This window comes from Oreochromis niloticus, linkage group LG11 (assembly GCF_001858045.2).
Source record: "Oreochromis niloticus isolate F11D_XX linkage group LG11, O_niloticus_UMD_NMBU, whole genome shotgun sequence".
NCBI lineage: Eukaryota > Metazoa > Chordata > Actinopteri > Cichliformes > Cichlidae > Oreochromis > Oreochromis niloticus.
The window spans coordinates 26,525,662-26,669,840 of record NC_031976.2 but is presented as its reverse complement, the minus strand read 5'-3'; the positions used below and the strand labels follow the sequence as shown (position 1 = coordinate 26,669,840).

General features: G+C 38.3%; 1 protein-coding gene and 1 long non-coding RNA gene across 3 annotated transcripts; one reads left to right on the top strand and one right to left on the bottom strand.

Annotated features, from left to right (window-relative positions):
• The first annotated feature begins 29,353 nt into the window (after positions 1–29,353).
• On the top strand, positions 29,354–32,204 carry LOC112848223 (uncharacterized). The gene is made up of 2 exons (XR_003222233.1): positions 29,354–29,733; positions 30,916–32,204. It is a non-coding gene; the product is annotated as an uncharacterized LOC112848223 (long non-coding RNA).
• Positions 32,205–35,469: 3,265 nt separating this feature from the next.
• Positions 35,470–129,224, bottom strand: grik3 (glutamate ionotropic receptor kainate type subunit 3). Of its 2 annotated transcripts, none has more exons than XM_019364975.2 (16): positions 128,152–129,224; positions 73,046–73,219; positions 72,601–72,858; positions 72,329–72,510; positions 69,385–69,438; positions 66,645–66,815; positions 65,892–66,035; positions 62,348–62,455; positions 60,214–60,327; positions 57,417–57,620; positions 51,962–52,185; positions 47,215–47,333; positions 42,272–42,489; positions 39,937–40,162; positions 39,437–39,687; positions 35,470–38,859 (listed from the first exon to the last, which is right to left on the bottom strand). In XM_019364975.2, the coding sequence occupies exons 1-16, from the start codon at positions 128,264–128,266 to the stop codon at positions 38,380–38,382; spliced, it is 3,042 nt and encodes a 1,013-aa protein (XP_019220520.1). In that variant the 5' UTR covers positions 128,267–129,224; the 3' UTR covers positions 35,470–38,379. The 2 variants fall into 2 exon arrangements, with proteins under 2 accessions (XP_019220520.1, XP_025767380.1); XM_025911595.1 differs by having other exon boundaries at positions 35,470–38,745; positions 128,152–129,220.
• Positions 129,225–144,179: the final 14,955 nt, after the last annotated feature.

The window sequence follows — 144,179 nt, the reverse complement described above, 5'->3', positions numbered from 1 at the left end:
TCCTCGACAGAATAGGTTGTCAGTCTTATAAATGATTTTACTGCAAATAATAGTTTGTTTGGAGCTGGCTTGCATCTGTCACCTTTCTCTTTAGTGAAAATAATAAGTCACTAAGTCCTATCCAGTGGTCATATTACTAACAAATTCATTATGGTTCACTCTGGATTATGTATTGTGTTGATACACATGAGCAACTCATAGAGCCTCTTAAACAATGTAAATTACAATGTAATGCATGAGAATTCTTCAGAGTGGACATGTCCATTAAGGAGTTAAAGACTTTTGTCCAAAGTTAATCAAAAGCATGCTAATTATTACCCTACAATCAGATCCTTTGGAAGAAAACATTATTACAACTCCATGTGGCAGCACGTACTCTTATTTCAGTCACTTCATTACCCCTGATGTCGATTTCTCATATTTGCTGAGACATGCGCAATTCTCCAGGGCTTGTTGTCTCGTGAAAAGCTGCATCAGCAGTAGGATCTTCTGAGAAAAAATCAGCTGGGAGAGAGAAAAGCTACAGAAAGTGCTTCCAATTTCTATTTTGATTTATTGCACTTTGTAATTACAATAACCAAAGGGCTCTGATGTGCACATATTCAAGTACAAGCTGATTTATTTTCTTGCTGCACATCAAAAGTTGTTATACCCTCATGTAGTTTGCTTTCTGTGGTGTGTGTGCAGTATTTGTGTGCATTCATGCAAATGTTTCATTGTGCAAAGTGAACAACTTTGAGAAATGAGTCCTGATATCTGCATTGTGGCAATACAACACACAGGGGTAATGATATAAGGAAAATGGATATAAGGAATGCCTCTGGTTGGAAAACTTGAAAAGTTGCTGGTTGAAAATTCAGTGGGAAGAAAACAGAAGTAGAAAAAGATATTTCCTTTCATTCAGGACCAACAATTAAATTAAATCAGGAACAGAATGGGCAGATTCGCCACTCCCTTTTGGAAATGAAAAGCAACTTTAAGCCTACTTTAAGACATTTTCTTTTCTTTTTTTTCCTCTTCTTTAAAAATGCACTCATGGCTACTGTTTTCGACATACCTATTCAGCTGCTCATTAATGCAAATATGGAATTAGCAAATCACATAGCAGCAAAGCATTTACATTACATTTGGGCTTACATCATTAGGGCAAGCCGCTAAAGTTCAAACTGAGCAAAATCAGAATGAGGAAGAAAGGTAATGCAAGTTAGTTTGAACATAGCCTGGTTGTAGTGCCAAACACATTGGTCTGAGTATTTCACAAACTACTAATCTATGGGTATTTTCCAAAACAACCATCACCAGGGCCGTGTACAGAGACTGATCAGAAAAAGAGAAAATATCCAGTGAGTGGCGATTTTCTGGGTGAAAATGTTGTTGATGCCAGAGTTTGGAGAATGGCCAGACTGCTGCAAGCTGATGGGTAAGCAAGAGTAACTTCAATAACCAGTCATTACAACCAAGGTAGGCAGAAGAACATATCTGAATGCACAATTCATCAAAACTTGAAACAAGCAGGGTATAGCAGCAGAAGATCACACTGGCTACAATTTTGCACGTATCACTAAAACTGAACAGTAGAAGACGGGAAAACTTTTCCTCATCTGATGATTCTCAATTTCTCAATATATGGATGGTAGGATCACAATTTGGCATAAACAACATGAAATCATGAATCCATTTTGCCTTTTATCAGTGGTGTAACGGTGTAGGGACTATTTCCTTTCCTATTGTTTAAATGCCAAAGCCTACCTGAATATTGTTTCTGTTTATTCCTTTATGAACACATCCACTGATGGCTGCTTCCAACAAGATTAATGTGCCATATCACAAAGCACACGTCATCTCAAACTGGTTTCCTGAAAATGTCCAAATGGCATCCACGGTCACCAGATCTCAATCAACAGAGCGCCTTTGGCGTGTGGTAAAATTAAAGAGTGACATCATACATGTACAGGTGACAGACCTGCAGTTACTGTATAACGCTGTCGTGTCAAGATTCCAGCATATTTTTGAACCTGCTCCCAAAGTATTTCTGAAGGGAGAAGGATATACCTAATAAAGTGACCTTATAAACAAAATAATTAGATGCAACTGTGTGAATGTCTCAACCAACTAAATTTAGATCTACAGAGAGCTGAGAAGTTAAATGAAACATCTAAGACACAATTAGCTAATGTCTGATTGCTAAATCTCCAAATATTAGTCTTATCACCTTTTTTTTTCTTTTTTTCTGTGGGGGGGGGGGGCTGTTAATTTATGGCCTCAAGTTAATGCATTCTACTGAGAGAACAAATTAACAGAATAAATGTAACATAACCTTATTAATACTATATAGGATCATACTATTTACAGAAACAATCAAACCTAATTATCCTTGATCAAGCGTTACCACCAAATAAGAAATTATTTTATGAGTTTTACCCAACTTCTACAAAGAAACAATAGATTTGATTGGCTGATTGACCAGAGTATTTAAATTCTAGAGCTATACTTTGCAGAGTAAATAGAGCATCAGTTCCTGTTTCTATTTGGTTTCATCAGGCAGCCCTGACACATTCTTCAAAGCATATCACACTGAATTTAGGCAATACGCCTAGCCACTTCTGCCACTCGAAGAATGAATGTTTCCTCAAAGCTGTATATCAGTGACTATGACTGATTTAAATATTTAACCACATTTTTATGATGCATCCTGACAAGATAATTTCAGGTAAAAACTGAGCTTCAGATTTATGTGCTTAATTTAAAATTGTAGCTGGTCTTTGGCAATGTATGGCCAGCTACTGTCCAGTGTATTATGTGTGTTATTTCACACAAGCTGACTGAACAGTAGGCACACGGGGTCAGTGTGGTGGAGTTGCTAACATAGACTAATGTGCTACTCCAGGTCAAACAAACTCTGCTTCACATACAGTATAGGTGCAGCAGGAACACAACGAAAAAGTAACTTTATTTATTTAACGGGATGTTCGTATCTGTTACTGAACAGTCAGTAGCCAAAAAATACATTTTTGGTATGGAAAACTTTTTTAGATTGTATTTTTTTGGTATTGGCCCTTCATACCTGCTGTAAAATGCTAGCCTGCTGCATGGAGGGAAGCGGCATATGCAGAAAACAAAAATGTAATTTGGAACCATCAGCTGTCAGGAGGCAATTTTTATTTAATTTTTGTCACCATTCATCAAATTCCCTGCCTTCACCTGATTCCAATCCATGTGTAGAGCAGTGTCCATCTTCTGTGGAAAGGTGATATGCACCTTTTGAATTCAGTGCTCTTAAGACAAAGAGTATCACAGTACAGTATCAACTGTTCCAACCCAGAAACAACTACATATTTCTACAAACATGAAATCTCTCCAAGTACCTGGAAGAAAACCTGCAAACATGAAGCAATGGCAGAAGAGCTCCTGACCCTGAGTGAAGTTCAAGCTGAGACCGTGGATTCTGTTACAAGAAAACCCAGAATGAATTGATTCTGCAGGTAATAAAAGCAGAGTTGAACATGCAGAGCAAATGTTTCAGAAATTGATTAGTTCTTACTATGATCGTGCTAAAAGAAAGGTCTTCTTTTTTCCCCGTTATCTATGCAAAAGTTTTAACTTCGATTGGCATTTATGTGTCAGTGCAGTAAGTGGTATTAATTGCACTCTAGGTTATTACAGAGCCCAGGGATTGTGAGCTGCACATTCACAAATCCATGTACCAGTATTCTTCTACAATCTTAATGACTCAGTTAAAATGTGTTCAGTGTACTTATATACTGCACTTCAGTTTTGCATGCGATCTGCTGCTGGGGAAGCAAAAGGGAATCAGCATCTCCATAAAGCTTGACAGGGGATAGGAGCATGAAATACTCTAAAATCTGCTGGTAGACGGCTGCATTGACTTTGGACTTGATAAAAGACAGTGGGCCAACAACCACCAGTAGATGATATGGCACCCCTAATCATCACAGACCAGAATTCAAACACTTTGGATTTCGTTCCTCTTCACTTTTCTCCCAGACTCTAGGACCTTTATTTCCAATGGAAATGCTTTATTAACTTTGGATTTTGGGCCATTGAGCAACAGTCCAGTTCTTTTTCAGGTAAGATGCTCCTGACTTTGGCTCTGGAGTGCCTTTATATTAGATGTGTGTGTGGAGGCTCTTGACCCCAGCCTCAGTCCACTCCTTAAGAAGCTCTTCCAAGTTCTTCAATTTTTCTTGACAATCCTGTCAAAGCTGTGATCATCCCTGTGGGTTGTGCACCTTTTCCTGCCACACTTTTCACTTCCACTGAACTTAATATGCTGTGAACAGCCAGCAATGGACATCTTTGGCTTAGGGGATGATGATCTGGATCATGATATGGATAACTGTTAAGTCAGCAACCTTGTCAATATATATGATACAAAGTGTTTTAATTGTTTCAGTGTCAATTTACTCAGTTTTGAAATGAAATATTCAAATATTTTGAGATATATTATGATTGTAATAATTTGAGATACTGGATGTCTGATCATGATCTACATGCAATAACCATCAAAAGAAAAAAAAATCCAGTTCAAATAATTTGGCGACCTTTTTTCATCAAATGAAAACATTTTAAAAAAGCTAAATTAAACATTTTTCATGCAGTAAACTTTAAATCCATAGTTTTGCTTTCTCTTTGAAAAGCCAGTAATCCTTACGTCTGGCTTACTAGGCTGCCTTGTATCTCAGCCAGCAGCAGGTATTCTTTGGTTTCCAACCAGTTGGCATCTCTCACAGGTCTCATTACTGTTTTCTTTCAGCATTCCAGCAAAAATCTGACAGGGTATATTTTGCAGTCCTTAAATCAACAGGTCAGGAATGTTTTAACATTCCTGACCTGTTATTACAAGGAGTTGTGTGAAGAGAATGAGATGGTATCATTTTCTATTTCTGTTCTAATTACAGAATTCTGTTGACAAAGATTATGTGCAAGAAAATAAATGGAAAGATGGGATGCAGAAAAGTGGATGTGAAATAATTTAATTTACTTCCAAAAGGTCAATTCTTTAACACCACAACAGTAAAACCTGTTTTCCCAGCTACCTGTAGTAGTATTGAGGTTCACAAGATTTTTCAGGTCTTTGTTGTTTGAAAACCGAGTGTGCGTGTAATGTAACTCTGTGACTATCAGCATTGCTAATCAGGAAGGATCTAAACCCAGTGATGTATTTGCAGGAGCTGGCAGCTCTTCCTGTCACTTATACAGACTTTTAGCTGTGTGTTTGCACAGTTTCAGTGGGAAACACTTCCAAGGTAATTTATAGTGAATGTAAAATGTTGATTACCTTGAAATTCACTGAACTCAAGAACCTCTCGCAGAGTAACATCAGGTGTAGTCCATCACACAGCAATGAACACGTTTCACTGAGTTCTCAGTTTGACAATTACAATTTCAAACCCGAATAGAGTATTCGGGTTTTTTTATACGTGTAACTTGATCCGTAAGCAGACAGTATATATTTATATATGTGCGTGCATCAGTTGTATTTGTCTTTGGATCAAATACCTTACAGTTTTACAAATAACTAAATGAAAGGTTTGCTGATAGTTAAACTGTCAAAATACTGCACATTCATCAGAAGACCATAGTCATGTCTCATAATATGTACAATGAATAGAAGTAGAAAAATTATAAAAATAAAATAATGAGAATCTTCGTCACTCATATCAACTTCATCATAATGATCGTGTATGTGATGGCTGCAGTTACAGCTAGGACTGGGCGATATGACCCAAAATTCATATCTTGATATTCTTTAGCTGGATGGCGATATACGATATATATCTCGATATTTTTTAAAGCCATAAAGTAAGAACAAAAAGAGAGTTCTTAGTCAAAGCTGTGTCCCAAATCTCACATAGGCACTGCAAGAAAAAATTACTCCGAAATAAATTATCAGCATTTAGTAAATAATAATGCTCCATAAATAAAATAAAACAATGTTGTTTTTGTGCATAGCAAAAAGCTCACAATTGTGCAGTCAAAATGTAAACTAAAAGACGCTGAGCATAATAACAAAGACAGACAGATTTCGCAGCTGCTCTGTTCCCAACTTCTACTGCGTGACTGACAGCCTGGAGCTTGAAATCCTCTTTGTAACCATGTCTCTGAACAGGTGTCATTTGTGATCCTTATACACACACAGTACGGTAATATTATGTTGAAGCAGAGTACGTATTACTCCGCGAGGCTCCTCGGTAGCTGTAATGCTCCGACAATCCATCAAGCAGTGCAGCTTCGTAGCTTACCAAAGTCTCACTAAAACATTTTTTGAAAGGTTTCTGAGCGCTGTGTACCACATAAAATCGGTTGGCGGTCAGTAAGCGCAACCAGAATTCATACATAAGGTGCACTGTCGATTTTTGAGAAAATGAAAGGATTTTAGGCGTCAACGCGTTAGCCCGGTTAGCTTGTTAACGCTGTCCAGCCCCACGCACGGGGTGATCCGCGGTAACTCGTTAATGGAGATTTGCCCCGTTAATGCAGTTATGGCGTTAACGTCACGCTGCCAGCAGTAAAATAGTATTCTCCAAATGTTTTCTTTTTACCGACCAGCTCCTCTTTGATAGCTGCCGTGTCCGTCTTGTTGTTGCCTGCAGGTGAAGCGATGGGGGAGGGGGAGACAAAAGTGGACGAAAGAGAGGCAAACTTGCGGCTCCACAAGTATACCCATATGGAAAAGAAATAGAAAAAACTTATAAAAGACTTGCATAAGATGTGGCCTACTTCATATAGTGAATCATATAAGGCTTATATGATTTACTCATGAAAGTGGCCACTTTCTCATTACTTTCATATATCGTTTTAGTAAGTATCCAAAACATACAAGTTTCATTTGTATAATTTTTCAAGGGAATCTTATATCTGTTTTCACTCTTGTATCCTTTTCATACAAGTTTCACACAAGACAGATACAAACTTTATAAGATTTATATATAACGTAACATAGACTATATCGATATAAACGATATTGTCACATCTCATATCTCGTATAAAAATATATCGATATATTTAAAAACTCGGTATATCGCCCTGTCCTAGTTACAGCCACACGGTGGTAATATCCACTAAATATCAGTGTAGAGGCTTACACATAACGCTACACTCACATTTTTCTTTCTTAAAATATAGGATTTAAATACAGGATAATAAATAACTAGTTTTGGTTTTAAATTAATTTACATACTCGCATAACACAGTATTCTAAAATAAGTGTGCACATTTTAGTTTAAACTGTTATGTATAATTTAATGTCTTTTTTTTCTTAGTTACCTCAGTTGCAGCTGCTCCAGTCCCTTAAGTGGAAAAGGGGCGGAGCAAGCCTAGATGGAGAACTGCAAATTGGCTCATACCATAACTCTGGATCATGCGGGGGGATTGGAATTTGTAATGTTAGTTTCAGTTAGGTTTTTTGTGTTCTACCCCTTTTTTGTGTTATTGTGCTATTTATGTTTTCTCTTTGTCTTGTTTAGGTAGGTCAGTTTGTCTGAGTTACCGTATTGGTAGTTTTGAACTTTTGAGTAGAGTTCTGTTATTTTGACCTCTTTTATGGGCCAAGATTTAGAATTTTCTGTACAATTCAATCAATTGTTTTGGGGTTAAATAAAAAACCTTTTTTTAAACTTTAACCTATGCCTGAGTTTCCTTCGCTGCTCGGTCCATCACAGTGTATAACACTGGTTGTGTGATTTAATGATACTCCGTGACCAACACAAAGACAAAGAAGAGAGGAAATAAAAGACAATGCATGTAGCAATCAAAATTTCCAGCAAGGACCACAAAGATGACCCAGCCACTGCGCCCTTCTTTCTAAATCATAGACAAGTTTGAGGTGGCTGGTTGTTCTCTTCTATAGGCATTTTAAACTCATGTCTGTCTTAGCGTACCCACTCCACCATCGGTCAATAACACATCTTCAGAGCTGGGCTCCTGCAGAACAGTCTGGATAAAGCCAAGCTTGTTTTAGGCATTAGCTTACGCTTGACGAATAAAGCACTAACGAGATAGCGATCAGAGAGGGCCCAACTCCAAAGGCAGGCTGCTTGCCTGGCAGCGCTTGATAATCTCTTCGTTGGTTTCACTCAGCTCCCTTTAATCTGACTTCACATAATCCTTTTTTTACCCTCCTGATCAAGTAAACGCTTAATTATGGCTAATGAATTCCATCCAGAGCTTGGGTAAACATGTCTATCAAACAAGATCATGCTGATTTTTAACTAAAGAGAGAAGAGAAGGGGGGGAAAAAACAAATATGGGAGAGCAATCACTAACAGTGAACATTTTTTGTGCCAAAATGGCTGCAGTTCCCACTTAGGATTTGGAAGAGGGACGGTTCTATATCTGTAATAGCAGCAATTTGCTGCTAAAAGGAGAGAGACAAATTTTGGTGTAATAGTGCTATTATTTTGAAAAACTAAATACTCATATGAATTAATTTACTTTAGAATATTACCATTTCCAGAAAAAGAATTCTGTTTTACCCACATTTTTTCCATCCTTTGCATCAGAAGCTGATACCAGTTGCATCCTCTCATGGCTATTACATGGTAAAGCGTATTTAATGTTTAATCCCCAGACAAATAAAAAAAATAAAAAAATAAAAAAACATGAATAGTTAAGGGATCTGGTAGCTCCACTATGGATTTGGGTGCATTTAACTTGCCTTGGTAAGTGGGCAAATTGGGCAGCTTGGTCAGGAGACAGTTCATCGATTCATTTCCTAAAACCTTTAAACACAGACATGAATAGAAAGCTTTGGATCTCATTTTGCTTGTACAAATGTCCCCTCTATTCTTTCTCTCTCTCTAAAGTCTCAGTGAAATTTAGATGTAAAGAGGGCTGATAAAATAAATGAAACATCTGAAAGCTTGATCCCTTCAGTGAGGGATCTAGTGGCTCTGTTATGCTGTGCCATAGGACATTTTGCATGATCTGGGTCCAGTTTTCCCGTTAAAGGGAAGGTTTACTACTAATGAATGAAGATTTATACGCATTTGCATTTATCCTATCATGAAGCATTATTGTGATGGAACCGGTTTCTTCCGGGATATCAGGACACCTATCCCACAGGCACAAATGGACACTGATGTATTTTTTTTTTCCACCAGGAGAGTTTAAGAGAATTGTAGAATCAGTGTCAAGACATATTAAAGCTGTTCAGGTAATGCGGAGATAGCCCAACCCCTAGGACCTATTCCCCCTATCTTGTTATGTTCATGAGAGTATCAGGTCTGAACCATAACCCAGGTGCAGAACACAGAAGACCAGGGAAAATAGTTTTAGGTTTGTTTGAAAACACAAAACCAAAAAAAAAGAAAAAAAAGGTCATTTTTTTGTGTAAGGGAAAGTCTGACCAGCGAGAGAGGGAGAAAGAGAGACGCTCCGGGGGCACCTTTCTTGGTTAAATGGCAGAGGTTGATTGAAAAGTAGAGGGCAGAGGTGTGATTTCTTAGTCTAAGGCATTGATTCCTAAACTTTTGCTGGCATGGCCCATTTTACTAGGCAAGAAAAGTTCGTACTCTACATCTCACAGTCTTCAGCAGTCATTAATGATGAAGAAGGATCCAAACACAATTTTAGCTAAAGGTCATCACAGCAGTATTGCCAAACTCTTGTTTATTTTTCTGAAAAAAAAAAAAAACCACACAACTGCCCTGACTTCGGGCAGTGGGGCCGACAACCAGAGTTTGAAAGCCACTGATTTGACAGGAGAGGGCAACAGAGAAAGGAAGAGCCAGGGCTAGAGTGAGTCTCTTTGACTGAGAGTTTACAAATCGCAATCAGAGGGATTTTGAGCTCAGGACTGAGCCGTGTGAGTGGTGCTGTTGAATGGAGCCATGGATGCAAAAAATACCAAGTTGATACAGAGGTGGTGAAAATTCTGATGAGTGGTTTGGTGAAGTGGTTTCAGTGGGGACTGTGGTGAAACAGTGAGTACAGAAACTAGACCAACAGCAGAATAATCAAGGTGTAGTTAATAGTAAAAATGACTAAAAAGCTGGATTGAGACTAACAAACTGAGTCAGTGATTCTGCGGCATTTTGAAGCTGAAGCCCAGATTATAATGGGGAAGCAGTTGTAGACAGTCACTCGGAAACCTTAACCCGAGCACACCTGAAAATGCTCCTATAATTAAGGAATTGGTGCACATAAAAGGGGGGTACAGAGAGAAAGGGAGAGAAAGTGGTGAGATGAATTAAAGAAGCTCTGGGTGCAAGGTTTATCTGACTTAAGTCTGAGAGATTAATATTTATTTAACTTTGACTAGTTTTTAATAGCTGTGTAACTAGACAATCCACTTTTGGTGCAAGGCAGATGATCCAGCATGCCTTAGGGAAAATGGAATTGAACACGTTGCTTTCTTGACAAAGCGTTTGCATTTCCTGATTTTAAATTATTTGGTAGGTATGATAATTCTAACTGTTGTGCAGCTGATTTCACTGAGCTTTTTTTTTTCTTGGCCTCTGTGTGAATGCTTCCCTGTAAATTTCAGCAATTGTTAACTATGCATCTGCAAAAGTCAGGAAAACCAAACAATGGGTTAAAATACTGGCATGACCATGCTGCGTCTCAAAAAAATCTGGCAGTCAACAAATCGGAGCTACCTGCTGATTTTTGTGTCATTAGTGGAAGGCGTGCATGTTGACACAAAGTTGTTCCATGGAGTTGTATGCTGATAATTACTGACATCAACTGATATCTGCACATCTAAGTGAAAACAAAAGCAGCAGAAGTTTGTTTGCTAATGTTAAAGGATAGTTGACAACACAGGAATATAAATTTAAAAAGTGAGTGTTTTTGTGTGTGTGTGTTTATGTGACAGTAAATGGCTGATTGCCCACCAAGCTGCCTGTCCATGTTATTTACTCTGAGCAGACGACCACACTGAAGCGATTTACTATGGCGCTACACAGGTTATGATTATGACACACTCCGTCAGTTTAAGAAGCTCATTGCTAATCCTGGCTCTGAATGTTGTTTACTGGAGGATTTGAACGATCTGCGAGACATGACTGTTTACTTTGGGTGGCCATTGTCATTCCCTATCCATGCTTGACAGTTGGGCCTGGGCAATTTGTGCTTGGCATCCTTGAATAGGTTTCCCCTAATGAGGCTGATAGAATGACCATTCATCCACAGGGGGCTCTTGATGTGCCACAGTTCAAATGTTAATCACCCAAGCTACTTTGGCAAATTGACAGAGCTCCATTCACTGCTTACTCTGTGAATGTGTTCTCTCTAAAAGCAGGGCTTGTGTGTCTTCTCTCATTCCTTGATGTGGGACTAGATGAAGGGAGTCCCCAATGACCCTGTTTTACAGTCCTCGGCTTACCCTTCTCTCATTTTTCTATGCTAACCGACAGAGCCGTGGCACCCTTATCCGTTGTAGTGTTGCACTGCAGGATGGCAAACTGACAAGGTCCCATCCGGACTCCCTCCATCATCATGTCAACGTTCACTGGGAGTTCAGTCTCTAGAACAAGAGGGTCTTGTTTAAACCTACAACTCGGCTAACCTCCCTGGCTCTGGTGTTTACGATCCCTTCATTGAATGTGGATAACCAAACAAGCTTATTCACGCTTCAATGAAAAGCAAAACTTAGTAGAGAATAATTTGAATAATAACAAAACAAACCCCTAATTTAGGGATAACTTTGATAATCACATTGTGAAGAAATATTCGTTTTATTCTACTAGTCCATAGTGTATGAATTCATATTTTGATGATCTAACAAATACAACAAAGATTGGTCCAACAATTGAAAAGTAGTAAAATGTTACAAAATCACACACTTTTTACCTATTATTATACCCTCGCTAGATTCTTTAATCTTTATAATTAAATGAAAAAATGTATGTACTGTAAGGAATTGATGACTTTAAGTAGTAAGCGTCTATTTTAAACGACTAACAGTTAACAAATAGTTTATTTGTCTTTATTGTAAATAACACTTTAGTTTGATATTCACTTAAACCCAAAAAGACAGAAGGATATCAGTCTTTCTCCCCACTGAATCTTCTCAAAAGCATGAGCATACTTCAGTAATCCATAAAGGCTATGTTTCTTTATAGATTGCCCTGTTTACCTTCAGCAAACAAAACTGGCCTTGGTCATATGTTAGCCCGAGATCAAAGCTTCCCAGGTCATGGTTATGGATTTTACCCCAGTGAGAGCAGAACAATCTATATTTATATTGCACTACAACAGCATGACGTTCAAATGATCCAACGCTGGCCAACTCATAGGTTCATTGAAGTCTGGGTACTCCATCACTATGTACAACCTGCTCACAGAGAGCCACACAATTACACTTTAGTAGTTTATGACTACAACTCATTGCTGGTGTGGTTAAACCCTGAGTGGTCTTAATGGCCTGCAGCAGTGCACCTCCCTTGAAACAGGTGATGTATTGCAGCAAATGTTACTTTTCCATCTGGGGATCTGGTAGTAAATGAGCCCTTTTCTTGTCTGAGGCATTTTCATGACACCAAATTGAGGCAAGTATCAGGAGGGCACTTGTTTTTGAGTTTGATACAATATCTTCTCTATAAACACATATAACAGGATTAATATTCTTTACAGAATAATACACACCAGTGAATGATTTCTTCACCTGTCACGTTAGGGTGTTGTAACAAAGCTCTTGCACAGCAGCTCAGGATGGCAGCAAAGGGATCGCGGCATCTGTCACTGACAGTGATGAAACAACCATTTAACGCAAGGCGACAACCAACACGTGTACAATCATCACTTTCTCAAGGTGTGGAAGTGGCGCTGTCGTATTCTTAATCATAATATCCATCCATGCTCTGAGGCCAGATTAAACAGCCCATTACCCTGATTCTCATTAAAGTGCAGGCAGACACCTTGGTAGGCTGAACATATTTTGCAGTGACGTAAGATTCTCTTGCATTGCTCTGAATGTGTAATATCTTTCCACTTTCACTGCACTTGAGTTTTCTTTTCTTCTCTTTTAACCAGCAAACAAAATTGTGTATTGTGTGCATTTTTACCTACAAAATCTTTCTATATGTTATATTAAATGTAATATATTTGGCACATTGTTGTTAATTTGAAAACCAGCTGTCTAGGCTGTACTATAGACCTGGACTAAAATAGACAAGTAAAATAAGGTAGTTCAAAAACATTGGTTGGGACAATTCAGCAGGATACAACACACATTTATATACATAGTCACCCACGACCTATTAAGGGTCACATGTTTAACTGCTTTTGCAAATATCAGGCAATCACATGGCAGCAATTGGGCGTGCAGAAATGGTCAAGACAACCAGCTGAAGTTCAAACTGAGGAGAATGAACAGAGACTTGTTGATGTCAGAGATCAAAGAAGAATGGCCACACTGCTTCAGGCTATAACTCAATTAACCACTTGTTACAATCTTGGTATGCAGAAGAGCACCTCTCTGAATGCACATGTCAAAGCTTGTAGAAGATGGTGCACAGCAGCAGAAGGTCACTCTGGGCGCTGCTCCTGTCAGGTAAGAACAGGAAACTTTGTCCTACAATTCAAACAGACTCACCAAAATTGGACAAAGAAGACTGGAAAAACAATGCCTGATCTGTTGAGTATTGATTTCTAATTTCTGTGAAATTTGGATGGTAGGATCAAATTTGGGGCAAAGAAATATTCAGTCCAATCCAATGAATCTAATGCTTTGTATCAGCAGTTCATGCAGTTGGTGTTGGTGTAATGGTGTGAGCGAACTTTTCTTGGGACACTTTGGATCCCTTAGTACCAACTAAGGATCATTTAAACAAAATCACAGCCAAGGGAAAATGCTTGACAAAATCAGCAGGAAAACAAGACTTTGGTGAGCTTGACACTCACCTGGGTCTTCTGGGTGAACTCAGGCACTGTGAAGAGACACAAGAGGAATTTCACCTACCAATTAAGGTGAGGAAACGAACCCTATGTGGGCTCTCGCTTTTGGTGTGAAGCTGCCGGTTGGTACCCACCGGGGTCAGTGGTAGTGGGAAATATGGGCAGTACACAAGTGTCTTAAGGCAAACTCAGGGAAAAGAGAAATGTATCGTGGAGCAGAAAAGCAATAGCTTGCTTGACCTTGATTTTCAGTATGAATACAGATCATCACAGCAGGGCTTCACCGTGGAATTTTAAGCTGGCGGTGTTAGAAACGTTGCCCCTGATCATTATTATTGTTATTAATCTTATTATTTGATTTAGTAGTTATGAATCAGTAGCTGTGTATTGCCAGTATTTTCTTTCTACTAAATATTGTTTTGTTTGTTTTATATTTAAAAGACATATTTAAATGAAAACTTTACCAAACACTGATGTGACTAGCTGAGATATTATGCGTCACAAGACTGAAGGCAACACTCTAAATGTAAACATGGTTAAACCTGGGGAAATAACTGAGATTTATTGCCTGACAGCATGCGTCTTCTTAACCTAGCTACAGATATAGTAGTGTCAAATGCCAGTATAGATAACACACTTTAATCACTATTGTTTACACTGCATTGCACCTCGCCGGGAATGTTATACTGCTGACATAACACAGAGGGTTATCAACCAAATTATAGGAGTTCATTCAGTACTTTACGTGGGCAGAATGCCTATGGATAACCAGGCTGCACATTTTCAAGTTGTACAATGTTGTTACAATACTGATACATGAGCTCGAGAAAAGAAATGGTAGGAGTTTACATATAGTAAACAATAGCTATAGTAAAAAATGTTTTCCCATTAAAGCTTGATAAAATAATGCTTGACCACATGATTTGGCATTTCTCTTAAAATATCACTTTGAAACAATGTGAGTCAACATGACTGTTTTACTTTACTCACTGTCCAACAACATTAATATTTATGCTGTCTCCACAATATCCTACTGTACAGTGTTCAGGATAATACATCCATATTCCATAATGTGCAGCTTTCTAAGAAGTTCTATTAAAGGAAATTTGAGTAAAAAAATAAATAGATACAAAAATGTTCACAGCATTTTTATCTAATGTAGTTTGACTTTTTCATTTTCATTCAGGTTGATTTGACACAATAGTGTTAATCAGGCTGGCCATGAATAAAACATAGCTGAATCGCTGTTACAGTTTTCAGCAATTTAACTTCATAAAATATGACTTTAAGTACCTTCTGTCCTATGATCTAGATTTAAGACAATTAAAGTTCAGTGGAGTTATTTTTTTGTCCATTTATAAAGGAAAATATGACCTTGTGGTCTGGCGTACAGTTTTCATTACTGATCTTGAGCTCCTAATTCATCAGGTGCATCCAAAATGAGCTTCATTGAAGCTTTTAAAAATAGCTGTATCATGTGCTTACATTACACAGGATATTTTAGCTATTTAGAAATGTTTCCTCAGTTTCAGTTCAAAATACTTTCGAAAGACTTTTTAAAGTCAAACATCAGCATTGTCTGTTTGTACACATTTTAAGCCAAAACTAATCAGCTTCAAACTATGCTACGTCTCCATAATGTCTGGGGCCTCAGCATAAAATTTCCCCATATTTTCAAATTATGTACTCTAAATGTACTGTACTTCTTTTTTTTTCATGCAATAAACATGCATGCTCGAAAAGCGAAGAGTGAAATCAAGCAGCTTTCCCAAAGTTTTCACCTTCCCCCTCAGGCGTTAAAACTTTTAAGGCAAATTTGCCAGTGGGAGGAGAGGGAGACTATGCTCTTCATGCTTTAGCTCACCTGGGAGACTGACAAGACCTTGCTTTATGGGTCTGCAATTCCCTTCATGTACAACATTTGAGTTAATAGAAGTCTTCATCCCTGACCAACCTCATCAGGAGCTTACTGCCAGGGAAATTATGGGGCTAAAAATGGCCGTACGGCAGCAGCAGGGTAACTGGGGAGAGGGGGAGTGCCGCTGAGGCAGGACAAGAGAATATCATTACAAGGTTATGTGAGATATGGATATCACAAAATAATAATCAGAGCTCAGTTCACACAGAAAGAGAAGGTAGACTGCCTGGATTAGCACTGTGAATTGGAGGGTTACTGAAAAAAACCACAATGGCATACTAACCTTGTTTTTTCCAGAAATTATATTTCTATCTTACTAATAAACAACAACAAATGTGTCTTAAGAGAAATGTGTTACATGTTCAAATGAGCTTGGTTAATGACTAATCATCCATTCATTCAGATCTCATCCCAGAGACAGGTTTACAAAAAGGTCCCACAACTTGTTACTTACTCATAATTAACATTACCATTGCTTTGGTTACTGAAATGTTAATAAAACGATAAATAAACAAACACTGAGTTTTGTATTATCAGAATAGAAAAGGCCTGATAAGTGAAAACTTACCAGGGTACATAAATCTTACTCTTGTTACGCTAAGAAAATAATAATAATAATAAATATAATTTGACAGGGAATAGAAGTTACTTATATGCCAAACTTCTAGTGGTCAGGGAAAGGAAAAATTCTCTACAGACAACTTATCCTAGTGGATGGATAGCTGTGATCTAAAAACCAAATATATGCTCCACTCCCTTTCTGTGTGTGGTGTCTGGGAAGTGACTGGCTAAATGAGCTTTTGGATTGATGCATTATGGGAAGGACAAGGGTACTGCCAAAACCGTGCCGTCAGTGCCACTTACGAGGGGAGAAGCTCCAGATAAACATATGGTGTATTCAATCTTGCTAAGCCTTGGGGGGCCCCGGCAATGAGCGATACAGCGAGGAGCTCCATTAAGGACTGGTTGCTTGTATTTGCACTTTATTATTCCAAATAGATGCTCTCCTCTTCTATTCCATTGTTTCATGAGTACTCAATTTCCTTGTTGATGTCCCTTTGACAAAGCATTGTTATGGCACTGCAATTTTGATTTGTCATTATATTTGCTTCCTTTTTTGAGCGGCAAGCCTGCACATCTGTCAATCGAGGTTTCTTAGTTTGGTCACGCTGGCTTCGATTTGTGCAAAGCAAATACAAATGTTTCGCTAATATTGGTAATCATAAGCCCTGAAATTGGTCGTTCAATATGTAGCATACAACTATAACTAAAAGCAAGTATGGGGGAGGCATTCATCCTTTTTTCAAGAGTTGTATAATCATTAAACTGCTATCTTATCTTTTGTCTGTTATTTTTATCACACAGTTTTGACATAGACTGTTGCCAAGAGCTTTAATATAAGACACAGCTATCACATGCTTTGTCAGTTATTGTTCTAACCCTTGATATTGGTTTAAAGAGAAAATAAATCTCTTAACAGACCCAAGAAAATACATCTGTCATAACCATTGGGAAAACTGGGGTCATACATTATATTTTCTGGTGGCTTACTCAGTCTAGTAAATGGCTGAATAAAGTGTTTAATTCTCCCTATGCTGAAGCGATTCCTCCACAGAGCCAGCTGCAGTGTGTCAGTGGATTATGTATGACACCTGCCATGTTTTCTTGAAAATAAAAAGTGATAACCTTCAACTATCCCAACAGCTGTTGTTCTCCAGCAGACATACCGTCAAAGTAATGTGTTAGGGCAGAGTGGAAAGGTGTTTTCTCGAAACCTTGTCAGGTGATCCTTTGATTGACAATGAAAACATGGCCTGTGTGTGTCACAGCTCTCGCTGGAAGGGAAGGAAGTGGGTGAATAAGAGCGAGACAAAACAAAACGTCCTCTGCACCTGATTTGTAAAATAATTGTAGTGACATCCAAAATACTCAGCACACGCGTGTGGTGAAGACGGCTGGCTGTAAGCGGTGTCATGTTTAGCTACTCGAGGAATCAGCTTGGCAGCCCTGACATGTTGCCATTCCTCAAGATGTATAACATGCACTCCAGCCAAATGAAATGTTCCTTCGAAATTGAGGTCATTTCTTTTCAGATATTTGTTGTCCTGACAATCCAAGAGGGGAGGAGAGATATTACACATACACTGTGATGATGGTGAAAAAATATATATATATATATATGCAGCATTGTTGTTTGAGTGTGAAGAAAATGATTTTCTGTGTAAGAAAATCCATTAACATCCATTTCTTAACATTAATGGAATCCACATTATACTCGATGTCTTTGGACTGGTCACTCCTAAAAGCACAAACCCAAAACCGCTAACAGATGCAGGCGTTCTTGTTCTAATCCTGCAGCTCAGAGAGTTTCTGTAGAATTATATCTTTGCACATGAATGAAAGCGCCGTGATTTGGAGGATTTGTAATGCAACATAATTTGGCATCAGCCTTAATATTTTACTTGCTTAATCAAACTGCAAGAAAGGGTAATGCACACCACTAATTGGATTGTGTCATTTAATTCAATAATGAACAAAGGGAGAAAAAAAATAAACAAATGAGATATTCTACATTTTTATGCAATTAATTCGAATCGTATTGTTAACTGTCAGTGCATGGAGAGTTAGTAATCTTAAAAGCTTACACTTAAAATGCCAGTAAGTACACAGAGCAGCATTAATAAGCATTAAAAAGAATTCTGTTTAAATATATTCAGAGGTAGTACAGTTGTTCCAGGTTTTTCCTGCATCTATCTTTAAGCTATATTCATCTTATCATTATTCTCATTCACCTTTATCTAGAACAAGCCAGAGTCGTAATTTAATCTCAATGTGGATTTATCAATTTTCACTCTTGGGGAGATAAGATGATCAATCAGAAACTGTCTCAAAGGGTCTGGACCTTAAACGTGATATTTCTTCAGTTAGTTATGTGGTGCACAGCACCTGTATCAAAAAATAAAGGTTCTTATCTGTAGGCCTGTGATGTTGGTTTAAACACAATCAAAAATATTACAGTAAGGCAGAACACGTACAAGATTAATCAACATGGACTTTATATTGTAAACGATGTCTGTTAACACTTGAAATCACAGTTGCACATCCTAATCCATCTTGGCTGGACAACATATATACCTGTCAGGCTTCTCCTGTCTACAGCTGACAGCAAGGGAACAGGATCTGAGTAGCCAGAGGCATCTTCCCCAGGGAGTCCCTGGACATATGGTTGTTGCAATGCAGAAACTTGTTATTCTGCAATAAAGGGGTCCCACTGGACCAGTTAAGTAGTAATGACAGTAAGGAATGAATGGACATGACTCATAGTTCTACAGGTGCTACATAACAGACTCACCCATGTTTTTTGATACCCTCTCCTATCAAAGAATGTTATTCCTTTGGAAAAAGCAAGGTAATTCCAGCAATGAAGCATTGGTTGGCATAGTTGTTATGGTGCTGTAAGGTTGTAAGAAGAGCACTTACCTTACCAAGGCTAATAAGACTCTGATCACATTTAGTACATCCTCATCTGTCAGGTCAACAGGCGTGTAAAAACCAGTGCTCTCATTAGAGCACGGAACATTGATTAAGATTACAATTAAAATGCACAACAGCACAGTGAGGCCCAAGCAGCATGTGTAAGAATGTCAGCAATGCTTAATGCAAGCAATTACTCCACAAAACTTGAGGTTTTGGTTTGTGAATTCTCAACAAGTAATATTTACAAGAAGTTTAGCTCTCTACTCACTAGCATTTTTAGACCTGAAATCCATGCAGGATATAATAAAGACCTACATTCTTATGCATCCGTTTTGTTCAGTGAATCAAGTAAGCCATGACCTGCAAGTGTTAAAACTTTGAAACAAATCAGCCCTGTATTATTTGAAAAGAGACTGATTGTAGAGGCGATGCTTCAGACAGAACCAGACCAGACATGCAGGGCCAGCTGAATACTGCAGAGGGGTGAACAACGCAGACTGTCTTGGGTCTGCTGATTATGATCAGCCAGCATCAAGCAGCTCCCAGCAGATATCAGCACATTATCTAAGGTTTAGTACAGCCTCTTAATCACAACAAGTACAAAAGTCCATTAGTCTCTGTCATTTTCTCCCCAACTCAGGAAGCATGATCGCAATCTTGTATTTGAATGTTATGGTGCATCTCTTTCTATTTTTCCGCTAGATTTTTTTTTTTTTTCACCCCAGCCTATAAGATCTTTCAGACACTGCCTCGCCTTTACCCTTTTCTACATTTGCTGCATAGACTGCATTTCTGTTTACGTAACAGAAGCAATTTATCTGTAGCATTCTATCAGTTGCTCTCTTACAAAAACACATTGAGATTGTGAACTCTTATAAATACTCGGGTGTCCATGCGAGCGATGAACTGGACAGGTCAGACAAGTCTAATCAATAGATGGTTCCTTCAGTGATGAGCTGCTTCACCCAAGATGACTGAAGAAGAGATAACGTAGGCCCTTTGTTCCTGTTACAGTTAGACGGTACGACCAACAATGCTTTTTAGATTAAACGCTAACATATGCGTAATCACTCCTGCAGTATTGAAGAAACAGTGTACCTTATGTAAATAATATAAGCCATTACAATGCCTACCTTCAACATGATTTATTTTTATTATCATCTCAGTATTGCTTTCTTTATACTTATTACTTTTACTTATTATCGTTCTCCCTTTAGATGGGACTGTTTATGCTGCTCTGCTGCTGTATCTTTGCTTCTATAACATCTTAAATGTCCCCACTGTGGGAATACTAAAGAATTATCTCATCACATCTCATTTAGTACGTCTTTTTTATTATTTGCCAGTGCATTTCTCATTTAGATCAATGACCAAAACTTCAGTATACAAAGTTACAGTATCCCACACAAACAAAACAAAACATGCAAATATTTGTCTTTAAAAAAACTCATGTGGACACAACCGATATTTTTTGTTTATGCCTCTATACAGGCTATTTTTGCTTATATAAAAATCAATAGAGCTTGAGTTATCAAATCCAACGTGTGTTAGAAGAGAGTGCCAAAGGGGAGAGCAAGCTGCAGCAAAATCGATCCTGAGATATTGCCTTATTTAACAGGTGCCATAAATAGCAGCATTATGATGTTAACTATTGCTGAAGTTACAGAGAGGACAAGGAGAGGTCAGACTCCATGTTACGCTCACTTTTTGCCTCCTTAAATACATCCAGTGTCTCTTATGTGGGCCTTTATGGTATCCTTTCCCACCTGACTTACCTCTTATGTGATGTGCATAATTTGGTAGTCATTGCTAATTCCTGTTTTGCCAAATGTAACTTTGTAACAAATGATAGCTCAATCTCCAGTGCCCCAACTTGCTTTACAGACAAGCTAACATAAATGTGTATAAAGCTAAAAATGTGTAATTTTGAAGAGCCCTAGGTCCACATATCAGCATGGGTAGCAGCTTGCTATCTTGTTATTTTATTTTTATGTTCAAGTGGTAAATAGCACACATTAACAAGAGCAGTGCAAATATGTATTTTACAATGTTTTTTCAATAGCAGCATTTTAAATTTATATAACTGTTGTAAAGAAGCTCCAGTGAGTTAGTGTGTTTTTAGTTTGAGCCTTTATATCTGTGACTGTGTGGCCAGGCTCCAGCAGCATCTGCTGAACTTCTATCCTCACCCCTTAGTGTGCCCTACTGCAGCTGAGCCTCACATATAACCTGTCCCTAATCCATTCACCACCTCCCTACTTCTTCCTGCATGCAAGCCATCTTGGCAGGACTACAGAGAAAAGCAGGCTTATCAGAAATTTTACTCATGGTACTCAATGTCACACAGAAACCTACTCACCAAGCCTTGCTCACGCTTATGTTATAAGTATCATGAGTAAAATTTGCACATAAAACAGAAGTTTAATGGCAGTGTTTTGCATTTTCAAGTCCTGCAAACTACAGCATCTTTGTACTAGCTCTATGGTTAATTAAATCCTTAGAATTTATTTAATAAGTGCTACTTACATGATTGCTACAACGCATCTTTCTTTAACAACTCTCTCGGCTAAGGTAGGTTGTTTTTGTGAATGCTTCAGGAAACAGTATAACAGGAATTGCAAAGTTGTGCATATTTGACCTTGAAATCCACACATACAGGTAGGGCTGCTCGATTATGGCAAAAATGATCATCACAATTATTTTCACTGAAATTGAGATCTCGATTATTTGACGATATTTATTTAACAATAACAATGTATTGAATAATGGCTTTAAAGATTGTCAAAAAATAATATAAAATAGTGTGCAAATACCGATTACAGTGGAAATGTTTGCAATATAAAAAATAAATGAAAAATGTAAACATCTATGTTTAGTGAACTTCAAAATACTGCACAATATTTGATCCACGTCTGACTCCGCGAACTCATAATGCTTCCACACCACTGAAGTCGTTTTACCTCTCTTTTCAACCAATGGCATTCTTTCTTCAGCAGCCATTATCCTCTCCTCTCCAAATAACTTCTGCTTAGCTTTCGGAGCTTCCCTCGGGTCCTCTTAATTGTTGTGACGCGTGTTCGAAACGCAGAGAGGTGCGCTCGATTTGCCACACGGAGCAGCGCGAGAGTAAAGCACGAGGGAGGCGCTAATAATCGGCTCAGTCATTTTTAATGATCGTTGAAAGCCCAGATCGTAATCTAGATTAAAATTCGATTAATTGAGCAGCCCGACATACAGGTAATCCAAGTGAATACAGTTGTAAATATTTTTACAGTGCAAGGCTGCAAATTTGTACTGTTATTTGTTACCCACATGTATCAGCAAATGATTGAAGGAAAATGAATAAGATACTATATTTAGCAGAATAGTAATGTTTGAATGACTGACCAAACTATAAAGTTTCATCAAACATGAGGTGTCAACAAAAAGGTCCAGGAATGGGCCGGTAAAAATGAAAATGAACTTTTTTAGATGAGCTCCATCTCCCATTCAAGGTCGTCTTCTCAGGCATGTCCAGTGAACTTCCAGCGTAACTGCTGTTTTTAGATCAATTACTAGGAATCTGCTCTCTGCAAGTCCACTGTACGCTGTGCGATTTCACCATTATCCTCAGCAGTTTTCAGTTGAAAAGTTCACAGTTTTTAAGCCCGAAGCAATGTGTCTGGTGAAGAGTGAGGCCAGAAGCACGCCTCAGTTTTATTCTTTTCAATGACTGTTAACACAAAGTTCTACTGTAACATACTAAGGTCTCTGAGGCAGAACAATCAGTGAAAAAGGACTTGAACTGTAGTTTGAGCCATGATTTTTTATCACCAAGGTTATGATAGTTAACTAAAACTAAAAACTGTGTGTGTAAAAAATAGGTACATTTTTAGTTAATTACTTTAAAAATTAAAAAGTAAATTTTTGGAGAAAAAACACTGACATGTTTCAAGGTGGGAAACTGAAAATCAGTCATTCACCCAAATGTTACCTCCAATATCAAAAACATGGATGCCACTATGGTCTTTTCAACCCAGACAAAATGAACAAGAAACCAACAAGTGCTTCCCTTGGTGAATAATAGCAAACGATAGGGTAGGCTACATGTAGGTCTGCGCCTATCCCTCAGTAATGAACCTTTATATCTGGCACTGCTAATCCTTGTTTTAAACATCAGGATGTAATAAATGTCCCAGCTTTTTGATAGTGATAAATCTTTAAATTTAACATAATATCATTTAAAGAAGTGTTCCCTTGGCAGTTTTCCATTCAGATCTATAGCTGAAAACTATGAGGACAAAATTCTAATTGGCCCAAACACGTGACTTGTTTTTAAAGGCTCATTTTTCCAGTATAACCACGGAGCAGGTGACAGCCCCTGAGGGATTTGCTTCCATTTGCTCATTCACTTTCATTGTTGTCACTTTATAAAATTCACTGCAGTTGCACCAATTAATGATTCATAGTAAAGTACTGCTGTATGTTCCATAGAATACCTCTCATTATTTTTGGAGCTGTTTGTTCAGTTACAGCAGAGTCACTGGTGGCGTGAGCGCAACAGATGAGGTCTCTCTTTCCGAGCAGCTGTTGCGGGTTATTGATGACCTCATTAGAATGCTGCCTGCGGCATGACGGCTGACTTTGAAAGACTTCCCATATGCAATGGCACAAACCGCCAACGAAGTCTGTGCCACTCGCTTCATGCCAAATAGCATTTCCTAACGGTCTTTTGCTTGCAGAAGTCAACGGTATGGAATTGGAATGTGGTGTGGGGGTCCCAAATCTTCTTTCAGATCTGGAGGCTTTTTATTGCTGAAATGCGACTTGAGTTCTAGGAGGAATACCGCTAAGCTGAGAGACATATTAATTCTCCTTCATTTAAGAAACCAACAATACTTAGCCCTACTTTTCATGAAATTAATATATAATTTAGAATTATATATTGCACATATCTCCAAAATACAGTCATAAAACAAATGCTTAGTTAACATAGTGTCATGAAAGAGGTAGTGTACTACCCGTTTATGTTTGGCTACAGGTGCTGACTCTTTATCTTTTATTTTTGAGACACAAGTTTGCATTAAAAAAGCCTCATTGAGCAATAATTGTCTGTAATTAAATATGACTTTACATTTGGCCTCACTCGTAAACACAGGCAACGAGGAGCCACAAAAATAAAGCACAATAGAGGGCATAAATTGTTATTTTCAGTGGCTACGTATTAACATTTTTGTAGCTTTATGTTGATATTAGAGTCGGTCTTGCAAAATGAAAGTCATCTGTCATAAAAACGGAAAGCTTGACATACGTGTTGTTCATTCACTTTGTAGCAGCAGCGTGTAGCTTTGTTTACATCTGCATATTTAGTGTGTGACATAAGGTGGTGTTAGTTAACTGCCTGACACTGCCTGAGTCTTTTACCGAAAATAGATCCACCAGACTTTGAATAGCCATGCATCAGAACAGAATTTTAAGTACTAATAAGAATAAATTAATAACAGTGAAGAAATTACTTTGGTTCTGATTTAAATGCCCACTCTGTTATTCAAGAAAGCACGTGTTGCATTTGATAGACCACTATACTGTAAACCAGTGCAGAAAGGACTTTATTACAATGCAGATGTGACCTTCTGTAAAATTATCATTAAATATTAGGATTTTGTAGTCTGAAAACATATGTCGACTAGGCATGCAGGAACTTGTCCAAGAAGCAGCTTCAACATGTTGGATTAAACCAGTGGTTCTCAGACTTTTTCTAGCATGTCCCACGTCAGAATCTCAGAACTGTCCAGGCAAAATCAGCAATAATAATAATATTCATTTAGCTTAATTTCACAGTTTGAGAACCACTGGGTTAGACAAAGCACCCAGCCTTCACTTCACTAGCAGTTTGGCTAAAGATGCCAAGAATGTGTGCCAAGTCCCCCCAACTGTCACTTTCCTGTTTAATATTAATGAGCTGTTTACAAACTGATATCTATGCCACTGACTGAATATCAAGTAATGTAGAACTATTGGACAAAAGTCTTATTACCTAAAGTAAGTTATTTTCTTTTTTTCTATATTGTCCTACTGGAAAACAGTAAAGTGTGGAGGTGCCATAGCAGCTCTTAGTCTGCACTTTGATTAAATTGACCTTCACAGACCATAAATGTCCCCCCAGCTAGTCAGACACCTTCTAGCTCTTTCCCAATGGACTGGCCATATAATGTATTTTATGGAAGAGAAAAAGTGAGAGAATAGAGACTGACTGACTTTCACCAGTAAGATTTTTTTTAATAAATAGGCAAAGAGAGCTTTTGCAAAAATACACACTAGAATTTAGCTTAATAATTACTTTATCTTAGCAGTTTTACAGCAAATGATTTCATACTAAAAGAAAATGAAATTATTGACATGCTACTAGCAAACTTTAAACTTATTAAAAATAAAAAGTTATTTTAATACTGACAAGAATATGTCAGGCACTGACTGTCACTCATGTCCATGTCAAACCATTATATTGATTTTGATATTGAGTTTGTACAGTCTTGACTGGTATACTGTAAGAAATTTTGTGGCAGCTTAAATAAAATATATATATTGCTGGTTTCTCAATGGGGATGCAGGGGTTGAGTTTGTTAGAGAATAGCAAATCGTCTGCTGGTGAACTATACCCCCGTTTGGAACCGATGGGGTCTGGTCTAGATCCAGCTTCAAACAGTTTTGCTATAGGCTGCAGGCAACTCAGGAATGTAACACTGACAGTATCTCTTCAGTGTGGAGCAAAAAGGTTTGAAGTTACTGGCTAATGATGAAAAAAACAAACAGTATTAACTTTTTATTAAGTAAACCGAGCTAGGTTATATTACACATGTCTAAAAGTGCTACATTTTCAGTATTAGAGTTGGTCTCAAAAACTTAGTTTAATGGATCTAAAAGTGAGTTATTCCTCAAAAACAGTTGAGTTGTCTACACGGGGAGTTGAATGTCATATTCTGGAAACATCTCCACCTTGTATTGATTTTACAAGATGACTAGTCTCTGTCAAACATGAGTTTCGCAGTATTTTCTAAAACAATGTTTCACTGGACATAAATTTAGGTAAATCACTGCTGTTATTTGTGTTATTTGTGAGCCACAATTTAATTCTAAAATGTTCTAAGGTCACAGTTAATGTTGTGGAGGAAGACATGTTGCAGTATGACCTGCAATTTCACTTGTAGGCACAACATTGTGTGTTTGTTTTTCTCTTTGCATTCAAGTACATCACTAATGAGTTAATGGTACAATCATGCAACACATGGAAATAGCCACAGGGACCATTTGAAAACATCAAGTGTGACAATATTGTATAATTTGAAGCCCGGAGTGGCCATATTTGGACAAGGGAGTAGACTTGATAAGTTTTTAGTTAGCACTAGCATTATTTAACAATGCCCTTAATTTAGTTTGATATTAATTAGGATAATAACTTTGTCTAATAAAAACAGACTGTTTTTGCATAACAGGCAAGTTATTGAAAAAATATTTTTATGCTCACAAATCGTGGAGTCTCTTGGGAAAGATCTGTTTCAACAGCTTCAAGGTTTATTCAAGGTAATACAGTTTTTGGTACTTAAGCAAAAGTGCTTATTTTGTGCACTTCATTCTGTTTTGTGCAATTCTGTGATAGATTAAGTAATTTTTAAGACTTAAAAACAGTTTAAAGAGCATCCTATATTTGTTAAAAGTGTAGATGATTGTAGGCACGAGTTGAATTTAAGTCTCATAGTGTTGAATTAACTGTACTGACTGCAGATGAGCTCAATGGGACTCTGTGTAGAAAACAAAGCGACTCAAAGTATAGTGACTTGCAATTCAGTCTTGATCACAGATTGACTTGCCTTTAGCAGACTATGTATTAACCAAAAGAGGAAGTAATCAGTCATTGCTAAAACCCTTTTATATGTGCCACCTGCAGGCAAGAAAAGCAATAGCTTCTGTAAATGTAGCTCTGCAGGCAGTGCACTTTACAGTTCTGCACAGGGATGAGGTTTGCCTTTAGGAGGTTTTCATCATTTACAGTGATGCAAAGCTGTCTCTGTTCCATCAAGAACAAACTGAATTTTTCTGTGTGTGGAGAAGAGGCTTTCAAAGGAGCCCAGTCTTTGATGACTGGAAAACATCCAGTATTTTCTAAAGTTACATTAGTGAAACATTCATACAGCTAACATTTCATCTCAAAGTCCTTTTCTGTTTGGGGATTTATTGTATGAGCTAATAGGTTGTAGTAGTGTGTGGCTGAAAAACAACATTTTCCGGACACACAATTTTGGTTTTTAAAAAGAAAAGTCATCCCAGATATATTCTCCTTAACAAGACCTGGTTGCTTTTGTTGACAGGTGAGCAAAACTGAAAACAACAAGTGTTATGAAGGCTGGTGGAGTCTTATGTTCCTGACACCATCCTAGGGTGGAAAAAAACCACTACATGTTTTATTTTTTCTTAAAGCAATATCAATATTTTTGCCATATCACTTTTAGTGCAATTATTTTGAAAGTGTATACCTTCTGCTAATTTGTGAAATGTTTTCGTGTGACAGAATAATGCAATTAATTTGATAATCATAATACAGATCTATATTTTTGTAATGAATTAATTTCTTATTACCCTGCGACACTTACTTGGTATGTGAATATTTTATGCTGCATATTATTTGCACAATCTAAACCACAATTCTCTTCATACAGATGTTTTATTGGCATAAAATGCACGTCCATCGCTGTTTTTACTACTATATTGTTCACAGCACACACCTGCCCATCAGCATGTTGAAGCAGAAACGTGGATTATTTTTGGTAGAGCTCCACTGCTCAATCATAGTCTACCCCTATGGTTACTTTTTTACCATAACCTGTCAAGGTTAAGGTTCAGTGAACTGTGTTTTAATGAAATTCCCTTTGCACAACATTTTTGTCTATTCTTTCTGTGCTTGTGGCCCATCTGTCAGCACACCAGTTTCTGACACCTCTCATGAACAAGTTTGTTTTTTCTTGGCACTGCCGGCTGTGTGTGTTATATCAGCTACCCACTGTAATTGTTGGTAAGATCTAGGATGTTGGTACAGTCAGTTATCCCTTATTCAGAAGCAACAGCATTTCATTATAGCATCAACTTTGTGTACATAAGCATCACAATATGTTTAGGCTTAAATGACTTCTCAAGGGACGTGACTGATTCATGTAAAATGAAAAGGTGGAGTGGCCACTATGTGCACAACACAGTACCTTCTTGACAAACACTACTCTAAATTAAATGTTCAAGAGTGTTATACACTGGAGAAAATTGCCTTTCATCCACATGTATATTTATATTCATGAAAAGCCTCTATTCCAGTCATTATCAGGGTCAAAGACAGAGAATAGAAAGAGCAATTCGCTAAGGCATTTCACGGGCAATGTCTCCATCACGCTATTTCACCTAAACTCAAATGGATAATTCAGCACGATGGTGTCAAGATAAAGCTCTCGTAGTGACGGTGGCAGTGATTTAGGTCTGGAATAAACAACGGTCTTGTCTCATTGTGACACTCTGCCATATGGTGTCTCCGAGTCCAAATACAACAAATGCAATGCAGAGATCGTTATGGAATGCAGAATATGCATGAGTATTCCCACTGTGGAATCACTTCATTAGAGCATTACGGTGTTCTGTAATTACACTCTCATCAATTGTTCATCATTTTTAATGCTATGGGGACGGTCACGGCTATCGACCTATTAGTCTCCTAATTCTGCTCTGGCGCACTGTCCAAAACTAAACATGGAAATGTATCAACGTCAGTACAGTTTCAACGTGTGACCTGTAACATTCACGTGTTCGTGTGATTGTAAGGATTCTGATTTTTATCATGTGACGTGACAGCAAATTTGTTTTGCTCCTGGTATCGATGATATGAAGATACACTTCACCTTCATTAGGAGCTGGATGATACCTTATTGTGGCTTTCCTTTCTGGTTGCAGTAGTGACATAATCAGAATTAAATGATCTGCTGAAAGATGCTGATTAGATGAATAATGACTATAACAAACTATCACGGACCAAGCAGCCAGGAACACACAGGCACAAATGTAATCTTCAAAAAATGGGTTTTATTATACCCCAAAAAGGACAAAATGATTACAAAAATTCAAAATGACAAAAATAAACTTTTTTTTAAGAACCAAGTGGGCCCATAAAAGAGGTTAATTTAAGTGACTTTTGAGTAGAGTTTTGTTAACAAAACATAACTCAACAAACACACCCGCCCAAATGAGAAACAGCTCCAGTTATATAGCAAATGAATAAACCATTATATACACCAAAGGTGAAAACTAGAGAGATAACAGCTAACCATCATTCAAGAAGAACCCCATTTCCCCCTACATGATCACAATAGATGGTCCAGTCCATTTTATTGGCTTCTGCATTTAAACCAGCTCCACCCTCAGCCTCCTCTTTCACCCAATCCAGGAAGGACTGGAGCAGAGGCCAGGTAACTCAAAAAGAACAGAAATATAATTAATATAACATATACCCATATAAAATAACAAACAATGCAAAACAGAATCTATGCCACCATTTGGACTATAGCTTAGTGCTGTCATGCATTAAAGGTAAACTCAAAATATTAAATTTGTTAACTTATGATCACAGAAGCTTTAGAGCATAATGTAAACATAAGACAAAAAGATCAAATGAATATAACCCAAGTATTTCAGTTGTGTGGTTGCATGCAGCCATCACACAAACACACAGCAACATTGTAATAATGTCTGCTCCATGTTTTGCTAACTGGTTTTAGTGGGATTAAGGTTTAGTAGTCATTTGAGTAGCCAGTGAAGAGTGAATCTTAGTCCATTGAAATAAAGTTGACTTAATAGTTGATTGCTATAGAATTTAGTGCTGTCAGCGTTACTCTCGTTAAAATGACATTAACGCCATAACTGCATTAATGTGGCAAATCTCCGTTAACGAGTTACCGCGGATCGCCCTGTGCATGGGGCTGCATGGCGTCAACGCGTTAGCGCGGTTAGCTCATTAACGCGTTGATGCCGTCCAGCGTCATTTTAACGACATTAACGCTGACAGCACTAAAGGAATTATATAAAGGATGGGTGTAGCCAACAGATCAGAAAGGTCCCGCTAATGCAAAACTGCCTTTTAAGTGTAGTACCACTCATTAGGTAGATATTAGGACTTGGAGCTATGTTTCCCTAATGTGGTTTCAGGTGTTACTCACCCAAATATGGTCACATCAGGGTGGCAGTGGACATGATGTCAGACTTGAGCTTTCAAAACAGTAATCCACAAACCACAGGGTGGCGATGCACAGCTCTGTTATACAGTCTGTGGATTTTGTGCCACTTTTGTTCGTATGAGTCGTGTGTGTGCGTTTTGTTATGTGAAGACAATTTGAATTCAAGTCAAGAAAGGCAGACTGTACAACTGACAAGAATAACAGAATGTACTTGAAGAAGTAAATTATTAAAGTAATTACAGAATGTAAATGCATTGAACAGATACTAATGGGAAAATGCTGACCATATATAGCATCAAATATAGAGCGTGCTTTCATAAAAATCTTAGGGAACATAGTTTCAGTTTTACTTTTCATGCCCTGTTTTTTGTCTTGTATTAAAAAGTAATATGTTTTCATGTTTTTTCATTCCTTTAGAACAATTTTTATTCAGCCTCATTCTTTACAGCTATATAACCTTTATTCCCTGGAGGGAATTCAGTTTTCAGGGATGATGACATTGCCTATAATAAGGTTCAGCGCACATTGGCCTTCCTATCAAGCCAATCCTCTGGTGCTGGTTCAGCTTCAGCTGAGATGGGTCTCTCACCCATGGGTCCACAGAGATGGGCATGGCACGGGTCGGTGCCGAAATGGGTTGAATGACTGCACATCGCCCTGGAGTGTCAAGCATAACGTCATCCAGTGACAGCCCTTTCAAGGTCATTACTGCCCTACTGGTCTGTAGCTCCGCTCCACTTTGGAGCACGCTCATATGCAGTGTGAACTGAAACATTTCTAGTATTGAGGTTTTCCACATTTTTCCTAAGAGTGGACTCGGAATACTGGCCAGCCCTCAGTCCTCATGAACATCAATGAGCCTTGGCTGCTCATGAATATGGCACAGATTCACCAGTTGTCATTCTTTGGACCATTTTTAGTACATTGGCTTCTAACCACTCCATACCGAGAACACTCCAAAAGACCTGCTGTTTTTGAGATGCTTGGACCCAGTCATTTTGTCATTACAATTTGGCCCTTTTAAAAGTTGCTCAGATCCTTACACTTGCAGTTTTCCCTGCTTCCAATACACTGACTTCAAGAACCGTTCTCCAACTGCCTAATATATCACATCCCTTGGCAGGTACCGTTGTATAAAGACATTCGCATTGACTGTCTTTGGTTTTACTGTTGTGGCAGACATTTGAGAATGATCTCTGTACAGTACATGGCATTGAAAAGGTTCTGCAAAGTACTAATGTCATTTATTAGCTTAGCTAGTCACAACATGGACACCAGTATGAAAAATTACTTTAGATCGGAGATGTCAGCACTCACACTGCCAGCCAGAACTGGCTTGCAAAAATCCTACTATTTTGTAGAGTGGAAAACTGTTGATGAGGATGATATCATTTTCACTGGATTGTGCACCAGGAACCATTGTCTCTTAAGTCATTATACTGTATATAAATGACACAAGAGTAGTTGTCCAGGATGTCATTTTCATCCTAGCACGTCCTACAACAAACAGATTACTGAACACATATTTTACATAAGATATCTCAGGTTAAAGCACATTTGACTTGTACATGATGCTTTCATTAAAGAATATCCTTCTACTTTTAAAACACTAAAGGGAAATAATATTTTTGAAGGTTTGTTTAATAGAGTGTTGCAATGGTTTTGTCAGCAAGGCCTACTTGAGATCAAATTGGACTCTATGAATTTGGCTCATGAACTAAAATGAGTTCGACAAACCCTCCTCTAGATAAATAATTTATGGCTCAACATTGGGCTGCAGGCCATTAACGTTAATTTGAACACAGAATATCCATCAGAACGAAAAAAAAAAAGAAAAAAATGTAATTTTTCTTAAAAGCCTCTCCAACATAATTAAACAACACTGCATATAACAGCTTTTAAATTGATTTGTTTTTTATTAAATCCATTTAGTGATTGTGTAGTTTATTCAGAAAGTGTAATTTCTTAACATCTGTTGAACTACTTCCAGAGATAATCCAGAGTACTGCACTACCAGTCCAGTCCAGATTCCAAGCTGATCTCAAAAAGTATTTATCAGTCTCCCAAATTCTGTTTTATGCTTTCTAGGTTTTTCATATATGACTTGGGTTCTTTTCTCTAGTGTAGTTTTACTCATTATTTGCTCTTTCTTCACTTCTGTTTCTCGAATCTTTGAGGCAAACCAACTGTGTTAGAATTATTTCTTTATTTTATTTTATTTTTTCATAGTCTTGTAATCTTTTTCTCCTCATTTTGCCCCACTACTCATGAGCCCTCCACTTCTGATGTCCTTTCACATCTCTCTTCATCAGTCTAGCTCCCTTTCTCTCTAAGTTTCCCTCTCTCTTTTACATACCCTTGATGCATTCCTGCTGGCCCCAGTCTGTCCAAAGGGATTAATTGATAGTGAGAGATAATAAATCTTCCCATTAGGCGCAAGGCCCCTGCCCATCGCTCATTATGCACCTGCTGCTCCTCAACGGCATGGCCTGGGGTTTCCCCTGCTTTTTTAACACACACATCTGCCATCCCAACGCCAGCAAGGTTAATCTCTTTCTCTCTATTGTAGCTGATTGGCTCTCTCTCAAGACACATACTTGTTCATGCATGAATGCCATTTAAAGCACACATGTCTATTTATTCTTTCTCTTCTTGTTTTTTTCTGAGAGTTGAGACGCTTGGCTATGCGCACGCTGTTGTGAGCAAATGTAACAATCTTGAGAATTTGAAAAAAGAGCAGCATACAAAATCTTTGACTAAATAGGAAATATAACAATCTGGAAGATGGATACTTAGAGAGTATGTCAAGTCTTCACGTTTCAAAATGTCTCGGTTTCAGCACATAGACCTGTTTTGTTAAGAGTGTATCATGTATGTTGTCATTTTTCTATCTTTTGTTATGATATGATCAATTTTGTTTTGCTGTTGCAAATTATACACTTTTTGGCCACTTTATTAGGTATGTCTGTTCAGTTGCTTGTTACAACATATATCTAATCAGCCAGTCGCATGACAGCAGCTCAATCTATTTTTATACATGAAGACATGATCAACCTGGCCGGCTGACGTTTGGAGAATGGGAAAGAGAGGTTATTTTAGGTTTCTTTGAAAGTGCCGTGGTTGTTGGTGCTAGGCTGTTTGGTCTCACTATTTTAGACACTGCTGATCTACAGGGATTTCCCTGCACAGCCATATCTAGAATTTACAGAGAATCTGGAAATGAAAAAAAAAAATAGAGACAGGCATTTCTCTGGGTGAAATCCTTCATTAAGGTCAGTGGAGAATGGCTAGAGGCTTTGAGCTAATAGGAAGGCAACAATTACAACCAAGGGTTAGTGTTAGGGTTGAAAACTGTTTAAATGCCACAGCCTACAGTACTGAGAAAAAGTCTTGAGCCACCCCTCATTATGCTTTGGTAAGAAAATTGGAAATATTTCAGCTAAGAAATTTTTAATATAATAAAATATAGTATATAAGGCAGAGTGTGTACAGTTTTAATGAGCTTGAAAGATAATATTTGGTATGATCACTTTTATTCTTCAACAAAGACTGAACTCTTCTAGGCAAGCTTTTCTGCAATTTCTTTTCGTCTTCAGGAAGAGTTCTCAAAGGGAATGCCAAAGAGTTTGGATGCTGGCTACTTTTGCTCTGTTCTCTGTCAAGATGATCCCACACTGCTTTGTAATGTTGAGGCCTGGAGTCTGGGGAGTCTAATCTATGACCTATGATATATCTTTACTGCATAGGTAGTGTGTTTGGGAAATTAAGTTGTTGCCAATCTGATTCTTTCCAAATGACAATGTATGGTGTCTCAAAATCTGCATTCATACTTCATTCATTCATTCATTCATTCATTCATACACCATATTTTTAAAAGGATCCCCAACACCACTAGCAATCCAAACTCACAACAGGGCTTCCACCATGTTTGACAGATGGCTGTAGACGCTTATACGTGTACGCCTTTCCTCGAACAGAAGATTTAAAATTTGGATTCAATACTCCGTGAGACCTACTGCCACTGATTTTCAGTTCAGTGCTTGTTTAACTTGCGTACCTCAGCCTTTTCTACCTGTTCCCTTGCTTAGGAATGGATTCTTGACAGCCACCCGTACTCCGAGACCATTTCTGATGAGGCTGGCAAATGATTAGCTGAAAACCAGATGCATCCCTCAGGTCCTGTATCAGGTCTCTGACGGATTTTTTTCATATTTCTTAGGGACATGCCTTTAAGATACTATTTATCAAGTAAGCATGTGATGCTATCATGTCAGCATGGACCAAAATCCATAAAGAATGTTTCCAGCATCTTGTTGAATCTATGCCATGAAGAATTAAGGCAGGTCTGAAGGGAAAAGCGGACCAACCTGTTAGTAAGAAGGTATACCTATTAAAGTGGCCAGTGAATATATTTTTGAATATTAATCTTATTTTCTATAGAAGGCATTTGGCTAAGATAACTTGCTTTATGCCATCCTATTATGCAGCCTTTCAGTTTGATTTCAAATCCTCGAATTTTTCCTGAAAGCATCAGATGTTGAGTCAAAGTCCCTAAACGGTGAGCACTGACTTCTCTTTCCACACATGGTTGTTTGTATTTGTAATTAGACAATATATTTTCATCATCATACTCACTTGCTATTATAAATTTTTGTTATGTCTTTGATGTTTCCTTATGCATTCTGCATAATGCATAGTCACTGACTGGTTCTTCATAATGATAATCAAAATCTGATTCAAGGAAATTGAATCTAATCCAGTAATTTTGGGCACATCTGCAAGCTTTCTAACATGAAGCAACCAGAATCACAGAAATGCAAATAGTACCTTGAATGTGAGACTCACTGTAAAACGTTTAACTGTAACTCTGAATGTGTTGATACTGACAGCTCAAAGATATTCAGTGATAACATGCTAAAGCCACATTTTTAGCATGATGGGACATCACTAATCAGTCAGTAGATCAACAGATATAAATAGTTTGTATTTTTATTTAAAACCTCATATAACCCATACAGCAAACTGTACAATTGAATTATTCACAGTGTGTTAAAAAGAAAATAATTCAGTAGCTTTCATATAGTATTTTGTCGATTTTCCCCATGTTTTACTCGGCTGTGGGTTATTCTAATGTTCTTTTAACACATACAGTTACTAGGAAAACAAAATCTTTTTTTTCTTTTTTTTTTACAAAACCTTACAAAAACTATATTCATAGAAATTCTGCATGTCCACAAAGAAAACCCTGGTTGGCACCAACATATTTATCATATTGTTTGAGAGGTTTTCTGCCAAATGATAGAAGCTTTGCAACTGAAAAGAAAGGTATACATAAGAAGGCATACCATCATGACTGCTAGAAAATCAAAATTCATATCACACACTGCTAATGGAACACACTTTTCTCCCACATTTCTTACAAGTTTGTGTAAAATGACATTATTCACATTAATTTATTTCTTAAAAAACATATATATTCAGTAATCAAACTGACTGAATCAGCCAAATCCAAAACCCTGTTGTAATTCCAACTAATCTGATGACATTTTGATTTATTTTCACGTATTACAGACGTGAAAAGCAATCTTAAGTCTTTCAATAACCTGCATGAAAAGCTACAGTTCACATGAGGGTAACAGTAACATAGCAGAACCATGTATCAACCACAGCCGTACTTTAGACCAGGTTGTCATCAGGATTTCATGAAGAGTGAAGGTCCGGGTTTAGGGTTACATAATATAATCCTACTCTAAAACAACGTCTCCCAAATTCTTAGGAAAGCTCAGCATTTCCATTTCATTTTCACCTCATAGAAATATACTCGCCATCATATAAGAAGATTTACATACTGTATATTTTTTTCCATCCGGATGATATTAATCCAATATACCATATCATATAATGCATTTCTTTTAAATAAATTAAAAGAAGGTGTGGGGCTATGGATTTGGGGTGAAGTGAGGGAGTAGTTAAAATTGACCTCTCTAATGAAATAAATAGCATCTAGAACATATTTACCTGTTAACAGAATTCATTTATAACAGTATAAATTTAGCAAAATACATTTTCTCCTGCTGATTTTATCTACATATTCTACTTTGCAGGAGGGAATTGATAAAACAATAATACAGTCAATCTCTACCAAATCAATGCTTAGTATTACAGACTGGAGTTTCTTTGAATCATAGATAGTTACAAATTATTATTTTTTTGTTGTTGTTGTTGTTGTTGATGTTGTTTCTGCGTATCAACAATTTAAACCTCACAGAGGTTTGCTGTTCATTCAGCTTTCAGGTGACAGCAGCTCACAGACTCCTCGAATCTTTCTTGGGCACGACACTCGCTTTAGATACAGTATAGTATACAGTACATGAGCACACAAAACTGTGATCTGTCACCACATTGTCTTTCAGCATGTTCACACACGACACGTATGAATTCACTCAGTCCACATCAGGTAATTGAAAAGAAGAATACGGACGTTCTGGTCGCAGATGACCTTCAGAATCTTGCTTTGCCCATTTAAACCCAAACTTACGCCCAGTATATATAACGCAAACCAATCATTTGTCCAAAAAGCCTGCAGATCACACAGATGAATGAAGTGTTCAAAATGCCAGAAGCAGTTGGGACATTCAGTGGTCCTGTGGCCACATTTAGACAAAGACCAAACGCATATTTTAGTGAATATGTCATGCTTAAATGCTTGAAGAAATCCACAAAAAAAAACCCCAAACAAAACAAACTCTCAGTTTCTCATTTGTAATTTAAACAGAAATGCCTGAACTAATGCCCTTCAGCCCAATCAAGAGTTAGAGATTTTAGAAAAACTGCAGACTGCCACAACTAGTTAAAACTGCTTCAGATGAACCTTCAATATTTTCAGTATTATTATTAAAATTGTTTGATATTTTTGACTTTTGAACAGGAAACCGATCAATAAGTTTTCCTGTGTTATTTGTGCAATGATTGTTTTACATTATATTTTGATAAACGTTTTTGATCTAAGTTGATCTGCACAACCATAAAATATATAATGTATTTATGATACCTATTACCCTTCATGGCTTGGACAAATATTACAACAAGTTCTCTATTCAAAATTTAAAACATTCCAATTTGCTTTTCATTGGATGCAAGATTTGTGCTCCTAAGTGAACCGTTCTGCCTCATATGCTAATGTAAATGCTTCTACTGAATCATCATATCTTTGGCAATCATCATTTTAAGTTAATAAAATTTAGTCATGTACAAAATTATTAGACACAAAAGGTATTATTAGGACCATTATAGCAAGGTGGAATCTCAACAATCCACTTTGCATCTGACTATGATTGCTTGTGTCTAACAGTATAATTAATTACAAATTACAACTAACTTAATCGCTCAACTTTTAACTAGCTTTCCACCAATAACAATACTGCACATACTAAATTAGTGTTCCTATACCTTTTGACTGAATGACAACCATTAAAGCCTAGACAACAAGTTTGAGGTAACATTATTTTTTGCTGTCTGAGGCCATTTAGGAGTGTGTAAATCAACTTGGGTAAAGGTAGAAACTCAATTTTCGCATGTGGCAAAACTGAACTTCAATAAGAGCTCCTTCCATTCTTGTATTGTATATCTCTCATTTATTGCCATTGTCCACAGAGCCATTCTTCTCACTGTGTTCTGCTAAGTTTTTTCAGTCTGATTCAGGATTCCTTGAACATTGTGTTTTTTTTCTTGTGTTTCTATGTTGCGCACGTAAACATCAGACTTGAAACTGATTGGGTATATACTGTTTCCTTTCTCAGGAATGGGCTTTTTTTCTTTTCTTAGAACCTCACTGAATCCTGCTTTTACCTCTTTCAGGTTGGATTACAATGGTGAATGTTGTCATACCTGTGTGGCTGATGCTGCCATTTTAAGTTGCCCATGTTTTGTTAGTGTTCCCATGTCACTGTGGTTAATGCTGTATCTGGTGATCCCATCTATACCATTGTCTCTAGTCACTGGCAGTGCCCCTGAAACATTGCTCAGCAGGCTCTTGCCCTGTGGGGAACACATTGTCACGGGAACACAGGAGTCATCCCAGTGCTGCAGCTCATGTTGTCCTTTCCTGGGAGTCGTCGGTCGTTGTAGGCGTGCATGTTGATCACTGCATCCGTCTTCACCATGACTGGAGGCTGAGGCTTGTGTTTCACCCGTCTCTCGCAGGTGAACGACAGTCTGATCTCGTCCACCATGGCACTGCACAAAGACCTCTGGGCAAAAAGGGAGGATGCGGAGAGGGCAGCGAGAAGGAGAAGAGGGGAAAGGGACGGGGGGTAAATGCCTTAGCTTTAAATTGTTCTGACAGCAGAGAGTGGCGGCAGTCTAAGGAGCACAAAATGGATAAAAACATTTTTGTTGGGTTAATTCTGGTATGTTCGCATTCTGTGCATGTGCATGGCTGTCAGCAATATCAAACTGCAACACTACCCCGCGTAGAGTTCACACAATTCATTGTTTCTGTGTCAAAAAAGTTTGGTGTGAGAACATGCGACTATTTTCTTAACATGACTCAAATGAATGATTTACAACAGCAGAGGGGCTCATGATATTCTGACATCGCCAGTGACTAATAATGGATTGCGTCTCTATGCTCCAATTTGCAATTATGCTTGTTAAAATAAGTAAATGTTGTGGTGTTACGGCCAAGTCCTCCTGGGGATTAGCCAAAGGCATGCAAATCCTTTTATAACACGTTTGAACAAAAAAGCCACGAATAGAGCACAGCTTTGGTTTAGCGGCTATATGGAACGCAGCAAAATGACAAAATGGCACATGCACCAACTTCTTAGTAAAAAGCAAGGTGAATCAAATACTAGTACAGTGTAATTAAATTAATTTCTAAATAATTTTCCATGCATACTTAAAATATATTCTTCTGTTAATTTATGAGGACATATACCTGCTCACGTTCCGCAGTCTTCCGTAGTTTGTAGATGAATTCAGCAATTGCCACAAAAACAGATAGCACTAGGCCAGATGCCAGCACAATGAATATACCACCCAGGTTCTGGATACCCATGGGGCCTGTTTCGCGATGCCGTTCATCCAGGCAGCTGCTCCCACTCCACCACTTCTCCTTTAGCATGTGTAGGCGCCCATCCTCCAAGATGCTTAGGATTGCTATGGAGATTTTGTCTCTGTACGGAGAGCCTGGAAGCAACATAAGGCCTATTTTACTTTGGAAGAAACACCAGCTGGACTCTGTGATAATAAGGTTCATAAACATGCTGTGACACACTCTCACTAGTAGCTTAAAAAAAAAAGTTTTATGTTGCTGCCACATCTGAATAGTAATACCTCAACCACCTCCTTCAAAAAGTAACACATAACTTTTGAAGACTTTTCAATTTTTATAACTTCTAGTCTCAGATATACTCGGTAGCCATTTAAAAGTCTTACCGAGGGGAGTGCCGATGCCGTAGCCTTTGCTGTCGATAAGTCCTCCCACCTGTGTCAGGTTACAGTTCCTTCTAGTGATGTAATCAATAGTGGTGGACTCCGTAATGAGGGCGTAGTCTGACTTCAGCACCCTCTGAATACCATCTTCAATAGACTTCACCAGTGATGTTCTTGGCCGGCTGCTCATAAAGGCCCACATCTTCTCAAAAGTAGAAACTCTAGATTTCTGTAAAGGTTGAAAAGATGCAGTTTTTAAAAAGTGACTCATTTTAACAGTTCCCTAGCTGCAGGCGAGAGAAAGTAGCTGAAAAAAGTACAATGCTTCTGCCACTAAAAAAAAAAAATTCAATTTTAAATAAATAAATTTCAGGTGTTAGATGCCCCAAGGTGTTAAATCTGGAAATACTGCTAACCATGAAATCTCTCTAGTCCCTCTGGAAGAAAAACTTAGGGGGATTTTTTCTCCTTCATTTTTAAAAAAAATTGAATAGAAAATGTCAGAGATGACACTTGTTCATTTACAACACTTAACAATACAGTTTCTTAGCTAGTGACCAAATAGATTTAAATGATTACCCATATCTTCTTTGTCACAAGATTAAAGGACAGTAAATTAAAGCGCTGTACATATCTGTCCTCGTAAGTGCTACTGAAGCAGCAATAATAGACAGCCCTGCCATTAGTGTTACATCGGGCTATGTGGTATTTCATGCAATTTTCTAGGAGGTCACATTTATGCCATGTCTAATCCTAGATAATTACTATTTAAAGAGTATAAGCCATTTCAAATTGTGAAAGATGCCACTATAAGAAGCCCTCTATTATTGTTAACTGCAGTATAAGCACAATGTTGGCTGCTTAAAACTGAGATATGATAGTCTGATATTAAAACTTTAAAGTACCGATTAAGATGTATGGCAAATGCTGCCAAGTTGGCATCTTACCATATGGTAGCTTAGTACGGCTTATTTGTGTTACAGCAGTGTGTAAATCATGAATGACTCATAATAAAGAACGTCTCCCCATCTTTTCCCAGTGAACAATGGGAGCTACATCAGGCATTTTTTCAGCCTATCATTAGTAGGTGGTAATAGTCATAGACAGGCTCCTCAGTGCACTTGTTTTCATGCAATGGGCAGCTCATAAGATAAGTTCTGACCTATAGTGGCTGACTATGTTTCTATAGAAATGAAACATGTGCTACTACACGATTATAATTTCACGATCTGAAAGCTGTTTTATTCTGGATAAAGGTATAACTAGACTTAAATTATGTTATAAATGTGTTGAAAGAATCAGTCAAATCTTAAATTATCCACAATCTCAACACAATCTTAATCCCCAAATGCTAGTAACAGAAATACATCTGGTGTCACAACCTTTTGGTAGCTTTTTTGACCTCAGTCCTCTGTATGTGCAGCACACAGCATGTGTGACTCCATCAAGAGCAAAGCTACAAACAGTTGAATATATTTTTCTAAATAAGTTTAGGACCAAATGCAGCCATTTGCAGAGGCTTTATCTACTCCCTGGTCTCATCAGTATTTATCATGCTTCTCTGCCTCATTGAGTTAAGATCATTAAGCCTTTCTGTAAGAGCAAGTGGGAGCAGAGGGCACGTGAGTCTTGGATAATTATACACCTGTGTCTCCTATTTATGATGCAATAATCACAACCGTGATTTATCAGAGTATTGAAACTGATCAAAAATAACAGTTTTACATTGGAAAAAGTTACAGAAATACAGATTATTTCTGCATAAATGGTAAACTGGGGATTATGGTGATACTCCTTTACATAAGCAAAATGCACTTCAATACATCATCAGCACATCAATATTGTTTTCAATGTAAACATTATCATCAGAAAATATGCATAAATCAAACTCTACAGTGAAGACTAAAGTATTCATAAACTAAAATACAGGATTTGCAGGGCAAAAAAAAAAAAACTAGGGCAGGCAGATGCCCTGAAAAAGATTTTTTTTTTTTTTCTTTATTCCAATTGAATATCATAATCTTATGGACTTCGTGTCTTCAATAGAAATGTGCAGTGTTTTCATTTTCTTACTCCGAGAAACTGTAACTCTGTTACATGTGTTATTCAGCACCACAGCAGCAGAAGCATCTGAAGCAAAGCTCAAAATAATGAAATAAAGTCAAGACCCTTCAGGCAATCGCTGAAACTTCGGAATAAAAAAACATCATCTGGAACACATCAAACGGTGTAGAGAAGTGGAGAAACTAAAAAGAAAAAAAGCCTTTGCTGTGGGAATTAAAATGTAACTGAATTTATATGTGTAATATAATTCTGATAATAATACTACCATTTGTACCTTGAAGAAAGACATCGTTGCACCATCTTTGACCACGCCGTACTCGATTTTGGTCTGCTTGGCAATGTCGTCAGCTGAGTCCACAGGTGAATCCATTCTTTCCACAGTGAGAAAAGCTGCTAAATTAGCTGTATAGGATGATATGATGATGAGCGTGAAGAACCACCAGATCCCACCAATTATCCTGGTCGACAGGGCTTTGGGCATCAATTCTGAGCCTGTAGGCAACGTAGAGTGAGAGACTATTAAACAATTAGCTAGATACAATTGTACATGCCAACAGTGTAACTGAATAAAACAAATGCAGTGACATGACCATGCATTTCTGTTAATTGGTCTGCAAATGTTTTTGGCAGTGCCACTAGTGTTGATCAAAGTACTGTCAATGAGGAAATAGAAACTGATGCGAGCTTGGCAGGTTAGCCACACTCTAACCTTAGAATTCAAAAATGGCAGATCAGACCAGTAAAACTGTATGGTGCTTAGAGTTTTACATTATTTTTATTTATTTATTTTTTCAAGCAAGATGAAAATGAAATAATTGATGCGTTTGATTGTATTCAGTCATCAATATTTTCTTAGAAGTCAGCTTTGGTAAAGCCACTGCAAAAGAACTTAATCTGTGAAAACATAGGATATGAAATCTTATGAAAAGTTTATTTATTTATACCCTCACGGCATTTCATAACTTATCATTTCTATACATTGAGGTATTGTGTCAAATCATCGACAGCAGTATAAAAATGAGAAGAAAATAAAGGTAGGCTATAATACCTAGCCAGACTGACAGTGCACCTCTGCATCAACCTCGACTTTGAGTGGTCCTCTGCTGAGTAATACTATGTTTACAATGGCTCACTGACTGGTGTTAAAGTTACTTTATATCTCATCTCTGACAACCTTTAAAATACCCTTGTGCTTTGTGCACTATGTTACTTTACTGAGAAGATTTACGAGGGCAATTCTGAAGAGTAACAAGCCCACAGAAGAGGGGCAGAGTGGTCAGCTCTTTAACCTCTTCTACCAAATTTGATTGGATTTGTCCTTTGTGGTCTGACAAAGACTCTACGTGGTTACAAACAAGGGAAGACAGTAGCATCCTTTAATTCACTATGACTTCAGAGATGGAAGATCCAGATGCATTCTCTTGTTGCACTAAAAATGAAGTGAAGCAACGTGTAACTCAATTGAATTCCACACTATAAAGCGCTGCTGTCAGCAGGGAGCAGTATATGGTGCTGCATCAGAAAACTCTAATAAATACAAAAAGCAGATCAGTCATGTAGTGCCAGGGAAATAAAATGGTGTCAATATACCATACAGTTCTTTGAAGAAGGTCTCTTGTAAACCAAGGGAATAACAAAGTACTTTCTGGGAGAATAATACAGATCCTATGAGTAGCCAGCGCTTCACATCTTGGTGTCCAGGAGCTACACTGCCTTTGCTGACATTTCAGACATGTTTCCTTTTTTAGTGATTAATTAACAAAGTAACAGATGAAACAATGTGTGTATTGATTAATATTTTACTATCGTGCAGCAAAACATTTTTACTGTCTGGCTACAGTAGCTTTCTCTTGCATCCAGTATATATCTAATGCTAAGCTAATTAGCATTATGACATTTTTTTTTTCCTAAACTATCTCAGAAGAAATATCAGTTTGGTTATTTTCATAACCAATTAAGGAATTTCTATAAATGAGTTACCCACAGTGTATATTATGTTTAATGAGCTAGTTAACTAGTTATTAACAATAACTAGTTAATGTTAGCTAACCTAGCTAAAATAACAATAACCAATAGCCTATTAAACTTTAACTGAAATAAAAATTAACTGTCCCTTGACGTAGACATTTTTCAGTAAACAGCGGTGAAACCTCTCGAATTATATTGCATACTCTCAAAAGAAAATATCATATTTTACAAGTTCAGTGTTAACTCATAAAGGCTTTTTAGGCAAGAGAGACTAAAAATTAAGGTTTTCCTTAATGACTTAGTAACTCATAGACTGCTTCCAAAACACTAGCAATTTGTTTTGTTTTGATTAAATGAACATACATGTGCACTAACTACAGGTGAAGATGATATATTTTCACTAATAAGGACACGACTATAATATATATTTTAATGCAGTAGGCCACTGAAAAAATACATCAAACTAACCCACTAGGCTATGTCTCAAACAGGAGTAGTCAGCAAAATAATTACATTGCTGCATTTCTATAATAATTTAGCTTTAAAAAAATATTTATATTTAAAAATTGTAGTGTTGCATTTTTAAGTGGTACGATTATTTTTCTTATGCAGTACTACTTTCGGTTGCTCTTTTGTTCACAAGGGGTCGCCACAGCAGGTAGCTCCACGTTTTTGATTTTTTTTTTCCCGGATGTCATTCCTGATGCAACCCTACAGGGATTTGCATCTCCTGAATGAAACTAGAAATCTTTCACTTGTTATTGAATGTGTAAAGGTCTGCATTATGTAGGCATTTTGATTCTATATTAATAGTAATTAATGTTACAATTAATGCTACAAGTTAAATATCATGTTGAATCAAGTCTTTCTATTTTGAAAAAGTTGTTTAAGTTGTAAAAGGATTTTTTCTTTGTTTTGTAGGCTAATGCATGATAAATATGGCATGTCTAAAGCTACTATACTAACATCTCAGCATACATTCATCAAAACACAATAATTAAGAAGTGTCTTTGACAGTATGATGCTATTTTCTTCTCAATAAACGAACAGATTGCTTTGCATCTAATGATGCCTTTTGAGTTGTCATCCTTGGGGGGGAGGTGAGAGTTTCTCTTTGGATTTAGAAGTGCATCGTGCTAAGTATGACGCCCCTGGTTTTCTGGAGTGTTTCTTCCCGCAAGCAATGTCTCCTCAACACTAGCACTCGGCTTTCCCATGAGAATAGTTACCTGCACTTAGCATTCTCTTCTACGGAGTCAGACAAAAACTCCTTTTCCAAGCTTGAGGCTTTTACTTTTACTTAATTGCTTTAAAATAATGTTTGCTCCATTGCAAGCAAATTTTGATGCCATTCTAAAAAAAAAAAAATACAATGACATTACTCCAGTTTCTCAACCAGAGTGAGAGAATCCAACCTCAATGTAATAATGTGTAAATAACAAAATAAAGAATGCTATATTTAAAATGTTAAAATGAAAAATCACGGTAAGAATTCATTCATACCTATATATATTATGCAGGGGAGATGTGCTTTAATTAATAAAGAAATGATGTCATCTCAAATATAAGAAGCTCCATTGCAGTGCTTATTTTGCAGAAACCAGTTTGCAAGAAATGATCACACATGTTGTGAGCAAAAACCTACCGAGACCCCAGGAACACATCTGAAGTACACAAAGTGTTTGCTTTTGCACCTCCTCATATTTTATGTTCTTTGTGTTGTCTAGGACACCTCCCTCCCACAGACAAGCTGGTAGATTTTTTTGGATTTTCTCAAACACGTCCATTTGCATTTTAAACATGTCAAGGAAATGGCTTCCGTCTCAGCTGCTGTCACTGTGTTTGGCAGACAAGCAAGGGAAGTCTGTTTATGTGACACAGACAAAATATAACTCGCTGCAGATCCCACCGTGCAGCATGTGTGCAAGGTACCATAGCACAAATGTGTGTCACCGAATCCCACAATCAGTCTGTGTTGTCGCTTTTTTTCGCATCGATGCATTAAATGTTGAAATATAGGTTCCGCTGTACCTCTTTAAAAATTCACGGAGAAACAGTTATTGGAACACTAACCTTATATTAACTTGATATCCTGGTGTGAAGAAATTTATTCAATGAACTATGAAGAGCTGATTAGCAGCAGACGCAGCTCTAGTCAGCTCCAGCAGGCTAAATAAGAAGAACTGGAGCTGAGGCATTTACAGACAACACTCTATGAATTATAATGAAAAATTCTCCCCAGTTTAGTTTAATAATATAGGCTACTAACTAGCTCATTTTGTTTTGATTTTCTTTCTCCTCTCCCTTCCAGCCCACTGGTGCTATACTCATAGCCCTCTGTCTGCACCAGCAAATTGGCAGAGCTGCTATGCAGTTTCACAAGAGTGCCGCCGAATTTCTGTGCTTAATGAATTGCTGAATGTGTTTGCTATCCTTACGGGCAAAGATCCACTGCCGAGTCTCACTAAGCCTCCTTGATTTGTCTTGTTACACTGAGGTTAAACATTTTTGTTACGTCGGTCTTTTTCTCCACAGTTGACTTCATTATGTTATTTCTGGGCTTTTATTTGCCTACCTATCCCTTTCAGGGACACCTAGCAATTGCCTAACAGCTAACACTTATTTATATCCCTCTTTTTTTTTTTACTTAATAATATTGCATCCACAACACGCTTTTTTGATCTGACACTAAAATATATGATGACTGAGTTCAAAATTATAAGGCATCAACAGTGACATAAGTTGGTGGGCTACTTGTTGGACAGTTATAATTGAAGCATATGGATTCTCTACACCCGGCCACTCTCAGCGCAAGCCAAGCAGTGCTGAACACGTCACAGCAGCCAGTTCGAGCATAGCTGACAGCTGGCATTTGTCAAACATGTTCCTCAACTTACCCTTTGCGTCCTCAACATTCAGAAAGCTCTTGAGCAGGGCCAGTGACTGTGTAACGTGGAAATAAATGCAACGATGTTTTCCACCCTTACCCGCCAATCTCTGACAAGTGCCTGGCACCTACTCTTCCCTTTTTAAACAGCAGGTAGGTGACAACAGCTTCCCTTTGTCATGTAAGACTGAGCTCGGCAGTTGTTCTTGACAGGTAAATGTCTTATGAAACAGTCACGGAATGGAAATCATGGAGCTTGTCAGTTAAAGAGGCAGAAAGTGGGAGCTGGTGGTGAAGAGAAAAGGAGGGTGGGGGTGACAGGATTGTTTCTGACAGGAAAGAGGATGTGTGCGCCGCCTTACCTTGTTGCATTAAGGAACCAACTCCAAACCAGAAGCTGTTGAGCAGGGTAAAGTTGTTCTCCACCACATCTGATCCAGGATTACAAGGATGGGCGTCATACCATTCGTATGGACTGAATCTGGGATTAAGAGAAGTTGGAAAGGAGTCAAAAACCTTTACCAGTCACAAGATCAAAGAACAATAGTTTTAAATCTTTTTCATCATTCTTGAACAATGTTGAATAGCACTGCTATTTCAGAGTTTCATCTTTGGTTTAGAGTAAAAGAGCTAATGATGCATTAGGCAGCAACTCCGCAAGCACTACTTAAAGCACGATTAATTGATTATTAGCAGCAAATTAAGCTGTAAATACTACCTTGCACTGATTATTAGCCTCTAAGGTTGATCTGGTGAACATATAAGCAAACATCTGTCAAGCTGAGGAGCAACACCAATAATCAATTAATTCATTAATCTAGAATTTTGTCTCCGTCATCTGCCTTAATTCTGGGTAGTAACTGTACAGCTAGTTCTAGGCCTCTTTTTCACTAAGAATAGCTCTCTGATAGTCTTTTAGTAATACAAAGGAATAACGCAAGCAATACATTTGTGGGCTTTAACACAAAAACAATGAGTTACAAAAACAAAGCTGAGTCACTCTGGGGGACTCTGGAGTCGGTCGGTTATTTTGGCCATGAACATGGCCATAACGTCTGGGTGAAATATGTATAATATAGTTTATATGCAGTAGCTGGAATGGTTTTATAGGTGCAAAAACTTTGTCAAACTATTATCAAATGTCACATCAAAAATTTAAATACACTGGTCCTAGTTTTTTAAGCCTTACCTCTGGAAATCCCCTTGACTTTTTCCAACATGCTTTGTAGTTAAAGGTGCCGACTGAAGCATTAAAATACAATTTTTCAGAGGGTGTAAAATGTCATGTTTGAGAATGTGAGGAATAAGGACCCCTGTTAAAGTCACATGAAAGCATAAAGCATGCAACTTTCCATATCTGTGACACCCCCCACCCTCCACCCCATGCAACTTTGCTACACAGGAGGACAGAGGCTGGGAAAAAGTATTAATATTAACTATATTTTATTCTGGTGTGCGCGTGACAAGAATTGTGTCATCATTACCCCGACGTATCTTATTTACTAATGTGGCAGAATATGGCAGAAGACATAATGAGTAACTAAAACAGTCCACTGACTCTACTATACTGAATCTTTGGTTGCATATTTTCTGTTCTGAAGGGATATGGCAGGAATAATCTAGAAAGATTGAATTAACTAGAATGTATATTATAAAAAGACTAATAGACTTCAATCTAATTACACAGCGCAGAAATATTTTCTAATATGTCAGCAATCTATTTTAATCTGAGGGCGAACCGATGGTTAATCATGAAATAGACAGAGGCTTTTCCAGGCGTCATTCATTAATTCCAGTCTTATTTAAGCATCCAGATATATGAACTGATGAACATTAAAAGACTGTATTTGCCCACTGTGATCTCGCCTAAGTGTTGTTTCACATAGACTAAAATGACAACAGCCACATATACTCACCAGTGTTTCTATATTTAAGTGTTTCCATTAGCATTCGCGACTCATCTGCCCTTAATAACATTTGCAGACATCAAAGAGGCCTTGGGCAGCTGTTGTACAAATGTGGTGCTCTCTAACATTTTAATGAATTCCTTCAGTCTCATTTTGTTTTACTTTAATGTTAAATTGAAAGCCTTGGCCATGTAATATGTGATAGAGGCTTGGAAAATAGGAGAGATTTTCACAGCCAAAATACACATGAACAGGACTTAAACAGGACACAAATGAGGAAAACCAGAATGCCTTTTTTCATTATTTCAGAGCAACTCCTACATAGGCAATGTGAGCGCACTGATTCAATCCTCCTGATTTCTCTGCTAATGTCTAAAAAGGTTGTGCTGTCAACCAGAGCCATAAGCATGTTTCAGACTTCATGCTTACAATGCAGCAGCCTACATGCTGTAAAGTGATGCTGCGGAACAAGGTACTGTGCATTTAACAGATCTCTCCCGGGTAGGGACTGCAAACAACAGTTTTTTGGATTCATTCAATACATTATGTGTTGCTGATATATGTTATTAGATTTGCTGGTTGTGATTTTAGTAAAAAGGGAAACTCTAATACAACTTTTTTTTTTTTTTGGCATTCTCCTGTGGCCATACTTCCACTTGATGTGGACTTTTTGATCACGTTTTTTCACTGTAGTTGGTAGGTAGCCAAGCAAAAGCATACTGATGACACAGTGGCTGAAGTATTAGAGGTTCTGGTCTCACTTTGTTATATGTGTGCCTTCTTCAGCTAAATGCACATGTCCCAAATAACCATTAATTTTCCACCATTACAAATGCAGAAAGCGACTATAGGTTCTGCTTTTCACAGTGTTTGTTAATGTGGCTAGAAGGGAAATAGACCTAATTTCTACACGACCAAGAATATAGTTAGACCAACTGCATACCCATAGAAATAATGACCTGGACACAGCTTGGCAATTAAACGTAACAAAGCAAAAGCCTCATTTTGCATTCACAAACATTAGCTTGCTAAATATATACTACTCCGGCACAGTTTTGAACTTTTTTGTCGATTTTGTCTGTTAAAATGTTAGTGCTGCCAGTTATTAAATGACATCTATTTTCAGACTATAATAACAGCACTCCCTGTTGTCTGTGAATGATTTCAGTCTGGATCATTGGAGGACCAAATCAGCATCTGTGATTTATTCGATGTGGCAAGCAAAGCTTACCCAAAGACATGTCTTGCAATTAGCTCTAAATAAAGTTGATCTCATAAGAAGCACAGAAATACCAAGACTAACTAGATAAGAAAAAAAGGCAAAACACGCTGATATGCAAACTGATTTAATGTAGCACATTTAATCTAAATACACCTTTATGGTTCTAAAATTATAACCTAGAAGAGGATTGTAACATTTTTTTAACAACAGTCTATATTTTTTTATTTAATTCCCACAAAAGGACCAAGTTCTTAGTGAAAATCAGACTGTTTAAAATCAACACATATATAGTGTTGATTCCAATCTTTTCCTACAAAAGCTGGATTTTGTGGTTTAGAGATTTGTTTTTAGGCAACAGAAGTAAATTGTATATTTGGGGGGGATATTTCTTACTGAATGTGGGACTGGCTCATGGAAATGAAGGAACAGGTCACCCAGTGCAAAAATGTGTTTTCTTTAAAAACAACAGGGCTCCTCAGCACAGAGGAATAAACTATAAAAGGCTTTGGAAACACAGGTAATCATTCTTAGTAGGATCTGTGTTTTGTCAGGTAATGGTCTTTAGTGGATTTTTGAATGGATATCACTAGTCAGATCCTTTGGATATCTCTGCATAATAAATGTAAAGGGATCAAGAAGCCACAATATCTTTACATATTGAATATGTTGTGTAAAACCACACACTTGCTTAGTTGTGCGTGTGAAGTGTGTTAAACAGAGAGTTAGAGTGTAAATGCTGAACCATATCAACATGTTACAGAGATTTTCAGATTTATTGGTGAGGAAATGTTTTTTTCTTCACATGTATTATCTTCAGGTTTTAAATGTCTGAGGCAAAAATATTCTTATCCTCTATTTTTTTTTTTTTCTTTTTTTTTTATTCTTATCCTCTCAAATCATCTCTAATTTTAATATATAGGCGATTTTTTCCAGGACAGTGTTACAGTATAGTTTAATGCTATTTATCTGTGGATAAATAAGTGATCCTTCACATCATAAGTATTGTATTTCATATGCTTATAATATGTGTATTATATTTATTTGCCTAATATTGATGATAATACACTGACACAATGTCCAGCGTTTTGAAATGGCCTATTTTTTGCTTGGAGTAGCCCCCTCTCTGTTTTCTGCCGTCTGCTTTATGCTCAATTATGACGCACTTTTAGGGATGCGACTCCGCTATCTAGGCCAGCCTTCAAAAACTTGATGCAACAATTTAAGATGATTTTGCACTTATGTGAAGCCACTCCAGAATTTGTTTGGTCTCACAACAGCAAATGAGGATAGAGGAGTGCAGCTGTTTGCTCTCAAGCCCCTGAACTCCTTTCAGTGCTCGCTTTTCTATAACTTCCTCAAGCACCACTTTGCATGAGAAGCAGCAGGAAATACAGACAATGACACTAAAAAGATATTCATCATATTCATGACCAAAAAAAAAAAAAAATTTACAAGTGAGGTACTTCTCACCCAATCAAACAGATAATCTCCCTCCATTAAAACTGTGACTGACTTGTACCAGCCTGGAAGTTCATTATTTATAATATATGTAAATGCTGGTGATCAACTATAAATAGCCTACTCTGATGCAATTTTACATCAGGTGTATATATTATTTTCTTTTTGCATGCCTGAATATGACAATTATATATATTTTTTCTTATTTTAGCTCGAGGCGAAATGAGTACTTTTTGAAGGGTTGGTTCAAGATGCTTTGCCAATTCCAAAGACAGCACACAGGAAACAAGAAATTGCCCTCTGAATAGGACTTTGCAACTCAACTGGAGGTTTTTGTATTCCTCCCCAACTGCTGCGCTGAAGAGAGCCCATGCAGACAAAACTGCCTTGATCACTACCCAGCAACTAACACAGTATGATGAACTGACTTGTGTACTCGAACCCCAGTCTGTAATGATAGAGTAAATTACTATGTCTACTGGAAGACCTCACAGAGAAATAGCATATAACTTTTGCACTTACCGGGCAATGACAAAAAGGACACAGCTCACACCCAGGTAGGCCAGGAGGATGTAGACCCATATGTCGGGAGTCATGGGGTTCAGGAAGGAGAAGAAGCCATTGTTGGTAGTATTGGGTTTGCGATACAAGATGCTGATGCCCATACTCATGAAAGGCTTGGAGAAGTCGATGAATTTTTCACGTACATAAGTGATGGTGAGAGGAGCGACTGCCAAGTCTGCTCTCTGTATTAGGGGAAAAAAACCACATAATTTATATAGATATATATTGACTATATCAAGTTAACAAAGAAATACCACTCACTGTCTGACAGTAATGTTACACCATAACTAAGATCCAGTTGTGACACTAGCAATTATGTATTGGGAGGTACAATAGGTGAAGTGTGGAGGCATAAGGTTGGAAGGTTGCGTTGCATCATCCAAGATGATGAAGTGAATGTAACACATTTCTCTTATACCCCTCCTGCCTTTATAGATTGGAAAAAAGTAGACACATTTTCCCAATAGATGAAATGGTGTCCCATTTATGAGGCTTTATATAGTGTCACAAGAATGACATATGACACCATACAGCATTATGCAGTGAACAAGGCTGAACATGTCGGGATGAGGTGCAGTCACCTATTATATGTGTATGACTACATATTCTGGATGTTACCATTTGTATTGACAGCCCCCACTGCTCCCCTGCACCATGGCTGGACAGGAGGTTAATGAAACCAGCTGCTTAGTTCACGCTCGAATACCTCTTTCCTCCAAGAAACGACACAGCTCACAAGGGGAGGCTTTCTTTACTTTCTACATACTGAGCAGTGGGAGAGAACCAGGGTTTGCTCATACATCAGTTCACCGTACAGCTTTTTAAAAAAATAAAATTAGTTCTCGTGTTTGCTTTGGAACTTTATGCAAAACTTTAAGACCTAGCCCTATATGAATTAAACCTGCTAAACCTACGCAAACCTAATGAAATGAAAAGAAAATTACCCAAACGATTCACCCATTCGATTTCCCCGTTCTTGGAACTCCTGTATTATATAGCATACTCTGTGGTATGTTTGCTGATAGTTGATACCTTAAAGCATACTTATTTAATTCCAAGTTGTCCTCTAAGGACCCTGGGGCTGTTCTTAACATGAATTAAGTTTTCTCTGTGTCCTAGGCAGCTCTTCTATCAGATTCCAATGATAACTACCACGTCGCAGTAAATAAAGGTTAGAATGACAACATTTTCCCTTTGCATGTGGCACTGCGGATTACATACTCCTGCAGTCCACGCCATGGTAGTTAAATGCACAGTGGCGTTTTCTGAAGAGACAGAAAAATGGGAAAACCAGCGCATCATGCTGTGTATCGGCTGTTTCTCTTAAACTATTCAAATTTGTAGATCACACACTGCTCCCTCTCTTCTCCACTGCCTTGAACCAACCTGCCACTCAACCGTAAAGTCAGCCAGCATGCGATTCCACAGATCCCTATGGAGGGCTAATATACATGCCGCCTGTCCTTGTTCTGCTTTGTGCTTACCAACACAAACTGGGCACAAGCAAGATAACCTGATAGTGCCCTGCTATGTGCCACATGGCTTGGTGTTATCTTGGTTTGCAGATGGTGGGCGTCGTGGTGTTCTCTACCTAACAGCCTCCAGGATTCATAAAGTTACAACCATCATGATCTACATGTTTACAGCCCACTGAATGTACACAGAACACAGAGTACATAACAGTCTTAGTCTGTAGCTATTTATTATTTTGCAAATGAATAAATATAGCACACTAAAAGGTCATTAACTAGTAATAACTGAACAACCAATATTTTATTTCTTGATCAAACACTTGGATGTAGTTTTTAGTACCAAATATCTGCATTTTATAGCGGGTTATAAGGATTGCATAGGATGGACATATGTTGCTGCCATGTTGACCTTTTTTTCTTCTTAATTACGGATGTACTGATAATTGGTTGCAGCAAACGTCCTTGTTGGCTGCCACCAGCCTATCTGCAAATAAAATGATGTTTTCTGATGGCAGTGGCTGATGTTTATCTCTTGTGTCACATCAATTTCACGCTCACTGTATTTTTAAAGATAGTGCGTAAAGCTGAATGGGTTTAAAAAAAAAAGTTGATTTATGTTCATCATGAAGTTTTCTTTGTTTCCCGTGCACAGAAAGAGTGAGAAAAATAAATAAATCCATGTCTGCTTCTGGTCAAACTGTTTTGTTTTTTTTCAAACACGACTATCAATATGGGCTCTGAATTTCACAGCTAGTGCATCTCTGCCTTTTATGAAATATTTAGAGCTGATAGAAGTGCATACTGTGTGTTGCTTCAGTAGAGTGGGTTCTAATTGCAGAAACCCCCTCCTCTGAACTATGCAATGGTTACTGAAGATAACAGGCGGCAATTTCTGATATAGGAATGCTGAGGGAAGATAACACATACGGTATGCCTAGCCACTTTTACATGCATTTAAAAAACCGCTGGTGGAAAATAAATGCACAGTGAAATACATACAAAGCACATGAGCATAGATGTACCTCTTATACTGTACAATGTAGTCTCGAAATATACAAAGGGTTAATTATGAGGCATGGATGGTGTAATCAAGAAACTGTCACTTTGCATCAGCTGAAGGTTCAGAGTGTCGTGGCGTGTAACTGTGATTTACTCAAGGGTGCCTTGGCAGGCGGGACAGACATGTTTTTGCTGTTGTGGCAGCTGAACTTTTGTCCTTGCAGCTATGGGTCTGTCACTGTCACCACCATATCACGCTGCTGTCTCACATAAAAAAAATAAATAAATACAAAACTAAAGATAAAAATAAATAGCAATCAAAATGACACTTGTCCATCTAGCATATGCTGATCATAAGGGTTTTGAGGCCTTGGAAAATGTGTTATTTAACTGAAAATAGGGTAACTACTTCTTGCGGAATAAATCTAATCAACTGTGTAGCAATGTAGACAAAGAGGAAGTGGGCTGACTATAATCTTCCAGTGTATCTGTCGAAGCAAAGATTAATTGCCATGACAGAAACAAATGATGTGTTAAGGACGCTATTAACATTTGCATCACAGCATGATTAAAGTGATCATCTATTGTGACTAAATCAAGTTTAACAAGGCCTGTTGCATCATTTAGCACCTTCCAAACAATGCCCTTTGGCACTGGAGTGAGCTTTGTGACTACACAGAGGAAAATAAAGCGCTGCATGTTACACAATGCTAAATCGTTGCACTTGGCAACACTGCAGTTTCTCATTCAAGTCTCCAATTCTGTGGCGAGTAAATCATAAATGACTTTCATTTTCATACTAAAAAATATACACGGGTTTTATTCTATTTCTGTCACATGTAGCTAACAGTGTGAAAATCTCTGTGAGCTACAGGGATGAATGAATTTAACACTAAAACTTGCATTTTGTTCACTTAAACAGACAATTGTGCAATTATGTAATGCAGTGATGATTTGAGGGTACAGTGGGCAAGCTGATAGCAATAAAAGTACAAGTCTCGTGCTTCGGGACTATTTTTATCACTCAAAACCAACTATTTTCCCTGCTTTCTATCTCACTAAGCCGCAGTAAACTGTTATACAGCTTATCTATCTGTGTCACAAGGGGGAAAGCAATGGGGGCTAACATAAAGTAATTATAAATACACAGAGAAAAGATAAAAAAATGTCAGCTACCTTCTGTATCTCATTGTTAAGAGAGAAACAGAAGAGGTGAAAACATTCTTTGTTATTATCTGTTTTATAAAAATATACTCCTTCCAATGCATGTATAGAAAAATAGAAACTTTCTGCACAGCATGTCTCAGTTTGACCCAAAGCAAAGAAAAATTACAGCTGCAGTATAGTTTGTGGTTTGCTCTCAAGAAATCTGTATCCTTACAGTTTTCCCATATCATCTCAGGGTCAGATCTCTTGAGCTTGCCTTAAAGTTTATGTTTCAGGTCTGCTGAATTACGATCAGCTTATCCATACCAGCGGAGTAAGGAAAGCACTAGACCACAAAATAGAACTGACTAAAAATCCACAAAAAAATCGTCTTGCATCCTTGGCCATGTGATAAGAAGCAGTAAAAGCAATAACCAGCAGTATAGATTCCAATCTCCTCTTCTGCTGCTATTTACAAAGGCAATAGATATAAAAAGGTTAAAATAGGCCGTATGTGTGCATCATAAAAGCATTTAAATCTATTCCTTTTTCCAATCTCTGTTACTTAAGAATTTCTCACTTTCTGTAGCTATGGACTAAATGGTGTTACATTGCTGTTTATGTGTGTTCAACAGCTTATGTTCATATTTAAGCTGAGTGCAAAGGTCGTAATCACCAGATGCTGCAGTTTTGCACTGTTTTTTTTTTTTCACTTGGCTGGAAGCAGATGAACAGACTCTGTGGCCACCTGTGAGTCCTCTCTTTGAAACCAAAGAATGCACCAATAACGTATGTGTTGTTTAATGATGGAGTCATGCGTCTGCTTTTCGTGCCAGCTGTCTCTGCCTTTGGTAATCTATTTGTTCCTCTAAAGGTTATTGTTATCAACACGGATCTAGCAAAAAGCTTGGACGGAGAAATAAAGTGCTGCAGTGGGAGCCCACCTTTTCCAACCCTTTCAGCACCAAGCCATTGACTCTTGCCATACGATTCCCTGCACTAAATGCCACTTAAGCTATTACAAGTTTTCAGCTGAGTACAGCGCTGACCTGATGGGGCTGAGGACAAAGAGAGAGCACTGACAGGGACACTTATAAAATGCCAGCAGAGAATTGCCACCATCACTTCGATGCGAGGCAGTTTCATGGCCAGTGAGGCTTTGAGTTTGACATAGACAGCTACGATTGGCCGCTATCCCTCAGAAAGATGATTGCCATTGTGTTCCCCTGAATATATGCAGCGTTACACGCTCATCCTAGATCTGTGGTTTATCCAGCTGAACGAAGTGGCCTGTCTTACTAAATGACATCAACACACTTGTAACTTTTAGGCAACCTTGACATAATTGTGCCATAAATGTAACTGACAGCTTTGTAGGCTCCTTGTGACTTGTACTCAATCATAACTATATCACTGTCCACATGGAGGACATAACCTGTAATTCAGTTCAATGGCATGCTTTTGTAAGTGCGCATGATGATGCAAAAGACTTTGACTGTTTGCAGCCATATAAATCAAAGTTTAAATCATTACACTTTGATAATGAAATGATTTCTTGTTAAAAGCTCCCTACAAAGACAAAAACAGTCTGGCTCATAACCACTATAAAATCACAAATTTGATTGTTTTTTCTTCTATTAAACAAATACCTCATTTTGTCTTAAGCTTTGGAGGTTCTGGTAGGCGTATCTTTTTTTAATTGTTTTGTTTTGTCTTTTAAAGATTACAGCTATATATCTATTATGCACATATAATGCCTCTGGTCAAAAAAGACGTCAACAAGGAGTAAAACTTACATGTTCTATAAGTTCCCTAATCATGCCGTTCCACTGGCCCTTGTCATCCTGGGAGCCATATTTCCCATCAGGCACCAGACGGATCTCATACGTGAAGCCCAGGATGTTGGCCAGCTCTTTTAGCAAGTCGATGCAGAATCCTTCGAAACGGTCGTTCCCAACCAGCGCCTTGTCAGATTTCTTAAGCATGACATATGGCTCCTCCTGCTCAGACCAAAAAGATCAAATGAAAAGCAATGGTGAGGTCAGCTTTTTCAATTTGTTTCAGCACATGAACCTAATTGAAGCAAAGTGATCTGAGCTGACGAGTCGCTGTTGCATTTAACAGGCAGTGACAGCAGATTCAAGTACACAATGTGGATATAGGCAGTGTTAAAATATGAAAGAAGGCTGAGGTTTTTCCTACATTGAAGTATTAAAGAAAGGGGACTTGAGCTAAAACAAGATGGTAATGTAAAGTAAAAAAATTATATTGCAGGTATTTATATCAGCATCTAGTGATTGTTATACTGATGGCAATGCACACGGAAGGAATATTTATATTACCAATGAGCTTAGTTAGTGTTCAAATAGCTAAACCTACTGTCTCCCACTCACTGACCTATATAGCTGGTGGACCGTTTATTTTATGGTCAGGTAGCTGACACTCTTTACTGGCCTGTAATATCCTGCCCGGATGCTCATAATTTAGGCTGTATAAAAGCTTGATTAGGAACAGAACGCAGCGGTGTAATGGAACATAGCCACTGTGTTGCCTTCATCAGTTGTCACCAACCTCCAAGGGAGAGCAACTGAGCTGATGCCTGCAGTGACAATGACTAACGCAGAACCGCTCATAAATGATTTCCTTTATTTAGTGCCTGTTACCATTTCTCTGCCAGATAGACGAGCATATCTCACTGTGCATTTCAAAACATGTTGGTGTGTTTATGCAAAAGCTGTAATACAATTTACTGCCTCCAATAGCAAGATGTATAATTTACAAACTGAGCTCAGACGCAGGGTAATTGATTCTCTATCGAAGGTGACCCCTTTCTTTATATTTTTTCCCCTCAGCTGTAGCTGGTAGAGCACTAAAGAAAATGATGTAGTCAAGGAGGAGGAGGAAAAAAAGTCACAGCACTCTTTTAGTCCCACAGAAAGTTATTAGGAGAAAAACAGAGGTGTTAAAAGCATAGAGTGGGAAAAATAAAAATACAAAAATGTGTAAAAAATGTACACTTATAATTCTGTCCAGTTGTCTGTAAAAGAATGTGTAAAGCAACCCCAGTATCAAGCAGGCAATAATTTATTTTATGCATCCTAGTTAAACTTGCATGCCTGTAAAAGTGTTGAGTAAATGCTCAAGATCTTTGTTTGTCTACAAAATATGAAGCTACTTGGACATTACAATCGGGATGGGCTTTTAAATAAATAATAAGTTATGAATACTTGATGACAATGCATTCCGAGAGCAAGTGCTTAGCAGCAAACTTTGCTCAAGTTGTCCAATTAACTTGATCAAAAAGTTTGCATGTTAAGGGAGAAAGTCATTACCATCTGTTTCTAGCCTTCCAATTCTTGCTATTCCCCAAGGTTTTAACTCAAAGCAAAGTGTTTATACCAGTTCTATGCTCACAATCGCAGCATGGGCGTGCATAACAGAAAGGGAAGGAAGGTGGGCCTGCGCAGAGACATTACAGGCAATGGAGTGCAAACAATTAATGTAAGGGGAAAAACACATTAAGTGCCTTAATCTCTTCTACGAAGTTATCACTATAAAGCTGTCAGACGTCTTGTTCATGCTTCACTGGAATCAGTTTGATGCAATGCCATTACACTAAGACGTGAGATTGATATTAAAGCTGGTGCGCTCTTCAGCAATTTGAAAATAGTCAGTTTTATGATCTTAAACAAATGATATCCAAAGAAAAAGCAAATTAAGGAAAATGTTAGAAATACTCTTTAAGAAGAAAATGAAGTGCAGTTGTAACACTGAGAAAAAAATCCACAATCTACAACACTCCGACAAAAAGGAGTCTGTAACTACTAGCGCTAGTATATTTTAGTATAGCACTAAAATCCTTGTTCCATGTCTCCTCTATAAGACAGTATTAACATAGATGCCACCTGATAGGCATTAATTATATCCCACCTTGACCTCACTTCTCATAATTACAGCTTTGTAGTCCAATATAGGCTTAATAACAGTGTTTATCATTGTAGCTTGTGTAGCTGTCCCAAAGGGTTGTACAGGCGAACATCTGTGCCAGCACCTTCCTGATAGCTATACAAAGACCCCAACAGCCAGTGACAGTGTTAAGTACATACCACTGGGAATCTACAATACTGTACAAATGAAGGTAATGTGGATCTGGCGGAGGGCTCGCCAAGTTCTTTCTATCTGAACATGTAATTAATGCATTCTCAGGGATAGTTTATTGTAGCACTGACTCTTTTGTTTCCTATTTTTTTCTTTGCCCCAGGGCTTCTCAAAACTGACAGGTCTGTGTTGTGTAGTTGCTTTTGCTATAAAAAAATATCTAATATCATATCTATGATTTGTGTCAGTATTTGTGTTATTTTTAGAATTGTCAATACAATATATTACTGTATCTGGCAGCCACTTCTCTTCCTTATGGTGCAGTATATTCAGTATAAAGCATGCCTGAATAATTCTAGTCTGCAGTGAACCAAAAAGAAGTAAATATAACAGTAATGGCAAGGCTTGGATTGCAACGTGTTATCTATAAGACGGACAACTGGGAAGGTATGAAGGGTAGGGCATATTTTACGCCAGGCTACACAGGTGACCTACCAGGATGGTGGTGATGACAAGGGAGCGGTTAGCCAGAGAATCCGTGATGTTCATCCCTTTTCGCTTCGGCACTTCTGTGATGTTAAGACCTCCAGACGCACTCCACTTCCCCACCTGTGCAAAAGGAAAAGTGTGTAGCTAAGTGTTCTTTTTCTGTTGATCAGCAATGACCTTAGCAGACTCCGCCGGCAACCATCTCCCACATTAGTGCCAGGCTGTACACATCTCTGGCAGCATTAGATGATTGGCTGAGTCACCTTTTATCAGCAGGCCAGTGTATTTTGGGGAGTAGGGGGTTAGTTAAACGTATGTCTTCAAAGAAATTAAGCATTATGGGTAAATCAAAGAAACTGGAACAAAGAACTGCAATGCGATAAGTCAGATCAATCAAATCACATCAAAACATTTTTATATAAATGTAGAATCTATGTAATATGAGCATGTGTACAGGAACAACTATGTATTAAACCAACAGAAATATTACATATTTCAAATATTACAACAAGCTCACAGTAAATTTAAATGAAGACGGAGAATGTGGATGCTAGTAGGACTGCATTGTGAAAGTAATTTTGCTGTACAGCCTCAGATAAGCCGAGAGATTTGAACAAATAAAAGGAGTTATACATGCATGAAGCCCTGAAGCAAAAAAACTCTGCATATTGTAGAGACACACTCTGGAACATATCATTAGCACAAATAGTCCTGTGGCTGTCGGTAACAATCTCTGTTTGCAAATCGAGCTCTCCACCAAACCCTCCTCCCATTCTTCCCTCTTTCTCTATTACTAGAGACAGAGCTTTTAATATTCGCTGGGATTTGTGCTTGAGGTGGATCCATTTAAAAACTTGCTCCCCACCCCCACCCCAGAAAAAAAGCATGAAAAATGTCTGTTAATGTCCTCCCTGCCTAATCCAGATAAAGGCATATGCTCTAATTTGAAAAGCACATTAGTTACAGCTTGTCACACAACCAAACAGGACTCCAGGAGAGAGATTTAAAAATATCTGAATGCTTTCCGCTTTGCAAAATTCTTTCTAATTGTACCCAATTACAATTAGCTCAATTCATTAAACATGATTAGCAAAAGACTGGATTCAAAAGTTATTTACTCATGCATCCACACGGAGAGCATTACATTTATTTCACCCTCCTGAGCATGCCAGTGTTGAGTGAAAGTGGCAGTCTGAGAACCTGTTCATAATTCCAGCGTGAGCTCAAACTTAGGCTAATATTCAATTACAATGGATTAGTTGAGAAAAAAGTCCACATCTTAATAGGCTCAAACAGTCAAAGCCGATTCCACGGATATACAAGGGGAAAAAAAAAAATTCCAGCAATCTGCAGCACGCTGCCGGATCAACCCTAGCATGCATTAGAGTGGGATTTGTCAGATGCACAATGAGAATGCACTAATATGGCATCAAATACTTTTGGGAGATGACTGCGCTTCAACTTAATTGACCGCATGCAGGACAAGATGCCAATAAAAGAGGGAAGAAGAATCATTTCAAAGCTGCAGTATTACAAGCTTCATTCTGGAACAGAGGAGTTACAAGCTGAAAAGCCCCTGCTATTATATATTCTTGAGCCTTTAGGGAGTACTTGAAGAAGTCATAATGGGACTTATCCCTATTTGATGTATTCATAATGTATGAAAGCCTTTTAGTAGAGAATAGCTGTTGTAATCCAGAGGCCTTCCAGTATAATAAAATAAGTTCTACAGTAGGAACCTTTTAGTCCCCCACACCCCCTTTTTGTGTGAAACATGTTTATACAGCTCATTACCACCAAACAGCATTTTGGGCATCACCTCAAATTATCATTAAGAGAGGCAGCAATTAACACCCTAATGTGTACCCTAATCCAATTTGCTTTATGATCCACTAACTTATGCTTATGTTGAAACAGCCAATTTGCTTCCTTGTTAGGAGGTAAATGATATTGTCAAATGTGCATGTATTCAACATTAAAAAATCTGAAATATGTATATATATATTTTAATGAGCAATTTTATAAATTCTTTTGATGGAATAGTCATAGCAGAAATTCTACATTTTATACACCCCTTGCTGTGAAACATTGCTGTATGTTTCACCTCATCTAACAAGGATTTACATTAAACAATAGTTACCTTTTCAAGTCCATCCTCCTTTAGACTGATGATGTCCAGGTCAAAGTCTGTACGTAGACCAGTTGTTTTGTTGAAGGACAGTCGACCCGTCAAACCATCCCAGTGGGACTGAAAGACAAAATATCTACATATTTTACCCGGCATGAGCTCAAACTACACATGTTTCCAAAATTTAGTGCTATTGCATACCTACTTTTCTGACACCTATATACAGTACACACCTACCCATATACCTGTATATAATATTTTCCTTCACCTTTGTACTGCTCCTACATGTTTCAAAAACTAGAAGCTGAAAGGTACTTCAACAACCGCAAGAAACAACAAACCGGAGAAAAATGTTTAAGTCCTATCAACAAAACACACTACAACATACTTTGACGTTCACGGAAAGCAAATTCACACCCACGCAGACATGAACCAAAAGTACAAACACAAATCACACAGGCTGCATTTTCTTTTTTAATTACATTTTACATTTCAATGCCTCCAACGCATTTTCCCTTCAGACTATGGAGTTAATTAACAACCGTCTCCCTTTGCTTGATTCCCCATGAGGGGAAAAACATACAACTGCCCCCTATTATGATTCCCTGATACCTGCCACCTCCACAGACGTGTGCACAGGCAAATACATGCAGGCCTGTACTAAATACACGAACATACCCCAGACCATTGCAGCAATCATAAAAAACCCAGGAAGTAACTCTACTCATTTTATTTTTGTCTCTTTTAGTTTTATGGTTGAGATTGCACCCCGGTGTGTACACCACAGCATTGTAAGGGTTTTTTAAAGGGTCTTTGTACATGGTAATGAATCTTTCCATAAACACTTTTCTGATGTTTAAAATCTAAACTATGACAACACTACAGGCTATAGCTGTCCAACCACCATGTAGCTTGCCAGAACATGAGAATATTGAGGCTTCAAGGAAAAATTTGTGGCACTCTGCTTTTCCAAACACTGTCATACCTCATTCCCACTGGCCTATTGCCATATAGGTGGGTGGCATGTTCAAACAGCTCTAATTCAGAGAGTGACATAAATGCGTCAGCCATATCACATCGAAAGGGCGAAGTCGACCTTCAGAATATGTCACACTCCTGTCTTGAAGTAAGCGTAAATTAGGCCTGAGTTTAAGCTTTCATAACCTAAGACTACAGTATGTTTGCATAAGAACAATCATGTCATAATATTGAATTTACTTTAATCTTATCAAGATGGCTAACATTGGCGTTTTTTAAACTAAATACTGCAGACACACACAGACACCAGACGTTTGTAAGATATAGGGTGTGCAGACTTTGCAGGCAAAGAGAATTGTGTCTATTACTGCATCTCAAACAGCAGTGGGATTTTATAGCTCCTGTTCCAGTTGGCAACGTGTAGCCAAAAACTAATAGAATATATAATATCACATTTCAGTGCATACTATATGTAGTAATTCCTAGTGTTGTTAAATGGTTAAAAACAGCAACATTATGAGTAAAAGGTACTAATACAGTACTGTTAATCAATGATGCAGAACCACGTCTAAATGTTCAGTGAAATAACTTTAATTAAAACTGCTTAATATATAGTTTGAGTATGTTTCACTCATCAGTTTACCCATCTTCACCTGTCTTCCTTTGTTCTATGAATCTGTGATCCAATTTCTAATTACAGAGTCCTCTAAAACGAAATGAACTGAACTCAGATATTTGTGAAAAAAAATTCAAATACTGTCTTAGTGTGCTTTATAATTTCAGATCTCTTCAAGTGTACTGCTGGGAAGCCTAAGACACATAAGCACATGCACTGCTATCCCTGACACTAAGAAAAAGGCAACTCCAGGCAACTCAAAAATCATATCACCTTATATTTCCAGGTGAAACAAAAAAAAAGTGTTTCCTGTTCAGCAAAGTGAGATGATGATTTTGGCTATAACACTGTATTTGAATGCTTATTGGGAGTCTATTACCATTTATAGAAAGACCAGACCAGAATTTGTTCTTTCAAGTATGCCATCTGTTGGTAAAGCAAAGTCTTGGAGGAGCTACAAGTCGTGGCCATTTAAAACCTCCCACACACCCCCACTTTCTTTCTGAAAGCAATGCATTAGGGCAAACAAAGGTTATACTTATTTTCCTTTGGAGCCCCAATTCCACTTGTGCTTATCACTGAACAAGGCTGCAAGCCAGATGATCTTTTCTCTGCACTTAATTTTCCTGGTAATCTAGACTAGAAAGGGAGTGGCAACTGATACTCTGTATTTGGGGTTGTCCTGCCCAACAAATGGACCACACAAGGATCTATAGACACGTCTACTCTTCCCTCTCTTTGCAGCTTGGTTGCAGATACAGATCAGTGGACATAAATTAATGAGAGAGACTGTTTACTCATTGCTCCCTTGCTGCTTTTATTAAAGGCAAAGTGGAGTAAGTGGAACAGCATGACACAGGGAGCATGTTTTTTTGTTTTTTGGGGGGGAACACGTGAAGGTGATCATCCACAATGACAGCTTATTCTGATTTTGTCCTACCTATTTTCAGTGTTGGGTTTAACATATTCCAGAGAAACACAATGTACATCCTCATTTTCTGTCGCTATGTAGGACTGTAACCTGAGGATTATATCATATCAACTGGCAGTTATGTTCATTTCAAGTCAGTATTCAGAGTAATATGAATGTAATATAACGAGTAGTGTATTGAATTACTATCTATGAGGAGTAATTAAGTAGCATACTGCATTTTTTAAGAAAAGTAATTACGTAACAGAATACTTTTCTTGTATAAAAGAGTGAATGGGTATCAGGTCAGGTATTGTAATGTACATACAAATTTTCCTCTCTGTTATCATAGTGGTGTTTGAGATTCCCACAGGAAAAGTGACCAAAGCTGACCACAGGACTAGTCACAAACTGGTCACAAATGTTGACCGTATATAAAACACCATCAACACATCCATTTTGCCAAATAACCAAAAAGGCTTCCCACAGTTGTAGAATCTTCTTTAGAAAGTAAAGCCTGTGTACAGTCATTCAAACTTGCTTTAACTGGAGTTATTTTCTTAAGTGAGAAAACTGTAACTCCTGACATTTTCAACATTTCCCGACCACACCCATGAAAAACACAGATACAAATGATTTTTTTGTTTGTACAAATGAAGATACAAATAGTAGCATCTCTGCACACCCTTAATCTCTCACTTTGCACAGACTCGTCTTTGAATTCTGAGGCACTGTCAGGGCCTCATGTTAGATGAAATAAGAGACGATTACACAAGTTGTGTTTTCAAAAGGTTACAGTACATGCTTTCTGGAAAATAGGTTATGAATACAGGGAATTTATAAAGCTGACAACAATGCTGCTTTGATGTGTCTATCAAGTCTTGGTTCACTTTGTATGTGGATAAGATTGATTTTGCTGGGTAAATATCCAAGTCCCACACGACTACATGGCTCTCACTCTGCTCCCGTAGTCCTGTTCACCACTCAGTCACTATGTTTCTATATAAACAACACTTAGATCAAATATCAACAGGCCAAAGGTGCCCCATCACCTCTTTGATGAAACTCATGAAGCGGCCTCCAAATCTCCAGGGTTTGTGGCGGTGGCACTGCAGTGAGTTTACGGTCATCTGAGGAGCGTGCTGGTATGAGACGGAAACAATGTGGACTGCATCATAGGTCAGAGCTGCATCTGTCTGGAATAAGGGGTGAACATTGTTTCAGCTAAAGACTCTACAAAGACATAAACAGTTGAGTCACTGTTAGTCTTGCTACTAATTATCATTATTTTCACATCAATTATACACTAACTAATAATTCAACCTTCAACCTTGTTTTGCTTGCCTTATTTATACTACTGATGAGAACAGTAAAAAATAAACATGGTCTCCGGATGATGTTTCCTTTATGTGTGTGTGTGGCTGGTGCACTAATGCTGTAAGCATCCTGCTCCACTCTACCCCAAAAGAGCTTTATTGAGATTACATCGCTATCGTTTTCCTAAAAATATACTATGTATCAAGGTACAACGTACCAATAACTAAACTGAACAAGAGTGATGAATACATCTCAAAGGATAATTGGTTCAAAAGGGCCTTATTATATACACATAATTTTGGATAGCTATGTGTAAGACGAACTTTTTTGTCTTTCTTTCCAGTCATTGCTGAAGCCTAACAGTAAAGCATAAGACCAAAATAAAGAGATTACTGCAGAGATAATTCCTGAGGTAAAGAGTAATTTCGTACCAAGCCACACAAGATTAAAGATTTTTAAGACTGACTTCAAAAGTATATACCACATACCGTCATGATGCCCTCCAGCAGGCCTGAATCGGGTTTAGGTGGTATCTGCCTTTCCATTGACCATTTCTCTGCAATGGAAGCAACTTGAGGGTTATCCACATTGAGGATGCGGAAACCAGTCATGTTGACGCCACAGAAGCGATAGGGCTCAAGGTCGATGGCCATCAGGTCCTTTTGAGAGACAGAAGTAATGAAGAGTGGATTCTTAATTAGTACCACTGAGCATCTTTAAGTATTTATTCAATCCCACACATAAAGATAATGTCACAGCAGCCGATTAAAGCGATAACTTTATTAAGGTGAAATAAAGTGGGATTTAAGTATGGCGTGGAAAGTGGTGTCTGTATCATAAGGCAAACCTAAAAAGACCTAAATAGCTTTTGTTGTTGGATAATCCTTTTAAATTTGGCCTGTTAACTGTTTTTGTTTGTTTGTTTTATTGCTTTAGTTCCTACAAAATGATGAACCAAGTGCACAAGCTGAAAGCTCAGGATGTATTTTGCTTTTTTATGTGAATAGATCTCTATAGCTACATTCTTTTTTAATTTGGCTAGACTCTAATTATTGCTTGTGGCTCAGAAAAAATTAAAGAACAAGGAAAGGAAAAAAATGAATATTAATAATTCACCACTTGCATTCCCTTGGTAACTTATAAGCAAAAAAGCAATTCAATTTGAGCCACTGCAATTTCTGGGGCAGCCATTGTAGCTGAAGTGTGAAGTCACATGTTGACACATGTCGTGTCAGAATGGGCCAGGGGGCTTGGAAAAGACATTTGGATGAACATAGATATTTCATTAGCACCCTGTGGGGTTAGTGCTGGGAGAACAAGAGCGTGCAAGACACTTACTAAAGAACGGTCGTTGCTCTGAATCACTGAAATATTTCTCATCTTTTCCCCCTTCCCACTAGAATGCAGTACAGAGCTTTTTGATGAAAAGAAAAGAAAATCACTATTGTTCCAAAAGACATTAAGAAATGATCAATAAAGTACAGCAGATCAGGTTTAAGGTTTTTTAGCTTTGAATCTATAGTACGTCTTTATTTTTAACAACAACAACAAATGCTGAGATTTTATTGTTGTAATCATTTTGATTTTGCTACAAGCACACAATGCAATGATTTACACATCACTGCATTTTTGGAAAAAGGGGTTGCTTTAGCCCCTTTGCAATGCCAGAAAAGCAATCTGTTTCAATTGCAAGTCTAAATTTTGCACTGCTGCTTTCCACGCACACATATGCTATGCAAACTTTGTTTAACCCTACAATAGCATTACAATTATCTCTTTACCAGAAAACCCCAATGTATATCTATATACACACAGAAGTGTTGTACAGGTACCAAACATAACAAAGTTCTTGTCTTTAGGTTTTCAGAGATAGCTCTATGGCAATGCGGGAGCTATGACAGACTCATTTCAAAGGACAAGGAAGTTATTACCCGATACCACTCTGCTGTTTCCTTTTCACGCTCTAATAAGTCGGCATTTCCCTCACCTCAGAAGATAAAACACAGACATCAGTGAATTCCATCGAGAGGAAATTGTATTGCCATGTACACCATGCAAGTATTCATCATTTTGGATCAAATCAAGCCGCAAGGTATAATCTTCTTAATGGGGTGTCTGTCAATATGACAGTATATTGCAGCTTTAGATAGATATCGCACTCTGATTCTATAAAGATATAGTGCCTTTATGTGAAAAATATTGTTGATGCAAAAAATCATATCAAATAAAAGTTTTTCAGTTAATCCTCAAGTAAATATCTTGCTAGAGAAAAAGCCAGGAAACTGCTACACTTACACACACAGACTAGTGCACCGGCGATGAAAAGACATTTTGCATTCCCTATTAAACCAACCAGTTTGCTATACAAACATGGCACATAGCAGAACAATGTCATTGACACGCTGTTGAGCATGAAAGATGACACACATCACGCCTGGACCTCTATGTCATATTGCATTATCACAACAGACTGGTCAAGTCCGGAGAGACGGAGTGCACAAGGGAGGCAGAAACAAAGACAATAACATGGAATGAAAGGAACAACACCGAACACGCTGGTATTCATTCTCATTCAGTCACCAGACAGTCAGGGTTGCAGTAGGGAGCAGCAATGGTACCCTGCTGGGTCTGCTAGTATTAGTCAGATGAGATCATTTCATCAGAGTGGGAGCTAAAAATACTCATGATGGGAGGGAAACGGTTACATACTCAAAATCTGTTAAACATATCTAAATGATCAACCTAAATTCTTTTAGTCAGTCATTCATTGTTTCTTCGTGCAGCGATTTCTTTTGTTTTTTGAGTTCTTGAATATAAATGATATATAGACTATTAGCTGGATGCTTGACTGCATAAACTGCAAGTACATACGAGGATATATATATGTGTGTATTTATTATATACAATGATTGTACCAACTTGAAAGTCACATTCAGCTTTAAATCTCAATCTGCTGAGTTTGGGATTTTTTTTGTTTGTCTTTTTTCTTTTCCTTTTTTTCCTCCCCATGCTGCTACCTCAAAGACTTCTGTTGACTTTACTATAAAGCGAAGTGTTTACTACAGCAAACAGAAGACTCCATTATGCCTTCGGCTTGTCAAACAAAATTGATGTTATGGACTGGATCCAAACTCCATTGGCAATTAGCCACTATTCATCAAAAACTCAAGCGGTGGGGAGATGAGAACAAACGAGACTCTATTTGCATTAACAAGCATGGTACATTACCAGAGTGGTGAAGATATAGTGGTAATACTCTGTCATCATCCCCATGGTCTGGGCCTGAAAGGATATGAAGACAGAAGATGGGAAAGAAAGGTGTGAATGAGTAGAGACGTGACAGAGAAAACTGTAATTGTGTCGTGTCAGGGCATTTTAGAATCAACGGCATTGTCAGAATAAACAATGCTAAAGGAATGCACGAAAAGACAGAGGTTTCAACAAGCATATTGACCAACATGCTGTTAATTTTGCGGGTGAGATTCTGCTGCTGTTTGCTGGGATTTCTGCACCATATGTGGTCCACAGAATTACAGAATGGCTTCATGCTTTTCTATGCATTTAAATGGTTTGGAATGCCTTGAGGCATGTGAAGTTATCCCAGCAGACAAGAGAGCTTTCAATCAAAAGAGCTTGGTAATCTTTTCCTCATATCTGAACACTCCATCATTGCCACTTGTTTCACTCCATCTACATTCAAAGGCACTACATTCCCATGGTGGCTGTGTTTTCCATTTAATTGTACCATCTGTTGTTAAAAAAAAAAGAGCCAAGGTTATGTAAATAAGACGTTATGCTCATGTGGTAGCAAATTCATTTCTGCATCTATAGACAGCCAAACACATGACATTGAAACTTTATTTTATTTTTTATAGTGTAAGAAGGAGTTTTCATTAATAACTGTAATTTTCCCAGTGCTGCATAACTCTGTCAGTCTTCTATTTTACTCTTTATTTTGGTAATCTTCTATTATATACGCCTGCCCAGTCTGACGAGTGTGACGACGGGACAACCTGTAAATCTGAGAATGCTGCAAGAAAGACAGGACTGAGTGTTTTGTAATGACAAAAGGAATGATTCCAATAAAGCATGTCAGAGGTGAAGTTTAAAGCTTAGTAAAATTCAGTCACATCATCCAGATTGCAATGATGAATGGCCTGATGCAAGTCTCATTACAAATGAATTCAATGCTTTTGATTTCTACTCATTATCTTAGTCTGGAGCAACCTTTTTGTAAATGTATAAATGGACCAGTCTGCCTGTCTTAAAATAGCAGCTGATAAATACTGTGAATGCAGCCAACTAATCAAAGCACAGATGGTATCCATTCAAAATTTTGCATTTGAAGTTTTGAGTGACAATCACACCGCATTCTATTTAAAAATTGTTCACATAAATAAGATTTACCAAACTGACAGTACGTACAGCCGACTTTATCGAAGGTGAAATGATTAGCCAGTCAGTCAACATATGAAAGGGGGGAAAAATGATTAGTTGATCATTTTAGTAATTTCTCAAATAAAAATGTCTTAAATTATAGCTCATCAGTGTTGTTTTGTTCTCTTTGATTTCTTTGGTGTGACAAGCAATTTGAATATATCACTGATGTCTCGAGACACTTACGATGAGCAATTTTTCACTATTTTCTGATATTTTAAAGGCCCAACTATTAATTAAAGAAAGAATATCAGACGTGTAATTGATACTGAACATAATGCTTGGATGAATACCTGGGATTGACAGTTAATGTGATGCACTTGTGTCTAATGCACTTTTCATAAAGTCAATTCTCACAAACAATTTATTGTAGAATGTATCACAGCAAAGCAAAATAACGTTTTATATGTAAGGTCACAGTACTGTACAGTACCGAGCAGCACACGCTTTGAAAGATGCACATTTAAAGCCCTTTTTTAATTGATCAATGGCACAAAAACGGCAGTCAGCAATGAATGTAGTTTGCCCTTATTTCTATGTAAAAGCTCTGGTCGGCTCAGTCATGGAAGACAACTGTCTGGAGCTTTTTTGCCTTAAAGCGTTCTCACCACTTCTCTCAAGAGGACACTGGTTTCTTAGCGCAAGATGTGCAGACTGGCCAAGAGCGAATATATGTCACCTTAGATCTCAATAACTGGGGTGGACTGAGTTATTCAAATAACTTTTGAGGAGATGATGCATTTGGCAAAATGTTAACAGAAGCTGACAGCAAACTGAATGAGGGGTGGGGGTGGGGGGATCCACCAGCCTGTTCCTGACATCCAAAGAGCATCAGACCACCTACATATTCTCTGCTCCATGCATCATAGTGACAGCTCTTTGTTGACTGACAGTCATTAGAATCAAAACACACTATATACAGTTTTGATTATAAAACTTCTCAGATCTCATTTTTTGTCTGAGTAGTTAAAAGTTTAGCAAACAGAATAAGAATGTGGATGTGGATTTTGTTCTTTTTTCCTTGTGGAATTCACAATGTCGTATTAGTTTGTAAATATTTAATGGGCAAAACCAAAAAACGGATACACTGACAGTCTCCGCTCATGATTACAAGAAAATCATTCCAAACCTCCTCCAAATGAAACGAATATCCAAGCACCAATTACAAGTTTTCTCGATTTCACCTATTTTCTACCAATTTTATGCTGGTGCAGGCAGAGTCAGTTCTGCCTTGGTGCCTATTGAGAACCAGCTCACCTTCAACAGATTTTAGAAGTGAACATTATGTACCTTCATATATCTAAAGTTGGGGTAATTTTTGTAGGAAGGAAATTATTGCAGACAGAATTTGTGGGCTGCATTCGCTGATGAAATTCTTGTAGTCTCTCTCATATCAGCAGTTCCAAATTTGGGACGAGCACTTTAGTATCGCTGTGTCCATTTTGTGCTTCCCTTTTGGAACCAGCACCAGTGTTCTGGGCACCAGAATCACACTGATGTAAAAAAGAAATAATGTATTTGTGGAAATCCCCATACTCCCTAGCAGCTTGCTGCTGTCTTATTTTTAGTGGTGCATTTTCTGTTACTGTTCTTCAATCCCGGTCCCATGTGTAATCCTCTGTAACTTCAATCAAAACCAGTCTGAGGAGAATTAATATATTGAACAGGACCACATCCTTTTATTTCTCTACCCATTCTGAGATCTGACAGTAGGACCATTTATAAATAAACTAACCTGTTTGAGAATCTGTGCTGCCATGTGGTGGCTGCAGTCAAATATGATCCGGAACTCCCGACTTCTCTTCATTTCTTTGAGAAGAGGCCTTGTATCCTGCGTGTCGAGAGGAAGCTGGCGGATCTTTAGTCGGATGTTATACCTAGACGGGGCCATTATCAGCTCCTGTAGTCTTATAAGACCTTATCAGACAAGAAACAGTACAGAAATGATCATATAACATATACCCCAAGTAACTGAAGTAACATGTTATAATATACGAGTCTGTTTACCTGTGCTATCATCATATACAACTGTAGCTGTTTTCCATTTGAGAAACTGCACCAGATCCAGGATAGCATAGCTTAAAGATGAGTAATCTGGGTATAAATTGGCATAAAAGGTGTCTCTGTTGTCCATAGGGTGATGTTTCCACCGCACTTGGATATGCGGCACTTCCAGTGCATTGCAGATGGACTGCACGGCATTCGATGATGAACTATGTGAGGGCCCAAATATTGCAACTACGCCTAAAGACAGCTGGTCACAAGCTGAAGAGGAGAAAGGGACAAGAGCTTGAGAAGAACCTCACTTACGTCCTGTCACAGCAGAATTTGGGAATTCTCAAATCAAAAACACAGATTTATATGAAGTTAATGACAGTGTGACAAACCAGATTCCTGCCTTCATCCACACTGTGGTCACAATCCTTGAATAAATGTGAGACAAGTTACTCACCTTTTCTCGATGCCTCAAAGCTGTCATAGATATTAATCCTCTGTATGTCATAAGTTAATGTTGTGTTTGGTAACAAAGTCCTGTTTCTGTTAATGTTATTGACTGCAAATTTAAAGGCAAGTTCCTCCGCACTGACGAGCGAAACAGGTCCGTCTGTTTGTTCGAAAATTCCACCTGAAAAACAAAAAGGAGAGACGGGTAAGGACCACAACAATCTAATCAAAAAACAACAGCAGGAAGACAGACACAACTTAAGGTAGGACTAAATGGAGAAAATATTAGGACGTGTACTGATGGGGGAAGTGCACATTACGTGAGATATTAAATTTTGTTCAGCAAACATGGAGCAACTCTTTCCATTTGTAGGGAATGCTCAAAAAACCCAATATCTGCTTTGAAGTCCAAAGCCATAATGGATTTAAGGTGTGTGTGCGTGTGTTTGGCTGTTTCATCAGGGCAGCAGAATATCTCAGGCTCTTGTCTCTCCATTAAGATATCCTTTTATTTCGCCCGAATACCACATTGTTGGTGCAGATAACTGGACTTGGGTACTCTTCTTTTACATAAAATTCAAAGGAAAGCATTTTCCCCATTTTCAGATGGCCAGGCCCACTGCTCTAAAGTTGCAAACATGTCTGTATGAACATCAAAGTCCAGTATTGCTTCAGACGGTGGTGTATCAGACAGGTAGTCCTGCACTACATCCTCTACTGTATATTACGTATTTTTTGTTTGTTTTGCAATACTTTTTTTTATTGATATGATCGATAGAATCAGGATGGATTCTTGGTGTCAAAACATTTTTTTTTTAAAGTAATCATTCAATTAAAAATTAATACCAGTCCCTTGAAAAATGGTTGTAAATGTAGAAAGACCTCCTGCCTTTATTAACATGCATTATCAACCAATGGAGTCGTTTACAACCAAAAATGAGTTGTATTCTGCATTCTGTTAAGTGGCAGAAGTAAAGATAAATGTTTCTTTAATGTTCACCTTTGAAAGTAAAGAAGTAGAAAAGTGGGAGTTGTTCAGAACTTAATTAAGTTTTGCATTCATCACCTGCACAGATCACATTTTGCTACTTAAAATTATACACCCACTGTAAATTTACACTCATGCATTGTAAACTGTGCAATGTTTTTCCCAGCAAAAAAGTGGATCTGGAGATATGGGCAATTAAGGTATTCTAAGATCTTTGATGCTGGCAGAGGGGGAACGATATCCTAGCTTTGAAGGAGAGCAGGCTATGGCAGCCTAGATATACATGATAGACTGAAGCTGAAATCCCTCTTTCATCCACCTTTTCACTACTCCTTGTAATACACAATTAGAAATAACAAAAAAGCTGGTGCTGAAGTCTTTCTGTTGTAAACTGGTTTTATTAAGTTAATATTTGTGTTTTGCGTACCTTTCCATTAACTGGGATTCATATAAACATGAATTCAACACCCCTCCAAGCTAATGCATGCCATATCTAATGTTAAATCGTTTAAGCGTTTCGATTTATATGTAATTGGTACAGTAACAAACATGAACTGTCAAATGTAAGACAGCAAAGTCCCTTCGTGTCTCGGCTACAGCCTTAAAGAAGACAGTTTAGACAGCTTCTTCAAAGATGCCTGCAGGAACATCAGCTTATGGAGACATTGGCTCCTCCACCTCCACTCTCATCATATTATCCATTTCAGTAACAAAGCGAGATGTCTCTGCCATCTTCCGTCAATTCTGGAACAAAAAAAATGCTCACCATCATCTAAAGTTACAAATGTCTGTGCTTAAGTTTAACTTTATGCCCATCATTTCAGATATACAGAAAACCTTTCAAAACCAGGTCTTTTTTTGCTTTTTTTAAACACCGGGATCACACACGTCTAAACACCAATAGAGGATGCCTTTAAAGTATTTTCTGCTGCATATTAATAGTGTGTATGAGTCAAGGCTCAGGCTCTTATTGATATCAGTTAATAATCACTCCCAGTCTATGTTAACGCTCCAATTCAATCAGGAAATGATAGGAGGAACGACAAATTGCTTTGTGTTAGTGTGATGCCGCAGAGCATTTGAAAGTAACTAATTATTTTCCTCCTGTTCTTTTATTGTACTTTTATACATCTCTGTTTCATGCTTGTATTGAAATAATATACCTTAGTGGATTTCTTTAAGCTGCTGGATTTGTCCATGCTAATGTCAAACCCCTTAAGATATCCAGTTAATAAGGGAATATTAACCAGCGTTGAAGATACAAAATTAACATTAATATTTATTTACAGTGCAATGAACAAATAAATACAACAAAGTTTAAAATTGGCCACCTAGGGCTGTCATGATCTCCGATTTGCACTTAAAATTCATATCATAATTATAGCTTTTAATTTTTAAATTTTATTTAATTTTTTTCAAATTCTTACTGAATGAGTCCCCCATGCTACCAGTCAAAAGTCTGGAAACACCTTCTTATTTAATGTTTTTTATTTAAAATATAAAATAAAAGACACATTTAGACTATGTTCTTTGCTACATAATTTCATATATCTCACATCATATATCTGATTTCTTCAGTATGTATCTACAATGTAGAAAGTAGTAAAAATAGAGAAACAACATTAAGTAAGAAGAAGATTTTGACTGGTAGTGTAAATATATATCAGACTGCAGGGACTCAGTCCATCCATAAAATGTAGACACAGTAGCACAAACTAATGAAGCAGCTAGCGTATGCTCAGAACACTTGGAATGGAGAGAGCAGGAGACGAAGCAAGAGCAAATAAAAAGAAAATCAGTAATTAAATTAAGAATTAAGTCGTTAACAGTTGCCCATCTCGGGTGCTTCACTCAGCAATGTAACAACAGCCTGACTGCAGCAGAGCAAATGTAGTGTAAGCGGTCCAGTTTAGCGTACTGGCTTTGTTACTGGAAATAATTTTGTTCCAATGTGTAGGAGAAAAATGAATGTTGTTAATAACGTGCATAGACAGGCTGATGGTGCAGAAGAGTAGTTACTGAAAAAAGAGCTGTGATAAACTGCAAACTGAGTCTGCAACCATAACCATAATGACACTGAATGGTTTACGATGTTATCATATGCTTTTTTTCAGTACCAATTATTTCTTTGAAAATCAATTATTCATAGGAATTTTTCAATTTTGTATTTTCCAGTTATCGCCCATACTGGTATATTGCAACATCCCTGATTTCAGCCAATGGGCCAAGAATACAAAGTGATACATTTCACTTTACCTCATATTTTTTTCTGCAGCATGTGTTTGGGATTTTGGATTCCCTTCGTCTATCACACAAATGCTGCCTGCCAGCTTGTTTTTACAAGGTATTTTACTAATCCTGCAGAATACCTGGCTGCAGAGAGCTTAGCTTAGAAATGGTACCTGTGACCCACTGATGCCCCTGAAAAGACCCCCAGTGACTGGATCACACAATCATATAGTTCTGTTACTGTGGCCAGAGTGGCAATTCTGAAAGCCAAGCTCATCTTACTATTTATGAGTCAAAGCTTCAGTGAGTTGCAAGGGGATGTGATGCATAAACCTGCCCGGTGGAATGCGTCACATTAAAATAAATGAATCCTTCCATTTCATGGGGAAATCTCATTAGAGTACATTAAGTAATTGCTGGAGTATATAGTAATTTGACTGTTAAGAGGATAAAATGTGCATTGCTCAGAAGCACTCTAACAAATTTAATAAACAAGGGAAAACCTGCTCCTTGGAAGGAAAATCCGGAAGATAATTTGTTTTGCCCGTTTTCAGAAATCTACCATAAGCACAATAACAAGGTTTAATGCACAAGACCTCCCACAACTCCATCAAATAAGGGACAAGCAGTTCTTTTTAGCATCATACAGAATTTACTCTAATGATGCAGGCACCCGAATATTAGGGACATGTTTGCAAGTTCCCATTTTAACAACTACACTGAATGTTCGTTATTGCAGTGGGCGTGTGCAAATTGAGATGCATGAATTTCAGACTTGTTCTTGTGATTCTCAGTCAAAAGGCTTCAAATTAGCATGTCTCCAATAGACAAGAACACAAAAGCCTTTAATTAGTCTCTAAGGTCCTATCACAATATATAAATCAGCCACTAATTGCAGCTGTTTCCATAATTTGTCCTTTGAGGACTTTGTGGATCAGCTGCATTGAAAAGCCACAAGATTATGTATTTGTAGCAAGTGATTCAAACTTAAATTGCAAAATGCACATGGCACTAGATCACCCAAACTTAGTGGTGTATTGACAGCAAAAAGAAGCATAACTAGTACTGAAAAAGTAAAAATAAAGTAAGTTTAGGGATTGACAGTGTTTCATCTGTGGCGCTAGAGATGGGGACTGAGAACCGGTTCTTGTAGAAAACCAGTGTCTGGTAGTCCAATTTCTTGCCTGCGTATTGATCCCGCTTATCGGTTCTTGCACTTGCGCTACAATAAGCTGATTTCATTTCGCATGTGAGTGCATAAATAGTTACGCAGTCTAGAGCGTGGATATGAACATTTATTTTTATTGCACAAAAGGACCAGCTAAATAGTAAATTGGTAAACTGCATCCAAACTGGTAACACAACTTTGGTTCTTTGCTACTACCTGCCAAGACAGCATGCTAATGCTAAGCTAGCCAGGAACCCAGAGTGAAAGCTAAGTGAATGCCTACCCCAGCAGCCAGACCCTGAACTTCAACAGGTAACAAGCAGATGAGCAGTCAGTTTTCATCTGGCTGGTTTTCATCTTTGCTTTGTGTGGTCAGCTTTGTATTCTACTAAGAGAAAGATCTTGGAGATGCGTGTCCTCATCAGGGATTGGTGTTGATGTGTGGGGTTGTAGCCTCGGGTTTATATTAGGAAATGGTCATTATGAGATAATGTGTTTCAGCTATTTAACAGAGCAACATGAAAGTTATGTAACGAGTAGTATAACAAATTACTTTTTCCCGGGAGTAACTTACTCCATTACTTTTAAGAAAAGTTTTCTGTGTATTATGTGTATCAAATGACTTTTTTGATCACAACGAAGACGGGAAATACCTCAACAAAAACGCACAAACATTTCATCCACGGCATGCAATTAATTTGCATGAATGTAATTTTTTGTACTGCTGCTTAGCAACGGTGGTGACTCTCAAAACGGAGCCAATGAGAATCAATAAAGGAATCGAATCGATAAGTGATATCGATAACGAATCTGAATCACTTGTATTCTTATTAATTCCCATCCTTAAGTGGCACTGTGTGAAAGTTATTTTCTAATAGCTTCCTTAAGTTACAGATTCTTATTAGCTTCTATTACAACAAGCAACAATTTTATCTTATTAAAAGAGATTGCATTATAATAGGTGCAAATCCTTTTAAAGACCACTGAAGGAAAATTCAGTTCAGCTGAACAGAAAATGTTTACCATCAAAGTAAAAGTTGTGCGTTACCATTGCAAACAACATGTTTCAAAAGGCCCAGCTCTTACTTTGAAGGTGGAGGGTCTCCATTTCTGGTGTACGTGTGTCTGCAGCAATCTGCTATTGAGCATAGAGGTTTTCAGTGCAGCACTATCAACTTCCAGTAACCTCCAGAAACCACTCGTACGCTGGTCCGGGAATGCACATTTTTTTCCCTAGTGACTGGTGGTTGTTGTGGGCTTGATGACTAAAAAAATAAACGTAAGCGTTTAATCGTTTGGCCTTTATGCAAAAACATCTCAGGAATTAATATTAAACAGAAGCTATGGGTACAGTGGCTTCTGCAGGGCCTAAAGGAACTGACAGAGACATGCTGTGCAGTGTCAGAATCAGAGGTTTCACATTTCAGCTGTACATGCCCTTGCAAAAATCAATGTTGTAGCATGAAAGCCACACATGTTATGTGCCCACAAACAATGTGGGCAAATGCACAAGCATAAACCCACCCTCTGCTGTTGTGTTGTGGCAGACTGCCTGCAAACCAGCTTAGTTGTCATCTGGGTACCACTGAAAAGACATATTTTCATCATCTACTGCATTTATTGACTTTAAGAATGTGATATAAGTAGAAGAATAACAGTCTGCCAAAACAAATACATTAAAAGAGGTCTGCTTTCTATTTCTTGTTTTGGTTTGATGCATTTTGCCAATTTTTTAAGTGGAAGTTTCACATTGTCCAGTTTGGCAGTAAAATCGTTTTGAGTGTAACGTGTTTCTACCGACTGCACCAATTTCCCCACATCTGATGAAACTGGACTACTTGGACATGCTTTTGTGTTGTTGTGTGTTAATGTAATGTCATTCTTTTATTGATTTCATATTTGTTTGCAGTGAATAATAAATATCAGTGTTCATGTCTTCAGAAAATTTGCACAAAACAAAGGCTTAGATGCATTGTTCTCCAGTTATCACAAAGCTTTGACTTCTTTTAACTGTCACTTGGATATTTTTTTTCTTTAAAAAACACACATTTTTCCCTTTGAGATGTGTGTGTACAGAAACTTTTTACTACTGAGGTAAAACCTTAGCAGTTACAACCAGCTATTTTAAGGGTCACCTGTATCAAATGTTGTCCATTAGATGGCCATTATCAGTTGTTACCGTCCCCAAAGACTTTGCAGGTAGGCTGACTGCTCAAACTACAAGTAGGCTGCTAATGGTTAGCATTCAAGCTCTTTCAGTTTTAAATTTAAGACCTGACTTTTGCATTGCAGTTTCATTTTGACTGTTTATTCTTTCTTGTGCATGCTGTTTGGTTAGGTTAAGAAAGATTTAAGTACCCAGTACTCAGTTAGACTTAGGAATAGATGACAAACTAGAAGGTTAAAGACATGTTAAAAAGCTCAATTTTCAAGGTTAATGGGGTTTTGACTCCAGGAATTTATTGACATGCACTGCGGGAGGATTTTTAAATAATCCTGGTTGCTATTTATTACTGTTTACAATGAAAAAACGAAACGAAAAAAAAAAAACACTGAACAGGTCTAGGCAGGCACCTACTAACCTTATCTATAATAATATTAAGCTGATATTATTTAAATATTAATTTTACTGATCCCGAATCAAACTAATCTTAAAATGAATAAGTAAAGAAGGTTAGTCGACTGTATATTCACCCTCGATGTTATACCATTGTAGAAATAGTAGAACATAGATATGATGGTAGGATGAAGACCATATTGCAGTATATGTTGTGCTTGTTAAAATAAAATTCCTTGCTTACATACAAACCAATGCAGAAACCCAAACAATGAGACTGGCTCATTATGCTCTTGGATACATGTGTGCTCGCCCACTGGATTTCTGAGAGTTGCTCTTTTGTACTTTCTCTTCACTGGTGGGATTCCCAATCTCCCTGTGAATAGCTTCCTGTCTCCCTGGATGTGCCGCAACACTCATTTTCACAATGATGGCAGCAAACAATGACCAGCATAAAGAAAACACACACAATTCACCATGAACATTCAGAAATGCAGCCAATTTGGGGAAGAACATGTTCGTTTATAATTATGGGAAACAACAAAACACTAGAGGCCAACTGTTACACAATACCAAGACCAGTTGTTAACTTAGCCAAAGCTCCATTTTATACCACACAATGCAAAAAAAAAAATAAAATAAATCAGGCCAGGAATCTGTTACATTTAATCAATGATGAGTATCACGAGAGGAAATTAAGGGCGCTTGTTAATTAATGATGTCTGGCAGCATGTTGGCTCATTAGTTAGCAAAGTCACCTCACAGCAAGACAGTTTTCGGTTTGATCTTAGCTATGGTTCTCCTCTGCATGCTCACTTGGGTTTAACCTCACTGCTCAATGTTCCTCTCGCAGTCCAAACAAATGGCTTTCAGGTGAATCAGACTCTAGATCACCTGTAGGTGTTAGACTGAGCATGTGTGTCAGTGCAGCAGTTCATCAGCAACCCTTTCAAATTGTTTCCCTACTTTTTCCACTAATGCGCTATTCCCTCTCTAATCTTTATCAGAAATAAGTGGTGTAAGTTATTTAACAGAACTGTCGATGAAGTAATTATTAACAAACTCACCAAATTAACAAAAGGTTTAAATGTTTGCAGCAGAGAAACAGAAGAATATCGACTATCAAGGCTCTTTATTGTGCTAAACAACATGTCGACAGTTCAATTTTAAAAGTAATTACTTTTGATAGTGTTGAATTAAAACTGATGAGCGCGATTGATAGTGATGTGCATGTGAGTGGCACGCACATTAAGTGCAAAATGCCACAAGTGACACGGTGTAACACCGCAAAAGACAAATTAGCTATTAAAATGTTATCTGAAACATCTGTTAAACTTGGTCACTAATTATTTATCTCCAGCAGCAACAAAAATGATGCAGTTGGGCATAATAAGGAAGATGATATGGATCACAACACTTCTAGTTATCACTGGCTTTATACTCTTATTTATGCATGTCTGTTAACTTTAATAAAAATAATACTAATACACAGAGAACTGTAAGTCATAAAATAGAAAATAAAATAAAAGTTTGTCATTTTTTGTCTGTGTGCTAAAATCATTACAATAAAAAGCTTCTGCAAAAGAAAGACTGGATAAAATTTAAGTAAATAAAACTTAACATCAAAGCAGAATAGTAATATTAGCCTATCAACCTGTTAACCTTGAAAAAATTAGCAACTCTGCCACTGAGCTGGTAATATTTTTGCTTCTTTTTCAAAACCACAACAGTACGTTTGTTTTACTTGCCTCAATATTAGAGATACTAGTGCAGGTAGCAGGTACTATAACAATGACACAGCAAGATGTACAAAATTGCTGGTGTTTAAAAACAGATATTTTAAGATGAAATCAAAATTTGGATTAACATCTGACATTGTTTAAAAGATTTGAAAAATATATGTAAATCTGACAGCAGGGCTTTAACTCTGTTAAAAAATAGCAGCTAACCTAAAACGAATAAAAACTTAAATTAAATTGTAGACTTTAATGTCTGATGGATTATTATTTAATATTATTCAGCGACTGTGAAGACCTTTGGATTGTAATGGCTAAGATAATCTTTATCTGTTTGTAATGTCACGCAATAAGCATGCGGTAAAATATTTCCCCACAGATTTATCACCTCGGGGATAGAAAACTCTCATTATATTTATTTATATTGCAATGGGTTGACACTCATAGACTCTTTCTCCTGGAAGCATGCTGTAAATAAAGCTTGTTTCTGTGACTTGTCTCTCACACACACGTTGTGTCTGTGTGAAGCCGACTTGAATTAGAGCTTCTATTTGTCATTCAAACTGATTCATTCAGACTCCATTGTTGCCTTAATGATGCATTTAACTTACTATTGTAACCACCACTTAAAAACAATTCTTTTGTCAAACGGCATTATGTAGAATGCGTGTTTATATTTCTTTGCACATAGTATGATTTGTGAAATTGAATCGATTTATTTTAACTATTAAAAGGCAACAGTGTCCTCGATACGTTTCACCATATGACTACATGAAAAGTGAAGAAGTTCTTATAATGTTTACATATCTGGCAGTGATGGCAGGTAGAGGATGCAGTTTCTAGTATCCTTGATATATATATTGCCCATGATGTTTTGAAGCTGTATCGTATAGAAACAATTTTTTTGTTTGTTTTAAATCAAGAAGAGAAATCTCTCTGACTTCCTTGAATTTAGAAAGATTCATGTTTTAAGTGTCAAAACATTTGGACAAATATACAATAACATGTACAGCTCTCACACAGCACGATACTGTATATTACCATATAAATTGAATTTGGGCTTCTAATGTTTGAGTCCGTAATGAGAAAGGCTGCTTTAATTATGTTATTTCTCCCTGTAAATCACTGTCCACATTGAATCTCCTTCCAGCTCTATCACAGCTGAGAGGCATTCTTATTTATTTGATACGATTAGTAGTACTCATGCAGCCCTATAATGTTGTGATATCTCCTCTGTCAGAGAACTGTCAGGTAACAACACATTTGTAAAATCTAATTTTATGCTCAAGTGGTTCTGCTTCTGCAATTTATCGCAGCTATCGCTCACCTTCTTCCCTGCTTGCTCCTGCTAGCGTTCTCCCTCTCCCTCTCCAGTCTCCACCCTCTCTTTCCAGCTTAGTGAGGTGTTTTGATCTCATTATCATTCCCAAACATTCACACCGGATAATCTGTCAGGGCGGGAGCCTGTGCTCTGCACCGTACAGGGCACCCTGGTCATGATTAGGGGTGCTGGGGCGTGCTTGCAATGAAAATACCATTTTTTTTCCCTCCCTTTAAACCAAACTAAAAGTAATGGATATATGGTTCTCCCTGCATGCTATAAAATCTTGGCTGTGTCAATTAGGTTCTTTAGCAAAGAGAAACTGCCTCATACTGCATGAGGACAATTGTGGGACAACCCAGCGAGGACACTGAATTGATTAGCCAAACCGAGCAGCGGGGCTCAGATGCCCTTTTACAAACCGCAAATCCTTTTCCAGAAATGCTGCACAATGCACAGTGAACCTCCATTAGACAATGCTGTTCCACAATGCACGATACAAACAGCCACCTCCCCTGTCTGCGGTCTATTGTTATCATGGAGGTAAAACCTTCCCCATGCCAAATCCTCACCTCACAGCCAGTTCAATCAAAGGCTATGCCAGAAAAACAGGGACTGAGACAATGGTAACTAATGCCAGGTGGATGTAGGCTTTGAGCTTTGCCAAGCTACCTGTGTCCATCACCTTCCCTACCCCATCCATCTCCTCACCCACAGCCACTCTTTGTCCATATATGGTGGCAGAAACTACGCAGACCTGCAGCTTTGGCATTTTGTCACAGTGGGATGCTAAGGTGGCCAACAGCACAAAAAGCGCCACACTGTGAATGCAGTTTTTGAAGGTGGGTTTTTGTATGTGTGTTTTTAAAGTTGACTTACATAAAGATAAATCCAGAATGTGGCTACTTTTATATCCTTTGCTAAATTTGTCAATAAGCAATTTGATCGTGACCCTAAACAAGCTTACTCACCAGGAAGCTTTGGCCGCCTCCTCTTTTCTGGGTGCAAAATACAGTACAAACACTGCTGTGTCTATTTCAACTGGTCACAGATGAAAATGCTGATAGACCTGTGTAATACAAAAATAATAGCTGCACTTTAGCTATACTATTGTGTTTGAGCCTTTTCTTTACCTACACTAATCTGTTTATCCTGACTGCAATATGATGCTGCGCCTAGGAAACGCTGCTTCACATACACCAGCTTATACACAAACCCCATAACTTATTCCACTGCCTGTCTTTGCCCTCTCCGGCTTTTTCTGTTTTTTTTTCTTTTTCAATAGCTGCATGTCATCAGTAGCATTCATGGAAGTGTGACTATTGCTACGCAATGCAAACAAGCAGGTATTATACATGTATAAGGATTTGCCTTTGCAGGTCAGTGGAGTGCCACTTGTTTAGAATTAGATCTGGAAATACAGGCTGTGTACCCATAACCACATAGCTAAATTTCCTTTCTCCGTTTGATTGCTTTAAAAAAAGAATCTCAGTAAGTGTGGAAGTAAGGTGGCTCTGTCTGCCAGGCAAGCAAAATAGAGTGATTTCAACAGTATTTCAACAACCGCTGCAGCAGAGTGAGACAGTGTTCAGGCAGACGACAGCAGTGTGTGACAAAAACACAGTCTTGAAATTCATTTCAACGTGATCACTACGTAAGCAAAGTGCGTGTGTGTGTGTTTGGGGTTGGCATGTTGCAACAATGTACCAATCAAAAACCTACAGGAACCAATTCCTGGTACAGAAAATACCTTAAAATGTGATGATGGTATTTTACATTTGTTGCTTGGGATTCCTAAGGACAGAGCATTACCTTAAATCAGTCTAGCCTTTTACCTTTCCAGAGTTGTAAAAGCATTTCTGATATAATACGAACAGCTGAAACCTTCTTAGCCCCTATTACTCATCTGCCCCCCCTCCTCCCTTTCTATTGATTGTATTCCATCACAAGTGTAGCCTCTTGCATTCTTTGTATATGCATGCCATACTCCCCACCGCACAAACACAATCACTTTTTATTCTCACACAGCTTCCATCATACTATATTTCATGTTAAAATCAATATAATGTGATGAGCGTCAGCAAAAGAGCAGCAGTGAAGGCTGAACGTGATAGCTTTCCACCTCAAGGCTTCACTGTGGTGTTTTATGTTCATATTCTTTGGTCACTTTGGGGCTCCGGGGCTTCATTTTCATTAGCGGCACTTTGAAGGGACATTTTAGTGTTACTGTCACAAACCTGTTGCAGACCAGTTGACTTATCCTTAGGGTTAAAAACACCATCAGGGTTAGATGTATAGTTTTCCACAGTGGAAGGTTAGAGAACTACTCTGGGTAACAAAAATTGCGCTTTGTAATTGACATTGATTTTACAACTGACGGTGCAATTAATATCAAGGCCTGTGTTTATCCCTGTAAGCTGCTTCAAAGTCCATAGTAAAATGAAAAGGAATTGTTTAATTTAGGCCACCTTATTACCATGAAGCTTTGACAACCACTTAGTTGCTTTAATGCTTAACATAATGAGAACACGAGTTTGTCAAAGAGTTTTATATGAAGCTGAACTCAGTGCTATTATCGTCACTCACCCACCCATCCACCCACAGAAATTAGTGTCTTTTACCAGTGGCATAATGAAAGCAGGATATAAGTATCTTTTTATGATCTCTTGCTTTACTTCTCCAAAATGCAATAAACATCTATGACATACTTTATTGCATTTTTATTCAATAAAGGAAAAAAATGGAATTTGGTTGCAGCTTATGCGAAAGTAGCAGTCAAAGCCAATATTTGCAATAAACCCATATTGGTCTAGAGCTGTGATTTCGACTAGGGTCTGAAGACAAGAGTCACCCTGCTTTTCAAAGTCAGGCTGCAGGTGCGTCTAAATATAAATCTGCCCCACTTTAGATTGGACGGACCACACATGCAAAGTTAATGTAGACAAATGAGTAGGAGGTGCGGGTCAGATCATATGGGACACCCTTGGCTAGTTTCTGGGACAGGAGGCACTCAAATCGAAATTCAAGTTCACTGTGTCTGTTCGAGTGTATGCATCCTGTGGAACAAGACCAGTCTTAACACATCTGAATTGAAGCCCTAGGCGCATGTTTTATCCACGTTCTCCAAATTTTCTGGTGGTATGAGGTTTGAGATTATTCCCCTCAGGGCGTGTACAGAGGGATATGTACTCATGGGGATTAGCAGAGAGCAAGGAGCAACGGATGCGAAGGACCAGTGAACCGAGGGATATTAACTTATACATTCTGAGTGGCATTTTCAGCATTTATAGAATCTAAATTTAGAGTATTACAGGTCAAATTTAACTCTCATCATATTAAAATTTCATAACTCCAAAAAACCCCTCTAAAAATATCACCTTAATTATGCGCTTCAAAGCACATTTCCCTCATGACTGTATGTAAATCAACTTGTTTGAGTGCACGATGTGATTGACAGCCTACATGAAGTTTCTCTTGTAAACACATTCTCAGTAGCCAGTTGTGCAGTTTCATGAAACAAATAATGCTAGTGAGGTTTATTCATTTTATTTTTATAATCTCTGCTTCTGTTTGGTGAAAAAGTATCAATGTGCAGCTTCATCCATTGTCTTTTTTTTTTATCATCCTCTGCAATGAAACACTGATAACTAAGAGATACCGTGTGAGCAAACTGTTGCATACATGTTAAATCCAGAATGACAGGCATTTATTCTAAATGCAAAATGCACAAAGCTTTTATTTTAGTTCTTTTTCAAACATGGCTCGACTATTGTAGGTTTATAATAAAAGCTGTCTTTTTTATCACAGAGCACAAGCATTATTCCTAAGCACTTTGCACCGTCTTTTCAAAGCCGATTAGAGCACGAAGAAAGAGGCCAGCTCATCCTTGCAAAGGCAGGATATTTACATTTCAGTGCCATGTGCAGTGAATTTTAATTTGGCTGCTACGATTTAACACACCGGTTTCCTCGCAGTTTCACACATGAGTGCTTAATGGCTTCGTTAACATCCTGAGGGACTTTCCTCATTACCTGATCTGGTCAGCTCTGACAGGTGCAACGAGTCTCATCACTGATCTTTGTTCATAGTGCCAAGTTCCCTCGCACCACCGATTGCAGTGAAATCGAAATCAAAGCAAACACTTGTGAGTCAAAAAGCCAAAGCACAAAAAGAAACGTCAGTCTGTGGCATATGGGAATAATTCTAATGAGATCAGTGCCCTTGACAAAAATATACGGCCTAAAGTTAAATGTCTAAAATTATTCCTGTATTGCTTTTCTGAGTATCTTTGGACACAGACCAAGAACACCATTAGGCCATTTTAAACAAACCCATTAAGTATGTGTTTCATTATACAGGCACTGATAAAGACCACGGGCAATCCTCTGGAAAATGTATGATTTTTTTTGTTTGTTTTTCTCCATTAAATTAACCAAAAATATCAGATTGTCAGCTGTATGGGCATGGTGTATTCATTTTGGAGTCCTCTAGCATACTAACTTCAAAGGACATAAATCAGATACTTTAATGCAGCTTCACTTTAAGTTTCTATCACATTTTAACCTGAAGGTCGCTCAAGTTATCTAAAATTGAGGACAGTTCATCATGCCACAGCAATATTTGAAAAGCCTTGCTATTACAGCTCTCACATAACATTGTGTGATACATCCAAACAATTCCCAGATGACCAAAGCTCAAGCTTTCCATTAAATGTTTACATTTTTAAACTAAGAACAGCGTGATGGCCTCACATTTTTCACACAATATACACAGGCAATATTTGATCAATGCTTCAAGGTGGGAGAGCTTTGCAGTGACATCAGCAGAGTTAAAAGGTAACAGCAGCCTAACAACACCACTGTCTTTTTGCCAACATCTTCACAGTACCACAGCTTCTTTTCTCACATCACTTCCTCCCTACTCGCCCACCGAGCAATGGTCACACAGGCTGCACAGCATAAATTGTCTTCACTATTTGCTTTGATCCCTGACATGCACAAGGCACCCTGCTAGAGCAGCTCCATGTGGAGTACTGACAATCATCCGACACTTTGTTGTTAAAAGAACACATAACATGTGCACGATGTGAATTGCCTATACAACAGGCTGTGCATCATGTCTGATCACTGACCCAAAAATACAGTGGAAATACTGACCTGGCAGAAGTGGAATCCTGATTTAGTCTGTATTTACTGGTACAAGAGTGGTTGAGATGATCGTTTACAGTACAGTTTCTGTTAAACTAATGGAATCATAATTGAACAAGATCAACATTATGGAAAACACTTTGTAAAGAGCATTTAAGCTCTTAAAGTTTGTAATATTTCAAATATTAATCCTATAGCTGTTACTAAAACTGCCACCACACTGTTATTTTCATCATGCAGTGAACCCTGCAACAGGGCTGTCTATCATCAGTGCAAACAATGTTTCTTATGTGAGTGACAGCTTCTTACATTTTTATTTCACCAACTATAAATTATGTTTTGAAATAAAAAAGAAGCCGTGGTGTTCCTTTCCTGATTGTCTGATTATTTGTTTGGTCTGTAAAATGTTAAACATTGACATTAACAATTACATGTCTCACATTTTAGCACACCAAATGTTACAAATTGTAATAAAAATGAATTCTTTTTAAATTTAAAGATGTTACTTAGAATGAGGTCAAATGTACTGGAAGAGTTAGGGAGCCACATTATTAGATCACAAGTCTGTATTCACGATTATATTATGGAATTAAATTACAGTTACTAATCAAAATGCCGGTTACTATATCCGTGTGTGTGTGTTAGAGAGAGAGAGAGACAGTGCAGGTCAGCAAAGCTGCTGGAACAGGAAGTTGAATGCGACACCAGGTTAGGATGGCGTCCAAGAAGCTGTTTCTTTGTCATCACAGGCTCCTTTCATTTGGCAGTATGGTCTCAGATTGGAAGCATGGTTTTTAATTGGTTCTCTTGTTTAAATTTGCACCGCCTCTTATGCTCAGACAGTCAAATCAGTGCACATTACTCTAAGCGACTCGGGACTGCCACGCTTGCCAACTGACCGCACTAAGGGAGGTTGTCATGTTGCCACTTTTTATTTATAATGAGAAAGGAGCTGTAATATTACTGTGGAGCGTAAAGCCTATTTACCAGCTTTGAAAATATTGTCAACATTGAAATACTTGATTTCAAACCTGAGAAAATATCTACAGCTTGTTGACGTTATTTCAGCCTAGCTCATTTTAATCTGAAATTGTGAGACATTGTGTTGTTCAAGCCCAATGTTACTACCTGATTAAGAAGTTATTACATCAGGCATTATATAATTGGGTGCTATACTCCTTTTGTCCCAGAAACTGCTGCAAAATATTACAAGGCCATATGGGCTATCATAAAAACTTCTTCCCACCCACTACAGAGAAATGTGTGCTACCTGAGCCGATGGCATTTTCCTCTGCCAAATGAAAAAGGCAAGAAATCTCAGATGGAGTGAAAAAGGACTTAGGCAAATCCATACCTCATACTAACCTCACCATCTTGTGCAGTCAGGTCTCAGTGCTTTTATCTGGCAGGTCTAATACTACTGATGGGCTGTTGAAAAAGAACAGAAAATCCCTTTGCTAGAACAGCATTTTGGCTGTTTAGCATTTGTTGGAATACACAGTAGGGGCATTATGGGGGCAGATTATTTATTTTGAAAGAGAGGCAATTCGATACCTTGGGTCCACAGAGAGAAGCTAAAATGTGTTCCTCGTGCAAAACAAGCGGCCAAGTGGAGACTTGAGAAATCAGAAGGGGGAGAAGTGTGACCAAGGTGCTGAATTGAATAATAACAGAAAACGACAAAGCCAACAAACTCTAAAACCTCAGAGCTGACAAGTTCATTACCCACTGAAACCACCGAGCTAACAGCTTTTCTTGTGGGGCTTTTACTAATAAAAGGTTTCAAAAATAACTGCACATGCTGCAATTTCTCTCTGACCACAACAACACAGGTGGGTTGGTGTCAAGTCAAGGTCATGTTTTTAATCCCATACATTCCCTTCACATATTCAAGCTTTTCTGTAGCTTCTCTTACATCTTGAAAAGAACCTTTTTTCTTTCATTATTTAACTTAGGAGGCTGCAGCTTCTCCTGTGAAATACAAAATGTCTATCGGTGAATATTACTGAAATCTAAATTTAAGATTTTATAAATAATCAGGCTGGTTTGACATGAAAATACACACACTCCAGAGCGACATAAATGGGTTGTAAATAAACAACCTAACGAAAAACAGTTGCCATGGGAAACTCCACAGTGCTCCCCCCAAATGAATCGCAATTCTCAAACCTGTTTCCCACATTTAGACACACTATAAAAATATACTTTGCAAAATACACTGTTTAACAGAAAAAAAACTACCATGGACTCCACGGTTAATTTTCCCTTAATTTAACTCAAATTTCACTCAGTTTAATGGAACTTAGCCTGCTGTTTACTTTTAGGTTTAGCTGCCACAGATATATGGTTAGGTTTAGGAAACGAGTCATTTATTCAAATGTATTTGCTGCAAGTAAAAAAATGACGTTTATGTTGCACAGTTCATTCAAATATCAGGACATGAGTGACCCTGACCAAGAGTCTACATATATGTGAAGAAATGTGAAAACGTTTAAATACTCACACAAATGTGTTGTAGTCAAATTTGTAGTCAAAAAGCATCGTGTCTCATTTAAAAACAATGCAGTGTCACTCACAAATCTGGGATTCATCAATCTTTTCTAACTTGAATTAGTTTGTAGTCTACCAGCTAATTTAGAAGTGCCTCAGACATGCATACAAATAAATAATGAAGTCATGTCTGTCTGCCTTATTAAATTTAAATACACATTAAGCTTTAAACTTAATCATTACCTTTTTTATTAATACAAGTAGTAGTATCATAATTCCCATGAAGCTGATTCTGTTCTGGATGTTACGTTTTCAGTGGGTGAAACGTTTCATCACTCATCCAAGTAATTTCTTCAGTCAATTTAATATGATAATATTATGATAATATTAATAATAATAACACAATAATAATATTTTTTATATTATTAACAGTTTTTCAAAGCACTACAAGCCACAAACTCTCATAGTTAGAATTAAGTTAATACAATAATATATTTTTTACATCTAACTTAAATGGTATAGGCTTTAACTTTATATATATATTTTCTAATAGGCATCTTATTTTATTCTATCGTATTATTCTTTTAAAAAAAAGATTTGCTCCCACTGATCCTGGATGATATAGATGTTTTTCATCATATCAGGTTTGATATCAAAGCTGATATGATGGCAATTATTGAGACAGTGAGTGTCTCAGTGGAAACCATATTCAGCACAACGGTTAATTTTTTATTTTTATATTTCTGTGACATCTGGATTCATCAGTGCAGTCGGACATTGCTTTTATTTTTTACAGGCTGCTTTTTCTCACAAGGAAAAAAGGGGGTAGGGCAGTGCGCAGATTGCAGGTGGGAAGTACAAACTAATTTTACGATGATTCTGATGAGCACGCCAACGTAACTGGGCGGTGCGCACATTTGATGAATCCAATGGTAAGTTTTTGTGTGCAGTTTTTGCACAGATAAGTGAATGTGGCCTATTGCGCTTCTGTTAGAAGTAAAGCAAATCATGTCAGATGAATTCCTTTCCTCATAAAAAAGGCTGTTTTTAAATTGTGCAACTAAACCACAAGCAGCATGTGAATTGCACTGCAGGCATGCTGACATTTGTGCATTTGGTTCCCTGTGTGGATGCACCATACAAGCAAAACAAAGACCCCTGAAAACATATTTGGCAGAAAATATTAGTAGCAAAGAGTATATGTAATTTCTTAGGGAGAGGGTTGTGCAGTTTGAGCCTGAACAATGCTGCTGGGTATATTGCTGACACCCTTGAACAACTGCTGAGACCCCTCCCTATAGCCCTATAGCCTCTTACACATAAAGCAAAAAGTGCAGTTGTTTTCTTTTGCCAATCTAACACAGTATAATAAAGGCCATATGCCAGGAGGCAACTACTGCACCCGCCTGGCCAATCTCAAGGGTGCTTATGGGATCAAGAGCCGAAAGCAAACATAATGCCTGACCTAAAGAGAGCCAAGAGCATGGCAAGGCAAGTGACTATCACACAGAGAAACAACTGTAATACACTTGCTTCCTTAAGGACTTTCACACAGCACTAGTTTAGTAACAGTCACTTCAACGCCAGTGCTTCAAACGTGTAAAAAGAGATGCTGTAAAGCCAGTGAGCGGATGAAGTCAAGGACCTATTTTGTCATTCAAAGCAGAGTCAGCCTGAAGCACTATGGTGTTTGAAGAAACTTATGACCTACTCTACCTAGTCCATATTACAGTTTTCTGAGGGGGGATGACAGACTGCAGAAAATCACGTTTTACAGTGGCGTAGCTGTTTGTGCATCACTGAGTCCCAATCCCAGACATCAAGGGAGCCTCACTCAACTTTTAAAGGACACCGTGCTAAATCATTTTGGGTGTCTGGAGGAATCAGAAAGGAATGGTTCATGAGTCATTACATGTGATGCGTAATGTTTCAGGCACTGTCATAATCCGTTAACATACTTAATCAAAGAGCTCAGTGCAATCGTAATTCCATCTACTGCCGAACCCATGTCCCCCGTTTGTTTATATAACCTAGATCCAAACGGGGACAGTCAGTCGAAATCAAGTCATCACTTGGTAATGCCCTTGTGATCGCGTAGCACACCAGCAATGACTCATGAAATATGTTACTCCGATCACAGGTTATATCCACACCATCAATCCTCAAGATTAATTTGGCTTGGGAGATGAGTTATTCAATAATTCATTGTGTAATATTTGCCTGCAAATTAATCCTTATTCAATGTGACAAGGAGAATTAAATGATTGCTTACCAGGTAATTTGGACATAATTATTCTTCTTTCAAGTATTGGTCTACTGTGCAAAATCTACAGAGTTGTTCTCTCTGCCAGGTGCTGTTGTTAAGACAAAGAGCCAGTCTGTATTCATTTCCCAAAAGATGAAAAAAGCTAAGTTTAGACTGGAGCATATAAAAATGATGCATGTGCTCTAGATGTTGCTCGTCTCCCTGGAAGAGATTTATGATTGGTATGATACACAGGATATTAAATGATCATGTTTTTGCAATATGTCCTGATAAAATTTAGCTGTGAGCATGTTGTTCTGTAACTTTATTTGGCTTTAATCTATTGCACACGTTGAGGACCATTTTACTTTTGTTTCCTCTGAACCTACAGAGATAGAAAGACGTTTAGCTTGCTCAGCCCACCTGTCTCTACCTCAGCTGACCCACATCTAGCTTTGTTGTCTCTTGTGAATTACAGTATGACATTTGATACACACAACAGAATTGATTTGCTTTTATAAGCATTCCCCCGCAACAAAAGAGTTCAACAAATCAACAAATTCAATAAATCAAAGGACAATATATTGACTGTCTGTCAATATTCAATATATGACTAAAGACCTAATCCATTGAGCTACTGTTTATAAAATAAATAATATCAGTTTAAGATCAACTTACAAACACTATTGTAACCGTACACAGAGGTGGCTGCTGTTACTTATGAGTTCAACTAAAAGTGAAGGTCAGTTTGATTAGGATTCAGATTTGGCAGGAACTAATTCATGTGATGCTGTTAACTATAGAGTGCTCTCTAATTATACAAGTCTACAGAGTGGAAACAGTAACACTTCAATGAAGTGACCTCAAAGGCAGCTTTTTTATTCACTGCTTTTTCCACAAAAAAAAAAAAAACAGTTGAAAGACTGAGGAGTTATTGCACCAGGTCACTGTAATTACTGTTAAAAAACAAACCCTTTCTCTGACATTTTAAAAGTGCAACTTGAAATGTACAAAGCACATAACTAAAATAGGAAGAAAAGAGAGATTTATTGCTTTACATGAAATGAACAAAGGGAGTAGCAGCTGCAGACTGAATGCCACAGTTTTAAAAACAGCCAACTGAAAAGGAAAAAAAAGTGATGTCAGAAACACTTGGAGTGATACAGCCCATTCTGCACAGGTACAAGTATATCTTTTTTACTCACACCTGCTGTCTACCTGTCAAAAGGCTTCACTGTACTGCTGGCTCCCCTCCTTCACTGCCAGCCCACCACACCCCCTGCTACTCCAGCCTATTCACAACTGCAGGCCCCCTATTGTGGTCTGTCAGATGCCAGCTACAGACATGCTGCACCACTGCGCTGGAGTCTCTGGAGCTAACTGTCACTTATTTTTTTTCCCAATGCTTTTAATAGGGAGGGGAAGCGTAAAGCTCAGAAACACAGTCAGAAAGAAAAGATATGACCAAAGCTGTCAGCCAGTGGTAGAACTCATTAGGCCATACACATATTGGGAGCCATGTAACATTAGTATTGCCAGTGATGCTGCTACAGTACACTAGGGGAGAATGTGGAGGCAAAGACAAAGCCTGTGTATGCTGTACTGTATGTGTACAATGTTATCCCTTGTATGCTATTCTATATCTTATACATCATACCTACAGGACCTGCTCAGAAGCCTATGTAATGAAGCTCCTGAAGCACAGTTTTTGTGCTGATGTTAATGCCAGATGAGGTTTGGAACTCTGCAGTTAGTGAGTCAGTAGTGTGCTGGCAACTTTGGCTACGTTCACACTGCAAGCCTTAATGCTCAATTCCGATTTTTTGATCAAATCCGTTTTTTTTGTCTGCTTGTTCACGCTACAAATAAAATGCGACAGCAAACGCGCTCCTGTGTGAACGCTCAAAGCGGCCCGCATGCGCAAAAGAAGACGTCACACACAACTCGCTCTGTTTAGACCCAGAGCAAACAATATTGTTTGACTGATGGCCCTTAATGTAAAGACTTCGGACTTTACGTTTCCCAATTTTTGCTTTAAGTTATTTTGTTATTTACATAATAATGTAAATAACCTAATAATGATCCTTATTGCTGTTTTAGAGAGGCGGTGCTTCAAAGGATAGTTGCAGATTTCTGTCAGAATCTGCAGATTATACAGTACAAATAAAATGTTCACGTTTCTCCAACGTTGTCTTCCCAACAGTTTCACTAACATCTACACTGGATGGCCAGGAAGCGTTCACGATGTCTTCTCGGGCGCTTCTCCGGCGCTGATGATTGGCGTCTGTCTTGTGTCAGTAACGTAAAAGACGGATTTAATGCGACATGACCGTTCAAACAGCAGTCGCTTTCTAAAACATCGGATATGTATGTGACCCATACAGACCCAGATCGGATTTGAAAATATCGGATTTGTGCCGTTCACACTGTCATACCATGATCGGATATGGGTCGCATAGGGTCAAAAAAAATCGGATTCGATGCACTTTCGCCTGCAGTGTGAACGTAGCCTTTGACCCATTCTTTCACCAACATTTGTAAAGACAGACTTGGTGGCTCGGTGCTTGATTGTTTACACCTGTGGTAATAGGACTGAAAACGCCTCATTTCAGAGATGAAGAGGTTTGGCCCAGTACATTTAATTAATTGAAAAAATATATTTATATCAAAAATATTCAAACTTATAATTTATGTACAGTACATTTTATCAGTCCTATCCTCCATATAAAGCTCTACGAAGGGCCCAATGTATTTTTCAGACTGTGTTGTTGAGCTCATCGTCTGTGGCAGCCATAACTCTTGGTTGTTTGACAGATTTTCTTCCCGCTTCACTTCTGCCGTAATGTCGAGAGGTGCTATTAACTCCTTTTCAGTTGTCACACATTTATTTCCTCTGTGACATTAAACCATGTTACATGAACCATCAGAATCTCCTGTAGGTTGAACTGATAAAAAAAAACAAAAAAAACACTTTTAGTGCTGACTAACTCTGATAAATGAGCTAAACCCAAGCAATATTTACCTATGCGTATATAAACCGTGACCACAACATAACCTGTTATGCTGCCTAAAGACATCTGGATTGACTAAAAGAGGAGTGTGACCAAGAAAAATAAGCCATTATGCAGCATTATGCAGGTAGTCTCGTCATTTAAAAACAATACCCAATATTAAGAGTTTAAATATAGCAAAGCCTCCACATTTTCAAACACAGTTTCCAGAAAAATATTGTCTATCAGGGTCATATACTACAATGCTGTACATTGCATCAGCTTCCCTCCTGTTATCCACCCTTCTTATACTGTGTCTGCTCATGTCCACCACTTGAGGTGATGCTTTTGTTATACAACCCAGCTGAGTTAATCTGTTTTCTGCACCAGTGACTTGCAACAAGTCCACTCTCTTTTTTCATTAAGAGACGGAGAGATCCTGGAGACCAGCAGAGCAGAGAGCAGAGATGCTGTCAAAACGCCCTGCCCAACCATCACACACATTAGCAGGCACCATTTTGAAAGATAACAGGGATTGCTTACATTTGTTCCCACAAACAGACATGCACAGATTCACCCCCTCCTTTGCATGTTTGCAACTAGTCAGCAGTTTCCCACAGCAGAGGAATTTAGATTGAAATCTTTCTGAAACCATATGTTCTCGGGGAGAAAAAAAAAAATGCTATGTGGCAAAAGTATTCAGCAATCTGTTTGTGTTTAGATTTTACTAAGTTCGAAAACTATTGTTTACAGCTTCTTTGCTTCCATAAGACAGAAGAAAAAACTGGGGGGGATCAGCCTCCCCGGCCACGAGGTGCCACCATCTTCTCTCTCCATCTGTCTGCCCACTCTTCCGGGGGCTAATTATCCTAATCCCATGAATCCTGAATGTAGGCTGGTGGCGTGCGCCTCAGTCCCAGGATGCTAGCGTTTTGCCTCCCAGTTAAAATGTGGAAATTAATTACCGCCTGCCCTGCTGCTAGTGGGAGGAGGAAGAGGAGAGGCAACCACAGGAAGGCCTCTCCCTGGCAGGTGTGGGAAGGTGCTAGAGACTTCTCCTGAGATCATCAAGTAGGCGCCAGGACTCAGTTTGCTGTACATGTATGGTACCGCTGGAGCCCTGTTAGTCATTTAAAGCCTCTGTAAAGCAACTAAATGTTGACTTCACTAATGAACAACAATGAAAAACTTCAGTTGTATTTAAAGTTTCTATATCTTTGCTTAAAAAAACATTAGTTAGTTAAAAATTTAAAAAGTTAAGTCTACACTGTCAGTACTCATCCCCAAGTGTTCTTCATAGAATATAAACTGCTCTCATGAGCACTAAAAGTTTAGCAGACGGGCAATTAATTAGCTAAGGGACAAACATTTGAGCACACCAGTGATAATTTGTGACACTATAGGTTAGCCGCTCCATATACAGTGGTTATTTTAACTAAGGGCTAATATGCGTAGTGCTTCTGGGGAGATACAGTGTTAGTTTTTATAGTGCAAGAGCCAGAGTCTTCTTTTTTCCTTTCTGCCAGTATACTGTTTGTTGAATTATCAATCATTTACCTCAGTTCAATGCAGTGTGACTTTCATCCAAAAGCATAGAATAATGTGATATGCTTTGCCTTTTGTTAAAATAGTTACAGGTAGGAAACTAACAGTGATGGAAAAAAATATATAAAATGAACTCCACAGAAAACTGTTTTGTTTTGGGTTTTTTTTCTTTTAGTATTAAGTACGCAGCCAGGCATGACTTTATTTTGCAGTTCAAGAGAGATGCCATCCATTGTCAACTATAGAGGGCATTTTTAAAATAATTTAATGTGAAAAAATCTATAATAACTGATGTACAGCATATGTTTTCCCCATTTCCTTAACACAGTTGAGTGATTGGAAAAAATAACCTGCAAGATATGTGAAAGCTCGCACTCTATTCCAAAACACCCACATGGCCAAATGACACAGACATACTCAGTCACACTTTTACTCTGCCAAGGGAAATGGGGTGAATAATACCTCCATTAAAATGATATTCACAGTTGAGAAATTACAGTTTTTGGCATGCACAAAAATCTCACTTTCTATTTTTGTCAGAGGTGGTTACACTTGTTAACAGTAGTGGTCTTGTTAACAAACTCCCTTAAGTGATGCCAGTACCTAGATAGGCCTTTCTACTTCATGTTTTCAAAAAAGAAAAGAGAAGAAAAAAAGAGGATACCGTGTAAATTATTTAATTTACCCCTGTACTGAGGAATGGGTAGGGTTATACAGCTTTCTGCGTTGTTTTTGAGAAGTACACAAATATGGTCGTGTTGATTTGATGCAAGCTTTTTTTTCCAAAAAGCTGGAACATGGGAAAGTTTACCAGTACATTGCATCACCTCTTCATTTATGCACTTGGGTGTAGAAACTGTGGAACCTGTATACTGTAGTTTTAAACAGAAACATTTTTAAATTCTTGCTTAAGGTGGGATTTTCGGCCACTTAACATTCTGGTGAATCATCTGTCATATATTTTTTTCCATTTCGTAATGTTTCAAATGTTTTCAGTGCTGAAAGGCCTAAAAGGGAGACGTGTCTGTTTAGTTATACTAGTGTTATGTGCAAAATGTACTTTGGCATTGTTTTGCTGGAATAAGTAAGACCTTTACAAAAAAAATTAATACATTTTAAAATTGGAATGTTGCAGCATTTCATTGATATTTTCACATACACTCCTTTTTCTCTAATATGCATTTGTGGATATAGCAACTTAATAATAAATTGAATTTAATATTATGTGCTGTAGATGATAAAATCTCCAATTACTCTGGAAAATAACATTGAGAAATGTTATTATTAAATTGAACTGAAATCATACAAATTGTTAATAAAGGGGCTAACAGGGGAATGCAAAATAAAAGGTAAATAGCTTCAATTTAGCAATTCTTTTCTGACAACCATGTACAGTCTATGATCACACACCCCGTATAGCCTAGCTAATTAAAAAAACAACTATCGTCACTTAATGGCAAGCCAGTTAGCCTCTGTTACATGATGGGTAACAGAGGTTGTTAGGTGAATGGGACTGGTTTTAAAATGAATCGATGCTAACTTGCTACTAAAGTGCAAGTTGGCCGATAATAGCCATCAGAATATGGTTTGGAACAGCACCAATATGTGCAATCAGTCACAGTAGTAACTCAAGCTAATGAATTGGCAAATATAAGTCTAGTTACCACTGCACCTGATCCTGACTGGCTGCGGTGATGAAGGTAATGACAGCACTCAGGACACGGATGCTGTCGGGTTTAAGCAGCTAGTGGAGTCTGACATTTGCCCCGATGATTTGGGAGTGGATGGGCTTATGCAAATCAACCTTGAGAAGCATCTCTCATGTCTCTTTGGAACAAAAAGAGGTTATTTATGTTTTCATCCTATCACAGTAAAGGAAAAGAAACAGCACTTCTAATTATATTTTTGTCATAGAGTCACTAGTTCCCAACCAGATGCCTATATTAGAAGTATTTTTTGATCGGAGGAAGCGGTGGGCTTTTCTTATCCCGTGTCCCCCAGCTGGGTCAAATTGTCAAGCTGATCTGTCAAAACACTACTTACACAAGCCACAAGATGCAAATCAGAGATCAGAGCAAATTTAGGAGAGATATCAGAGCAAAGTTGCTTCATGAGGTATGTATTACAGGGAAATTGTCTTTTCATTTTTATTTCCCTCATGACTCTTTTTTGTCACACCAACCTCGTCACTGGTGCTGCTCCTGCTATTTGACTATGCAGCTAGAACAAGAAGAAGCAATGGATCTTTGTGGACTGACAATTTCTGACACTCTGGGACACAGAAAGTACCACTGGCAGATAAACCACTGTTCCTATAAAACCAAAACTCAGCAAAACACACCACGTATATAGTTGAAGAAACAATCAGATCAAAGGGAAGTGACAAAACTGAGCTACAGAGAGTGCATTTCAGTGCCTTGGATTGCGTACTTGGATAGAAGATATTGCACTTTAATGACTGTGAAACCGAGCTGGCCACTGCACTTAAGGTGTCCGATCCACAGAAGAAGACAGTTTTGGATATAACAACAATAAAGTCAATCATGAACTTGACAAAGGCTGCAGTTGGAGAATCTGGAAAAACAATATATCTCTAAATTCAGGAAAAAAACAGCAGACTAGAAAAGTTGACTATTAGAAAGCTGCTGACACAACACCACAAAGTACTTAAGGTCAGGAGTGTCAAATTGTGTGTCACCACCGGTGTTTGTACCACCACAAGTAAAAAGTTGTTCTACATTGAAGAACATTTGTACCCACTAATAGGCATTAATTAATGTTGTTTTTGCTGTTGTTGTTTTTTTTTAATTTATTGTCTATTAATTGTAGTTGTATTTATAATGTATTTTGGTTTTATGAAAATGTATGTTTTATTGTAAAGTGTATGTATTGTGATTGTAAGCCTAACAAGGGACAATGGTTGAAAATTAGCAATAGCTATAAACTTATGTGCATTTCATCAGTTTCATGTTTTGTACTTGGACTATGTTAAACTGCACTCTCCCTGTTAAATAAATAAAACAGAAATGTCACATGGTCACAAGGCTCATCTTCTGCAGTTAGTTGGTTACATTTAGGTTGTGGTTTGTTCCTGTTGTGTTGTTTACCCTTTAACTTTTTATGTAACCTGTGATGATGGTTCATTGTACAGGTTTATTAGGTATATATATATTGCTTCTTTCAATACTGCATTAACTGCAAAGTAATTGAGTTATCACTGTGCATCATAGGTCATAACTTCAGGTTTTGTGAACTGTGTGCGTGAGAGCAACTATGTGTATAAAACATGTACTCTACCATAGTTCCATCCATGAAACATACTTTTATATGTGAGGTGAACCAAATGTGCACCTATCAAACTGGATTCCATGTGTATTCCTTATGGTTGTGTGTCAACCCTACACTCTGTAGAGGTTGTTCATGTTGACTGTTGCAAACAAAGCATTTACTATCAACTCTGAGAGATGACAGAATGTGTTGCAGTGTTTGGCCTGCTAGACTTACAAGAACAAATATACAGTTCTCTGTACTACAGTCTTGCCATTAATATAAATACAGTGATATATTGGTTCATTTAATACTTCAGTTTCAGCATAAAAAATAGTATTTCATGATCCCAATGACATGTAAATTATAAGTTTTTAAAAGTAGTGTGTTTTAAACATAAAACTAAATATTTTTTCACCTCAGCTACACATAAATTGGGTGGGCTTCTAAAATATAACTATACACCCCACACTACTATTATCATTTTTTAATTCATTTAACAAAACCAGTACTACCATACCTTTTGTTGCCTGATTGCATATAAATTTATTTATTTGCTCAGGTAAACAATGAGAAATAAATAAAAAAAAGAAAAACTGCATGCTATTTTACAACTGTGCATAATATTTAAAAGACAGGCTTCATAACTAATACTATGTAAAACTGCACCTGCATCTCCATTTTCTTTCTATGTGGCTTTTTGAGATTGTCAGGAAATACATTTTATTTGACACAGTGTGTGCCTGACCTCTGTGCCAGGTATGTAATGGGGGTCATCAGTGAACAGGTTGCCACGGAGATAATAAAATATCTGGAGGTGCTTGAGAGTGTGCAATGTCAGTGGTATCACGGTCTTTCCACCCCAAACAATATTTTCTTCCTGAAGCTGAGCTCAGTTCACGCTTTTCCTTTGCTTCAGTTGTTGTTTTTTTATGTGCATTAGACCTGCTCACTTTATGATCTGCAAGATGAAGTTTTAAAAGATACATGTGGTCATATAAATAATTAACATACTATAGTACTGTTAAAAAACGTCTTATCAGGGATATGCAGTGATCCCACTGTTTGTAACACTGGACACTGACGTAAAAAAAATATAAATATGCATTTTCAGTTTTGAAAGATTAAACACAAATCTAAATGTTCATCAATGAGCTATTATAATGTGAACACCTAAATGCAATTTTGATTTATGGGTTTCATAAACCCAAATATAATCATAAACATTACTGAGAAACTGACATTCAGTATGATATCTGCAACAGGCTTGCACATTGTGTTGATGAGGGAGCTAGTAGCTAGAGCTAATGTAGGTTTCCGGTTCCTGATGCAACAAAGTCTACTTAAAATATTTCCAGAAAACAACAGAGATAACAAAAAAAAAACTATCTTAGAGAAAACAGTTAAGGTAAAATAAATAATTAAATAAATAAATAATGGTAGAGCAGTGTGCTACAGTTTAATCAGTATTTGCTACTGCTTTTCAATCTGTGCTCTCTCAGTGCCAGTCTCTGCATTCAGACAAACAGCAGCTGCTTGACTTTTCTCTTCCTCTCTAACTAAAAAACAATACAAAACCCTGTTTTGTATTCTGATTAATGCTGGATTTGTATTCTGCTCCATTCGTACCTGGTGATGGCAAAATGGCTGTCTGTGGTAGATAAAAAATTAACAAGAACAGGTCCATAAAAAAATGAAAAGATTTGGCCAACCTCCCATTCAAGGTCACCTTCCTGGACATGTCCAGACAGTTTCCATTATTTTGAAATCACTCTCTGGAACTCCCATTCTGACCACTTGCATGGGAATTGTAGTTTCTGCATCCATGAATATGCTAGGTTTCAGTTTTAAATAACTCGTCCACTGAGACTACTATGCACCAATTACACACGTGCCTTTCAGGCAGGCTTCACAGATGTGTCATTTGCAGTGTTGGGGAGTAACGGAATACATGTACTGCCGTTACGTATTTAAAATACAAAATATGAGTAACTGTATTCCGAATACAGTTACCGCTTAAAAAGGTGGTATTCAGAATACAGTTACTTTGTTGAAATGAATGGATTACATGGCGGTACTTTCCTGTTTAGGCTATGTCCTCTCTATTTTTAGTTTCCACACAGGTGGAAACCTAAACAAAACACGCATTAAGAGGCTCTAATGTCTGTGTCTCAATCTCGCGGCCCGTGTCACCTCTACTTGCGGCCGCATAATGATGTGAAGAAATATTTTTAAAAATTATTCACAAAAAATATTTAATATGAAGGCAATAGGCAGAGTGTTACAGGCATCGCCCTAAAGAATGTAGCCTCATGGGCAGTGTAGTCCATGCTGCGTTATGTGTCTGTGAGCGAGGGAGGGAGAAAAAGGAGAGTGGAAAAGTACGAGCTGTCACCGAGCAGAAACGGGAGCTGGACACATGTAAATATAATAATAACCACTGCAGCTAAAAAGGGTGCCTGACGAGCCCAGCTGTAAGTAAGCTATTAAGACTCGACTGTACACTTTTTTCGTGTTTTTCTCTGAAACAATAAGTTCCGTTGGAGCAGCCTTTCAGCGCCTCTCTCTGTCTCTCGCAAAGTTGACCCACACAACAAAGTAAAGCTAGTTTTCAGCTACGAGCCCGACATGAACCCAACGTATTAGCCAGAGGTCCCTTTACTATGGTTCAGAGCCGCAGACCTGTTTTACAGGTGCGGAATAGTTTTCTATACGAGATCGCTGCAAAAAGTGCAGCCTTACCTAATGTCCACCTACTGTTACTCATTTATATTAAGATTTAAAATCTAGTTGTTATTGGTATGGCGAGTAACCTTCAGTAATAGTAATAAATCACACAGCAATAGTACATTCATGTAGTTGTAAAAAGCATGATAATATGCAAAGTAATTCAAAGTATTCAGAATACGTTACTCTCATTTAGTAACATAACGGAATACATTACAAAATACATTTTGGGGCATGTATTCTGTAATCTGTAGTGGAATACATTTTAAAAGTAACCTTCCCAACACTGGTCATTTGAATGACTATTTGTCCATGTCTGCATGAAAGTGATGCCTGTCTTAAACTGCGAGCTCTATTTTTCCACTGTGGACCTCAAACTTGCGCAGAAACTAAGCATTGCCATGTGTTTCACAGAAATGAATGCTGAACGTGTGAATTGACTTGTGGCATCAGCAAGCAACAACTACCTCAGTGTCATTCATTCAGTCATGGTGCATTCAAATATTTTTGGCTACACTGAACAGTCTCTTGTTTACCCTTTACCTGGCTCCTGTGTCCAGCCATCGGAGGCAGCATGGGTGCCTTTTGCTCTGTTGTGGGATGGAGGGGGTGTTGGGGGATCGAGTGGGCGCCCAGTGGAGCTGGGTCAGCCTGTGCCACTTGGGGCTTTGGGTCTGTTCACTGTCCCTCAACTCCTGGGGTGCTGTAGGCTCCTTTGTCTGGCTGTCTGAGTTGCCTGGGTGGGAGCAGAATGTGTTGTCTGGCCTTTGTTGGGTCTTGCTGGGGCCTTGGGCACTGGCCTTTCTCGCCTGTTTCTGGCTCAACACACGTGTTCACTTTCAGCTTGGTCTTCGCTGTAGGTAACAGTCATGTGACCACTCGGTGTGTTGATGTTCAGGCTCTGGTGATTTGGGTACCCCTGATAGGAGTGGGGGTGTCCTCACTGCATGGAACACCACACTGCTAGTTGTTGTTTCTCTGTTCTTGCTTGAGAAACAATCAGATTCTGGATTCATTGTGGTGTGTTTTGCCCTCTTTGAAACTAAATGGTCTTTGGGGTGATAGGGGTGGGGTTTTGGTGAGGACAATACACAAAAATGGGAAGAGGATAAAATAAGTAAATAAGAAAACTACCCCCCCCCAAAAAAAATCACACAATCAACACAATCTTTATTCCCAGCCCGCCCCACTCACCTAATTTGCATCCCTGAAGCTTTAACTTCCCAAAAGAATTTAATCAACAAATAAATAAAGGTAAGAATTGCTATTTCGACATACTAGTGATGCTCCATCATGCATCACAAAGGCAGAGGTGAAGGGGGACAGAATGGGACTTTCAAAATCTAAAATTAACAACAACACTGGAAATGGCCCAGACACACCTGCTGCTTACCCTCACATTTCCCAGCAGGTGATGGGGAGTACCATAAGACGCTGCAGATAGATGTCAACTGGACACAATGCTAACAAAAGTCTGGTATTGGCAGTGATGGTGCCGCTGAGCTAAGGGGCATCTGCATTGCTTGCTGTTAGGCGGTTTTGTATTAGCAAGTGCAGGTTAATTTGTTAAAGCCTAAAACATACACATAAAGCAGAAAAAGCATTCTTGAAAATATCTAACGGTTATATTACTTAACAGAAATCACAACTGGTGTTTATTTTTTTCATTTCGTGGTACACGGCATATTGTCTTACAGGCATTTTAATAAATAATTACTGCTTAATAAAAGCCTTCCACATACATTTCATACAACTATAATTGTTTCAGCTAATTATTTGGAACTTTTTAACTCTGTAGCCTAGATTTTGAAGCAGTCTGGCTAAGCTCAGTCTCTAGTTCTCTATTGTAACACAGGGATAAGCAACCGTGTGACAGGGAATAGCCCAGAGTGTGCAGGTTTTCATTTCACCCAAACACTGCACAGGGCGATTTCACTGATTAGCATGCCTTCTAGCTGACAGAAGGAACTAATTAGCGTAATCACCTGCTGTACCATGGCGCACGGTTTCCTGTCGCTCCTTTAAAACAAAGTAACTTTGTCTCTCCCTGAAACAATGCTAGCTAAGTTGATTACAGCATCTAATGACCTTGATAGTGTGATGAGTGGTACTGTGTGTAGCCATGGCTTTCAGCATACTGCTGGAATCTTAACGCTGCACTTGACTTCCAGAGATGTGATCCCACCTTCACATATTCTCATTAAGAACCCTTTGCTGATCATTAGTGCTTTAAGTGCCGTTAATTGATAGTCATCTCTCACAGATGACTTTCCCATTATTTGCTGACTAGCCCCTGCACTTCTTAGCCTTACAATTCCCCCATCTCCCACCTTTTGCCCCTAACTAGATTGCACAGTGATGCATTGAAATGTCACTTATCATTTCTAGAAAATCGAAGCCTCTGCGTACTGTTGATAGCGCTGCAGGATCTAGAAGGTCATTTTTTACTATTCAAGATTCATTTTCCCGTGATGCAGAATACATTGATCCAGTGATGGTGTGTTTTGAAGGTGATTCAAATCTTTGATATATTTTGGTTTTAAATCCCATCGAGAGGGCACTGTAAAGTGAGCAACAGATGGCACCACATGAATAGCCACAGTCACAGCCCTCATATGTTTTCCCTCTCTTTATTAAAGTCTTCCTGACCACAATCATCCATCTTTCCCCCCAATCATCTTAATCATCAGCTGTGCTTTCCTTTCATCTGCCTATTAATCTCTGCCTTGATGTCATGTAGTCTACCTCAGTGACATTAAGTTCATTGGGCTATTAACTGTCTTATAATGCAATTATAAACAGAATGAGGATCTGTATCTCCTTATGACGAGGAGAAACACAGTATTGTAGGTGAACTCTCTGGTAGCAACTGCAAATTTAAACCATTTTCCTAATTAATTAATTCAGCTGTAATTATTAATAGCGTCTTGTGTTTTGTAACAGTGCCATTTTAAATAAGCTCATATTTTTATACGCCCTCCAAAATCTAAGAAGAGATCCGAGTGAAAAAAAGTAAATTAGTTGGTAAAACTACAATTTTTCTCCTGCCTTTTTTTCATGACCTAACATTATTGCCAAAGACTCAAACTGATGTTCAGTGTATTTCAAGTGAGCAGCAAAGTATTACATTTACTCCTAATGAATACTGGAAATTTTCTTAGCATTTTCTTAGCATTCATTTGAGCACAGGGAACTAAGCTGCTACAATGGAATCAGCACTTAAACCGAGTAATGTCTATGAATATCATTCTCTGATGAGCTAAGATATCCCTGTTGTTAGGTTTGAATTCACATATTAATTGCTATCCTTACTAAATCTTGAAAACGATTTTAGTATCTCGTAAGAACGCTAGTGTTTTATCTGTTCACAAATGAATGAACAGACGTCTAGAGTCAGCTTTTCTTTTTCTAGAGCAGCGGGAATTTGGCAGCAAGTGTCTGACCTCCAGGCATGCTAACAGGCTAACGATACGCTAATGTGTCCCATTACGCCCGATTTGCCAGGAGGGGATTCTTTTTGTTGAGCATCACGCTGCTGGTGGATTTCAGATGGGCACTGTATAATGATGCGCGCCTTTCTTCCTGGCTCATAAAAGACACAACGAGTAGTCCTGCTGAGAGTCATTAGGAGGACCATTTACACTGTGCCTTTCTTATTCATACACTTTTTGTGGTCTTTGAAGAGAGCCACAAGGCTACGGAGACATCATGGAAATGAAACGTGAGCCACCACTTGGACTGAAAGTAGTTTTTGTGAAAGACTACCTAACAGCTGTTCAGCTCTTGTGATTATTACAAAACCTAGCCTTTGGGTTGAATATTTTAAAGGTGACTTAATAAACAAATAAATAAAAAAGTACTTAAAAACAACAAAAAAATCTAATTGCACACCAAGGTTTTCTTTTCATGCTTGCATTTGTAGAGCATGAAACATAAATTAGCATGGTGTGATGCAAGCGAGCAGGGGAAATCACATGCCATTTTCTGCCTCCTTTCTGGCCTTCCTATTACCATTCTATCGACAAATTGAATCCAAGGCTGATTTGAATTGCACCACTATATAACCTCTTATTTATTCATTGCTTTTCTCTCTCCGACATACTATTAAATTTAATAATTCTTTTTTTCCCCTTCCCAGTACAGTGGTCTCCACAGACTGAACACCAGAGAGCTTCCATGCTTCCCAGTCCGTGTTTCACACTGGAAAGGTAATATAAAAAACTGCTACATGGTTACTAACTCCATCCTTCTCATCTTCAACACCATTTTGTCATTCTCCATATTGATCTGCTTTGACTAAAATCCTGACAGTATGTTTCATACTTGCTTCTTGACTTGTGGGCTGTTGCTCTACAATACATGGTTAAATTAGTAATCCCAGGTTCATACCATCGGTTATACAGTATGCAATTCCTATGACATTTAAATAGGAGTATCTATAAGGATACATTACATTTTCTTCAAAATCAAATAATTTTAAAAAATGGCACAAAAATATGTCATGCTTTTACAACAGAAAGAGTTCAGTTTTACTATAAACTCCTTAAACTATTTTTAATTACTGTGCTGCATTGGGGTCCACTTGTTATAGCCAATTAACAGAACAATCTGGCCACAAGGACTCAGTGGCCCAGCAGTGTCTGACTCTCAGGAAGTAATTCCCATTCATTGCACCCTCCCCATTCATTCATCAGTTTCTCCAGAGCCTCATGTTCAGTCTATAGGCACAGTTGCAACAATTGCTAACAGCTGATTTTCATTAAGGCCCTTACTCCTCCATAACCCAACTTTAGAAGATGGTCTACCACACCATCTAAACCTTATTTTGGGGGTTTAGGAAAATGCAGAGGCTTTCATCGGTAGTAGTTTCATCTGTGTGACCAGATGCCACTTACCAGTACCCTTTAAATTGGGCTGATGCTGTACCTATTGTGAGTTTGAGAAGGAAGTATTTGATCATGCTATGTGTGGTTGTGAAGTTGTTAAAAGGCTGTTTAATATCTAATAGTCCCCACTATTCTGAAGAGCTTGGGATTCTAGCAGCTGAGTTTCAGCGCTGGGTGTGTATTTTACATGCATTATGATAAAAGAGCTGTCTCTGGACTCTGTTGTTTAGCTGGCTATCAAGCTAGACAACCAGCTGCAGGAGAGATGCAGGAGGACCTAAATGCATGGTTTATGCGAGCTCTGTCATATTGCTGGATTACATTAATGAAAGTGGGCAGGCTAAGACGGACCGAGAAAGAAATCAGTAGCTGGGTGTCCAAGACCCTCTATCTAGAAACAGCTGCAGCACTTCCTTAGATTTGCCAGTTTTACTCTTCATGAATAAGATCATTAGTCCTTCAAATGTCAAACGTCAGCTTCATAAACCATCTGTATTCACGAGTCTTTCCATGACCCCCAGTTAAATCACTAGTCTTTCAGTGCATTATGCAATGCTGGAAATCCCTCCACTATCTATTACTTAGTCTGCATATACAGTTAGAAGCATACTGTATACGTGCTGCCAGGGCTATGTCCTCCAATATATGATCAACCGGGAGGAATATGGTTCAGAGGAGCCCTTTTTTGCCCTGTTATTTGTCTGTTTGTGTCTGTTGTGTGTCCTTGACTGCACTTCCTTTTGCTTCTGCACTACCTGCTGAATTTCCTATCTGTCTTTGACAGATTTTTCCATTACCCACCACCGTAGCTAGATACTCAGACAAATTCTTGAGCTTATTTTGTTCCTTGTGTTAATGATGCTCTAACCATATGATTCCCTGTGCCACAGATTCTTACTATGCCACACAGCTTGCTCTGCTCTTAAGTCTTCTGCATGACAGCCATCCCCATCTCGAGCTATATTCTCACTCACCTTAATAAAGACAAGAGTAAAAATGACAAGCTTCGAAACATTCAGCTGGTACACACAAAACACACAAAACCAAAAACACAGCATCGGTTGGCCTACTGTATTTTCTAAACTTATGAATGTGTAATGACCATGAGGATTATATCTATACCATCAGGCAATGCATTAAAATCTATGTATATAAAAGAGGCTTTGAGGATACAGTGGGAATTAATATTAAGGCTAAAAATGGTCTGGGTTAAACCAAACTGCAAAAATACTAGTAATCAAAATTTAATAGCTTATTTGAAGATTCCTTTTGATTCTGTTGAACTAGAGTTTTGGAAAGCAGCAATGTGCATTCCCTCACTGATAGGTAATTACTCCATTGCAGAGATACAGCTAGACTCTATCTGCTGTTTACTTGGTGCTTTCCTTCTCACGTTACACTGTCTGCTATGCTTGACAAGAAAATTATGAAAAAGGATGGGCTGGGCAACGCTGTGTCTGGATATGTGTCTGTGGGTGTAGGGATGTGAATGTCCATGGTGTGGGGATGAAATGGTGCCATGATATTTGCCACTACAAAACCAATCAAATTCTTATAATGGATGACTTGTCTCATATTCATCGTTGCCTGATGTGATAGAATGTGGCCTGGAAAACAAATGTCTTATCTGAGTGTGTGTGTGTGTGTGTGTGTGTGTGTGTGTGTGTGTGTGTGTGTGGTTAAGTAGGTATCTGCACAATATAGGGAAGAATGGAACAAATAGATGGACAGTTAATAGCAACACAGCGCTGAGTAAAGCATAATTTCCTGAGTTTCCCTTCACATTAACATTATGTTCAATGCTGACAGCCAACTTGGTAGCAAATTTACTGACACGCTTTTTCAATTCAACACAGTCAAAGACCATGACATCCTTGAGGTAATGTGAGGGAACGTAAGGCACATCTTTTGTTAATTAACAAAAAAAGCAAAGAGGGGAGTAGTATCACTTTTACTTGAGCAAACTTTGCACTGATTACATTTGCAGATACACTGGAAGAAATTTAATTGAAGGTGGAGACATGCAGTCTCAAATAGTGAGTGTAATTACACTAATAAAACATATGCTCAACCAATAATGTTTACACTCTGTTAGATATGAATAGAATAACAAAGTGAACATTGTCTAATCTGGAAAAGGTCGAAGGGCTAAAAAGTAGGACTTGCTTTAAAAGATGCTGAAACACAACAACTTAATAACCAGTAGCCATAGCACTCACTTTGCACCTGAACCAAATTCTGCGTAGAAAACAATTGGCTCCCTGACCTAAACCGTGTATTATCCCAAGCCGGTGGAGAACTTAATCACAGTGCCAGCAGGAAACCTTATTGATTCCATTGTTACTCCAGAGAGTTTGTGAAATTAAAATGTGTTTGGCGAAACACTAAGTAGAGCAATATAATATGTGCATCAACATCGATCTTTTGCATTTGACGGACCAAGGCCATAATGCAAGTCATTACCATCAGGCAGTGTTTGCTGTTTAGCATTCACAAGGCCCGAAGATGAGGGTAGCCAGGTTAGCAATCACAAGGTCCCTGATATAGCAAGAAGAATATTGTATCTCACTCCATCCAATACATCCATCCATCTCTCACTCAAAAAATCCTGAAAAACTACCATACTATAGCTGAAACTGGATTAAATAAAACAGATAAAAGCAAGGGCAGTGGTATGACAAATATTGCTTCAAAGCACAAAATGCAGTACATCTCTAGAACAATGAATTGTCCTGTGGTGTTTCTACTTTGTTAGTGGTGGTTAATTTTGATGATCTTTTCGTGAAGGTCCTCTCCTTGTGCACATTTGAACCTGCCTACAGTACATGTAGTAGAGTAGCAAATCAATGTAATGCAGTTGTAAAGGAATGTATGAACAACCAGTTTTGATCACTAGTATTTTACCATTACAAAATTTAATGAGCTACCAAGCAGCATCGAAGATGAATAATACAATACGTCCAAAAAAACACGAACAAGAAATATATTCAGCCTTTTCTCTCTGATTTTGAACACAAGTACAGCTCATTGTTTACATGAAAAAAGGCCATCTCTGAAGCTGAAATACAACTATCTCAAATACTAATTCTTTTTAAGGTATTGAGGTTCTATCAACTCGATGCCTTCAACGGGGTACCCACACTTACACTTAGCTACAACTTTAATGTCATTATTGAGGTTTTTTACATGATGTCGTGCACACATTTCTCAAGAGTTCTCCACTATATTGGACATGATACAAACATGCATTGCTAGAGAAAAATATGTATTCCCAAGCTGACTGGCAGTGGTTCCTGGATGTTGCTGGTTGTTGCTGGGTGAAATCGGTTGACCAAATGTTTTGGTTGCCAGCGATTGCCATGGTTGCCTGTAGTTTTTCATGCTTGTATGGTGATGAACCATTAGCTGAGCTATAGTAAAACTTGAGAAAGTGCAACACAAATTGGAAGTGGAGAAGGTTTACTACCAAAGTAAAAGTTGTGGCTCAGAGCTGCAGCAACTGTCATCGACCTCCAGCAACCACTTGCCACCAGTTGGGAATAATAATTTTTACTTCAAGACCAGTGGTTGTCACTGGTTGCAGACCAGTATCAAGGCCTGGGTGACTTGGGCCTTATTCACTCGATCCTACATTGTCACCATGATTGTCTCACATCCACACAGATGGGTGGACAAGTTAATGTCATGTGGTAAGTAGTCATAAGTACATAAGCAGTTAATTATGTTGGCTCTATCGTTATCACAACCTACATTTTCAACCATATCTAGATGCTCCACTTAAAAGATCTTCGCACACAGCACTGAAAAACTGTCAGGATACAGATTTTTCTGAGAGGGAATACAGAAAATGTCTTCCCAAGCATACTCCCCGGCACCCAGCTACAGCTTGTCAACAAAATTACATACCATACTTTGAACTGAGGTGAGTGTCTCTGTCTCCAGCTGTGACGCATAACCAGGAAACTGTGCAGTGCTGAGAGACATTACATATTGTTAAGCCAATACAGAAGAAATACACTGAGAATAGACAGTGGACTTGCGGGTAATGTTTTACCCTTTAACAGTGGAAGTTCAAATCATTTTTGTGATGGTGAAAACACTAGGTATTTATACATATAAAGCAATCTGATTACACAACAAATGGTTGAAAAACATCAAGCATCCGCCATGGCAGAAATTTCTCACTTTTTTAGCGACTACTCTGTAGAACTGTAAGATAGTCTGATGCATTTAAATATAGGTTATGGAAAAACAATAGCTCTTTCCATAGCTTCCTGCAACCTTATTGACCTGCTGCTTTTTTCAGTACATATGAAACACATCAAATGAGTGATGTAAGCAGTAACAGCCACACTGTGCTCATTTATGAAATGGCATTCAAGAGGCATTAACTTCAGTATTTGAGAAAACATATACTTCCATAATGACACCAAGATATACAGAATTCAAGCACAACATGAGATTAAAAACACTAACATCAATCAATTTAAATGAAATCAGCCTCAATCAGTGATCAATTAGCCCTCATTGAATTAGCCCAATGGCAATGCTTTCATGTAGAGCTGCAAGATAAGATTAAATTTAAATGTTGAAATGTTATTTTATTACTGATGTAAATTGTGCTATGAAAAAAAGCATCTTTATTTGAACTTTAATGCAATGCAGTTGGCTACACAGTGGCAAACACTGTAGATGAAGCCCATCTGTGCCATCAGCTGAAGGACTGTCATTATTCCTTGCTTCCTTCCTGAGGACTGAGGTTATTTCCTCCTCCATCGCCCCTCTTGGTTATATTGATGGAACGGCAGTGTGCAGAGTGGCATTAAGAGGTGAAGGCACATGGAAAAACTGTCTTTCTTCAACATCCTGTCTGTCCAGGGAACTAGAGGGCTGCAGAGTCACACCCATTTTGCGTAGTGCAAATGGGAGAGTGGGAAAACTGGTGCACAGAGAAATGATGGGCCCACCCGCACTATCCCTCTGGTTGTAGACTAGAGATGCATAGGGGCTCTAGCAGAAAGGGTTGTGAGAATGCCAGACAGAGCAGCAAGGCAGCTGTTACATTTCTCTTGGTCTCGGGTGGCCTGCACTCCGAGTATGAGAGTAAAATAACTGAGTCAGATTTCGGAGGAGACTCCATCACTGCTGGTACTAGATGAATAGACTGTCTCAGCCCTCCAGTCCATTGCTTTTCTTTTAGCGAGTATGTCTTCCTTACCCTGTGTTTTTCTTGCTCATGTTACAGTGTGCACTTAAGAGTCTGCCACTCACTAACAGTAGAGTCCACATTTCCATGAACCATTAATTATGTTATCACACAGACTTCACTTGTAGATTAGTCATGGAAACGAGAGCCATGCGCATTTTTCTTTGGTATAAACTGTAGGATGGCATGTTCAAGTTAATTTTACCTTACTTGACAATGGAGATCCGAGAATTGCACATGTGCACATAAAATGTTGATACTGAGGAAAAAACATAATCGGCCCCATTTTTCATGTATTGATCAGCTTTGTTGGACTTCCACCACTGAGCAGTAGTAAATCAATTCCACATTGATGACCTCCAAGAGGAAAGAGATTGGCCACAGAATCTAATATAGCAATAATGCACCATCACATCTGATATGATCCTGTTCTGTTTTTTTTATTTAGCACATTCATTTTGCCATGCAGTACCAAGCACAAACAATACTATTTAATGTGTGACCTGCAAGTAGATCGGATCTCTCCAAGCTTCAGTCGCCACTGACTTTGTAAGAATGACCTGTTATAATATAAAGGTAATGTTCTCATAGTCAGGAGTCCTTTATCGCCACAATTTAATCCAATCAGTGTATTTTTAGCCTAAAGTTCCCACATAATGGTTTAACCTTTAAGTTACATTTTCTGAACTGGAAAAACAACAACCTCCAATATATTTCATTAGTAGTAAAGTAAGGTGACAGATGAATGGTACTTCACATGAGCTCCAACCAGAAGACACGCAACAAGCTTTCCTGACATTTACCTGGTTACCAAAATTATAACTCTGGCTGACTGATATGGCTGTATAAACCTCTGACCTTGTATGGGATGCAAATGTAATTGCACAGTTAGTCTATGTGTTTCTCTTTATTCCATCTTGTTGACATTGCACAATGTGTAGGACGTAAGACATATGTTTGCAGTTACTTTTACTGTCTACTTAAACAGATGTATAGATGGCTAAATTTAACCAGGCATGTTAATGTGCATAAAGTCAACATCCAACATTTAGTCTCACCATGTTTAAAACACCTTGATATGTATCTGTAACCACATGAGCAGGTTACTCCTTAATATGCCCTCAGAACAATCCAGAATGATGACCATATACAGCAATACTGCATTTCTATAGCAAGCATTAAAATGTTTCAGATTAAAAAAAAAAATTTTTTTTTCCATCAAAATCAGTGAGAAACACTTAGCTTGGTCACTTGCTCTGCTAAATAAATAGCACTGACAATGTTCAAATGTTTTTTCACAAAAGGTTTCTGTCTTTATCATACAATATACCAATCCCTGAGAAGAGTTACGTTGTGAAGTGCTCCTATGTAAAAATAACTGAGCAGAGATCAAATGAAAAGGACAACAAAATGCAGAAAAAAGCAGTTAAAATGATTCCTACGCATCACTGACGTGATCCAAATAATTTCATAGTCAGTTTGGGAAAGAAAATGTCATGCTATCACTTATTGTATCTTTATTATCTTTCCTGTGACCACTCAGAAATATGTAAACACAGACATCCATTTAAAAAGTGATATAAGCCCACATATCATTTATACCATTGTTACAGAGTTCTTCAGGGACACCTGATGAAGCAGATATTCTGTCTAAGGTCTTTAGTGGATGGCAAACACCTTGACTCGTTTTTATTTTTTGACTGAGCAAATCAATCATGTTAGGAGTCAGTCATCTGCTGCAGCCGTGCTTCTTATGTAAATGGTTGCACTGAGTGTCATGGTGGTTTTACTTTTCAATAGAAACCTCTTCAAGCACTGTGAAGTCTATCACCCTGATACCGAGGCCTTTTTTTATATTTTGGAGCTGCGGCACTGTAAGTAAAGGATGTATTATACTCCACATCTAGTAAATGTACAGACGGTTAAATCACCTAAATTATAATAGATGAATGAAGCAAATGTACCATCAAAGATAAAAGCTCACAGAAAGCCAGAAGAGCAAGAAAAAGCAACTGCAGAGGTAAGGCACGACTCTGCAATTACCTTTGCCATAGGAAAAATGATGACAGGAAATAAAACAAGGAAAGGACGCTGGCAAATGTTAGCAAGTGATTTTTTCCAAAGATTGACAGCTGTAAAAAGCCAACTGGGGAGTAAAGGAAGAATTTCGACATGAACAAGCATGTGGTCACAGAAATAAGATATAAAGTGGCATGGTCTTAAATGCCATTGCACACATCAAAAATAGTCAGCAAGTTATTCTACAAAACACGGAAGCCGTCTATCACATTTCAAGTCGTACTCCATATTTGCCATTTGTGACTTGAACATGGACAATAGCTTCCAGGAGCCAAAACAACGGATATGTCATTTCATGTATCTTGGTTGAGTGGGCTGAGTGACTGGAGGTCATGCCAGCTATCTGTTGAATCAAAACTCGCAATGTGGGAACACAGCAGTCCTGCTGTGTCTGTCCCCAGAGGCAGAGCAAGGGTCCGAGGGAGCTGAAAGCACAACCACAGTAACAGGGCTGTCTGATGTTTAGCTTAAGACAAATATGTAAAGTCTAATCTTTCGGTTCAGCAATCACCAAAGCATGCAACAGCCCATTAATGGGCCTGGGGTTAACCATAAGTCCTCTAAACAAATGATCTTTTGAGTATTACCATGCTATTTTTTTCTGAACCATATTGTGTTTTTTTTAATCAAACAACATAACTTCCACTTTAAAATTATGAAAACGTCTTTTACAAGGAGGGTGAGATGGCAGTACTTGTAACACAAAAACACCCCCCTTTACACCAGTAGACTGGACTTCCTGCCTTAACATTTAATTTATCTTTTGCATTATTTTTTTATCTCACTTAGGCACAACTACTTAGAGTTGAGTACAGAAAGTATTTGATTGGGAAAAGATCATGGTTTGGGTTAAAATACCCTTTTCTGATACTAGTCAGAAAATACATTGCACCTCCAAATGAGTTAAAACAGGTGGCCCCCAAAGTTATCTACTCGCTCTTTTGCTGCAATATTTGTACACTGATAAATGTGTGGGCAGGATCAGTTCAGAATCCATTCTCAAGTTAACACAGTTTTGATTGGCAGGATTACCAACAATTCTAGGTAGGCCTGGAAGAGATGGGGGACGTGACACTGTGATGCAAGGTCAACAACTTCTTACTGAATGCCAGCAAAATCAATCAAACTGCTCTGCCTAAGATCATGGAGAAAGTAGTTTGTTCAGCCAAGTGGAGTGTACCATTGCATCTACACTCTTCACTCTACAGAACCCCAACTAGTAGGATTATAAACCACAGCGACAGACTATCTGCTTCTACGCTCAAGCAAACGCTTCTCTTGCCACAAGTCTAATACAAAGAAAAAGCTCTTTTCCTCAGGCCATCAGGATTGTGAACTCTGCCCTGCACATGCTTCATACTAGACTTGGCCAAGGAATTACAGCTTGATTGCTGTTGCGTGGGCATAACTCTCAACTTTAAGGAATTCAAGTGTCACCTGAGGCTAATGCCAGAACATAAAAATAATTAATACAGTCTATGATTTGATGAGTTCCACACCTCGGGCAGTTCACCCACATAAGCCATATGAATCAATAACCCAGGTCAGAGTCCTTCGAGTTCTCAGTTCTGACTGCTTTAACTTTCAATCATGTCTACCAACTCAGTGATTATAAATGCCATGATGACTCTCTTCTTTTTCAATTGCCTTACTAAAAAAGACATTACACCAGGCCCATTTGCCATCGCTGGTGTTGGCAGAAAGGGACCAGTATCTGGAGGAAGCACTCCTTCACATAAACCTCTTCTGCGGTTGCAGTTCAGTGCAACCTTGCATCAACTAGAGTAACAATGCATTATTTTAGGCGGCATCTGGATGAACTTTTCATTTTCCATTGATTGTCTTTTGTAACTGATAGATCAGGACACTGAGACAATGCAGTCAAAGCCCTAAAGAGCATTACAACATTGTCGTATGTTAGCAACACATATGTCCTGGCTGGATGGAATTTTTTCGAACTTTTTCTTTTTTGACAAACAATAAGAAAAGTCAAGCTTCGTATGGTGCATTCTCTCATACGATGATGAGCTTGCACCACACTGGACACTAAAGCCGAATGAGGAACAATTATGAAGCACCATGTAATCAAGGTGGTCCCTGACAAGCTGAGTAGAGTCTGATGAGCCAGTGTGTCACTCTGGATCTCCAGGGCTCCACAGCTAATCAGCCACCAAGGAGGGGCCTAAGGGGCACGATCACTCAAGCCCTCCATCACCATGTTGGAAGGAAGGCAATCACCAGCTTATTTCCATGTTAGTTCCACCCCCACCCAAAACCTTCGACTCTCAAATCAAGGTGCACAGATGACCAGGGAAGTACTGGATGGAAGCAAAGGTGGCTGGAGGGTGCAATCAACTGTTAGAAAAAAGACAAAAGAAACAAAAGAGCAAGAAACTTTTGGTTCTGCAAGAGATTTTTTTCAAGCCATTTAATATCTTTAAATAATCATAAATGGATTGGAAACAGGAAGGGAGCAGATTGAATGAGGCTCAATTGCTTTCCAACCAGCAGGCTTATAAGATCCTGATGATTGGGCTTGCAAATTGAAATGCAAGTCTTGTAATACAGTGTGCTAAGGAGACAGAAGGTGTACGGGTCAAAAAGGTGAGAGAAGGGAGTTCTCATTTTACTCTGGCAAGGAATTACCACAATGACCATATGTTAGAGGGGTCGCATTTTTGTCTGGTGAAAAAAAGAAGTGGAGCGATGAATGCGACTTATATAAAAGCTTTCTTTTACCCACCTGAAAAAGAACAAGATTTCAGTGGTAATTTTAATCTTTTTATAAGGATGAGAAGATGGGGAAAAGAAGGACCAGAAAGGGGGAAGACTGGGGTCCCTTTAACTCTGATATGTATAATTAAAACAAAAAACTGGAGCCCTGTCGTACAGCTAGATGGGACTCGCACTTGTAAAATTCACCACACCACATAATTGGAGGTAATAGCTCCTCCTGTCCTGTTTCAAGATTAACAGTGGCTGGAGAGGCTTCCCTTCACTAATAGGCAACACTCAAAAAAATCATCGGCGCACATACACATTCATCCTGTCGTCTCTGACTGTGCTTAGTCAGAATATTGATGAGGAACGTGATCTGATCTATCTGAGCTCAAGCTATGTTACAGACTAGTAGATAATATAAGCCTGTGGATTGTCCTGCAGCAGGTCCAGATAGAAAATAACACATAATTTTGCATCTAATCTCAAATTCATATATGTCGGAATATGCACATCTGAAAAGAAGGAACTTGTACGTTTTAATTCGATTTATTTAACTTAAATGGACCTGACCCCATTTAAAAGAATTGCCACTCTGTCAGCCAATGCGCTCCATATGTGAACAGTGCAGACGGAGGCTGAGCAGGATATTAACTGAACATTAAATCTCTGATGCCAGCATGAAGCCAATTATTTTTTTAATGTGGTCAATCTTCTGAAAATTATTAGCAACAATATAGCTGAAAAAACATATTGGTGTAAATGGGAGAGGCAAATGTCTGCAATCGCAGTTTGGCTGTTTAAACAAAAATTATTTATATTCGTATTTGTCAGGAATTAAAAGAAAAGGAAGGAAAGAGACATAAAAGCTGTGTCTTTATTGACCATCATCGTTCCCACTCCCCTACAGTTTGTGATATTAGAATAGACTTTGCAAGACATTTGTAACATTGACATTTCTAAACAGTGTTACCTTTTAAATTTGTAAGCTTAGATTTGTAACCCTAGACGTGTTATTAAAGTAAATTGTTATTTTTTTCTTCTTCAATTTACATGTAGATGCCATGGCCTAAAATTACATGCAACATTTAATTAAGGATTGATACCATTTTTAGCAAACGCATAGAGGCAAATGCGACATTTTACATAGTAAATAGAAATTGTAACTGTGCTTTAAAAACTGCTAATCTTATTCAATGCTAATGTTTTTATGCCATTTCTGACTAAAATGGCAGGCAAGAAGGACATGCATTGTTTGCTTTAGCAGTGAAAATAATCAGACTAATACACTGCAGATGCCTCATTAAATTTGCATATGATTATTGCAGCATTACTTCAATTGATCCTTTTCATCAAACCAGATAATGCTTCCTGATTGCAGATTATTTTGGAGCAGGCAAATTCCATGGTATTATATTCAGTCTTGGTGAAAAGCAATTAGGAACATAGCTGGCAGTTTGTCTGATTTTATTCAGAAATTAGAAATCTTTCACTGAACTAATTCTGTTTTATTTCTCTATACGAGTCAAAACAAAACTCTGACATTGAGGATTCGGATGGGATATTAAGCAGCATTTTCTTAAACACTGTAACCACTAAGCAGGAAAGGTTAAGGGGGCAAAAGCAGATGAAATTTCTTAAAGCAAAAAGTGCAATGTCCTGTAGTTAGAAGATGCTGCAACATCAACATCAAAAAACATCAACAAACTTCTACTTTTTAACCTGATATAAATAACACTGACTGCGGATGCAATGACAGTGCAACAGCAACACTCATGACTGAACACTGACGAGAGGAAAACAATGTTTGAGGCTAGAAACAGAAGCACTTGAAACTGAAAAACATGATTTAGGAACAATCAGAAGCCTAATTCTTCATTAACTCTCTGTGATAGAGAATTGATTTGAACAAAAAACCTGCTGCTTAATCACAAGCTATAATCTACACTAATCAATCTAGATCGCCAACTAAGTGGTTACTATGACAGCCATCTGTACTTCTCAAACCTCATCTGAAAGGGTAAAAAAAAAAAACCTCAGGGACAGATAGTTGCTAGGGTTTTTTTGGCTTTACATTAAAAGCTGCAATTCATATAAGCATCACTAATAGCTTTCCTAAAATGTACTGCCAGTCTCAAAACACCCACAGTCTCTCATTCTCTTTCCTGTCAATGATAATCTCTGTCTCGTTCCATATATCTGAGGTTGGTCACATGCAGAGAAGCTGTCTTCAGATGAGTCACAGGGGAACATTTTTGCGGTTAACCACACTGTTCTCCGGGGGCGACCTGGACAGTAGATCGGCAGCCGGTAAAACACTTGCTGAGACGGAGGACAGACTATCCCAGATTGTCTCGCCTGCACACAGTGCGAGTGCTGTGTGGAATCTTCTGGGTATTGGCTGTGTTAACTAAATTGACATTGGCTTCCAACCTCCTGGCTATCCATCAGTGGAGGGATGAGTAGAGGGGCTAGCGAGGTAACCCCTGAGTCTTATGCAGTTGTAGTGGTAGTCCCCCCATTTGTTATTGCTGGGATGAAAAGGAAGGGGGCGAAAACAGATGTGTGAGGCAGGGTGTGAAGGAAAGGATTTCTGCCTCCCCCCCCCGGAAGATATTTTTGGTGATAGCCATTCATTTGTAGTGTTTTTGGCCTGAAGAGGTTTGTCTTATCTGTTCCTTCACTTTCTCTCTGGGGGGAAATAGAGGGTGAGTCTTCTCTAGCCTGCTCTCTCACAGTTGATTAGTAACTCCTGCTCTACCCCTACGCTCCAGGGACTCTATGCCAGCTCCCCTTATACATCCCCTTGTCATGCACACACTCACACTTCCTCTTTTTCTCTCACTCTCTCCCCCTCCTAAACATGTGCTCATGCACTCACGTCTCCCTACAGTCATGGAACAGCAATTTGAGGGAATCACACAACCAAGACCTGACATTTGCAGTGCACCTATAACAATGAGAGCTTGATTAAAAGGGCAGAATGAAACAGTGTCACCCTCCATTCATTGTCCTTAGCCCAAGTCAAATAGGATTTAAACCTGTGCAATGTGGCTGATACCTCCACTGTCAAATTCTGATTGCTTTAAAGCAGCGGGAAGAAAAGGTCTTGTTATTGCAATACGTGTGCATAACTGTATGTAACTGAGGTGTCAGAGGTGACCAGGTTTTACACAGAGCGTCTGGGAACAGATAAGGACGACGCTCTTGGAGGAAGGGAAAGCAAAGCTAATACTGCTCTGGTGAAAGCCTTGGTGTTAAAAAGGCACAGGAATAAAGCCGCGTTTTATCTGGCTTGGGGCAGCACACAAAAGAAGCCAGCATTGCAATGTGGCGAGTTTTAAAATTGGGATCAAAAGGTTCAAGCTAATTAACCAGCTAAATAAGAGTCCCCTAGCTTCATCTATGTAGCCACCCTCATTCTTTTTCCCTTTCCTCCGCCTTTTTTTTTCTCCTGCAGTATTTTGTGTGCCTATGGCGTGTGCGTGGTTTGCAAACATATACAGTCTGTCTGGAACAGTGAAGACAAATTGCTCCCCGTGCTGAAATATAAAAAAAATAATCACCGAATTACCTCCAACAAGATCATTCTAATTAACTATGTTTTATTACCAGCATGACCCTGAAAGTGAAATGCCCTGTGATCAAGCTCTCTTCTCAAACAGTTTTGATGTTGTTATTCGACTTTTTCCAGCAGAGCCCCGAGGAGGGCTGAGATTGAAGAGTCAAATGGAAAGGACAAGGGCACATAATAAAGACAAATGGCTAGAGCATGAAATTTAATTCATTGCCTTGGTACAGAAACATTCACAAGGAAATAGCCAACATTGACATGCCATGAATTTCAAAACACTGTCAAGTCCAAAAAGCACACATCGTGCTACAGTGACATTGAGTCCCCGAGGAGCCCACAGGCGAAATCAGGCAAATTGAAGAAAAAAAAATCAGTCAAGTTATTCTCTTTGATTGACACCTCTACACCGAGTTCAGTGATGACTTTTTAAAAAGGTTTATCACCCGAATTAACAGGGGGAAAAAAAAAAGAACAGGGCTGCCCCTGAAGGTGAGTGCTTCAAAGTACCAGTTCAAGATCCCTGCGTTAGCTGATGAGAGCAGCAGAAACATGGCTTGTAATGATGCTCTCGTATCACTACGCCTCAGTGTAACCCCTGTGCTACGTAGGTGCAGCGTTGCGGGAAATGATCAGCTCGAGTGTGTAGTAAGAAGTACCATTAAATCCATGTAGCCGCGGCCAATGTGAAGTGCATGCCGACAGGGTTAATTAAGTTGCTGCTTTCAGCAATAAAGTGGTTGGATAGGTGTAAGTTTCAGCGTAACAGTTACGCAACGCACCTGCCAACACAACTGCCAAGCTGGTGTGAATAGTAGAGTTCAGCAGTAAGCTAGGTAAGACACTGAAATCAGAGGTTCCCGACTATTCTTAGGTGCTACATATCGAGAAAAGCTACCATTCAACTACAACAAACCTGAGAATGTAAAATTTATAAGAGATGTCATTTATTCCCTAATGGGAAATTATTCTGAGAAGTATCCTGATATTATACACTAACAGGAATATTTATACGGTCTTCAAATAATCTTTATAATTCAGTGTAAGAATACAAGGTCACCGTTTGCTTGTTATACCCTTAAACTGTAGGCGAGTGGCACACCTTTTTCTTCCTTTTGCTTTTTTTCCTCAAGTATAATTTACATTTTACAGTACATAATTCTAATATTTTAATCCAGAAATAATCCAGTGATAAATAAGAATCTTTTTTTCCCTTTTTGTTAACTTTTTGGTAATTCAGGTGCACTGACCCCTGTTTTATCCTTAAAAGATTACAAATGACAACCAGAACTTTTTTTTCCCGCAAGTTAACATCAAACACACATATAACATTTAAGTGTTTGCGACACATTTTGAATAAAAATGAGGAAATTTATAGCCATAAGGAACTCGCCGGCTTATTTATTTCAATAGGCAGAAGCATATGCTTGCAGCAGACTTTTCACTGTGGAGCACCCACTTTGTAGTATGATATGAAAACACCATCTGGTGTGTGAGCAGCAGCTAGGCTAAGCTAGCTGGGGCTAGATAGGGCCCTGCTGTGTCACAGGATTATCTTACTGTTTGGTAGATCCACTCTATTAGCCCCTAGTGGCTTGGATTATTGGATGATCATTACTGTGTGTGACTGAACATAGGGCTAAGTACCTGCACTTCCTTTGCAGTTCACTCTTGGTAATGTGATCAGAATACACACTGTGAACACATTTCGTAGCATTATGCATTCGTTGCACCTTGTCTTTGACATAAAATCACACGCACATACAATTTATCAAATATTCTCTGACTTGAATTCGTGCTGTATGTTTAGTACGTGATTACTGCCGTCAATGACTTCTCTTAAAAACGTGCTCTGCATGCCAGAAGAGAGAGATTGTGGCACGCTTGGAGCACATGTTTGTTTGTGGAAGCATGTTTCCTTCTAAAGCGGTGAAACAGGATCACAGACGCGAAGAGAAGACAGCACATTCAGAAACGGGTCCTCTGCTCAACAAAACGAACATCTGCCGTTTCTCATCAGCGAGATTGAAGCTAATGATGAGCCACGAGTGTGCTGACAGAGAGAATGGAATTGGATTGTGTACAAGAGCCCCAGTGAGACCAGACATATGTTTTAGAAAATGTTGTGGATAGAATATGGGTTTATATGGTGTGTGTCCGTGCGTTTGCGCACGTGTGTGTAAGCTAAGATACAGATGCCCGAGAGTGGAAGAGACTGAAAATAGGCCTCTGCTATTTCTTTTGCAGTCCGTTTATCCGTCCATGTTTATACAAGCGGATGAAGGGGTGTGTGTTAGCGCAGGTAAAACAACCGTCGTATTCCTCCCATTTCAATCTCTGCTTTCACTAACAGATAATGGAATTACACATCAAAGAAGCTACTCTCTGTATCCAATTCTTCTGTGACCTCTACAAGCCTTTGTTCATATTCACCACAACAACTCCCAGCCCCAAGTCTCCGCCAGCAGGCTACTTATTCCCTGCTTCCTCTCCCTCTCTCTGCGTCTAGGGAGAGATTAAATTTAGATGAAAATGAAATATTCATTCCCACTCAGCAACTGATGGCCATCTTAATTTGATACATATTTTGATGCAATATCTCCTTATTGTTCTTTTTCATTACCAAACACTTTTTAATTCGCTGCGACCCTCTTTTGGGTAATTCTCGATACAAGCCCTTCTTTTGGATTTGACTTTGTTAAAAGTAGAATTGCAAAGTGCCATTACAGTTTTCTGCGGTCTCTTGAAATATGTCTGAGTCATTTCAGATGAGACATTTACACAGACCCCAAGCGAAAAGGATCTCAGGGAGCGTGCTAGAGGAGACTGCACACTCTATAGCTCGCTAGAAGAGTTAATCACATGAAAACTTCTCAGTCTCTCTCTGCTGCTGGTGCAGGGATAACGACAAGAAATTGAAGTGGCTCTGTGTTTGGAGAATTCAACCAAAAGTGGTGACCACAAACCCGATTTATCCCACTCAAGTTTCGGAGTGGTCACATTGCATACAGCTTCAAGTGCTGCGGAGCTTTAATGTCAGGGCTGTTTCCCAGACAATAATTAAATTTGGAGTCTTGCCTGCCCAAAGCATTTTAGGAAACCTAAGTGAAAAATGCATGTGACCAGGTGTTGTGGAGCTGAGGAAATGAAATCAACACGAAATCATGAAAGAGATTGATTAACTGACACTGATTAAGTGCTTTAAGTATTAGTTAGATAAAGTAATTGATTATTCAATAAATCCCTGTCAGGCAGTGAATAACCTCAGTGAGAGAAAAAAAGAGACAACAAATGATAAATTAGTTTCATCAATCCGCAGATGAAAGAGACAACGTATATTAATCTGTCATTACTGTATGCTTCACTGGTAGATATATTATAATTCAAGAACGCTATGAATATATTTTCATCTGAACACATTTTCAAATCTGGCGATCCCTGTCTTGAGAAGAAAGCAGTGTGTGTAGAGCATTAGTAAATTGCAGACAGAATGCCGCGCACTCGAGCTACAGAATAAGGCTTAAAAAGCTGCTACCATATTCAATAAAATCATTTGTGTACCGTCTTTTTCCATGTTGGCAAACATACAAATTATCTAAGGACGCACACTATCTTTGGAGAGAGGCGGAAAAAAATACTGCACTCGCATCCTTGAGCACTTTTGTCTTTATTATAAAAACATTGCATCATCAACTGAAATGGTCCCTAGATGAGATGAGAGATCGCAAAACACGTCAGAAAGAGAAAAAGAATTATGAAAAGCAAGCAGAGGGAGACTAAAGAGGAGCACAGCATGTAAGAGGACAAATACAGGAGGAGTAGTCTTTTATTCCCTCCAACAAATAGAAGCTGCTGAATGAGACGGAGCGACCATCTGGCCTCAACTTAGAGCAATGCACTGTAAAAGCACTAAAATCAATGGCAACAACTCTACCTTGGATGCCCACCATTACCCAGATGGTGTACTTGGAGAACTGCAGGCCACCTAACCAAGAGCAGACACAGCACAGACAGAGAGTATCATGCTCAAATACCACCGCCCACCTCGATGAATTTCACTGGTTCGCTTATGTTGGTAACCAGTGTTGAGGAGCAACATTAGCTACCCTGCACTGACTATAAGAGAGCCCTCTGTTGGTTTTAGCGGAGTGGCTGTGACACAGAGTGCCTGCACAGACTTCCAAACCAAGTATCAAATTGCAAAAAAAAGGGAAAAAACAGGGAAAATAGGTCTGCTGCACATCAGCTCTAAAAAAGTGCTCATTCCTAAATAAATCGTTCTATACAATACCCAACATTCTGTCCCCGAGAACAATGCGGTATGTTTACAATAATACACGCAGGCTGCATACACTCCAGTTACTATGATAAATAAAATTACACAATGTAAATATGGCGAGATATATTTTCTTTTCTTTACCTTTCAGATATTTGTCTGAAAGGTAAACAAATTACATGAATACACACATAGCTGTCATGCATACAAATTCAGTTTCAAAAGATCCTATAGAGAGATGAGCCTTTCGATTTTTTTCTTCCCCTATTTTTCATTCGGGTAAATTCTCAATTTCCTGTATGTCTCTACTCTTATGAAACATAAAAAAAAAACATGCAACTAAACTGATCCTGCACTGGAAGCTATGATAGATTCTATAAAAAGCAATAGTAAGACTGTAGCACATTTCAGGGTAAATTTGTCAGCACTTTGACATTTTTAAAAATAAAAGGCTGTCAAGTCTATTTCAGGTCTTCAATTGAGCTGCTGCCAAGATAAAAAAAATAAATAAATAGATAAAGAAATAAGAGGGAAAAATGCCCTTTAACCAAAAAATTTCAGGTTAGAGTAGAAGAAAGAGAGCCTGAGGATTTATGCAGTTTCTAATACATCACCAAAGTCCATAAAGTGTGATGTCAGGAGTCATGGCTCCTCACAACACTGTAGTCAATCACAGGTACACAGGCCTGCCCGATATCTCCATATTATGTTCAGCAGTAAACATTATTCCACACATCTTGAGTGTATGCATCGTGTTTCTTTGGCTTTAATTCAAAAAGCACATTAAATATGCAGAAGGTCAACAGCGTTCACTCAAGGTTATTGTGCAATAAACTGCTGCTATACATCTTCATGTTGGAGTCTGATAACTTTATTTTAAATGATTTAGCGTTTCAGGGACCACCCACAGTGCTCGCCAGGAATTATGAATTACAAAATCAGTGTGGGATGTTGATGATTTGTAGATATGTCATAGAAAGAGACAACTGGTTTATTAAGGCAATTCACCCGCTGTTACTGTGTAACACATGGGCTATCCCTGTTTGTAATATTATTCCACTTTCGCCCATCATTTACAGCTGGAAGATGCGCTCACTCTCTGTACTCAGGCTGTTGTAATGGTATGTTAATGTGGACCAGTGCCATTTTGAGTAATTGTCCTGCACGGCACTCTGCCAAATGTCAAAAACGATTTGCCTTCTGACAAAAAAACGTATTGATCTTCATTCTGTTTCTGTCTCTTGGCCGCGCAAAACGTTTCAGCGCGTTGCCAGCTCCGGATGACAATTCGCACATTGTTCCACTGTGAGTGATGAGAAAAAGACAAAGCCACCACACACCTGGCTTCTTTTTTTAGGGTCTGTCACGGTGTAGATAAATGAAGTAACGAAGATTCACCTGAAAAATGCTACTGTTTATATATTGTAAGCGTGTTACTCTGTGATTTGACTGATATCGTGGGAACATCCTTGTCCCCTTAATATATTATATAAGACGATATTAAACTTTTGGATGGAGCTTGTTTTTTCTGATTTATAACTGTGTTCTTTAATTTGACAGACTGTCCTTAAAAACTTACTTCCAGAAGGCATGGCAATGAGCCTTATTTAGCTGGTGACTCAACATGCTGGCTGTAGCAAATGTAACAGACAAAGCAGGGTGCATAGAGGTCACACTAACCCACAATATTTCATTGCATGGTTTCCGAGTGTTTCTCGATATTACTGGCAGCGTGCGCTTTAATGCACTTCTCTCTTGTTGCTTACCATTTGCACATCGTTTAAGTAAATTGAATATTTACACCCGACCCGGCTGAAGAGAGGGGTAAATGAAAGCGACTGTTTATTTACTACAAAAACTATTTGCTGTCGCGGAGAAAGCGGAACGCTGAAATGCACTGAATAGGCATCAACTTTCAGGGTTACAGTACAAACGTGTGTGTGCAAATGTAACCGTGGACAACTTACCTATTCGAATAACATGAGGCATCCCGTAAGAGTACTGAATCCAAAAGAGACATGCAATCAGCGATGTCCAGTAATCCCTAATCGCACTCCGGGGGAACAGCCAAGTATTTCGCATGGTTGTAAAGTCGCGGGATCCACTTTTTTAAAATTCCAAAGACGAGTCAAAATTGCTCATCAAAACTGAATTCGACGGAGCATATATGGATTTTGGAGTCTGCGACAAATCAGCGCTCATTGTACTTGGTGCAACATTCTCCCGGGGTTGCTTTTTTTTCTGTTTCTCACAAGTGTAAAAGCGACCCGATCAGGATGAAGCCCCCAGTCCCTCACAGGCAGATCAGCGAAACACCTGCGAACGCAGGCTGCAACAATTAGCCTGCAGGAGTCTCTTTATCCCCTCCTACCGACGATGCTATCTGTCTGCTGGCAAGTACCACGGCAACAGCCGAGCCGGACTCCTACACCGCTGTTGAAGAGGAGAACTGCGCCTGCGGAACTTTGGGTCGTCTCGGACGATTCTGTCGTCCGAAAACCAAACAGAGAAAAACGTTACAAAATAAGCGCAGAGGATTTTCAACACACTTAAGTGGCACGAAATAAAATGCTTGTTGGAGTTTAGTCACTCCAGTCCTTCATTCCATTAACGCTAACAGTTCAGAACAGAGTGGAGGAAAGCGGCTCCGTGACGCTCCGCTCCAGTTGCGCACGGTGATTGCACAAGGCTGGTTATCGAAGAACGTCCAATCTGCTCAAAGGGACCCCCGTTAAACAGTGTTGATTTTACAAATCTTCCAGTTTGTGCTGGATGGAAAGGTAATGCTGAAAGCTGTGCATCAGCGTGCGTCTGACGAGCCTCCTTCCACGGTGCCACTAGAGGCACGCGTCGTTACGCATAGTTGTCAACTATGTCCAAGAAGTGTTTTATGGAGGTGAGAGGGATCCGAATGATCACTTGATTCACTGCTTTTTCCAAATGCTGCGTACACGTACATTATGGTATTCTTAATATCTTCTCATTTTCATTATACAGTATTTTGGGGTTTGTCTTATTGTGATCTCGGAATTGTTGGAGCTTCTTGTCTTTTTTTCAGACACTTAGACAGAAATTGCAATATACTTCTTTGCCCCAAGTAAAAAGAAGAAAAAACATCCAGCTGCCTACAGCACCGTGAATAGGATAAATTATTAGCATGAAAGAAATAAGTGCCAAGTGAGGATTGGGCCACTCACAAGGCAGGTTTCTTTTTTTTAATCGCTGTTATTGGAGACGTTCTGTCAGTGTCCGTGAGTGCATTAACCCCCCAACTGTTTGACGCCTGCCTGCCATTAGAAGAAGAAGAAGAAGAAGAAGAAAAACAGAGCCGTCAACCATAAACTGCAGGTCACATGCATATACATAAACAGAGTGCTTATTATGTCTCATTCTCCACAGCCTGGGCAGCCTGGATGTATGGAATTTGCTGCTTAAATTACACATTTTACTTGTTGAGTTATGCCTTATTGAAACAGGCAACTTAACCTTATAAGTTAAGTTTTGGAAGATTAAAGCTACAGTTCTCCAGAATTAAAATAAAACTGTTTAAATTAAACATGCTTTTAGTTGATTAATCATATATAAATATATGTTTTACTTTAAAATGAATAGCTACATGGATAGATGTGTCGTTTCCTAGAAACATTTACTAGGATCTGACATCAAGGGAATCAAATTATATTTTTAAGCTTGATTTCTTACAAACCAATACTGAAAAAAATATAAATTGATATTTTGTTTTAACATTAATGATTTGCAACTATTAAGCATATTTTAAAAAATGCACCGCTACTCTTTTATGCTTAATGAAAGCTGTTGATGAGATAGTGCTGTGGCTCATTGGTTTTATTTTTCTGCTTGGAATGGGGGAGAGGAATAAACTGTGCATTAGGGGGCATGCAAGCAAGAACAAGCCAAACTGACTGCCACTGCATATTCATGTCTCACAGAGCAGATTTATCGCCTCTTGGCACAATGTAAGGACTATCAACGTGAGTTATGTGGCCCGGCTCTCGCATTATCGAGATTCATTGACTTGCTGCTCTTTCAAATACAAAATGTACACAGCTCTAGCAAACAAGACATTCTGGGTCTGTGGGTGCCCTCTATAGAGAGATGGCGGTCTGTGCTCTCAATCACTTCGGCTGATTCAGGCCCGAGAGCAGGGGAGATCCCCATTGTGACAAATAGTCAATTTAAAATATAAAATTGAATTTCAGTCAGTTTTCCACACTTTCAGAAGTTGTGGCAACCAGATATCAGTTGTGTCTGTTTCTTACTGCAGCTGGCAGTAAATCTTCATACCACCATCAGTTTGGTCTCCCTGTCATTGCAAGAAGTGCCATAGGTTATAATGTTCCTCCCATATTAGAAGTACTAGAAATACACTTTATTAACACAAAGGGAGTGAACAGGGAGGGACATTATTAGAAATCAAATTCTCTAAATTTGTCATACACAGCATGTTTTTCATTTCATATTGAACTTCTTTTTTTTTCTAATCCAGGGTGGAGGAAGGAGTCAAAACTGGTATTTACGTAAAAGTGTTGATGTAAAAAAACACCATAACAAGTCAAATATTCAGAATCCTACATAAGTAAATTAAAGTACACAAGCATTCAAATAAAAATATACTTTAAGTATTCAGTTTTAGAGTAGAACAGAATCACATGTTGTAAAAACTGTAGACTTGTTGAAAGCTTAACCTCGGGGTGGACTAGCAAGTCTTTTTTTCTCAGATACGTAAAACTGCTGAAAGTACCACACTCACATAGATGTCCTTGATCAAATTAAATTTATAAAGGCAAAATATTTTCATCTACATTTAAAATCCACTTAAACACATATGAAAACAGGTCCGGCAATTTTAACTTTGATGTCAGTCATCACAGCAGGAGAGCATTCATCAAAATACAGTTCAGAAAGCAGTTGCGCACACTTGGAAAAATTTGTATGTTTGAATAGACTTCATGCTGAAATTTCTAAAAAGTGGTATTTTGATAAGAAGTGAAATGTATAGTAACAACCACCACTGAAATAACTTCACTCGCAGAGTAAATTAATAGCAGTTTAAATTGACGCTTTTTAAGCAAGTCATACATCCATATATGGCAACACAGTGGGTCTTTTTTTTTTTTCTTTAAGAAATGATTGCTGTTGCATTTACAACCTGCCAACGATCAATTCCTCGTCTGGCAAGTTGGTCATAACTAATGGCTCCAAGCATCAAGTCTCTATTGTAAAGATGGAGACATTGACAAGAGGTGCACTTACGTTACTGGATTGATCAGCACACATTTTGTTTATTTTTGTGAAGATTTTCAGAGAGAAGAAAGGACGGTCAATTTACACGACTCTGTTATTGGCTAGAAAAGATGTGCAATCCAAGATGTGAGATTGTTCATAATTATTTGGAGAAATTGCGGCTGCTTTGATTGAGCCTTAACAATGAGTCATGTGTAACTTTTTCACAATTGATTTTGCTTTTCTCCTCAAGAAAAAAACCCCCCATAAAGAACTCTGCCACCAGACTGAACATAATGCTGAAGATCGAACATCTCCCCTCAGCACTGGTCAATTGGAACTGATCGCTAAGTTTAATGTGGTTATAAATTAGATGCCTTTTGAAGTCTTTTTGATGGGATTTGCTTTTTTTGAAGGAGAAGCTTTGGCTTTGTTGAAAGAAAAGATAATTGTTTCATCAAAAGTCCACAAAGTCAACTTTTCAAACTATGAGGGAGTGGTATTGATCTCGTGAAGAAAAGATAGTGACAAATCAAAAATGGTTTTGAAGACACAGAAGCATGATGTTTGGGAATGAATATTCCGTACTTGGGCTTTCAGTGGAAGTGGAATAAAGTACACCTGTGAGGGCAATTTCACATTTTTGTATTATGAAGTGTCTACATAGACTCTAAAATAAATAAAAAATAAACCTTTTTAATGAAAACCACAGCTCAGAAAAGATTCATGAAATAGGGTGGAATGTCAACTGACTGTTGATTGCACATACTGCTCCCATGGTTTGTGGCAAGCCCATCATATCAGGTCAACAATGCCCGTGCAGCTTTTGTGGGCAGACAGACAACTGTATGTCCGTTTCCCCTCTTCAACCATACTAGAACAATTGAGCTGCTTTGCTGACAGACTTAACTCTTGTTAGGGTCTCACACTCTTACAATTCAAGGCAAGGTGCCATGTGAAGACAAGGTTATGAGGAATTGGCCCAATTCTTCCGTTGATTGCAACATTTACTGGGGCTTTAGACTACTCTGGCTTCGAGTTACGGACTGCTCAAGATGTATGTGCTGCTGCTGACGTATGTGGCGGTGGTGTGTTGGGGAGAAGGGAGACAATCACAACCCTGATCAGTCATCCAGACAGTCTGTGAGATGGGAAATGACTGCTAGCGGGGTTCAGCCACTGGTTATAGATGAGAAAGGCACAGGGTAATAATAGATTCCTGACCAACCTGATTTATCAATTGAATTATTAGTGTTATCATCCTTACTGTCCCCATCATCTATCTTCAATAAATACTGAATGCCAGCTTACGATTGTGAAGCAGTATGAATGTGTAAAAGAAAAAAGAAAAACAAATACCACAGTTTCATGACCTTTAAGTCGACACCTCTATATTTGAAGCTTAGGCTCAGTAAAAGCATGATGAATGTTGTGGTTACAAAGATGACTAGAATTGCTGCTGCACAGTTACATACATTGACGCTTTCAATCTACAAAATGGGATAAGAAATTCCTCAACTCCTCACGTGGAGTGCAAAAAAACATTACCTGATATAAATTCAAGGTTGCATAAGTCAGATTTATGCATCTATGGAAAGCTTCCAGTGCTCCTGCTCAAAGCCTGATTCTGACCCACTTGGGGCAACACATATATTTCACCACGAATCTCAAGCTTGCACATAGAGCAAAGATCAGCTTGTCTGCCAAACTGTCCCATTCTGCATGTTGATACAAGCTTGTTGTGATGAAAGCTGAGTCTCTTGCTACAAAGCCAAACAGTTTTCAGTGGAAGATTCTGCACTGTCCATGGCCAAGGGTTGTGCATGAAGTGAGGAAAATAGCGAGGAGCATAGTATTTTTTTTTTCTTCCAACATTCGTAGCCATGAATTCGTCCACCAGGGCCAGACTACCAGCACAGCTCTGCTGTAACCTCCTGGGTTTTGTGGCCAGCCTAACACAATCTTTTCTCACTGCATGCCTTAATTTCAATTTTTTTTCTTCTAAATACTTCTTTCCCTTTTCCCCAAACAAAATCTAAGGTGCAGATGCAGTTTTGACACAGGGGAAGAGACGCAGCATGCATACACATGAAGCAAGAGCCTGGGATGGTGGCCAAATTTAAATCAGAGAATGTTTTTGCTCAGTGTGAGCAGAGTCACTCTATTTTTAGGGTTGCGAAATGGCATTATTCATCCAGCCGGACATTTGTGTAAAGTATGTCTTAATGACTCCACGAGTTCTTAAGTTATTGCCCAAAATGTGTTGTGTGAGGTTGACCTTGACCTTTGACCACGATATTAGTTCACATTTGAATTTAAGCAAATGTTTGTTTTAAGTATGAAGAAATTCTCTTAAGGTATTCAAGAGACATGATATTGACAAGGATGGGCTAAACATATAAAAAAGACCACACTGTTTAAACCCTGGGGGCATAGTTGTCACCAGCATAGAGCCTAAAAACTGGTCTACAAACAATAACAAAACCCAGAGTCATTTAGTTTTCATGTGAATGGTCCTTCATATTCAAGGAGACCTTTAAGGTCAAGATAGCAAACTGGAGAGTTACAATCACACTTGAAAACTTCTCTTAGAAAACCTATAGAGTGCAATCAAGGAGAGATTAATTTTCTCGTAAGACTCTCTGTGATTACACTTGACCCTGTGTACACTGTATGCATCACCAATTCTGGGCCTACACTCCGGCTGTCATCAGAATGCTGTCAGCATCAGGGTGTTGCATTTTCTTATGCTGAGTTTGTACTGTTTGTATAGTCAGTGCCTTGCTGTGGATGTAATGGTTTTTGAGTTTTTAGTGTTTCATCTGACACCGTGTTGCTGGTAAACATAGTATATTCTTAGAAGCTATGGGGTAAACATTTACATTTGTGCAGATTTATACAAATCAATTTTGAAAAATGTAGGGTTGCTGTGTAAAATGAAATATAAATGTAAATAAAAACAGAATGCAATGTTAAGTCGTATATCACAAGAAAACAATTTTTCAGAAGTCATCAGGTGGATTCTGATGTACTGAATCCAATTAATTCACTAAAATAGCTGACTAATGTTAAAACTATGTAAAATAGTTAGATGAGATTTAATCAGAAATTGTAAGATGCTGTGCTCTCATCTGTTTAAGGTTGCCTCTATATTTCACCTTTCATCAATATGCAGCAATAAAAAAATTTAAAAAAGGATCCAAATTAAAAAAAAAAATCACCTTAATAAACTTTACAAACCTATAAATTTACTTTCCTGTTACCAGCATGTATGTAATCCAAGGTTAAGGTTAAGGTCAAAAGGTCATGCAGAAACTTAAAAACTGATAGTTGCTTTGTGTACCTGATACACTTCCATTTCATACAAGCCCAGTTTCATTAAAACTGCTTGAATAGCTTAGGAAGAAAATAGGCAGCTCTGCCCCATTTGAACCATTTGTGCCTAAGTTCAGGGGTCAAAATGCGTTTTAGTCATTTCTGGTTTCAGTTTAGAACTTTTGGTCTTAGAACTGACATGGAAACAAGAGCTAGCCAACAATTTTAATCATCACTTTCAGTTTCTGTGACAGAATACTGACTGTAGACTAGTGTATTTAGTTAAAAATAGTACAAATATAAACATATCAAACTGAAACTGAGAAATATTATTGTTGGGTGTAATTTGTAAGATGAGTGGATATGAAAGGAGAGCGTTTCAAAAGTGAAGAAGGCAAGGGTTTAACCACTCTGTGAAAGTCTGTGTGGTCAAACAGCAATTGCAGAATGATATTTCTCATCATGTAGAGAATTTCATAAAAATGGTCAATTATATCATTCAGAGAAATTGGAACATTTCTGCAGAAACAACCACTAAATTATTGTGAACAAACATATGTGTGCTCAACCGTGTTCATTATTGTATTTCAAGCCAACATGAAAATGGTCACGGGAAAGCTTTTAAACAGATTAGATTAGGTTAGTGTGCTATGCAAATCAATATCCAGAAACACCAAAATTTTCTCTCAGCCTGAAGTCATTTATACACGTAGGGTGCATCATTTGCACAGCTGTGAAGGCACCATAAAAGCTGAACAAAATATACAGTTTTCAGACTAGAAATACAAATATTTTAAAAATGAACCCTGAAATCTTGTTTCTTTTTTTAAAAACTACAGAAATTAGTCTCCAAATGTTTTGGATTTTTCCAGATGTTCAGATTTAATCATGTTTTTACATGTTATTTATTTATTTAGTTTTAACTGTACTGAACTGTATTATAATTTCCCATCCAGTGGAGCACTAGAGCTTGAAGCAGTCAACAGCACAAGCAACAATCAAATCCTTACTAGACTTACACCGTTAGAGCTCATGTTCCTGAGATACTGCTGACACTGTGTAGAGAGGATTCTCCAAATCCCATTTTCTTCCTACTTTTCAGTATCCGAAAAGTCACCACTGTTCTGTGTGAAAACTACTGTTAGCTATATAAAAGAAAAATATAGAGGGTTCGGAACAGTAGTTCATCTGGTTTTATAGGGCACTCTCAAAACATTTTGCAAGTATTACCACTAAGGGTCAAATAAAAGTGCCAAACGTTAGAACCTGCAGTCTACGACACTGTAGGTGTTATATAGAGTCAAGTAATATTCAAAGTCTGCTCCCAAACCTAGAAAGTCTGCTGTTCATCTCAGTAAATGGAGCAATTCTGCACATTCCTACATAGAGATTTGCAGAGATATGGGTAAAATAGGGTGAAATGCCACAGACGACCTAGGAAATAATAATAATTAATAAAAACATAACAGGCAAAGGTCTGGTGATGTCTCCATGTTGTAAAAGCAGTCAAAAAATACATGGATGAATAAAGCTAATGATTATTTCTCTGTTAGTCAACAGTGCAGGTGCCTACAAGAGATCATAACCGTTTATCTCGATAAAAGAATCAAGTGATGCATTGACTATCAAAAACTGCTTTTTTTCTTCAGTAAATTACTTGTCAGATTACTTCAGTTGGCAGCATTTTCACTCTAAAGTGATAATGAACAAGAGTGAATACTTTTTGGATAATGGAAAAAGATGAATGTTCACTAATGCTGATTTTCGTCCTGAGAGGTGGACTTGCATCCGTGCAAACTGCAATGTATCAGGCGTTTAAGTTTAGAATGTGCACATAAACATATGGCTAATTATTGGTGTTTTAGTTAAGAGTTACAGAAAGGTCATCTCCAAAGCACCCTTAAAGCGTGTTTACTAGCTTCAGAGTGTGCTTCAAAGAGATGCAGCGTGAGAGCTTGGTATCATGGCATGCGATGCAAGTGCTCCAGCATCCAATACCCACAAGGCTTTGTTTGGGAGGTTATCTTTACTCTCTACTCAGTTCACTCGAGTAGCCCATCTATCAGTGACGGAAAGAGAGCAGTGGTGACAGCCACAGTACGATTAGACGCTATGTCTGCTAATATTGCACAGGCAGCTGAACAGGGCCAGCCTTTGTTGTTGTTTACACAGCATTTGCCCATCATTAGTCTTGGCAAGGCTTGCTGCCTACTCCTTTTATATTAATTAAAATGAATATACAGTAAAGACTGCACGTGTGGCTCCCAGCCAGTATTTTGAAGTAAGACTCAATTAACCTCAATGACCCTGTCTAACACAAACAATGAGACATTAATTATATGCAGCATCCAACCCAGACAAGCTTAGTGGCTTCAAAACTACATTATAAACGGTTGAAAATGCAATTCCACCTTGTTTTTGTTTGCGTCTGCCAAATCAATGGCCCATTAAAAAAATCTGCAACAACATGAAATGGTTATCATGAAAGTACAAGTGTTTGCTTGGCCTGTAAGCTTTTATTGATTTAGCTTTAATGTTAGGCATGACGGTGTGACAGCTGTAAGCTTGTCATGAATCAAGAGTACAATGTGCTTACTCGCCACATAGTTTTGAATGTCTAGAGTGGCTATGAGGGTCGCTGAATGTGATGTAAAGGTAATCATATTACAGTGGATAATACTGGTCAAGTTAACAGACACTGCACAAGGGTCAGACAGGATGGCGGCTTAAAGAGTCCATTCATTCACATTTGTGTATGTGTGATGCATGTTGTGTAAACCCATAGATCCTAATCTGACACGTGCACGCACGCATTCACACAACCTGTGAAAGAAAGTGTCTCACCAATTTGAAACATGCTTAAATTTGTGCACAATATAGAAATTCGCAGACTTTCATGTTATCACATTGGCAGTTATGAGTAATTGCACCCTGCAGCAGTCCCTTCCCCTGGACAACTTTTAATTATGTTACAAAGTGCACATGCTCTCCTGCATTAATATCACTGCTGGAGTCTTGCACAATTACATTCACTGGTGTTGTACAAGTCTAACTTCTCTAAATCGTGAAAACATGTTTATTAATCTTATAAGATAAACTCACGCCATGTTATTTGTTGATGTGAGTCAGGGATAATCCTTTGTGTTGTGTTTGATAAGCAATTTCAAAATAATGTGCAGCAAAGCCGTGGAATGCTTACAGAAGCTGAAAGGCAGCAGGGGAGCTGAAGTCTCTCTTTTGAAGCAAGAGAATAACAGAGATAGATTGCTGACAACGTGAATGAATCAACTCACTGTAACATATTCTTCGGGCACCGTGGATCATTTATGTCTTGTATGGCCTATGTCTGGAACATCTCTCCCCGTGGAGATGAATGCATGTGTGTGTGCGCTGTCCATCATTGCAGGAGCATATAAGTGTGAAGCGAAGCACATACCAACCAGCAGCATGTCACTCACAGTTTCATGTTGGGCAAGTCCCGCTTGTCACACTTGAGTCAAGGAACATGCTGAGGTGTGATTGCTTCACAACCAGCTTCGACTGACAAATCCAGATCTAAAATATATATCTTTATCCTTTTTTTAGGAAGTAGAAAGCAAAATCTCACTTCTTCACTCTCTTTGTGTGTGTATATATATATATTCAAAATTTAAAATAAATATCAGCACTTAATCATTTTTATTATGCAGCTCACATTGTGAAGCCGTGTAGCCGCCGGACTGCTTCCAATTAAAAATTTTATAAGAGGAGCTTGATTAGTTTGATATTTTATCAGATAGGGTCTAAAGAAAGGAAAGAACTAGCTCACAAATATGCTATTTTTACACCTTATTAATATTTCATATGATTTTCAACCAATTTTCTAGCGAGAATTAAAAAGACCTTTGGAATGCATCTGATGAGATAAGATGAAGATGGAACCATAAAGGTGTAATGAGATGCCAATATTAACTTTAAAAATCTTATATTTTGTGTTACATTTGCAATCAAGGTGTTTTTTCACAGAAAATCTTTTAGATATTTAAAAGTTGATGATTACAAAACGTGCTCTTGTTCAGATATAAAATACCTATTTAATGGCTAACTGACTATACATTAGTGCACCGGAATAATGACCACCACACCTCCTAGTAATCAGTGAGTTGGGTAAGGAAAAAAGTGTCATGAGAGACAGCAGCCGTTTAGAAATGTAGTCTCTCAATCAATGTACACTGCACCGTGCTGGCTTAATCAAAGATCTTGTACATGGATAATTGCTACAAGTGAACCTTGCCTGGCTGACATTTACATATTGAGTTACAGGAGTCAGTTTCACTCTGACTCAATCTTGTGGATCACTGCATGTGATGTTATCTGTGTGGAGCCGAAAGCATCAAAAGTGCTTTAGTCAAATAATTTTTCACATACCAGCGTGGTTACAGTTTGACGTTGATTGTGCTCAGTGGACAGCTAGAATGCAGTTTTTATCGATTGCCAAGATCCAGTAATTTTGTAGAAGAGGATGATGGAACTGGCTTATATAGAAGTGTGCAAGTAAACAGTTATGACAGGATAATGTGCTAACATTTGACCAATCATTAATTAATAAGCCATTGTATATTGATTGATGTTTTATGACTGTTTGCCTGTAGGCTACACCTGTGGTTTGGAATACCCGTAAGGACTTGTGAGATAAAATCGGTGGGGTTACATAATGATTGACACAGAGACACAAAAATTATATTTTGTTTGCTAAAAAATAATTGACTCTTACTTGTTAAGTCCAAGAAGACAAATCAAGCTCTGTCCAACTAAAGAAACTGGCGGCGTGCAGTGGCAGATTGGCTATTGGGAAGAGACGCACATAAATGCACACATGCGCTTGCTCTTTCAGTAAGACAGACTATGTGAACCCTTTTATCTAAAATGTTAGACAAGTCATCCAATGTGTGAATGACACATAAATATATGAAGAGATGCATCTAAATGCTGGGAAAGGGCTAGTGAGGAGCCCCTGACAGTCTAAAATATGAGCTAACCCACTGGTAACCTGTTTTACCCTGTTGTAGGTCATGACTGGGTTCAGTTAATGTATGAATGTGAAGTTCTTGCTTCTCTTTTACTTTGTCTGTATTTCACTGTATTTGAGAAGTACTGGCTGTTTTTATGTCTGGCCTTTTACACTTGTATATACAGTGACTGGTGTATTCCTAGTGAATTATCAGTGAATTATCAGTGATGCATCCAAGTTTTCAAGCTACCTAATGACTTGAAAACTCAATTCAGACGTGCATATCTGTTAGCCCCAGATTTTTGCATTTTACAATCTGGATTCCTTTCATCTAAGGATAGATATAATGATATGAAACAAAATAACATTTGAGATGTACCAATATACCTGAACTGAAATTAGCTGTAATGTTTAAAACTTAGATACACAATATCCTAATGATAATTGTTCTTTCTGTATAGATTTTATACAGTTATTTGTTTGCAGAGTTGGAGATGTCTTCCCTGTGGGAGTGACTTTGATGATGGTTCTGACCATTTCATCATGTTACCACCAGCCACCCTGGCGCACCACAGGCTGATCAGACCTGGGTTTGTTACATGATGTGGTAACCAGCAGCCTATAATATGTCCTTTCGTTTCAGCTACAGTCAGTGACTTCTTCTTTTGGTGACAGTGGCAAGTTCCTTAACTCCTTTCCGATGGGCCTACCCTCCAATGCCCTCTGATGCATTTGACCTACAGTTGTGGTCAGAAGTTTACTTACATTCATCATGTGCATGAGTGTCATGGTAATTTGGGGCGTTTAATAATTTCTTTGAACTGTTCTTGTTCAAGGGAGGAATGATTGCACAGCATACATCTTTAATGAGCTTGAATTTATTTTAGATTTTCTTTAATCCACACAACGTTAAAAGTATACAGGCTCAAATATATCCACACACTCCCTTAAATCTTTGAATAAGTGGTGCTGAAGGTACTTCAGTGTCTTTTAACTTAATAAGGCCAAGGCCTATTAACTTCTAATTAATGATCATGATTGACTACAACTGTTTGTATTTGCCAGCAGAAAAAGGTTTTGTTTGACAACATTGGATGGACCAATCCTCAGATGGGAAAGTCATTTCGATTAAGGCCGTACATTTTGTCTCTGTTGATCAGCTTTCCTCCTTTTTAAAAAAATATATATTATGGCATCTACTCGAAGAGGTCCAGCTGTAAGTAAGCAATCTCCATTTTCTTAAATAACAAGCTTTGGCTTCAGCAGGGAATAGCCTTAAAGATTAGAATTTCAACTCTTAAGTGTTTCACCACTGGGAGGTTGCAAAGGTCTAATTAGCCACTGTGTCTGCTCTGTCAATGATGGCAGACCTCTTCCTTCCATGCCAAGCGATCTCCAGTATACTGAAGCTCTGTATCACATTGACAAGCACAACTGTGTTTGTTTCATATGTGCTTCTTGGTACTCCCCATGGGAATGCTTCTGAGGAGAAGATACAGCAATTATCCATGGACTACAAAGTGAAAGGTGAAAGGATTTGTATTTACCAGGCAGTGAGTGGTTAACAACAATACAATATGCCAGAATTATGAGGATTAGAGCCCAGGGATTTGTGGGGAGTCAATGAAATTTCAATCAACACCTTAGTGCTGCCTCAGTAAATTGAAAGACTTTGGGTGAAGAAGGGGAGTTGTATGCTGTGGGAAAGAACAAATGAGGAGGCAATGAGTTTTTTATTTTACCCGTGAGGTGCATATAGTGTTCCAGATTTTTTCAGTTTACTATAAATATGTAAAAGAAATAGAACAGCAAGGGAGACATCACAGTATGATGAAAATTAAGGTTACCCAGGAGGCCTTTCTGGTGAACTGAGATGAATGGCTTAGCAAGCTGTGTCGAGGTTAAAGTCGTAGTTTCCTTTTCACAGAAGTGTCTCCCTTTTAATCTGGCTAAATCACTATGGTAACTGATGCTGAACAGATAACGTGGTCAGGTTAAGTTCATAGTTTCAGTTTAAAATCAGCTGGAAGCAACACATTTTACCTGACTCTTCCATTTATGACATGTTTTAAGCGAAATATATTCTCTGCCGGGGGAATCAATTTTATATGTGAAATTGTTAAGCCACCACTCAATAAAGCATAAACTGTTAATTGCATTGTCAGAGGAATGTGTGTGTATTCATTTGGTAATACAGAAAATGCATAAATGGTACACTCAATTGTAATCTGCTGCTAACTAGATTACTGCTCAAACTGTAGCAACTAGAGAGCGGGAACACACACCAACAATACCCGTTCATTCAATAAAATGAATTTCAGTTTGATCTGAAGAAGATTTCCATGTCCTCCTTTATTAGACTTTGGGTAGAAAATTTAATCTTTATGTGCACAAACATTAAAGTAAAAAGTTTCAGAGCTCTAATCTTCAACCATCACCTTCAAACTAAACTGGGGCAATCAGAGCACACTTAGCATACAATAATTAACTTGCATAAAATAATTAACTTGAATTAAAATGTTTATTTTACTTCTCTTTGCACTAAATCCAAGAATAAAGATTTGCAGATGCTTTAATCTCTTGTCTAGCGAGAGATCAATGCTGCACTTCAAAGGGTTTTTTTTCTAAAATGTACTTTAGCTTTTCAATCACCATTCTAATATCATCATCAACTTATAGCACCTCTGATTGCAATAGGTGGCACTTGTAGGGATCATTATGTATGAAAAAAAAAAGTCATATGACTTTTGAAACTTCTCTTTTTATGTGAGTGTGGACAGTCTGAGAGAGAAAGCCAGCTTAATAGAGAAACACTGTCGTGATACTTGTTTTCTACAAGTGGGGTTTTAGGTTTTGTCCACCGAGCTAACACAAAGAAAGTCTGGCTATGTTTCATTTTGTTCAAGCTGTAGTCTTCTGTTACAAACACACAGATAAAAAAAGTATACAAACCAATGTTAGTTACAAATTTGTTACTTCTTTGTGTCACTTAATAGACCTTCAGCAATTTTAGCATGACCAGGTGCTGTTCTATTCAGGTTCAGAGCTTTGATTAGTGTGATTAGTAACACCATTGTTTACTTACTATTTCCTGTCAAAATGCTCCTGTGAAAGAGCCCTATTGTCCTACCACGACATTTTGGTGAGGTTACAGCGTTGGAGGTAGAGGGAGTTTATGGGTAAAATGGTAAAATGCCATCCACAAAAAATAAAGCAAATTCATTTTAAAACTACACATTGTACTGTCAATCGGAAATTAGGGTGACCAGTACAGGGTATACGCTACCTCTTATACTGTGCCAGCAGGGATAGGCTCTTTGTCCAATACATTCAATATTCCTACTCTGCACATGTCCAAACCACCTCAGCCTTGTCTCTCTAACTTTTGGCTTGACCCCACTGAATGGCTTAATGGCAAGAAAACGAATGGCTGGATAGATGGACTGTTCTCCTTACAAAGTTTTTTTGTTCAGCCCGATCTTAACAGCAGAGGAAAATTGACCTTCTGCTAAGAGGTCACACATTTTATAGTCACAAGCAATGCATGTGTCACAAAGCAATTAATTGCCATGATGTATTGAGGAGCATTTATGACAAGCTCTGCTGACATGTCTGTGAATCTAGAGATTATTTACAGTAGACAGTAATCAAACACAGGTGCAGTGGTAGTAATTAACAGCGGGTTACTTGACAGAGTTACAAAATACAGTCTGTTGTTATTTTAAAATTTATTTCTGTTTGCCTTCCAATTGTTGGCTATGCATGAAGTTGTGTGTGGTCTTTTACAGGGTGCAGTGATTGCATTTAACACTGCAATCACACAAAGCCCAGCAGCACCTATTTTAGCACAGTGAGGAGAGACAACACTAAACATTTGTCTTTTCAAGCTGTTATTCACCCTTAATTTCAGGAGGGATGGCACTGCTTTACCCAAACGGCATCATCCACTCTGCAGAGAGCAATAAAATGACAACAGCAGCATTTGGAAAAGCACTTACCAAAAGGACTTTAAAGTTATTATGCATAGGACACTTGATCTAAATCACCCATGGCCAAATAAAGCTATCCATCTATATTTTTGGTCCGCATCCCAGCCAGGCTTGTAATAATCTGTATAAACAGATATCCACATATGAATATGAAGAATCTGTGGGAAGGGAAAATACTTGTTACTAGAACCTTTCTGTTTTTCCATTTGTAGTTGGAATTCTATTTACCAACTATGAGTGGGCTTTGTGTGTGGAGGTTAACAGTCTATATGGAGAGGAAATGCAATCTCGAAACCATCAACTATTGTCTGATGAGTGTTTTACTTTTTACTAGATAAATTAAATACATATGAATTCTTAGTCAGGCAAAAATAAAATAAAAATGATGACGCCTGAAACAGGAAGTCTTGGCCCACATATATGTTATCTTGATATCTGCTGGCTGCACATCTGAAAC

Bases quoted from the DNA above. Each gene is read 5' to 3' on its own strand.
- grik3 (XM_019364975.2), bottom strand. From the start codon at position 128,266: ATGCGAAATACTTGGCTGTTCCCCCGGAGTGCGATTAGGGATTACTGG. The intron at 72,859-73,045 runs GTGAGTAACTTG...TCTCCTCTTCAG, and splicing joins CTTTGAGGCATCGAGAAAAG to CTTGTGACCAGCTGTCTTTA. The intron at 69,439-72,328 runs GTTAGTTTATTT...ATATCCTTTCAG, and splicing joins CAGCACAGATTCTCAAACAG to GCCCAGACCATGGGGATGAT.